The sequence below is a fragment of the Myxine glutinosa genome, chromosome 1 (genome assembly GCF_964187855.1).
Source record: "Myxine glutinosa chromosome 1, kmMyxGlut1.1, whole genome shotgun sequence".
Taxonomy (NCBI): Eukaryota; Metazoa; Chordata; class Myxini; order Myxiniformes; family Myxinidae; genus Myxine; species Myxine glutinosa.
This window is the reverse complement of record NC_136261.1, coordinates 194384281-194528459: the sequence shown is the minus strand read 5'-3', so window position 1 is coordinate 194528459 and position 144179 is coordinate 194384281. Positions and strand designations below refer to the sequence as shown.

The 144179-nt window shown below is 42.4% G+C and overlaps 1 protein-coding gene, 3 non-coding genes and 1 pseudogene across 6 annotated transcripts; 4 read left to right on the top strand and 1 right to left on the bottom strand.

The window, feature by feature from the left end:
* Window positions 1–30639: 30639 nt before the first annotated feature.
* Window positions 30640–136098, bottom strand: MUSK (muscle associated receptor tyrosine kinase). Of its 3 annotated transcripts, XM_068124596.2 has the most exons (10): window positions 135720–136098; window positions 134814–134940; window positions 123988–124139; window positions 123764–123891; window positions 120088–120229; window positions 119377–119920; window positions 43686–43880; window positions 33939–34087; window positions 30951–31660; window positions 30640–30705 (listed from the first exon to the last, which is right to left on the bottom strand). In XM_068124596.2, exons 1-9 carry the CDS (start codon window positions 135781–135783, stop codon window positions 30960–30962), a joined length of 2202 nt encoding a protein of 733 aa, XP_067980697.2. In that variant the 5' UTR covers window positions 135784–136098; the 3' UTR covers window positions 30640–30705; window positions 30951–30959. The 3 variants fall into 3 exon arrangements, with proteins under 3 accessions (XP_067980697.2, XP_067980688.2, XP_078638062.1); XM_068124587.2 differs by having other exon boundaries at window positions 30640–31660; XM_078781936.1 differs by having other exon boundaries at window positions 30640–31660; window positions 123839–123891; window positions 135720–135958.
* On the top strand, window positions 51053–51125 carry LOC137411137 (U6 spliceosomal RNA; annotated as a pseudogene).
* Window positions 72646–72752, top strand: LOC144889946 (U6 spliceosomal RNA). Its single transcript, XR_013622161.1, has one exon. It is a non-coding gene; the product is annotated as a U6 spliceosomal RNA (small nuclear RNA).
* Window positions 100316–100422, top strand: LOC144889945 (U6 spliceosomal RNA). The gene has a single exon (XR_013622160.1). It is a non-coding gene; the product is annotated as a U6 spliceosomal RNA (small nuclear RNA).
* On the top strand, window positions 112745–112852 carry LOC137419695 (U6 spliceosomal RNA). The gene has a single exon (XR_010982994.2). It is a non-coding gene; the product is annotated as a U6 spliceosomal RNA (small nuclear RNA).
* Window positions 136099–144179: the final 8081 nt, after the last annotated feature.

Genomic DNA, 144179 nt, shown 5'->3' with positions numbered 1-144179 from the left:
ATGTGTACGCACCTAGTGAGAGCAGGGACCGAAAGGCCTTCTTCAACTCCATGGTAAACCACCTGAAATCAGTTGATCTCGACCAATGTGTGTGCATTGGTGGTGACTTTAATTGCACCTTTGACCCTTCGAAGGATAGAAACTCGGCAGAACCCCACCCCGAGTCCCATGCGGACCTATCCCGTTTCTTTAAGACGGCCGGTCTACTGGATGTTTGGCGATTGCATCACCCCAACATAGTCCAGTTTACCTGGTGTCGATGTGCCAATGGCCGGGTGTCTTCGGCAAGACTCGACCGCTGGTACATTAATGTACCCTTTAGGAACGTCGCGGCCTCTTCAGGTTGTTTTCCGTCATTGTTTTCAGACCACCATATGGTAACCTTAGATCTTTCTTTTCCTCGACCCACATGCAGAAATAGTTACTGGAAGTTTAACGTTAAACTTTTAGAAGATAGTTTATTTACAGACTCCTTTCATGATTTCTGGGCTGAAATGAGTACTAAAAAATCTTCTTTCTCCTCAATTAGTCTCTGGTGGGATAACCTAAAGGCCCAAATTCGAGTATTTTGTCAACAATTTAATTCGCACTGTACCAATGTAAAACATATCACGATGGCTTGCTTGGAAGCAGACATCTTAAGGTTAGAGAGCAAGTTGGCCAATGAGAGCAACCCAGTGAACTATCGGTTGCTACTCGAGAAGAAGGCCCAATTAAGGGATTTGATCCATGAAAAAGCAGCGGGCACACTAGTTCGGCTAAGAATACAAAATATAAAGGTTTCAGATACCCCAACTAAGGCTTTCTTTCACCTAGAAACTGTAGAGAAACCAGCACGACTTATATCTTCGGTTTTGGACCCAGGGGGGAACATCCTAACAAATCCGAGTGATATAAGATTAAATGTAATCGATTTCTTTTCTGAACTTTTCAAGGCCAAAACAGTTTCTCACGAAATGATGAATGTTTTGACCTCTCATCTTCCTTCTGTGGCTGAGGCCCAACGTCTGGAACTGGATGCTCCAATTACCCTTCCAGAGCTATCCGGTGCACTCGCTGAGATGGAGTCGGGAAAAGCCCCTGGCATCGATGGCCTACCGGCCGAATTTCTTTCGGCATTCTGGGACATTTTGGGCCCAGAGCTGCTCAATGTTCTGGATGCATCTCTTTTATCCAGAGAATTACCGCTCAGTTTTAGAAGAGCAGTACTCTGCCTGCTACCCAAGACTGGCGATCTCCGACACCTGTCAAACTGGCGTCCGATCTCTTTGTTGTGCACGGATTACAAACTGTTTTCCAAGGTCCTTGCGAACCGGTTGAAGACAGTTATTGGGGACCTGGTGTCACCTGATCAAAGTTGCGGCATCCCTGGCAGATCCATCTATGACAACATATTCCTAGTCAGAGATTTGTTAACTGGTAAATGTGTCAAAGAGGATTTTGGATTGGTGTTTCTTGACCTTGCAAAGGCCTTTGATAGCATTGATCATGAGTTTTTGTGTCATGTGTTACAAGCTTGCGGGCTTGGCACTAATTTTAGAGCCTACATAGCTTTGTTATATGCAAACATCTCCAGCTTGATCAAAGTTAACAACGAATTTTGCCCACCCATAAAGGTTCAGAGAGGGGTAAGGCAAGGTTGTCCACTTTCAGGTCTATTATTTGCCCTCGCTTTGGAGCCCCTCTTAATCGCCCTCAGAAAGGATATCCCTGGACTTGTCCTTTCTCCAGGACACCCACCTTTGACCCTGTCAGCTTATGCCGACGACCTTTGTGTCATTATAAAAAGAAAATGCGACAGTGACGCCATGGCAAAGTGTTTGTCGGACTTCAACCTTGCCTCATCATTAAGGTGTAATTGGGGGAAAAGCAAGGCTCTGTGGATCCCCTTTCCAAAAAATGACTTACCTATGCCACCGTTATTACCACCACCTCCCCTTCCTGCAGAGCTAGTGTGGGCAAACGATGGCATCAAGTATTTGGGCGTCTTCCTCGGTCCTCCTCAGTATGCCCAGAACAATTGGGACAGGATCATTGACCAGGTAGATGGGCGTTTGAGCCGATGGAAAAGAGCTCTACCCCACCTTTCCTATAAGGGTCGCACGCTAGTTGTCAACAACCTCGTCACTACCCTTTTGTGGCACCGGTTCATCTGCCTGCAACCACCGGAGGTTTTGCTCCAAGCTATCCAGAGGAAACTGGTGGATTTTTTTTGGGGAGGCTACCACTGGCTTCGACCCAGCGCCATATGTTGTCCCTTGGCCGAGGGTGGTCATGGCCTAGTCGATGTGAAATGCCGCCTGTTGGCCTTCCGGCTCCGCTCCATCCAACGCTTGCTTTATGCAGAACACCTACCAGGAAAGCCCTTAGCCTGCTCCATTCTTCAACGAGCTGGGAGGCTCGGATACGGACAGGAACTTTTCCTGACCAACCTTCAACACGTCGATACATCTCTGCTCCCAGTCTTTTATCAGAGCCTCTTGAATGCCTGGCAGGGCGTTTCGATAAGTCGCCAAACAGACTCGTATGGCACTAACATGTATGCACATGAGCCTTTATTTTTCAACCCACTTTTCCCCGATATCCCGAGGAGTCGCGACTTCTGCCAGCATTTTATAGTGGCCAACATCCTGAAAGTGTGTCATCTCCGACACGACTCTGGACAGGGATGGAAGCCTGTGAACGAGCTGGCGGACCTAACAGGTGTTCGGTCCAGGAGGCAAATCGGGAACATACTAAGAGCGGTGATCCGAAGGGGCCACCAGCTAGGCCTACATTGGACGCAGGACGCAGAGTTTGAGCCCACAGTCCCAAAATTAGGTGTCGCTTTTACCCCAAACGAGCTGCCCCCCCCATGAGCGCAGGGTCACCCCCCTTCCATGTTATGAGCAGCAAGAGTATTTATAGGTCTTGTGTGAAACTTCTTCTTGGGGACCCACCTCTAGCTGGGGTTACCCGGTGGAAAGGACTCTTGCCTCCCGGTCCCCCCTCTGAGCCTTTATGGGATACAATGTATGCTGGACTTATTTCTAAAAGAACAGGTGACCTTCAGTGGCGTTTGGCCCACTGGATTGTTCCTTCCAATGCTGTCATTCGTTTTTTTTCCCCCATTTCCGGCTGTTGCCCCTTTTGTCCGGTGAGGGAAGATTTGTTTCATGCTTTCATTAATTGTGAAAGACTATCTCCTTTGTTTCATTGGTTACATTTTATTTCCCATAGATTGCAGGTTACCTTTTCTTTGAAAGCTTACATCTTTGGCTTTCCTCCCAAAAAGGGAACCACATCTATTGTATTCGGGTTCCTAACCGCTACTGCTAAACTGGCCGTATACCTGTCGCGGAAGGCGAAGCTGGGCGGCAGACCCATGCAGGAATGCAGTATTATGGTGTTTTTTAGTTCGTTGGTGTCAGCAAGGCTCAAGCTTGAATTTGGCTGTATCCAAACTGCAAACGACCTTGCAAATTTTGTTGCGACCTGGAGTGTTGGAGGGATTTGTGAGGTCCAAGATAACAAATTGTTAATTTCTGTATAATACAGTGCGGGTGTTTTTAAGTCTCTCCTCAGGGTTGCAGATGCGATTGTAAATTTGTACATATATAATTATGCCTAGTTTAGAAATTATGCCTAGTTTAGAAATTATGCCTACATTTTCTCCTCGTGTGTTTTTTTTGGTATTTGCACCTTTTCTGTCGCTTGGTTTGCAGTGCACCGATTGTTTTTTCCTTCCGGGATTGCTATGATTTTACTGATTTTCCTGGATGAATTGCTTTTGGTGGTACTCTTGTTTTATACTTTTATAATAAAAAGAGCTTAAAAGTCAAAGTCTCTCTCTCTCTCTCTCTCTCTCTCTCTCCCCCTCTCTCTCTCCCCTTCTCTCTCTCTCCCCCCCTCTCTTTCCCTTTCTCAATTTTTCACTTAATTTAATCAAATGCTTAATTTGCTCTTGATGTGTTCATAGCTCTTGCGTGAGCATTTCCTTTAAAATTGTTTGTGGTTTCTGTTTGTGTCCTCACCCTTGGTTGGTAAAATTTTTATACTTGCTGATTTCTTTTGAATATCCTTTGTTCTTTTTTGGTGTGTTTATGATCCTTATACAATGTTTCTTTGAACTCGTTGCTTGGTTTAACACTGCTTTGTGGAATGGTTTTATACTTTTATAATAAAAGGATACAAAAGTCAATCTCTCTCTCTCTCTCTCTCTCTCTCTCTCTCTCTCTCTCTCTCTCTCTCTCTCTCTCCAGGCCATTTGTGGTGGGCGTGGCGTCATGGCGGCTGTGAGCAACTGCTCTGTGTTGTAGTGAGTTCTTTGTGAGTTTTCCTCCTATCCTGCCCCCCCCTCCCTCTCCTTTCCATCCTGTGTACTTTGGCATTTTGTTTTCATCCTTTCTATACCTTTGTCTTCAAGAGAGAGAGGTTTGAGAGCGGACCCATTTTGGGTGCGGCCTACCGGCTTCGACGACGCTTTGTAAGCCTTTTTGTGCTTATAATGCACGTTTATTATTTATTCTAGTTTGATTTATTTCGTTTTGGTACCTACTTGTCCGGTTCGGACAAGTGGGGGGGGGGGGGGGGGTGTTAATTCGCTGGGATGGCGAATACACGCTCTCGGTTAGAGGCGTTCGACAACTTAACAAGGAAGCATGCATTTGTGTGTGTTCCACCCGAAGGAACTTCCACTGAGGACATTGTTTTGTCGGTGGGGAAAATAATCGGTTGTGAAAATGTACGAGCAGCGTCGAGAATGAATCAAAAAGTTGTTGTATTTGTGTCCGATGAAAAATTCGTTCACGATGTTGTAAGTGCGGGTTTAACCACAGAGACAGGTCTCTTTGTCTTGGCGTCGCCTATGGACACTCCGTCGATGAGGGTCGTCATATCTAACGTACCCCCATTTATAACCTGCAACCAGCTGATGTCCGTTTTGTCCCGATACGGAACAGCTGTGTCAAAAATCACAATGATTCCGCTCCGGTCTCAGGATGAACGTGTTAAACATGTGATGAGCTTCAGACGGCAGGTGTATATGGTGCTTCCGGATCGAGGCGATGACACGGGGTTAAACATCACGTTCAAGGTAAAGGTGAACAACCATGAGTACCAGATGTATGCGTCATCGGCCTCATTAACATGTTTTCAGTGCGGAGCTTTTGGCCATGTGAAAAGGTTTTGTCCGAAGGTATCGTGTGTAAGGTGTGGTGAAGCAGGTCATAGTGACGCTGATTGTAAAAGAGATAACACCCCGGTCTCTAACGTACGAAACAACGTAAACCGAAATACCCGAACGGTTCCTACCGACGCTCCCTCGCACTCGAGGAGTAGGGATAATACTCCTGTTCGTCTTAGTGAAAACGACAACACCGCTGATTCGGTAAATAATGAAATAACCCCAGATAACCCACCTGTGGTGGCAGATGCTACGTGCAGTGAGGAGATGGAAGAAAATCCCATTGTGGTGACAAAGAAACGAAGAGCACCTGGTGCTTGTAACTCCAACATTACTTTGAAAAAGGTAGTGTTGGATAAAGAGAGTGTGGGTGCAGACGCCCTGGAACGTCTTTCTCAGGTGTCCACAAGCTGTGTTGACACCAGGGAGAAGGAACATGAATTAATTAATTCTGAAACATTATCGGGCAGCACCGAAAACCTGGGAGAAAAAGTAGATGGTGAGACTAAAGATGATGGTGAGCCCATTAGTGAGCCGCCACCTTCACTACCTGCTGAGACCGAGCGGATTGGGAATGTCTCAGCCCCAAGCTCCTCTTTACCCCTGCAAGATCTAAATCATGACACTGGTTCGTCAACTGAGCCAGTGAACATCTCCCTGCAGGAGGGTGAAGCCGAGATTTCAGCTCCTGCTGAATGTCCCGGGTACCAGAGTGAGGATGACTCTACCATAGAACATTCCAGCAAATCTTCGGACTTGGCTGGAATCAAAATGGGGACTGGGCAGACTGATATATGTGACACGGGCGGAGCTGTTTCTGATTTGTCAGATTCAGAGGATGAAGTTGAGATGACTGAGTTGTCTCAATCTTCAGCAGATCAGTCATCCATAGCCCCTCAACTCGTTATTTCTTTTCTGAATGACACCTACCGACACCAAAATGTGATTGTAAAAGATCATTTTCCTGATTTAATTTCATTCATCCAGGCTGCAAAGGACATAATTAGGAGGCCGGATGAATTTCATTTAACAAGGTCGCTGTTTCATCGGCTTAGAAAGGCTGTTACAAAAGCAGGGAGCGAGATTTCCCAACAACCGCTCATGCCTTTTGATAATCCATGAAAAAAAATCACCTTTGGAACCTTAAATATGAATGGCGGAGGTGCAAGCCAAAACCGCCAGGTTCAGGTGAAAAGTTTATTTGAGCGCAAGAAAATTGATGTACTCTTACTCCAGGAAACCCATATAATTCAAAATGGGGAGTACGACTGGTGTCGCCTCTTTAAAGGACAATGTTTTTTTAGTAACATGTCTTCTTCTTCTGCTGGTGTAGCCCTTTTACTCAGACCAGGCCTAGTACCTGAGTCATGCCTCTTCCAGGAGGTGATTAAAGGCCGGTTTATTTCATTGGAACTGGTCATTAATACTTTTCGGTTTACACTATTCAACGTTTATGCACCAAGTGAGAGTGTGGAACGAAGAGCTTTCTTTTCATCTTTAATTCGACACATGCAGTCGATAGATCTCAATAATTGTATTTGCATGGGGGGTGACTTTAATTGCACCTTTAAACCCAGTATAGACCGAAATACAGCAGAACCTCATCCCGAAGGTAGTACTGATTTGTTAAATTATTTTTCGGCAGTGGGTGTGCTAGATGCATGGAGACTGCATTACCCCAACATATCTGAGTATACTTGGGGACGATGTGCCAATGGGAGAATGACTTTCGCTAGACTTGACCGTTGGTACATAAACTCACAGTTCAGGAATGCGGTTATCTCTCCAAATCATTTTCCATCTTTGTTTTCGGATCATCATTTAGTTACCATGGGCCTCTTTTTCCCTCAACCCTTACGCAAAAGTGCATACTGGAAATTCAATACCAGTCTTCTCGAAGATGCTTTGTTTAAAGACGCCTTCCGTGCTTTTTGGGTCATCCAACTTTCAAGAAAGCCCTCTTTCTCTTCTTTAGCATTATGGTGGGATAACACAAAAGCTCAGATTAGAGTGTTTTGTCAGCAGTTTGTTTCAAATGATACTGACGTAAAAAATATAACAATGGCTTGTTTAGAAGCTGATATTATACGGTTAGAGTGTAAACTGGCTAAAGATAATATCAGAAGAGACCACAGGTTATTGGTTGAAAAGAAGGCTCAACTGAGAGAGCTGATTCAGGAGAAAGCAGCAGGCCTGTTAATTAGATTAAGAATAAACAATTTAAAGGTACCAGACACCCCGAGTAAATCTTTTTTCCAAATGGATTTTGTAAATAAGTCACCCAAAACCCTTTTCTCTGTACAAGACTTTAGGGGAAACATGGTTGCCAACCCTGGAGATGTAAGGTTGTGCATTAGAGAGTTTTTTTCAAAAGTTTATGCAAAACAAAATGTTTGTGAGCAAACCATGGAATTTTTAACTTCTCACCTTTCATCCCTAACTGAGCCTCAGTGCCTGGGCCTGGATTCAACAATTACTTTGCCTGAACTAACGTAGGCCCTAAGTGAAATGGACTCGGGGAAAGCTCCTGGGATTGACGGCCTACCGGCAGAATTTTTCTTGGCTTTTTGGGACCTTTTGGGCCCTGAATTATTGAATGTCCTGGAATCATCCTTGGTGCTTTGAGAACTCCCACTAAGCTTCAGAAGAGCAGTGGTGTCGCTGATTCCAAAGACTGGGGATCTACGACAGATAAAGAATTGGCGGCCGGTCTCGTTATTATGTACGGACTACAAAATATTGTCGAAAGTGGATTTTGAAAATGGATTTTGTATGGATTTTGTATGGATTTTTGTATGAAAATGGATCATCTCGCGAGATCTCGGAGACGGTGGGAGGGATTTTCGAAGCTCCACACGGTCTCCACGTTTTTCGAAGTTAAGTCTGTTCACAATTGTATTTTGTCGAAACTGTATTTATCTTTCGGTGTGTGAAGTTATTGTGTGCAACTTTGGTTGTTTCTCGGTGTTTATCTTTCATAAATTGATCGTCTGTTTGCCGTGTCGTGTCTTGAGGCCTTGTACAGTGTGCACTGTACAACCTTGAGGCTTTGTTTTTCTCTCAGCGGTCCGTCGTTTTGTGATCCAATAACTTTCGTTCTCTGTATTCCCAGGCTTTTCACCCATAGCCTACTTCCTCGTGTAAATCTCAACTCGGGGAAAAAAAAAAAAAACAAAAAAAAAAAACATTTCCTTCTCTGTTCTCATTCGTTTATTCATTCTTATTCGTTCGTTCGTTCTTCGACCACGTGTTTCTCCCCCATTTCCCCAGATAGTTTTCACTCATTAACCTTCAATGTTTACACTTTCCCCTCAAGTTATGTATTCCGTCATATTTTATAACACCTTTTTCTTCTTCTTCTTTAAAAGGCTGCTTTCGACTTGCTCACCAAATCAATTCATCCCAAAAAAAATATCCATCTCCTATAGTGCCTTTTTTCTACATTCCCTAAACTCTCCTGCACTCCATCCTCCATCCAGCGTCCTTAAACGTATTTTTAACTCGAAGGTCACAAGAAACTCATTTTGCAATAAATGTTCGTTTCCCATAAATCGTACACTTTCAAAAATCCAATCTCACCCCTCCCCTCCAAATCTTCCCCATAACCCCTCCCCTCCAAATCTTCCCCATCACCCCTCCCGTCCAAATCTTCCCCATCACCCATCCCTTTCAAATCTCCCCCCTTGCCCCCTCCCTCCTAAACTACCCCCTCACCCCTCCCCGCCAAGACGCCCCCTCGCCCCTCCCCTCCTAGACTCCTGCCTCACCCCTCCCCTCCAAATCTCCCCCATATCCCATCCCTTTCAAATCCCTCCCCTTGTCCCTTCCCTCCCAAACTCCCCCCTCACCCCTCCCCTTCAAATCTCCCCACCCTCATTGCTTCTCAATTTCCCCCCTCTCACTCCCCCTCCTCAAAGCGTCCTCCCCGCTTCTTCCCCCTTCAAACTCTCACCTCCATCTCCCCCAACCTTCTGCCTCGCTCTTCCCCCTCCTCAAATAACACCTCATTGTGGCTCACCCAATCACCATCAAACCTTTTGTCCGCCCCATCCTTCCCTTTCTCCGAGCTATTCTGAAATCTCTGACACACCTTCAACAGCTCTCCCTATCTCTTCCACCTCTTCCACATCTTACCCTACCCCTCCTCCCCCCTGTTCTGTATCTGATGCTCCCCCTTCCTCTTCATTAACGGTATGGACCTCAAACATCCGGGGCCTTCGTTCAAACTTAACTGATCTCTCCATACAGGTTGCTTCTGTCAAACCAGACGTGATCTGCTTAACAGAAACTTTCCTCCTTTATGATGTCTCTGATTCCATAGTATCTCTCCCGGGCTACTCCCTCCTCCGGTATGATAGACCTGAGCCTCGTCCTGGAGGCGGGGTTGCTATCTTTATCAAAAACTCTCTTCCTCACTCGCCCTGCACTGCACTCTCTCCACCTCACCCCCAGGAATACCTCTGGCTACGGCTTCCCCTTCGCTCCCACCTCTTGTTCATATGTGTGTTGTACCGTCCACCAAACAGTGATGACTCCATCTACATATCGCTGTCTGATGATATGGACCAACTTCTATCTACTCATCCCAACTCTCTCTTCCTCATATGTGGTGATTTCAACTGTCATCATGCCAGTTGGCTGGGTGTGGGTACCTCTCTCACCAGCCATGGCTCCTCAGCAAAGGACTTCTGCGACTCACTGGGACTGACACAATCTGTCAATTTCCCGACCCGGATCTCAGTCAACGGAACATCTTCTCTTCTGGACTTGGTTATGACTAACTTCCCTGAAAATGTCTGCTGCTCTTCTTCTGCTCCGATCGGATCATCTGATCATGTCCTTGTTAAAGTGGTCATCTCTCTGACCATCCTCAGGGAGCCTGCTCAGCGTCGACGAGTCTGGCATTTCACTCAGGCCAACTGGCACGGTCTTCAAGCAGCCATCAATCATCTGGACTGGTCTCCCATCTCTACCACCTCTGACATCAACTCATCCTGGGAATTCTTCCAAAGTAAATTGCTCTCTCTCATGCACAGATTTATCCCATCTCGTCTTCAGTTGTCATACCCTTCCTCCCGTCCATGGTACACGGAATCTTGTGGTGAGGCTGTTGCCCAGAAACAACTTGCCTTCGTCTCCTGGAAAGCAAATCCAACGGAAGGAAATCTCATTTCCTTTCACAAAGCCCGAAACAAGTGTGTGTCCACCCTCAGGAGAGCCAGGAAACAATATCTCTCCGTTCTCAAGACCGAACTCTCTTATCTGTCTCCCTCTTCCAAATCCTGGTGGCGTCTGGTCAAATCCGTTTCTGGTGTTTGTTCCCCCTCCATCCCCTCCCTTACCTCAAACGGCTACACAGCTGACTCCGCACGTGAAAAAGCTGAATGCCTCAACTCTGTGTTTGCCTCTAAATCTTGTGTCCCAAACCCATCCCTCTCTGTACCCACCATACCCAGTCGTACCCTGCTGCTCCTGGACTCCGTGTCCTTTCCTCCTGACAAGGTGGAAAAGTTTCTGTCAACCCTCGACTCTGATTCTGCAACTGGACCCGACGGCATCAGCCCACGGGTCCTAAAATCCTGCTCTGCTGCTCTATCTCACCCTCTCTCTGTTCTCTTCACCCTCTCTTTTGCTCAAGGTCAACTGCCATCTGCTTGGAAATCAGCCAACATCACCGCTTTGCACAAAAAAGGTGCAAAAACAGATCCTAGCAACTACAGACCAATCGGCCTTCTCCCAATTATCAGCAAAGTCATGGAATCCATCATTGCTTCGGATATGAAATCTTTCCTCTTCTCCAATGGCTTGATCTCTGATCATCAATTTGGTTTCAGACCAGGTCACTCTACTCTGGACATGCTGCTTCTGCTGTCTCAACAATGGATGGAGGTCCTCAATGCCAAACAGGAAATTAGAGCTGTCTCCCTCGACATATCACGTGCCTTCGACACGGTCTGGCACCCCGCTCTGCTCACCAAACTCTCCTCCTTTGGTATCCATGGAAATCTCCACGCATGGCTGGCGGACTTCCTCTCTAGTCGTCGTCAACGTGTGGCCCTGAATGGGTTTCTCTCATCTCCTCTTCCTGTTCAGGCTGGAGTTCCCCAAGGCAGTGTTCTGGGCCCCGTGCTTTTTCTGGTCTTCATCAATGATCTCTCTGACTCTCTCGAAAATCCTCTCTATCTCTTTGCTGATGACTCCACTCTCTGCCGCTCCATTCCTCTTCCCTCAGATCGGCAGTCTGCTGCCTCCTCACTCTCTGAAGACCTGGACAAAATCACAGACTGGTCAAACAAGTGGAACATGTCTTTCAATCCTGACAAATCTCACACTCTTACTATGTCTCTCCGAAAAGATCGACTGGACAACCCTCCCATCTACTTTCTCAACAATCCTCTCCAAGAAGTTCTGTCGCTCAAGATTTTGGGTCTCACTATCTGCCATGATCTTTCTTGGGAAAACCACATTTCCAAGCTGGCCTCCAAAGCCAGTCGCCGACTGGGCATCCTCCGTCGTGCGAAGTCCTTCCTCGGCACACCTGAGCTCCTCACCACATACAAGGCTTTCATCCGCAGCTCAATGGAATACTGTTCTCCCCTATGGACTGGTGCTCCTGCCTCACACCTAGCTCGGCTTCACGCTGTTGAAACCAAAGCTTTCAGAATTATTGGAATCTCCCGCGATGAAGCTATCTCTGAGGGCCTTTCACTCACTCACCGCAGGCATGTAGGTGGTCTTTCTGTCTTCTACCGACTCCTCTCCGGCCTTGCACCCCCAGCTCTCTCTGTGCTCTGTCCCCCAAATATTCCTACAGGTCGCACAAGATCTGCCAGCAACCCTCTGATGGTTAAACTGCCGAAATCTCGGCTCTGCTCACCTTCACTCTTTCATTCCTCTTTTCTCCCGCCTCTGGAACAAACTCCCTCACTCCCTTCAATCCCACTCCTCCCTCCAGGTCTTTAAAACAGCTGTTCACCACCATCTCTTATCTTCCCCCATCCAAAACCTTGATCTTTTCTACCCCCGCTAATTCACCCCAGATCCACCTTGTTTGAAATTCCAACTTCTTTCCTGGAAGTCCTGGCAGTGTCCATATGTTTTATACCTCTCCCACCGCCCCCTTCCCATGCCCCCCCCCCCCAAAGCCCTCGCCCTCTCTCAGATCTCTCGATGTCTCCATGTCTCTCGGTCCCTGCTCTCAAATGTTGTGTTTGTGTCCTTCCCCCTCTCTCCCCATCTTGTCTACCGCTCCCGATGTTATATGTTTTATGTGTCGGTTTGTCTTTCTGTGTGATTAATGTTCGCTCTTTCACGAGCCTCGATCTTGTATACAAAAAAAAAGAAAAGAAAAGAAAAGAAAAGAAAAGAAAAGAAAAGAAAAGAAGGAAAAGAAGAAAAAAAAAAAAAAAAAAAAAAAAAAAAGAAAAAGAAAAAAGAAAAAGAAAAAAAAAGTGTTGGCCAGTCGGTTGAAGACGGTAATCGGTGACCTAGTCCACCATGATCAGAATTACTGCATCCCAAACAGATCTATTTATGATAATATTTTTTTGATTAGAGATTTAATGGAATGTGATTGCTTGGAAAAAGATTTTGGGATAATATTCCTTCATTTGGAAAGGGCTTTTGACAGTGTGGATCATGTTTTTTTGTATCGTGTGCTAGAAGCATGTGGCTTTGGTGTCAATTTTAGGGCCTACGTGACTTTGTTGTACAACAATATATTTAGTTTATTTAAAATAAATAACGAACTCAGCTCTCCGGTACAGGTTCAAAGAGGGGTGAGACAAGGATGCCCGGTTTCTGGGTTGTTATTTTCCTTGGTAATGGAATCACTCCTAATTTTATTTAGGAAAAATATTTCAGGAGTGACAGTATCCCCTGGGAGTCCTTCAGTAGTTGTATCGGCTTATGCAGATGATGTCTGTGTGGTTGTTAAGAAGGAGAGTGATATCCCAGCACTTGTTGAATGTTTAAATCTTTTTTGCCTCGCTTCTTCTTTGAAGTGTAACTGGGACAAGAGTAAGGCCTTATGGATTCCCTGTCTCAAGAACATTCCACCTGGAAGAGTGCTGGTTCCACCTGTGCATCTACCAACAAAGTTAAAATGGGTGGAAGACGGAGTCAAATACCTTGGGGGTTTTCCTGGGATCTCCACATTACGTCCTCAAAAATTGGGACGGGATTGTTGAGCATGTCAAAAAAAGACTGGGACTGTGGAAACGAGCTCTGCCCCACCTTTCCTACAAAGGCAGGGTTCTAGTGGTTAATAATTTGGTGGCTTCTTCCCTGTGGCATAGGTTTATCTGCCTTCAGCCGCCAGAGGCACTACTAAAGGCAGTGCAGAGGCTACTCATGGATTTTTTTTGGAGTGGTCACCATTGGTTGCTACCAAATGTCATATGTAGCCCCTTGTTTGAAGGTGGCCAGGGACTGATCGACATAAAAAGTCGTATCATGGCTTTTCGGCTGTGTACCATACAGCAGTTGCTGTACAAGGAACGACTGCCAAGCCGACTTCTGGCCTATCACGTGCTGCGAAAAGCAAGCGGGCTCGGATACGGCCCTGAACTTTTCTTAGTCAAACTCCAACATGTCGACACATCTCATCTACCATCATTCTATCAGAGCCTTCTGAATGCCTGGCAAAGCCTTTCGACTAGTCGCCAGCAAGAAACCTATGCTACAAGCATGTTTGTGGAAGAACCCCTTTTTTACAACCCACTGTTTCCTGCAATTCCAAGAAGCCGAGACTTTTATCAACACTTTATTACAGCGGGCATAATCAAAGTGTTGGACCTCCGCCATGATTCTGGTTGGGGGTGGAAGATGGTGCAAGAGATAGCTGATATGACTGGAATATGGTCAAACAGAATAATCGGAAGAGTACTAAAGGAAATAGTAAAGAAAAGCTTCCAACTTGGACTAAGATGGACCCAGGAAGTTTTGGTGACATCCAATGACTGGCATTTTCCTGGTTTATTGGTACAGCCTAGTCACGGAGACTTGCCCACAATTAGTGAGGGACAAAACATTTTTCAGAAATGCAGTAGTAAAGACCTGTATCGGTTATGCACTGCAGTTCTGCTTGGGAACTCACCGTTAAATGGAGTGGCCAGGTGGAAAGGGCTAATGCCGGAAGGACTCCCATCTGAGCCTGTATGGGAATCAATATACAGTAAGCTGGTAAGCAAAAGGACAGGTGACCTCCAGTGGCGAATGATGCACTGGATCATTCCGTCTAATAAATTAGTGAGTCATTTCGTGCCCACAGCTACGTGTTGCCCGTTCTGTGTTTACACAGAGGATGTATTCCATGCGTACGTTGATTGTGCAAGGCTTGTGCCTTTATTTCAATGGCTGAACTACATGGCTGGAAAAATGAAGATCACTTTTTCTCTGCGATCATTTATTTTTGGTTTCAATGATATGAAAGAACATGTACATATTGTTGTGGATATGGGATTTGCATCCATCCATATCCGCTTGTAAATATTCCCCTATTTCCTCAATACTTCCCAACTATCCCCAATCCCCCATTCCCTAGTCCAATTTTCTGTAAACAACACTCTGTAGACCCGACCTCCCCCTATTTCCCCCATTAAATGTCGCATCCAGGTCCACCGCATCTCACGTAGACAACTATAGGACATCTTGCAAGTTATTCTTAGTCTATGTCAGTTAAGGACTCGTTTCCATTAATTCTGACTTCGTTGCACCAGAATGTGATTGTATGGCACCGTTAGGAAGTTTAGGACCTCCCAATACCTCCCCACAGCTCTTCCTCATGGTTCAGCAACAACAACAACAACAACAACGGCGGCGGCGCGGGGAGTGCGCGTCCTCACTCTGGCTTGGTTGGTAGGGGGTGTTGGGAGGGCACCAGGCCTTTCCAACGAGCCGCCATCGAACATGTGCTCGACGGGGTTACCAAGTAGGGGCTCGCTGTCAGCTCCTCGTCAAGGGCGGAGCCCGGTAACCCCCGCACCCAATAGAAGCGGCGGACCGGTCCCATCTGGGGCGGAGCCAACCAGCCGAGGGCGTGTGACTCCCCGCTGAGCATGCGCAGGAAGAGGGAGGTGACGTCAGATGCGCGCTGAGCTTGGAGAAAGAAAGACGCCACCTCCGAGCGCTGTGAGGCCTCCCTGCATCTTTTGGACCGTGCTTCATCCTGTCCCCGAGCCAAGGTGCACCTTGTGCTATCAACCGACCTGTCCTTCCCTGCCATCAATCCCTGTGTAAGTCAGCCTTGTTCCGTTTGTCTGTGGTCTGTCGGGGATAGATAAGATTGTATCTAAGTGCCTATCTCTTCTGTGTCTCTTACCTCACTCTACCTTGTAATCTACCCCTTTTCTCCACCACTAATTATATCCTCCTCCGGAGGTCTTGAGAACTGTACCCCATGCGTCGTTTCATCTATCCCAGTCGTTGTGTCCTTTCCATCATTGATTTAGCGTAGCGCGATTTGGCCAACGTTCGAGTGGAATCGGGTGAGTTGGGGAAGAATCGGGGGAACTGTTAGGTCGCGGTGGACCATCCGCTCGGCCCATCATAACATCTAAACCGCGATCCGTAACAATTGGTGTCAGGAGTGGGATTCGAACCTGGGACTAAATTTATTTAGCCCAAATTTTGGACACCAATTGTGTTATTACCATAACAATTGGTGTCAGGAAGTGAGATTGGACCCGAAGCGCGCTTCACGCGCTCGAAATTATTAACTGTGAAATTTGTTTTGTTTTAAAATAAAAACCCGAATTTTGAAAGTCGCGCTATGGCAGATCAAGACGGCTGGGTTCCGGTAGAGGAGAGTGAGGCAGGGTCGATCCAGGACCAAATTGAGGGACATGAGGAGAGCGAAGCAGTGAGGGCGGCAGGTTCGCAAAATGGCGTCCTCGTGCACGAGGTTACGGGCGCGCAAAATGGCGCCTCGCAGATGGCTACGGCGGCCGCGCCCGCTGCACAAGTGGGAGGGATTGACATGCAGGCCCTCAGTGCGCAGCTACAGGCAGCTGTACAGATGAGTATGGGGAGCCAAATTGAGCGATTGGGTGAGTGATTGGAGGGCCAAATGGGGGTAATGAGGGACGAAGCGAGGGCTCAGAGTGAGCAATTGGGGGTAACGAGGGTGCGAGCGAGCGGGTCCGGTGATGGGAGAGGTGCGAGGTGTGAGTGAGCAAGGTTGTGGTGGTATGGAATGGGTAGCGGGTTGCGGAAGTGTGACCCATGCATCGACACCAACAAGGGTAGTTTTTAGAGGGACAGGGGAGGCACGGGAGCCCCTTGGGGGTAATGTACTGTGGGGGCCCGGCCGGTTCGGCCCCGCGCTGACCCCGCAAGGGGCGACGCACGGGGTCCGGCAGGCGGGCAACGACTCGCATACGAGGTGGTCCCACAAGGTCCCACTCGCGCCGTATGACGGCAAAAGTGATCTACGCGCGTACCTGGCGCAGTTTGACTGTGTGTGTAAGGGCAACGGTTGGGGTGAGGACGAAGGTGGAGTACACCTGGTGACCGCATTGCGCGGCGCGGCGGCGGAGGTGCTGACGGCATTACCACCGGGTGCTCTCACCCTGCCAGCCCTCCGCGACGCCCTAATTAATCGATTCGGCATTGAACAGCAGAGCGAGCTTGTTAAAGCTCAGCTCGCGCTGCGAAAACGCAAGCCCCAGGAAGCCATCGGGGAACTTGCCCACGACATTCGCCGCGCAGTGGGGATCGCACATGCTAGCATGGCAGCGGATTCCCGGGAAAGCCTGGCGCTGGACCATTTTATCCAGGCCCTCCCGGATATTGAGCTCCGGCAACAGCTCGCCATGTGGCGCCCGCAGACTCTGAGCCAGGCGGCTGACGCTGCGGCCCGTTGGGAAGCAGCGAGGCCCCTGGCCCGGGGGAGCGAGCGTCACGCAATAGCGGTCCGCCAGGTGGGACCCCCGATGGAGGGCGGACCCCTTAGGGGGCCCGCCCCCGACGTGAGTCCTGACCTGGCGGGCATGGTCCGGAGGCTGGTGGACCAGCGCCTGGCGGGACCTGGACCATGGCAGGTGGCCCGCGGTGGACCACGAGCGGGTAATCCAATTCGGACCTTCAGGGGGGAAACTTTGGAATTCCGGAGACAAGCACCTTATCAGGTGAGGTGCTATACTTGCAACCGTCTGGGTCACCTGGCGCGGCACTGTCGAGCCACGCGCCGGGATGATCCCCGGCGGTTGAGGTCCTCAACTCCGCCCAGGGGGGAGCGGGTTAGCCGACCCCAGACACCCCCCCGGCAGACCCCGGGAGCATACAGCATTGCCTCGCCTCGTAGGTGACAAGATTTAAGTAGGAGACTTGGTACCTGTAGTGGGGACGTAGTAGCTTAGTGGACGATAATGACGAGGGAGCGCAATAGTTTAAAGGGACGACTGGGAAGCGCAAGTTTCAGAGGGGAGTAGTTAGATGAGATGATGCTGTGTGAGAACTGGACAGGTGTGTGGAGCAGTGTATGAGTAGTGAGTGTTGTGGATCAGCGCAAATGCGCTTGGGAGAGAGAAGGGTGCAGGCGGCACCAAGTATGAGAGCATAGGTGTGCAAGTACAGGTGTGTGGAATACATGGAGTATTGGAATGAGTGGTGTGGAGAGAGTTGGAGTAAGTGGTACGGAGTGGTGTGCATGGTGCGAAGGTGTGGATGGGGGAAGAGTGGACCCCTTTTCACGAGTACCCGGGGAGGGTAGTTTAAAGAATAGTTAGAAGGTATAGGTAAATTGTGGTTGGATATTGGCATTTGTGGTGCGGATGCAGAATGGTATTGTGGATGGGTGCATTGGTGTGGTGAAATTGGCTGGTCGTGTGGCCTGTTAGTATGAGTGTGAATGGTTGGGCACTCCGCCACTGTTAGATGTCGGCCAGGTGAGGCCGCAGGTGGGCTCTGGGAGCCGTTAGTGTCAGTGGGTGCCTGAGGATCCCGGGTGTGGATCGGGCAGGCCGTGCCAGGGAGGGCACTGAGGGGGTGAGAGTGCAAGAGGGCCTTCCCCAGTTAGTTAGGTTAGGGTGAGGAGCAGGTGAGCTCGGTAGGCAACAACAGTGGTGGAGGTGTGCAGGTGGGCGGACCAGCTGGGAGCGTCACACGACCCAGCCACCGAAATTGTGCGGGGGCACCGAGTGATGAATCGGGGGAGTGAGACCCCAACTTGAGAAGCACCACAGTTTGGTCAATGGGAATAGGTTTTTAGAACCCATAGTGTAAGAGGGCCAATGGTTTGGCAGGAGAAAGACCCCGGGTAATGTAAAGTTGTTAAAGTCATTTAGGAAATAGTTAGGATTGATGAACCTGTCGCACCATACGCAGCCACTTACCTGAGGTGATGATGATGACTCCACACCTGTGTTCCTTTGTTCTGTGTTGCAGGAAAGGAGAATTGCTGTGTGGATTTGTGAGACGCATCACGACGTGGATGAGACATTGGGGTGATTCCATCTCTCCCTCTCTAGGAGGGACTGATGATGAATTGGTGATGGCAAATTTTGATGTTGAGTTGGAGATGGCAAATTTTGATGAGAGTTGGAAATGGCAAATTTGATTGGTTAGGAGGGAGAGAAGACGAATTTGGTTTATGGGAGGAACGGGGAAGACAGTAGGGACGTTTGTTGATGTGTAAAGTAGATGTTTATGGGTAGTGTTGTGTTTTGTGGATACAGTAAGGGGTAAGGGAGGGGCAATGTAGGTTACCTGGTGGGGGGGGGGGCGTATGGTAGGAACGTACCTGTCTCACCTGGTTCCCATGTGCCCCCAGTGTGCATTACCTTGCATTGCGTGCACTTTTGCGCCCTTACCACCTTACTCACTTGTCTTATTTTGTCTCCCACCTCCGAGGATCTGGCTTTGGGGCAGAGAGAGAGGAGAGAGAGGTGCTGGCTCCGCAGTTGTGGGCCTGTACTTCCGCTGCTTGCTGCCTGGATCGATACACCATATGGACCGCAATTTTTGTGGCCGCCCACCATGGACCGCAGTTCTTTTGCGGGCAAGCACCACCCGTGGATGGACCTCTGGGTCAACGTGGCACCTATGCCATACAGGTGAACCACTTTTAGTTGGCCCCCCTGACGGCCACAATTCAGAAATGGACGCGGTTGGCGCCTTTCTTTATTTCTAAAGAAGCCAGAAGGCCAAGTGCACTCCAGGAAGGCAAGACCAGCGGCAGAACATCGGCCGGCTGCGACACTACCGGTGACCATGGACACTTAATTGTGCATTGTTACTGAACACTTTATTGGTGCACCGGATGGTGCTGACTGTGCATATGGGGTGGTGCTTTTGGTGCTTGGACGGGGTGCTCTGCACATTATTAAAGGCCGTAGGGCCACAGGGCACTCGTGGGTTGGTGTATCGATGCTGGCATGCGTGCTCTCTCTCTATGCATAACATCTGCATGTGTTCCTCAAAGAACAGGTCCTGGATCATAGTGTAAATATCAGTGTAGTCTTGTGTAAATGATGCTCCCTACCGGCTGTATGTTTAGTTTGAGGATGCTTTCCGCGATTCGGTTATCCTGTGGGTGTGTTTCTGTTAGGAGAAGGGTGCAACGTCGCAGGGGGACATATTTACTCATTTGTGAACATCTGTAAAACTGTCGCACTCAGGGTTGAGTTAATAGTAGAGGGAACTACATCTGAGTGCCACACTAACGTAGGTAAAAATTTATCGGGTCGGGACGCCCCGAGGTAGAGAAGGTGCAATGTTGCGGATATGGGATTTGCATCCATCCATATCCGCTTGTAAATATTCCCCTATTTCCTCAATACTTCCCAACTATCCCCAATCCCCCATTCCCTAGTCCCATTTTCTGTAAACAACACTCTGTAGACCCGACCTCCCCCTATTTCCCCCATTAAATGTCGCATCCAGGTCCACCGCATCTCACGTAGACAACTATAGGACATCTTGCTAGTTATTCTTAGTCTATGTCAGTTAAGGACTCGTTTCCATTAATTCTGACTCTTCGTTGCACCAGAATGTGATTGTATGGCACCGTTAGGAAGTTTAGGACCTCCCAATACCTCCCCGCAGCTCTTCCTCATGGTTCAGCAACAACAACAACAACGGCGGCGGCGCGGGGAGTGCGCGTCCTCACTCCGGCTTGGTTGGTAGGGGGTGTTGGGAGGGCACCAGGCCTTTCCAACGAGCCGCCATCGAACATGTGCTCGACGGGGTTACCAAGTAGGGGCTCGCTGTCAGCTCCTCGTCAAGGGCGGAGCCCGGTAACCCCCACACCCAATAGAAGCGGCGGACCGGTCCCATCTGGGGTGGAGCCAACCAGCCGAGGGCGTGTGACTCCCCGCTGAGCATGCGCAGGAAGAGGGAGGTGACGTCAGATGCGCGCTGAGCTTGGAGAAAGAAAGACGCCACCTCTGAGCGCTGTGAGGCCTCCCTGCATCTTTTGGACCGTGCTTAATCCTGTCCCCGAGCCAAGGTGCACCTTGTGCTATCAACCGACCTGTCCTTCCCTGCCATCAATCCCTGTGTAAGTCAGCCTTGTTCCGTTTGTCTGTGGTCTGTCGGGGATAGATAAGATTGTATCTAAGTGCCTATCTCTTCTGTGTCTTTTACCTCACTCTACCTTGTTATCTACCCCTTTTCTCCACCACTAATTATATCCTCCTCCGGAGGTCTTGAGAACTGTACCCCTTGCGTCGTTTCGTCTATCCCAGTCGTTGTGTCCTTTCCATCATTGATTTAGCATAGCGCGATTTGGCCAACGTTCGAGTGGAATCGGGTGAGTTGGGGAAGAATCGGGGGAACTGTTAGGTCGCGGTGGACCATCCGCTCGGCCCATCATAACATCTAAACCGCGATCCGTAACAATATGTTGTTTTTGTTTTTAGTGGCCACGGCGAAAATGGCAATTTATTTATCGAGGAGGGAAAAACTGAAAGGAAAGCCGATTGGGCAATGTGATGTCTTGTTCTTTTTTAATGCCTTGACATCTGCAAGACTCAAACTTGAATTTTGTGATTCTGAAAGGAAGAAATGTATTGATGAGTTTATGAACATCTGGTGTTTTGATGGGATCTGCATGGTGCAGGAGAATGAATTAATGGTATATTTGTAGGTTTGTTTGGATTGATTCAGTGTGTGGTCGGTTTTTCTGTTGTTGTTTTTCTTTTCTAGTTCATTGTACTGTTTTGATTTCCTGTCATTATCTCTTTTTCTTTTCTGTATTTTTGATTATTGTGCCTGTATTGAATAGTATCTTCACCGACTGGCTTGTATTTTTATATTTTTGTAATAAAAAGTCTAAAAAAAAGTAAAAGTCTCTCTCTCTCTCTCTCTCTCTCTCTCTCTCTCGCAGCACGCACGTGCGATTGCCAGGTCTGTTGCTCAGTCACTGGCGGTACGTGCTGTGTCTCGTGTTGCTTTTTTCCTTTCTTCCTACCTTTTGGTCCTTTCTGCTGTCCGAGTGTCGGTGTCCCTTTCTATCGTCTTGTCGACTGAGCGAGAGAGGGAGAGACAGCGCGGTTAGAGTTATCCGCTTTAAGTGGTTAACCGGATTTATTTATTTATTTCCCAGTTATTGTTGTTGTTGTTTATTTTATTTTTTTGCATTTATTTAGGCTTTATAAACCTTTGTACCATTTATTGGTTATTTTTTTTTTCCTTTAGTTACTTCAAATGGCTAGCAAGAATAGTCGAAGTAATGCCGGTCGTGACGCCGATGAGGGGTTAACAGATGAACACGGCATGTGTTTTGTCCCACCGGAAGATGTCTCGCTGGAGGAGACGCTCCTCGCAATCGGAGAATTGATCGGTTGTGAGAACATACGGACAGCGTCCCGAATGCACCACAAGGTGGTTGTTTTCGTTTCACGTGTCCGTTTCGCGCGCATCGTCGTGCAGAACGGACTCACCTTGGGCAATGACCAGTTTGTTCTGGTTTCGCCATGGAACACTCCGGCCTCGAAGGTAATACTATCAAACGTTCTACCGACGCTGTCTAATGAGGAAATTCTTCAGAAGCTCGGTCAGTACGGTACTGTGGTGTCGAGAATTATCCAAGCCTCCTTTCGCACCACAGACGGGAAGCTTAAGCATATCGAAACGTTTAGACGGTTTTGTTATGTTGTTTTGAAGGATGGTTTGACGCAATTGAATGTCTCTCTCGTTTTTAAGTCGGCAAAACGTGAGCACAGGATTTTTGCGGCAACGGAGAGGTTGATTTGTTACGGGTGTGGTGTACATGGACACACTCGGCAGTATTGTCCTGATGGGGAGAAAACGTATGCCACAGCAGCCGGACCACCTCCCCCCGTGACCACTACGGATGATTCTATAGATGTTTCGCCTTCAGTGCGGGAATCTACATCGGACCATCAAGGTACGGCTAAGAGTGGTGCTGATGAGACCCATACGGATGTGCTTCGTGTAAGCGATGAGTCATCCAGTACAGCTGGCCATCGTGCAACCGATGAGTCAGCAAATGTAAGGGAGAAGCCTCTACCTGTAGAGGGAATGTTTTGTGAGGAGCAGCAGATTGTAGATGCGGCGTCTCGGAAAAATTTGAAACGGTCACTTGTAAGTGCGAGGAATGATGACAAAGGTGTTAAAGTGTTGGTGGTGCAGACAGGAAGCAGTTTAAACGATTCAGACAGTCCTTCACATGAAGATCAGCAAGGTGGTGAAACTATGGCTGACATGATACCACCTGCTCATGATGAAGGGGAACTTTTTCCTGAAGGTTGTAAATCAACCTGCGAAACCGAACAGCCTACTGATGACCATATCAATTCTAATGGGGAATGCAAAATACCCATTACTACTAATAACGACTCCTCCCCCCCCCATTGCAATGATGCATGAGGATGAAGAGGATGAAGAACCTAAGGTAGATGGGGATGGAACAGGTGTTTCTGTACAGGTTCAGGAGGAACTCGTTACTAGCGTCACGGAGGGAATTCTAACTACAGAGACACTGATCGGCCATGAGGAACCAGTGGCAATGGTTGACAGGGCTCCCCCCCCCCCCCCCCCCTCAGGAGGAAGAGCAGCCTTTGGAGATCTCAAAAGAAAATATTGTCAGATTTTTTAAGGAAACTTTCAGACAAAGGCATGTACGAATTAAGGATCATTTTCCTAATATCCAGGCCTTCCTTGCAGCCGCAAAACCTTTGCTGCAAAGGAGTGAGCATGTGGAAATCTCCGAACCTGAATTTCAGCGGCTGAGGAAATCCATCACGAAGGCAAACAAGGAATTAATTGAGGAAGAGGACTTCACCCCCCAGAAGAATCAACCATGGAACTAAATGTTGTATCCTTAAATATAAATGGGGGTCGTGCCCCCTTACGGAGGGTGCAAACCATTCAAGCGGTTGGAAAGGAAAAGGCTGACATTATTCTCTTACAAGAGACCCACGCTACTAGTGCTCAAGTAGCCGATTGGGGGAAACTTTTTAAAGGGCAATGGTGGCTAAGTGGGTTCCCTACACCTCGGGCCGGTGTTGCCATTTGCCTAAGTCACAAGATTTGTGCTCAACAAGGTTTCATTTAAAGAAATCTATAAAGGGCATTTGATCTCCGTAGATTTTCTTTATAATACCCAAAAGATTATCGTAGTGAATGTTTATGCACCGTGTGACCCAATGGAGAGGAAAATTTTCTTTTCCACTCTGCGGGATTTTGTAAAAACTCTGGACCCAACAGCCTTTATCTGTATCGCGGGAGATTTTAATTGCACAATTTGTCCGTCAATTGATAGGAATGGTCATGAGCCTCATGTTGCCTCTACGAAAGCTCTAGAGGACACCATCAACATCTTTCGGTTTAAGGATGTGTGGAGATCACAACACCCACTCTCACGCTGTTATACATGGTGTAGATGCAATGATGGTATTATGTCAATGGCAAGGCTGGACAGATTCTATGTGAACAAGCCAATGTTGAATGTGGTGTCTGTCTCCAAAATTTTACCAACTGGATTCACAGACCACAGTTTAATCTCAATGTCCTTTAAGTTACCCTTTCCACCCGGTGGTAGTGCTTACTGGTCTTTGAATACTCGTCTCTTACATGACAAGGAATTTAATGAGGCCTTTCACGTCGTGTGGGAGAAAATTCGCTCCTCCAGACCTGAGTATGATAGTCTCCGGCTGTGGTGGGACATTGCAAAATCCCAAATTAAGAATTTCTGTCAACAATATAGTGCATACACCACCAAAATCCAATCAATATCAATCGATCAGTTAAAATCTGAAATTATATCGTTAGAACAGAATGTTGACGAGGTTGGGAGAGGTGCACGTGACCAACTAATATGGGCAAAGAAAGCAGTGCTGGAGGAAGCGGTACGGCAACGGGCGATGGGTGCCTTGGTCCGAATGCGAATGAGCTATTTAACTCTGGACATGCCAAACAAAGAGTTCTTTAAGTTAGAGTCTTCCCTCAAAAGGTCACAACAAATTCATACTTTACTCACTCCCAATGGGTCGCTGGTGACCTCCCAGCAGACGATCAGGTGTACTCTGAAAGGGTTCTATTCTAACTTGTATTCTCCTCAGAACGTGGACAATGAGGTGATACGAGAGTTAACTGCTGGGCTTCCGAGTGTCGAGGAGGATGAGCGATGCATGCTCGATTCCCCAATTTCGGCTGATGAACTTGAAGCAGCTGTGCGGAGCCTGAAAGATGGGAAAGCTTCTGGAATAGATGGCCTGCCCACAGAATTCTACAAGACCTTCTGGGCCCTTGTGGGACCTGACTTACTCGATGTACTCGATGAAAGCATACGTGTCGGAGAACTTCCAATGTCTTGTAGACGAGCAGTCGTTTGTTTGCTACCAAAAGCTGGGAATCTTCAACTGGTTGATAACTGGCGACCTGTCTCCTTATTGTGTGTTGATTACAAGATTTTCTCTAAAGTACTTGCTAATCGTATGAAGACTGTGATCAGTTCAGTTATACACCCGGACCAGACCTACTGTGTGCCTGGAAAATCTATTTATGATAATATTTTTTTGGTAAGAGATATTATTTCATGCAATAAGTTCCTGCGTGACGATTTTGGGTTGCTGTTTCTTGATCAAACTAAGGCATTCGATCGTGTTGACCACAAGTACCTTTTTTCTGTCCTGAAATGAATGGGGTTTGGTGAAACTTTCACCTCTTATGTGAAACTCCTGTATACTAATACTCAATGTATGATGAAGATCAACAATAGGTTATGCTCTCCCTTTCCTTTCCAACGGGGTATTCGCCAAGGTTGCCCCCTCTCTGGGCTTTTATATATAGTCGCCCTTGAACCACTCCTTCGGTCTATTAGACAGCAAATACCTCAGGGAATGAGAAGTATAGAAGGAGCAGAATTTGTGCAGACGGCTTATGCTGATGATGTCTGTGTTTTGATTAGAAGCTCCAATGATGTCTCTGCTTTACAACGTTGTATGCGAGATTTCTCTGCAGCCTCTTCCGGTGGGATCAATTGGAATAAAAGTACAGCATTATGGTGTGGCAAAGGCAATCTCTCTTGTGTATCACCACCCTCACTCCCACACAACCTGGTCTGGAGAACGGACGGGGTTAAATATCTTGGAGTGCATATCGGTAATCGTGAAACAGAAATGAAAAATTGGGAAGGAGTGTTGGAGCAAATTATGCACAGATTGAAAGCATGGGAAGGACTGCTGAGGTCCATCTCCTATCGAGGCCGTACCCTTGTCATAAACAATCTGGTTGCAACAAAATTATGGCACAGAATTATTGCTTTACAGCCATCAAACCAACTAATTATGGCTACTCAGTGAATGCTAGTAAACTTCTTTTGGAGTGGCTACCATTGGCTGAGGCCTGAGATATTGTACTACCCCCGGAAGGAAGGTGGCCAGGGCATTGTTGATATCTCTGGTCGGGTTGTGGCCTTTCGCTGTAGTCTCTGCAGAGACTACTGTTCGCTGAACAGCTGCCCTGGTGGCCCTTTGCATTTTTTCTGTTACAACAGGCTGGTAGACTGAGATATGATCGGCAGCTTCTTTTGATAGACCTCGAGCATATAAATTTTGCCTCTCTTCCGAGATTCTATCAGAGTTTATTGGACACTTGGAAAAGGTTTGACATCCACCGCTTCCTTGAGGGCTATAATTGTCGAATGTTCCTTCAAGAACCCCTTTTCTTCAATAACTTTTTTCCTGGTATCCCTCATAGCCATGCCCTGATTAAAAAATTTATCCAAGGAGGGATTAACAAAGTATGTGATCTGAGAGATTCATCTGGAGTTAAGTGGAAACCTGCTGGTTTGGTGGCAACCTCAGTTGGATCTCGGTCTGTCCGACTTGTAGACCAAGTTGTACGTATAGTCATTAGAAAATTTAGACAGCTAAACATCGGCTGGGAAGGTGTTGGTAACATTGAGGACTTTCGGTTAGGTTTCCCTGAAATCAAAGTGCTCCTTTCGTCTTCTCTTCAGCCGGAGATTGAACATTACCCCCCCTTTTCATCTTGTAACTAAGATTGGAATCCGTGATCTCTCTCGACAAAATAAGAATGTACCCCTCTCTGGGAGAACACGAGTAGCTTTGTGGTCAGAGCGGTTAGGGTCGGGGTCTCCCTCTACCCCCCTTTGGCCTCACATGTACACCTTACCAATACATGGTGTGTTAGCGGACATACAATGGAGGTTAGCACACTGGGCGCTTCCCTCCAATATTTTTGTCCACCGTATTAACAGCTCACTGCCGGAAACTTGTCCTTTCTGTGACCAGAAGGAGGATTTGTTTCATGCTTATGTACAGTGTCGTAGACTGACATCGCTTTCTTGTTCCTTGAATATCTTTTTCACCAATTGTCCTTCCCTTTCAATATGCATATGTTTATATTTGGTGTGTCTTTCAGGCCCACATGTAGAGATGTGGGTGTTCTTCTCAATTTTTTGGTTGCTGTTGCAAAATATGCGATATATAAATCTCAGAAAATTAAAATAGATAACGGCTATGGCTCTGATGCTATTTCTATTTTTAAAGGGTTTGTCTCAACACGACTCAAGCTAGAATTTGATTTCTTTGTCAGTAATGGAAACGTCCAACTTTTTGAGAGAAAGTGGTGTATTGGCAATGTTCTGTGCTCAGTCGATGATTCAAAAGTGGTAATTACTTTATAATTCCTGATTGATTTGACTTTTTTTCTTTGGAACTGATTGCTTGCATATATGTTTCTTCCTGTGTCCTTGAAAACATTTCTCTCTCTCTCTCTTAGTTTTTCGCTTAATTTGCTCTTGATGTATTTATAGCTCTTGCATGAGCATTTCCTTTAAAATTGGTTGTGGTTTTGTTTGTGTCTTCCCTTTGGTTTCTAAAATATATATTTTTTGTATATTTGCTGGTTTCTTTTAAATACCCTTTGCTCTTTTTGTGGTGTCTTCATGATCCTTATGCAATTTCTTTAAACTGGTTGCTTGGTTTTTTTTTTTTTACAACTGCTTTGTGAAATGGCTTTACATTGTTTATAATAAAAGGACACAAAAGTCAAGTCTCTCTTTCTCTCTCTTTCTCTCTCTCTCTCTCTCTCTCTCTCTCCCCCTCTCTCTCTCCCCTTCTCTCTCTCCCCCCTCTCTTTCCCTTTCTCAATTTTTCACTTAATTTAATCAAACGCTTAATTTGCTCTTGATGTGTTCATAGCTCTTGCGTGAGCATTTCCTTTAAAATTGTTTGTGGTTTCTGTTTGTGTCCTCACCTTTGGTTGGTAAAATTTTTATACTTGCTGATTTCTTTTGAATATCCTTTGTTCTTTTTTGGTGTGTTTATGATCCTTATACAATGTTTCTTTGAACTCGTTGCTTGGTTTAACACTGCTTTGTGGAATGGTTTTATACTTTTATAATAAAAGGATACAAAAGTCAAGTCTCTCTCTCTCTCTCTCTCTCTCTCTCTCTCTCTCTCTCTCTCTCTCTCTGTCTCTGTCTCTGTCTCTGTCTCTGTCTCTGTCTCTGTCTCTCTCTCTTTCTCTCTCTCTCTCTCTGTCTCTGTCTCTGTCTCTGTCTTTCTCTCTCTCTTTCTCTCTCTCTCCTATCACGGTTGTTTCAAAGTATGAATCTTTCTTTTTGCACAAGTACTTTTTATTTTTGGATTAACACATGGTTGTAAAAATAGTTCAGACTGCTCTTGCTAACTTTTTGATTTCTGAAAGAAAACTTGGAATTTTATAAAACAAGGAAAGCTAAACTTCTGGTAGATGTTGACATTTCATGTAACTAGGGCATGCCCGTACTATATATAAGCTAGGACGTGCCCGTACGTGGGTGCCCGTTCCTTGCCAAAAAAAAAAAAAAAAAAAATTTGTGTAGGGGTGTGTGTGTGTAAACATCCTAGGGCGTGCCCGTACGTGGGTGCAAAAAAACATGCGTGCAAACAACAACAACAAAAAAAAACTTTGAAACCACGTGGCAGTAACGACCACAGAACCCCCCCCCCCCCCCTCTATTTACATGAATGGTTTGGTCCATTCGCAACGACCACAGAACCCCCCCCTCTATTTACATGCAATGGTTTGGTCCATTCGCAACGCCAAAGCGAACGGCGAACGGCTAAATCGCCATAGCTCGGTAAGTACTTGTCCGATTAATTTCAAACCTTGAAAAGGCACATCCTCGGGTCCCCAGCAATATACCTGGCAAGTTGCAAGTATATCGGACCCGTGGTTGTCGAGAAACAGCGGTCACAGACAAACAAACAAACGTACAAACGTACAAACAAACAAACACACAGAGATTACTGGAATTATAGATAGATGTAGCAATTATTTTTAAAGTTCTTGTCATGACAAGGCCATGTATAACATATTATTATTGCCAAAATAGTATGATTGGCAAACCTTTAGACAAAATATGGTGTATAAAGAATGCTTTATTCGATTTACAGTACAGTAAGTAATGTTTTAAATTTCTCATTTTAGTGGACATTAAAAATACATATATTTTGTAGATAAACTCATTTTAATTTCTATGCTTCATATATTTTGCTCTCTTCTCATTGTCTTTTGTTGTTTTTAACTTGTTTATTAAAGATTTTCAAAAGTCAAAGTCTCTCTATCACTCCCTCTCCCTGTTTGTTAATTTCCCTGCTTATTATGTTCAACTCAACTGTGGCTCCACTGTAAGTTCATTGCCTTCCTTTTACACTCTGTCACCTTGCTTTTCCATGAGCCTCGATCTTGCATAGAAAAACAAGAATGACCGCACTGCGGTCATAACCTTCGACCGGTTACGGCCGATTGGGAAGTGCACATCTACTTAAAAGATGAACAGTGCGATTGGGAAACACATTTAATGTGCTATTAAAGGATTAACTTGACACCTCTCATCCATGTCACCCTCCCCACGGTTATATCAGAACGAGCTAATTCGTCACACGGTCACAGATTACTTTATAACCCAATATGGGGCCATTCAAAAATTACGTAACATTTTTTTTTTTTGAAATTTTCATGACGTAACGCTTGATTAAACCTTACTGTTATTCGACATATGATTAGATTTTTCGGGGTCCCTCATCGTGAATAACACTTGACCCAAACAAAGCCAATGGAAATCTGACACAACAAACCTGCGTAGTGTACAATCAGCAGAGGCCTACAGGCCTAATGTGTTAGGCCCACTGGAAAACCAAGATGGCGGCCATGTCATTTCGTCTCGGTGCTATGGTGAGTGGAGTCAAGCAACCGATGTGGGTGTGGTCTGGCAGCTGTCTGACCAATGGGAGCAAGTTTCAAAAATTGTCTCCCTAACCAGAACCCCAACAACAGCAACGGCAATGCAAAGCTGTTGCAGACCTGCGACATGTCGCAGGTAAAAAGATAATCTTAGATGTTGGCAAGTGGCATAATTACAGAGGGTAGAACAGTGAATAATCTTTAAATTTTAGGTTTTAAAAAACATCAAAGCGGTTGACATTTACAGACAATTGCCTGTGAGGTATGATGATTATTACATATCAAGAACATATCTATACTATAGATCACCTTGGAGGTGAGAGATTTTTGACGAATGAGGTTATTAAAAATGACGTCATGTACTGGATAATCACACATCTGACACTGAAGGCATCTGAAAGCCGCCATTTTGATAGGACTAGTTTGTGTTGAGGATGGCAGGATGGCCTGGGTTTGAATCCCGCCCCAGCTATAAAAAAAAACTGTCACATAAACTGTTTCACAGGCAGGGTGATTCATCAATGTGTGTGGCATCCCTCGGATTGACGTTAAATGGGTGTCTGCCAGCATTAGTTTGTAGACATTAAAGACTCCACTGTCCTTTGCAAAGAGTACGCGAGCTAAAGCTGGAATCCAAATTCCGATGGACACAAAAAATCCTACGAGTTCCAAGTTCCTGTTCCAACTACTGCTGGGAAGGTTAGTTCGGTACATGAGAGAGAGACAGCGAGTGCGTGTGTGTGGGTGTGTTTGTGTTGAAACAGGGCAATGCCTTGAAAGTCATACAAACAAAGTGAGTTAAGAGTACAATATAAACAAAAGTCCAAGTGAAATTTATTCTTGAATTGTGTGATTTTTCTTCTCCAAGGCAACCTCTCCTGCAAAATATATTATTGACAAATGTAAATCTGAAATGGTTCATTCCAACAAAAAAGAGCAACCAGAAAAGGCAGACAAATGCAAGGTCTTACTTAACTCTTATTGACATTATGCATATTTTCACAAAATATAAATAGCAGGGTGAAAAATAACTACGAAGAAAACTGGAAGGAAATTTAGAATAAAGAAAGCACAACAAAATTCGAAGAAAGTGTTCTGAGCTGGTTTAATTACAAAGCCGTACTTGTAGGACTCATAAAGTTCCCAGGTCTGCGTCGGAATCAGTACATGACTCTGCACTCAGACTTGCATTGTGCATCTGCTCCAAAAGTTGTTTCAGGCTCTTAAATGAGGGCCGGTCATTGGGGGCTGGACTCCAACACAAACGCATCAGATTGTACAGGTCCAATGGGCAACCATCAGGCCGTCCAAGTATGTGTCCGTCACGTACGTAGTAGATGACTTCCTCATGGGACATCCCGAAATAGGGTTGTAGACCATAGGAGTAGATCTCCCACAGCACAACTCCAAATGCCCAGACGTCTGATTCACTGGTGTAACGGTTGTAGAAGATGGATTCTGGAGGCATCCAGCGGATGGGAATCGCATCGTTCTCATTGGCTTTGTAGTAATCGGCTGCGTAGACGCTTTGGGAAAGACCAAAGTCTGATATTTTGACAACAGATCTCTCACCCACAAGACAGTTTCTGGTCGCCAGGTCACGGTGTACGAATCTCCTCTCGGAAAGATACGCCATCCCGGAAGCAATTTGTGTGGCAATGTGCAGCTTGGCGGTGTCCCCCAACTCCTGTTCCCCATCGAGTGACCAAGCAGGAGGTAAAATCTCTGCGTGTGGTCCACCAGAGGCTGTACATCTCCGTAGAAACTCATTCAGGTCACCATGAGGCATATACTCAAAGAGCAAGCAGAATGGCTTGCCCACGGCACACACACCTGCAGCGGATAGAAGATCCATATTCACAATCACTTTCTTGATCCATAACCCTTATGAATATTGATTCACATCTGAAAGTGTAAAAATTAACTTTCATTAACATTTGAAAAGCAGTCACAAAGTGCACAGAAACAAGCTCCAACCGACCTCAGTAACGCTTGGATGCATCACCTGACCAACTGCCATAATATTACTTAGTCTTGACTTGTGCTGTGGCAATTATACTTGACCATGATATGAATTGTCACATTTGAAATAGAATGACATTAAAAAAAAAACACCTGAACGATTTAAACACAGATCGGCATCGAGATTGGCAGGCAGCGACATCTATACAATATGAGAGATGTTTGTCTGTCTGTCAGTGTGTGTCACCATTCTTCTCGGAAATGGCTGAACTGATCAAAATTAAACTTTCAGAGGTTCACCGGTAGGTGTCGGGGAGTTATAGGCTATAAAACATTTGAAAGTTTTGTAAAAAACAAAAAAGGTTGGATTTTTTTTTTTTAATGGCTCTATCATGCCGAAGCTTTTGTAGCTACCACGACGCCATTCCTTAGCGGGTGTAGGGAAGTGTTTTAGAGGCGAGACAGCTTTTTAGCCCAGGGTAGACAGCCAAAGGCGAGTGTGCGTACCTCCAAACTGTACTGTCAGACTCTGAAGTACGAGTGAGGATACATATTTATATATCTGGCTCAGCTGGTTATTCTTTCCATCCAACATATTTTTGCAGAAATTATGACTATGGGTAATAGATGCTTACTATAGCGTAGTTATGTCCATATTGAGTGCTTAGAATAGGCATAAAGTAATTAAATTCCATTTTCAATTCGTATCGGTAGAAACGTCAAACTCACCCCATTGTGTGTGTAAAACTCCTCGTTCCTATGAGCCCATGTTTAATGTTTTATTGCTCCGTTTTCTGTCCTATATGTTATATTTGTTGTTTGGCTCAGTGTCTAGCCCATAGTTTAGGTGGGAAAAGGTGCCCTCATTATCCTTGCCTGGTAGCAGCACCAACTCGGCAAGGTGAGAGTTTATGCTAGGGTCACCCCGCCTCCAGACCAGACCCGCAGACCAATGGTATGAAATTACTCCTATTTATTTATATGAGATTACTCCCAGCACACGGCTCGAATGTTTGCTGCTTTTTCTTCCTCCTTCCGGCATCCGTGACATCACCACAAGGGTCATCAATGTCGTCACCTTGGACCAGGCCTCGGGAGGACCATCCTGCTGTGGCAGTGACGCGGCTTGCCATATAATATCCTATCACCGGCGATCAGAGGAGCAGCATTCTTTCTCTTGTGTAGGGGACGCTCATCAGTGCAAGACACTCTTTGACTTGGACGCTCGTTTATGCTGGAGCTCTTTTGCAAGAGGCACTCGTGGTGCTGGACCACTATACTATGATCCCTTGTTGACCCAGGCCTGCTCTGAATCTCTCCGTGCTAATCCTCCAATTAGACAAGAAGCCCTTTAAAAAGTCTCCACTGGTGTGTGTGTGATTTATCCCTTGGGGGAGTGGGGGGTTCGTTAATTTTAATATAAAGCTTTATTTATTTATTATTTTCATCCTTAATTGTTGATCTTCGTCTCTGTATTTCTGTGTCTTGTGCCCTTATCCCTTTATTTAAACAAATCCTTATTGCATAAGGCTGTGCTTACTTGCAACATACCTGCCTCTTGCGTGTCACCTGTTTTGGTATATTGGTTAATGCCTGGGGGAGATCATTAAATTAGTTAGGGGTAAACGAAGAATATCCCTCATTTTGGATGAGCTTGGCATACTAGGCATTAGAGGGCCATCTGTTTGGGGCTGCAGATCTTCGAAATGTATCACCTCTAAATTGGCGTTTAGCCAGCCAATCGCAGGAGTCATGATTCCTGGTGTGGACGGTTGTTTCACACAACATGACTGTTGAGTGGGACCTGTGTTCGTGCGACGCCATTGTATTAGGGCAGTGGAAGTGTTCCCGGGTTAAGTGACATTGTGCTGCTGTTTTTTTTCAGGACAATAACAGTTGCTGCTCCTTTGCGCTCTTGTTATCTCCACTATTTATGCAACTGTGTAACTGCACAAAGTCATGGAAATGTATTACTATTATTATTCCAATACTGAATTGACTTCTCATTGCTTGGACCTGGCTTCACCCATAATTCATGTAAATATACACTGATGTCACCTGATGTCCTTGTGGTTCATTATTGTTCACCTCCATTGAGGTTACTATAGGTGTGTGCATGTGCAATTGTGCAAAGCCCTGTGAGTGTCACCGAGTAGTTGTACGATGTTGCGATGCTCAAATTCAGCCATTAGTGCAGCTTCTCGGTGGAAGCTCGCTTGCATATCTGCTGAGGCTTCCTCCTTTAACATCTTCACTGCTACCATGGTGTCCGTCTCTCCTGGCAACAACCCTGGGGCTCTGGAAGTGACAACAAGAGGATGGTCAAGATTCACACCTATATGGAATGTTTCACTCTTTGGAGCTTCGTTATTAGTTTGGATGATGCACTCTGAATAGTTCACCGAATGATTAGGTATTTGTTCGTTGCATTGCCTCTCATTCGATCACTGATTTTAAGCAAGTTGATCAAGTATGGAAACTTACCTTTTTAGGTAATGGCTTGGTGTGAGCAGATAAAGTGCCAAAGATGCAATGCAGGTGTCAGGGTAGAGACGTCTACATACACTTAATGTCTTTTTACAGCATCAGACAGGCAAAAAAACAGTGTACGAGTTTGCAAATTTGGCAGTAATTTATGATTTTGTGAGGATTTAGGATCTTTATTGGATTTTTAAAACTTTTTTTTTGCTTTTTTTATACAGGATCTAAGGCTTATAGTGGAGCTGACACATGCACGCACACATACACACCACGCATAAGACAAACAAGTACAAAAAGTTTTAATTAAAACAAAAGCCGCGTCGATGTTACACAATGCCTAGATGCAGCTGTGCCTATAACGTCGATGTTATAGGCACAGGACATTCCTATTGATTCGATTACTTGATGTTATTTTTGTGCAAAGTGAAAATATATCTCGGCAATTTCCCGTGTGTGGCGACGAATTTTTAATATATCTCGGCATTTTCCCGTCTGTTATTTCAGGCGGTGTATGACTGACCATGCCGCGATTTAAAAAAAAAAAATCTCGGCAATTTCCCGTGTGTGGCGACGAATTTTTAATATATCTCGGCATTTTCCCCTCTGTTATTTCAGGCGGTGTATGACTGACCATGCCGCGATTTAAAAAATATATATCTCGGCAATTTCCCGTGTGTGGCGACACGTGAACGAAGCTATCTCCTCTCTCCACATTATTGTGACGACGTATAAATTAAATATTTCATCGTGACGATTATCATCAAATGGACGAATTTTTAATATATCTCGGCATTTTCCCGTCTGTTATTTCGGGCGGTGTATGACTGACCATGCCGCGATTTAAACAAAATATATATATATCTCGGCATTTTCCCGTCTCTTATTTCGGGCGGTGTATGACTGACCATGCCGTGATTTAAAAAAAAAAAATCTCAATGGACTTGAAGTTACAGGCCTTTGAGAATTCATTTCGTTCTATAAAGGGCAACTTTCATCAGATTTTCTTCCCGTTTTTTTTCAACCGAGTCTAAAACTATGTTAGCGACTGTGAAAAATGAAATGATATATCGAATTTGATTTAAAATAAAACTGTGTGAGAGAGGAAGACACCACGGGCCTACAAAACAGGCCTCAAAGCTATGCGAGTTAATAAAATGGTGGATATTTGTTTATATGAAGGCTCTCCCAGAATGGGTGGAGCTATGGTTCCCAGAATGGGTGGAGCTTTGAGGTTTTGTCTTCTCTGCAAGAACAAGAAGAACAAGAAGAACAACAACAACAACAGCAGAGGGCACTCTATGAGCAGCGTCTGCGACGCGGCTAAAAAGAAAAGAAAAAGGTGTATAGAGCAGTTTAATATGTCCTTTCATGGCATGGCATTCTAATTACAAAATAAATAACAAAAATAATGATAACATTGTTACAGAGCATATATTAATTAATACTAACTAGGACGTGCCCGTACGTGGGTGCCCGTACGTGCGTGCAAAAAAGCATGCGTGCAAACAACAACAACAAAAAAAAACTTTGAAACCACGTGGCAGTAACGACCACAGAACCCCCCCCCCCCCCCTCTATTCACATGAAATGGTTTGGTCCATTCGCAACGACCACAGAACCCCCCCCCCCCCCTCTATTTACATGAAATGGTTTGGTCCATTCGCAAAGCCAAAGCGAACGGCGAACGGCTAAATCGCCATAGCTCGGTAACTACTTCTCCGATTAATTTCAAACCTTGAAAAGGCACATCCTCGGGTCCCCAGCAATATACCTGGCAAGTTTCAAGTATATCGGACCGGTAGTTGTCGAGAAACAGCGGTCACAGACAAACACACACACACACACACACAGAGATTACTGGAATTATAGATAGAAGATAGATAATATTAACAACAGTAATAATAGTCGTATTATAACGAATGGATAATCCCCGCCCTTGCCCGACCACATCTGGCCCTTGTGAAAAACAAACTAATGCTCAAGCACTACAGCAATTACCATAGCAGGTGTGCTGTAAGGCCATGAAGATCAATGAAAATTTGGGACCAATGGGCCCACTAGTTCTGATAAAGGCGGATAGTTTGGTAGTCTGGAGAACTCCAGCCCTGCGAAAGTGAAGGTAAACCGCATTAACACGTTTCTCACGGTAACACGTTTCTCAATAAACACGACTATACACTGAATGTATGGGCAGAGCCATAGATGCTGTTGCTTTTGTTTTTTGGGGGGAGCTAAAGCAAGCATTTGCCAAACCATGTCCAAAATATGATAACTGGATAAGCCCTCTTTGCTCTTATTTAGATCATCCACAAATTGATGTCAGCAAAAGGGGAAAGTGCAGTCGAAGCCAAAAGGGTAGGCAACAGGATAGCTCCCCAGTGGTATACCCTACCCTGAGACATCTGGTTGTGGATTAAACTTGTAACTTGCCCTTGAGCATCAGAATAAATGCTGCATTTTGCAGCATACAATTTTCAGATGGAATGTTAACCTTCCCTTCAATGTTTAAAAACAAACATATTTTGCAAGAGTGTGCCTTTGGACCAAGAAAATGAGACCAAATATATCCGTGCCAATCTATACAAGAGTATGAAGGAAATAAGTTAATGATGTAAATAATGGATAGAAGGCAGATTCATGTATAAATTAGAACGGCACTCAGTAGAGAGCAATTCTCCGCCTGGTTGGCCCTATCACTCAATGGTGAAGAATCACTTTAAAAAAAAAAATTCTCATCTGAATCCATATTCAGATAATCACCAAAATCGAATCGATTCTTCAGTCAGGTTCAGTATGTCAATAAATTATATTTCGTTCAAAATCATGGTAGATTAGCAAACCTATACATTTTTGGAAAGGATATAGCATAAGGAAACTAAAAATCAATGTTTACATTTGGAGAGATACCTGTATGGCGGCCATTTTGGATTTTCAAAATGGCCACTGTAAAATACATATTTTGTTCTATTTCTGCCTCTATTTCTGCCTTACCCTAAAAACTTTAAAAAATATACTAAACCTATATTTTCAGGGACAAGGAATCCAATGAAAGTATCAAATTAGTGCTATGGGGAATGGTAAGACACGAATCAAAGGTTTTGAATTGCAAAATACTGTCTTTATATTCGCGATAAGTTGCACAATCAAATACATGTTATCATTTTGTACAGGCAGTTAATAACATCAAAATGTGTCACAATAATTCATATCACCAAACATACACAGGCAGTCAGCAAAATCATATATACACATGCAGTCAGTATAACTTCACATCTACACAGGCGGTCAATGGCATCAAACATACACGATTACAGAATATGCCAGTTAGAGTTCGTCATCACTGTCCTGTGTGTCGTATCCGACAATATAGTCCGCATCGTTTTCACAGTCCGTTCCACACAAGCAAAGGTCGGTCAAATTGATTGGCAAATCGAATTGGTCGAATGGTCGATCGAATCGAATTCGATGAATCGAATCGAATCGATCGAATTGGTCGAATGGTCGAATGGTCGATCGAAGCGATTGGTCGAATGGTCGAATGGTCGAATTGGTCGAATGGAATTGGTCGATTGGTCGAATTGGTCGAATTGGTCGAATCGAATTGGTCGGAATTGGCAAATGTAAACATTGATTTTCAGATTTTCCATGTAATAACGTTTCCAAAAATGTTTAGGTTTGCTAATCTACCATGATTTTGAACGAAAGAACATAGTGAACCTGACTATTCCTTGTCACAAACACAACCTGTCCAAGAAGTTTCGTCCAAATGCACCCATAACTTTTTGAGATATCCTGCTATGTATCGTTTTTGACCCGATCTCCCAATGGTGAAGAATCACGAAAAAAAATTCTTGTAGCCGGATCCAAATCCAGATCTTCACCAAAATCTAATCATTTCGTCCTTGTGACATACGCTACATCTCTGCCAAATTTCGTCCGAATCCGTCCACAACCTTTTGAGATATTTTGTTCACAAACAAACAGAGAAACAGACAAACAGAGGTGAAAACATAACTTCCATCCACCTTTGGTGGCGGAGGTAATAAGAGTTATTTGAATCTTCTATTTGTCTAGATCCATGTAATTCTTGTTGCAGTAGAGGAGCCACTTCCAGTTCAAAGTAGTTCCATCATGACTAAAGAACTGGTGGAAGCATCAAAACAGATGAAAAAGGGGTTGGATCATGTCGCCACGGAAGTGTGGAAAACCATTTGCTTTACCGTTGAACTTCTGGACATTATGAAAAGCTTCTTTGGTAGAGAAGCCGTTCGTGATGAATGGAGACACAGTTGTATCGCCCCCATTCCAAAGAAGGGCGCCCTTGGTTACCGTGGCCTCCGTTCAAGGCCCACAGCTGCTAATATATATAATCGCATTCTCTTAAACAGATTCTGACCGCAAAACAGAGCCAATTGACAAAACTTGACAAAACCAAAATGGTTTTCTTTTTTTTCTGTGTATAATCAGCATAAAGAAAATGATTGTTTCTGCTGATGGCATTCCGCCATCAATTATTGTGGCTAGCAATGCCTTCGGTGAAAATTCTGAAGAAGTTGTCCTGTCTGCTGATGGTGAAAGTGGTGCATTTGACATTTGAGCTGGCATGTTTTAAGGTACTTTTTAGGTTGTAGGTTGTAGACAGCAACCGCCCAGGGTGGTACTCCCTTCCTGACTTAAAGCGTTAAAGTGGTGCCCGGAACCATCTTACACTCTCCACGTCGGGATTGCTGGTCTTACTTTCTGTCTCACTAAAACTACAGTTACCGGGCTCGCTTCAATCTCTCTTTCTTGCTAGCAAACACCATACACTTTTCATCATACACTTTTCATCAAACACTTTTCTTCTCTTTTATTTAAGGTCTGACCTCGATGAGGGCTATACAGTCCTTGCCTGGAGCCTCCAACAAAAAAAAAAAAAAAAAAAAAAAAAATGTGACGCACTCTCCCTATACTTGTTACATCCACCACCAAAGGTGAATGGATGTTATGTTTTTACCACTGTCTGTCTGTCTGTCTGTCTGTCTGTATGTCAGTTGCCTACAGGTCAAAATGTTCAACCGATCTTCACCAAATGGTAGAGTTGGTCATAAGCAAGATGCCTATTGTTTTTGGGGTCAAAAGGTCAATAGGTGAATATAGGCCAAAGGTCACCATCTTTGTTAAATTTCTAAAATCCTCAATTTTCATCCAATTGACTTGAAATTTGAAGAGGATTTGCATATATGGTCACTGAATTCAACCACCAAGTATTTTTGAAAGGTCAACATAGGCCAAAAGGTCAACAGATGCCTAAGGTCAACCACTTTTATCAGATTTCTAAAATCCACAATTTTCATCCAATTAACTTGAAATTTGAAAAGGACTTGCATATCTGGTCACTGAATTCAATCACCAAGTATTTTGAGGTCAACATAATCCAAAAGGTCAACATAGGCCAACTTACTAAAATCCTCAATTTTCATCTGATCAGCTTGAAATTTGAAGAGAACTTGCATATCTGGTCACTGAATTGAACCACCAACTATTTTTGAGGTCAATATAGGCCAAAAGGTCAACATAGGCCAGATTTCTAAAATCCTCAATTTTCATCCGATCAGCTTGAAATTTTAAGAGGATTTGCATATCTGGTCACTGAATTGAACCACCAACTATTTTTGAGGTCAACATAGGCCAAAAGGTCAACATAGGCCAGATTTCTAAAATCCTCAATTTTCATCCGGTTGACTTGAAATTTTAAGAGGATTTGCATACCAGGTCACTGAATTCAACCACCAATTATTTTGGACGTCATCTTTGGCCAATAACTTATTTTAGGGATTTCGCAAGTATCATGATGTGCATGACATATTTCTTCTTTGTTTGTTTGTTTGTGAACAGGATATCTCAAAAAGTTGTAGACCGATTATGACAAAACTCGGTAGATAAGTTGGTTAGGTGACAAGAACAAGCAGATTAGATTTTGGTAAAGATCCGAATCCATATCCGACCTATCAGTGGGATACAAAACGTAAATTGTTCAGCCTGGTGTAGGTATGCTCTCTACCGATTGCCATTCTTGTTTATAACTGTTTTAGACTATGCAATAAGAACTGGTGCAGATGATGATGACACAATATTAGGATTTACAATCATACCTTGGCGAAGTAGAAGACATTCTAAAAGGGCATAAGTGGTTTTGACTTTGCCGATGACAACGCCCTGCTTTCCAATAAAACTTGCCAAGCTCAACAGCTCCTCTACTGTTGAATTAGCCTCCAAGTCTGTTGACCACCATGTCGATGTTTCAAAGACAAAGTGCATGCCTCCAACATTGATAATCCTCACATTCTAACCAACACTGATCACAAACTCCATCAGAAAGACGAATTTTTATATCTGGGTGGATAACAGAAGATCAACAGAAGGTGAAAAAGGACATGAAACCAAGAATGGAAAAAGGACGAGTATCCTGTAACTATTTAGAGAAGACATGGATGTCAAGTTTATCTGAAAAACTCAAAAAAAGATTTTTCAGGGCAGTCATAGGCTTGGTTTTAGTTTATCGTGTTGAAACAAAGATGATCAATTAAAGCATGCAAAAGTTGTTGGTTGGATATTACGCACACCTTTTATGCAAACTACTTGTTTCCTGATCACAGCACATCATCCTCAGAGAGCGTGATAAGAAAATGCCTAAGATTTCAGAAACCATTTGTTCGAGGCTGGCAAACTTCATGCAGGTTTCCATTGCTGATATTCAGGAATATTGAAAGACCTGGTTACCTGTAAACTAAAGCATGGTTATACTTCTTCTTTCTTATGCAGCACAAACCTGCTGGGCTGCATCATTGGCTAGGTGGCATGGCTGTGCCACTGATGCAGCGCCCCCTGTTGGCGAGGGAAGGAATTTGGAATTTGTTCAGGGTGCCGGCGTTAGATCACCTACTCTTCACGAAGGACACTATGGGATCTTTAACGTCCACCAACTAATGCCGGCAGATGAGGAGCCAGTTTAACAGCCATCAGAGGGACGGCACACACATTGATGATTCACCGTGCCTGTGAAACACCGAGGTGACAGTTTTTATGGCAGAGTGGGTATTCAAAGCCAGGCGAGACAGCATTGAGGAGACTGTGCATACCTCTCGGCCATTCTGTCAGCCTGTATGGCCATAGAAAGCTATTGAGAACTAAAATTAACTATCTTCAGATACTAGCATCTGACTTGAGGATTTTTACCGAACAAGAGCAAGTTATGTACGGCAGACATCATTGGAAGAGTGATGTGAATAATTTATACGTGACCCATCATGGGACAACTAGGTTAATGGCGATAGATAGGTCCAGGGGATGTCAATCATTCTCCGCAGTGATGGAAAGCAGCTCATGAAGAAGATTTTTTTTTTTTTTTTTTTACAGAGATCGAGGTTCTTTGAAGAGTTTAATGACAGCGAGCTGATGTTGACACATCGATGTAGCAGAAAAGATTGGCATATAAGGAAGAATGGAGAAATTTGGAAGGAACAAATACACAACAGCAAAAGTAAGAACATAAAAACAGGACAACAAAATAAATTAGTTAATTTATTTGCTCTCTTGTCATTTCTATCTGTCCCTACTTGTACTGGTTATTTAAAATGAAGAAAGTGACTGTGACGATGAAAGAGATACTTATCCGAGTAAATACGTTGCAATCTGGCAAGTGGAATAGAGACTGAAAAGTATTGTCTGGGTATGAAAGCAAATCAAGGAAAAGTTTCTGTAGTCACAGATTGCCAACAGGAAGCCCTCTTAAGCAGGCCCACTGCCAACACACAACGAATCAACTACCTTATATAATATTGGGAATAACCTCCTTGACTTCAAAGCAGCATACTTCATGACACAATAGGATACCTTCCTCAAATCCTGTTGAGGGGGTTTTGGAATAATTGCCATGCTAGCCAAGTGCTGCTTGGTGAGAGTGAGCAGCCATGTAAATTGAGCCCGCACCAGAAGGAAACAACTGTTTAACCACTTGACCAACCAAGCCAGCTCTACATAATTGTTAACACTAACCATAAACCAGTTTATGTCAAAACGGGAAAGAATTGCTGCAATGATGACTTTGTGAAGTATGACCCAATAGATAGGCCTACGATGTAATGACAATTAAAATTCCAATGGATTGGAACAACTGCCGGATGACAGAAAAATCCTGGTTCAGACGATTCAAGATTAACATTTCATATGGTCAGGTTCACTATGTTTTTTCGTTCAAATTTTTTGGAGATTAGCAAAACTATACATTTTTGGAATATTCAGAGCATGAGGAATCCAAAAATTAATGTTGGCATTTGCGTAGACACCTTTGCGAACATGACACTCAGGACAGTGATGAAGATCTGTAAAAGCATATTCCTGAATGGTATAGACCTAGTAGATCCTGTGTATAGGACTTATAGTTCAATCTGATACTAACAAGGGGCTTTCTTGCTTTATAAACCCAAACCTATAACTTCAAATGACTTGCAATATCATGTATTATGTAATACAGTTATATCACAAATGTAAAGACAATGGTTTTCAATTACCTTTGTTTGTTGCTTTTCTATCATCCTGAGCACTATTTTGAGGCTTTTATTGGATTCCTTGACCCAGAAAACATAGGATTAGCATATTTAATTAAGTCTCTAGGTTGACTAGAAGCCGAGATAGTGCAAAATATGTATTTTATGGCGGCCATTTTGAAAATCCAAAATGGCGGCCATGCAGGTGTCTGTGCAAATGCCAACATTGATTTTCGGATTCTCCATGCTCTGATGATTCCAAAAATGTACAGGTTTGCTAATCTCCAAAAATTTTGAACGAAATTATCTTTGTTAACATCGTGAACCTGACTAATAATAACCCATTCAATTTTAAAGTTATTTATTGCTGAAAGGAAAAATCTTAAATGTGGCCTAAAGTACAAAATGTCAATTGAACCAGGAATTTATGCAATTTTAAATGAACCTCACAATGGTGCGAGGCTCTAATAAAAGGTAATTTAACCTCAAACTATCCAGTGACCACTTTCTTCTCCATTGGGAAATGTAATTATTGACTGATGTGCTGCTGTGTGGGTCTCAGCTTCAACCACTCTCGTTATTTAATTTGTAATTTTTTACAAGTACCCGATGCTTATATTTTCAAACTATCTTCCCACATTTTCTGCTGAACATGTAAAATCTTCAATGTTTGTTTACCCTCAAAAGGTCTGCTTGATATCAAAGCAGGAAGAATCATCTTCAGAGCATGCACTTAAACTAGTAGGGCAGATGTAAAAATTTACATCAAATTTACATAAAAATTTACACAAAATTAAATTTTTACAAATTTTACAAATTTATTTTTACAATTTTTTAAATTTACACAAATTTACATAAAAATTTTGTGCAGGGTGGGTGCTACTGACCTTGCCTGAAAGACTCTACCAAAAGCTCCTTCCCCGATGTCACGCACATACTGGATATTGTTTCGAGGATATTCCAGGCTGCGTAGCCTTGGGCTCAACAGGGTGCACAGGCGTTGGTACATGGGGTTTGGTGGAATGCGCTCAAGCAGCAGTAAACCGGGCGTATTGGTTGGCTCCGCTGCAGGACAACTGTCTCTGCATTGGGAGAAAGTACAAAGAATTATTCATCTGAAGAATCAGATAGTCGGGCTGCTGCATCACATGAGCAAAGATATGAGGTGAAAAATCGAGGGAAACCTGTCATGGCACTTACTGGAAACCTAAGTGTGAGCCAAAAATATATCCAGCCACAGCTTTACCCAATACAGGGAAGCTTAGTTTAGCCCGAGGGCTGCAGGACCAACCTCAGACTTAGGAGCAAAGGGCCGTAGATCAAAAGATCAACAACGATGGTGAAACTTACATTAAAATCTGCAGCGAAAATGTTGGGAAACAGCAATCTCATAGAGAATAACCGCAAATGAATATTCAGGTATTTAGGAAATTAAATAAATAAATTAATAAATAAATGGTGTAGTCAGGAATTCCAGCCAAAGATCCTTCAAGGAAATAATGGAAGGATTATGGAAAGATTTGCAGCGTTGTTATCAGAAGACTGGTATTTAAACTGTCTAGATGCTGATTGTGATGACAAACTAGAAAAAGCAGAGATAGTGGAGGAATTCTAATTCTCCTTCAGAATTGTTAATGAAGGCAGTTTGAAGAGAAGCCAAGAAGAAGGAATTGTGGACCCAATACCAGGAAATCACCGAAAAACTACTTTTTGGTCAAAAAAAAAAACTGATTGGTGAGGAAGAGGTTGAATCCAGATATCTAGCGGATCTATATGTGACCAGGATTCGATTGCAAGTTTGCGTTGCTGAATGAATGATTAATTCCCCCAGTTGAACTGGTACTGGGACAGAGCTATATAGCAGCTGACGGAATGTCCCGTCTGCACACCCCAATCCTTCCCTTGCTGCAGTGGCCATAGAAATGCAGGGAATTTATAATGTGCCCTGGGTGTCATCGCAAGTCGGTGTTAGCAGGTGGCGCAGCTGCTTTCATGCCCTCCGTTAAGGCGATCATGCTCTGCAAGGCGGTGCCCCTGTTGACACTGCACCGGATGACAGTTTTCACTGAATTAGACATCACCAGGAATAAAAAAATGAGGCATCTTAAAGTTGAGTTGTTATCAAATGGACCATGATAGGTCATCATTCGGCAAACGGTGTTGTCGAATAAATAACTAATTTTTAAAAATGAGTAATTCCTGAATATTTGATTGAAGTGCAGTAAATGGAAGAATTAAAACCATAAACCAACCTATGACTATATATTATTCCACTGCAGAGCAAAGGCCTCCATATTATTCCACTGCAGAGCAAAGGCCTCCATATTATTCCACTGCAGAGCAAAGGCCTCCATATTATTCCACTGCAGAGCAAAGACATCCGTCAAATCGTGTATTAAGGGGTGTTTAGCATACTCGCCAACCTTCCCAAGTGTGGGTTGGCAAAAATTAGGAACCATGGGAGTTTAACCCACACCAGTCATTGTAGACAGAAACAAGCCTCCATATGACTAAGCAGCTAGGCCAATGCGAAGGCATAAAAGCATTCTTAAAACATTCAGACAATAGATTGAAAATACAGTAATGAATGCAAAAGTTGTCCTTCATGTTAATTTAAATGATGATGTAATAACGAGTAAGTGAATACTCATTGTATTTAGCAAGACACACAAACATATCCTATTGTCCAATAATTTTAAAGGGCGATGATGCCACCCTTTGTGTAGGACATTTGCGAGAAAGTAAGGAAAGGCCATAAACAAGGGAAAAGGTGCATGTTCGTTAAGGTTTCCATTTTACATTCAATATTTACATTTTGAGCACACAAAATAGAGCATAAAAGGCTTTTTTGACACAAGCCTGTTTCACAGCAAATTTTAAAAAACTTATTGAAATAAAAAAACAAACATTTTAAAACCTGTTTATTTTTAAACTACACATTATGACCATGACAGTATAGTTAGCAAGTTTTTTTGTTTTTTTTAGTAATTTGCGTAACGTAACGCTTTATTACCGTCATTTCATTCTCAGTGCTATGGTGGGTAGTCAAAAGCATGAAATGGAAGAAGTAAAAATTTATAACCTTTTTTTTTTTTGGATACAAGGTCGAGGCTCGTGTTGGAGCTAACACTGATCACAAAAGGACAAACTGACACATAAAACATATGATAAAGGAGCGGAAGACTAGATGGAGAGTTGGGACATCGGGAGACCTGTGGGAGGGAGAGGGCTTGGGGGCGGGGGGGAGGAGGCATGGCAAGGGGGGAGGGTGGGAGAGGTAAAAAAAAAAAAAACACATGGAAACTACTAGGACTTCCAGGAAAGAAGTCGGTATTTCAGAAAAGTGGATCTGGGGTGAATTAACAGGGGTAGAAAAGATCAAGGTTTTGGATGGGGGTGAACATAAGAGATGGTGGTGAACAGCTGTTTTAAAGACCTGGAGGGAGGAGTGAGATTGAAGAGAGTGAGGTTGAAGAGAGTGAGGGAGTTTGTTCCAGAGGTGGGAGAAAAAAGGAATGAAAGAGTGAAGGTGAGCAGAGAGCCTAGATTTTGGCAATTTAACCATAAGAGGGTTGCTGGCAGATCTTGTGCGACCTGTAGGAATATTTGGGGGACAGAGCCCAGAGAGAGCTCGGGGAGCAAGGCCGGAGAGGAGTCGGTAGAAGACGGAAAGACCACCAACCTGCCTGCGGTGAGTGAGTGAAAGGCCCTCGGAATTAGCTTCATCGCAGGAGATTCCAATGATTCTGAAAGCTTTGGTTTCAACAGCGTGAAGACGAGCTAGGTGTGAGGCAGGAGCACCAGCCCAGAGGGGAGAGCAGTATTCCATTGAGCTGCATAATATTGAACAAGCTGCATATTGAACAAGTTTGGACACTGTGTCAGGTATAACATTGGTGAACATCTATACACATAGTAAAAATGGACATGACTACACTAGAGGGCTGATCCTGCAGGTTAAGGTCAATCCACTGCTCTGACTTTTACAAATATGATGGGATGATGGAAATACTAGATGATTACAACACTTTGCATAATACTGTGAACAATAGCACACCAAGGGATGTGCCCTGCAAACCGCAGATAGCTCTGATGTAGCTTATGATAAAATCGATACAGAATTGACCATGAGCAATTTACAAATGTGGTAAGCAATCAAGAAACACACACAAAATAAACATGTAAATAAAGAAATTTAGTGCATGACCATGAGCAGGCAGATCCATCTCTAATATCAAAGTGCAAACGACACACCTACACATTGACATCGACATTTTGATTCTAAAAACCCCTCCCATAGATGAAAAAATTGCATTTCGTGAAATGGAATATACCGTAATTGCCTTATTTTTAATCTCATTTCACAATATTTAAAGGTGAGATGTAAAAATGCAGTTTCAAGTAAAGTGCAACAGATGTGCAAACATGATCATGACATGTTCGCATCAGCCACAAAATGCATAATTAAGCCAAATTTTAACACACGAGTTTCATTTTGCGAGCTTCCAATTACCATAATGTTTGAGCAACACAGACCTCACAACGCTGTCCATGACCTCCAATCACCAACACGTCCAGTAGTACAGGATATGGGTTGTGCATTCTATCCAAAACTATTCTTTCACCACATAATTAAACTCTCAAAATGTTATTTTCGCGTCTCAAACTGCAAGCCCATCCGCATCCACTCTGTGCTCAACCTAAACTTGACGAAACCAACAGCTAAAAAAAAGAAAAGAGGACATTTCATAATTAGTGTTCTCCATATTCTCATAATAAAAGTTTGTTGAACGTTTTATGACAAAAGCTGGCATGGTAAATAAAGAACCACGGACGCGATTACAAACCCCAGGCATCATGTGCTATGCGGCGGATGGGCTAATGAGGGCTATTTTTTATTTACTGGGACTTTGGCCTTTGACATTTTGACCCAATTATTAATGTCTTTTCCATATTCTCATAATGAGGGTTTGTTTAACATTTGATGACAAAAGTTAAAATAGTAAAAAATGTTATTGCCTCGATAGATACACAAACAAACACACACACACCCATGCGTAGGTGGGTACTTTGAGAACTGTCAGGTCTCTGTCCCACGTTCTGAAACACGAAAAATGGAGATAACATCACACAATGTTTTACAAAAATATATTCATTCCGAGAATGTACCTGCCGAGACGAGAAAGCGGTAGCGGCCTAATGGAACTCCAAAAAGTGCACAGAATGACAACTGTAGGATTGGCCGAAAGCGTGAAAAGTACAACAGACTACCAAATCCAATTTGTAAGCATACACGAAGACAAAGAACCAGAGAAGGTATTCCAAACCCACCCAGCAAAAACTTTCCAAAGACAGGTGCGAATGGAAGATGTCACACAAGAAACTTAAACAACAAGTACAGCCAAGTACATGTACAACAAGTACAGTAAGTAACAACTATTGCAAAAAGGACAAAAGAAAAATAGAGAATTTAAATATCAACAGATATACACCGACAACTGGGAAAATTATAAAAAGCAAGAAGGTATAAAAAAGAGTTGGACAGATTTGGGATAGACAAAGAAGGCTCATCATTGCAATGGCTAAGAAGAGGTCAGCTCAACTGGATGGAGAGCGAAACATTATAATTAATGCCCAAGATAAAGAACACCTCAATAATAAAATGTAAATTACATTCAGAAAGCTCATAAAATCACAGCATTGACAAAATATCGAGTGCAGTAACATAAAAAAATATTTCCACGTGGAGGAAGAGTAAATTACATTTTTTGAGATCAGGTATACCACATGAGGGATCTGTTATGCGATAAAGGTTGTGCGCAATCCCATAATTCCGGTGGAATTGACTCCATATTGATATGTCAAAGATTTGCTTCACACTATGTGTTTATTCTCATACAAACGTTTTTTAAACTCATAATTTTTGAATAAAACCTGAGTGTCACACATGAGGTGGGTTCCTACTCTGAGGATGAAACATGGCAAGAAGAAGAAAAAAAAATTCACATTTGTATCTTCACCAAAATGGGATTGATTCTTCCATGTCACATGCCCAACCTGTCCAACAAATTTCGTCCAAGTCCGTCGATAACTTTTTGAGATATCATGCTATATATCGGTTTTAGCCCTATCACTTTAAGTGAGAATAACTTAGAATATTATCTGATCCGGATCGACATCTTCACCAAAATCTAATCATTTCGGCCTTGCCACATACACAAACTCTCCACCAAATATCGTCTGAATCTGTCCACAACTTTTGGAGATATCCTGTTCACAAACAGACAGAGAGATAAGTGAGTGTTTGTGTATTTGTTTGTCGCACTACTCCTCCTAGAGTTCTGAGCCAATTACATCGAAACTTGCTATATAGGGTCAGCATGGCCCCAATTAGTGCATATGGTTGTTTTTGTATTTGTCGGTGGTCTTCGGGGGCTTAGGGTACAGAGGGTAGGATACCAATTCTCCATGTAAATGTGCATCATGTAACGCCGCTCAAGGTGGGAGAGGATATTACAACCCAGGTCGAAAATCGCACAGAAAACCAACAGGACAGATCCCATAGGAAATAGGACCAGTACTAGTTTCAATAAGGAAAGTGAAACACTGGACCAGTAGAAAATACCAGCAAAAACCAATAGGTCAATGGGACCAGTTGGACCCAATAAACTACCAATACATAAATGAACAGGATCCAAAATAACCAATTGACATATGAAGGAAAATCAGATAACCACACTGAGAATTGAACCCAGGCCCTCTGGTGAACTGTACCAGTGGTGAATTGTAGCAGCACTCTGCCATCTGAGCCATCATCTCCTGGATGACAAGCAACTTGTATTCATATAAACAACAAAGACTCTAAAGGCAAATACTGTTATAAAGAACATGGCTATAACTCAATTCTATGTGTAACTGTGTGTTTTGTGTTTGTTAATAACAAAATAAAATTCAATTGAAATAAAATTAAAGTTTTAAAGACTGCATAATTTTTTTCAGAAGTTTATTGACGTTAGCGCACCGTCTTTTACACCACGTCATTTACCACGTTAAGTCTCTTATTTGTGCCTGTTATTTGTGTCCTTCATGCCATCCCTCAAAATCTGTAAACTACCGCCTAAAATCCATGCGGTTTATAATATAGAATCATTGATATTTATTTATATTCATTTTTGTTCTTCTTTAAAACAGGTACTCCAGGATACTCCAGGTCTTTAAAACAGCTGTTCACCACCATCTCTTATCTTCCCCCATCCAAAACCTTGATCTTTTTACCCCCATTAATTCACCCCAGATCCATTTTTCTGAAATAGTAAATTCTTTCCTGGAAGTCCGAGCAGTGTCCATGTGTTTTATACTTCTCCTACCCTGCCTCCTCTTCCCATGCCTCCTCCCCCCAAGCCCTCTCCCTCCCACAGATCTCCTGATGTCCCTGTTCTCAAATGTTGTTCTTGTGTGCTTCCACCCTCTCTCCCCATCTTGTCGACCACTCCCCTTATAATATGTTTTATGTGTCCGTTTTTTTGTGTGATTAATGTCAGGTCTTTCACGAGCCTTGATCTTGTATACAAAAAAAGGGGAAAAAGAGTAAGTTTCCTGTTTAGAAGGATTTTCAATTCTGTTTGACTGCCAGACAAGCAGACAGACTAAAGCAATTACCTTACAGCTTAATCCATTGTGCGCATGTACGCTCGGAACGTACATTTTTGCAAAAATTCAGACCTATTCTGTGACACCTTTATGCAAAATTAAAGCAGAATAATAATCACGTTCTCCTGATGGACTTGCACCCAAACGCCAACACAAACCTTTTCACAACATGAAAGTATATCAAAAACTTCGATGAGATAATCTTTTGTGATATTGACATTTTAAAAAGTGGTGGGCTGTTCAAGTACATACAAAATCTGTAAACCACTGCCTAAAGTGGCACCGTTCACCATCATGAAACTGCCTGTTGTTACAATAACCTTTTGCTCAGGTGAACATCTTGCATCGTTTGTGCCAAACAAGTTTCTGATTGAGATCCCATAATGCATTGTGTGCATGGCCACGTGATGTTTCATCCTACTGTTTACAGTTAAAGCTCAACTACTTCATTTTGATTCATTCGTACAACTATATCAAATTAAGAGTGCAGAAATGTAATGGGTACAATGTACATTTTTTAAATTCTTAACAATTCAGTCACCATTAATGTAAATGAGTAGCAGTTGTATTGGGTACTAAAGGAGATCAGAATACATCATTAAGTGTACTCGCTTCGGCAGTACATATGCAAAAATTGGAACGATACAGAGAAGATTAGCATGGCCCCTGCGCAAAGGCGGGGGCATAATCTTCTCCACGAGGGGGCAAAAGAGGGGAAAGAGAAAGGGGCGTGGAAATATCTATTTGGAACTGCAGAAACGCCCCAAACGCGTCAACACGTTTCGTGAACGGATGACACGCAAATTCGTGAAGCGTTCCATATTTTGTTTTCTTTTTTTATCAACCTCACTTATTCCCGCAAGGAACTGGATAGCATATTTTCATTTACTTGTGTGCAAATCCTAACCCAGCATACCTAACACCAACAACCCTAACCATAACAACCCTCCTAAAATCCCTAACCTAACTGCCCTACCCTAACATCCCGAACACTATCAGCCATAACCCAAACCATAACCATGTGCAGACCAACCTCACTCTGATGCAACTAGGCAGTCTACTTTAATATTGTTACGTTTGTGGGGGTGGAGATAAATCTCAAGGAAAGTTCGGAATGTTTAGTTTAGCATGTACCATGTGACGCGAAGAAGCAGACCCTCAATGAACTAAGTCGGGAATCTGTATATAAAAAGATCGTATATGTGTCTCCATTCGAGGGGTGGAGCTAGCCAATTAGGTCGGGCTCAAGAATAATCCCCTGTGTGTAATTGCCCTCCTGTGATTTCCCCTACGTTTTATTTCATCAAAAGGGGTCGCCATTAAAACAACAACCACGATCGCCAAGAGTACCCGAACATTCCATCGGGCAAGTAAACCCCAACCAGCCGAACATTTCTGAATGGCGGCTAGACTCTGCCTTGATGACTCGTAACAGAGAAACCATGCCCCGAGCTTCGTGACTGGTTAAGGAGCCATGATTACGGATTAAGATGAGAACAAGAAAAAGCAATCAGAGATTGCAAACCCTCACCAGGATGTATTTGCAGTGGTTTTTAAGGCTTTTGTGTGAAAACAAATAGGGCGGCCGAACCACGTGACCGATGACATCATCACCTTTTTTTCCTAAACTAATTTATTCCGAGATTATGCTCAAGAAATTTCATCTTGATCGGATGAAGTTTTGTACTTGTCGAATTATGACGTCATAATGGAGGCAGCTATGACATCATTATTAACATATTTTATTCCCCATGGAGAGTTCTTTACAATGAGCCATGTCTCAAATTTTTCTATTCAGCACTTTCGGAGATATAGAGGTACAATGTTTTTCGTTTTTTCCAAGATGGCGGCCGAAACACTTGAACGATGACATCATCATTATATTTTTTTCTCCACCAATTTATGCCTACATGACGCTCAAGAAATTTCATCTTGATCGGATGAAGTTTTGTAATTGTCGAATTATGACGTCATAATGGAGGCACCTATGACATCATCATTAACATATTTTATTCCCCATGGAGAGTTCTTTACAATGAGCCAAGTCTCAATTTTTTCTACTCAGCGCTTTTGGAGATATATAGGGGCAAAGTTTTTCGGTTTTTCCAAGATGGCGCAAATACCATGTGACCTATGACGTCATTAAATTAAAATCTACAGGTGTTTGTCATTTAAAAAAAAAATGGTATCATCATTTAAAAAATCTACGGGTGGAGTTGCACCGATGGTGAAAATTTCCTGTCAATTGGGCAAACAGTTGCAGAGAAAATCATATTTATTCTGTGCGGACAAACAAACAAACAGACAAACAGAAAATCGGTCAGAGACCGAGGACTTGCCGGAATGTACTTTTTTATAGGCCATTTAGGACAAATATGGCGGCCGAACCACGTGACCGATGACGTCATCATTAAAATATTTTATTCCCCATGGAGAGTTCTTTACAATGAGCCATGTCTCAATTTTTTATATTCAGCACTTTCCGAGATACATAGGTGCTACGTTTTTTGGTTTTTCCAAGATGGCGGCCGAACCACCTGACTGATGACATCATCATTAACATATTTTATTCCCCATGGAGAGTTCTTTGTAATGAGCCATGTCTCAATTCTTTCTATTCAGCACTTTTGGAGATATGGAGGTGCTAAGTTTTTCGGTTTTTCCAAGATGGCGGCCGAACCACGTGACCTATGACGTCTTATTAACATATTTTATTCCACATGGAGAGTTCTTTACAATGAGCCATGTCTCTATTTTTTCTATTCAGTACTTTCAGAGAGATAGAGGTGCAAAATTTTTCGGTTTTTCCAAGATGGCGGCCGAACCACGTGACTGATGACATCATCATTAACGTATTTTATTCCGCATGGAGAGTTCTTTACAATGAGCCATGTCTCAATTTTTTCTGTTCAGCACTTTTGGAGATATAGTGGTGCAACGTTTTGCCGTTTTTCCAAGATGGCGGCCGAACCACATGACTGATGGCGTCATCATTAACATATTTTATTCCCCATGGAGAGTTCTTTACAATGAGCCATGTCACAATTTTTGTCTATTCAGCACTTTCGGAGATATAGTGGTGCAAAGTTTTTCGGTTTTTCCAAGATGGCGGCCGAACCACGTGACCTATGACGTCATCATTAACATGTTTTATTCCCCATGGAGAGTTCTTTACAATGAGCCATGTCTCAATTTTTTCTGTTCAGCACTTTGAGATATCGAGGTGCAAAATTTTTCGGTTTTTCCAAGATGGCGGCCGAACCACGTGACCGATGACGTCATCATTTGGGCACAGTATATTAGAGGGCAAGACAAATACGTGTGCAAAGTTTGGCGATTCTACGTGCAACGGTGTAGACGTAGTGCTGCAAACAGACAAACAGACAGACAAACAAACGAACAGATCAACATACTTGCCGGAATCTTTTCCGGCAAGTAACAAACAGACAAATGGACAAACGGACTCAAATGCAATACCCTCTCCTCTGGCGAGGGTAATAATGGAATAATGATGAGAATAATGATTAAGATAAGAAAATGTTAAGGAGCATCTGCAACAGAACTTTAGGTGTAATGGGAAGTCAGAATTGGTCAGGTAGTGACGTCAGCGAGGGACAAAGGAGGGTGCATTGTACATTCCCCCCTCCCCTCCCCAAGAACAACACGACCGTGTCGCCAATATGCCTCCGCATCGTCCCACAATGGGTAGATGCCATCACTCTCAATATGTATGGGTATGGGATCACGTTTGTGAAGTTTTGTGTTGATCGGATAGGGTTCATTTTTCTATCCAGGATGGCTGCCAAACCACGTGACCTATGACATCATCATTTTCAAACTATATGCAACAGTGCTATTAGATGATATTTGTAAAATTTCGCATCGATAGGGTGAGCAGTTTCAGAGATATTATTATTTCATATTTTTCTTCAATCCAATATGGCTGCCAAACCATGTGACCTATGGTGTCATAGATTTAATATTTCAATAAAAATGGGTCATAGATCATGTGCATGCAATTTCAGATTTTTAGGATAAGGAATTCGATTAAAACATTTTTGGCTGGTATACCACTTCACTGATGATATCATTTTCATGCTTTTGTTCCCCATTGGGAGTACTTGACAATGTGCCAAGCTTCAAATTTTTTCATTCAGTGGTTTCCGAGAAATAATTTTTTAATTATTTGCTTTTAATCCAAGATGGCTGCCATACCACGTGACATGACATCACAATTACATCACGATGTCGATGACATCACAATTATCACAAAAACATTCTGCATGGGTGTCACTCCTACCCTGAAAGTTTCGTCACAATCGGACATATGGTTGCTGAGATAACGAGGTTTAGCCCAGACTTACGGATGTGCGGACGGATGGACAACCCGGAAACATGTCGCCGGAGGCATAAAAATATTCAGACTTTATTGAAATCATGCATCTCATTAATGTGTATCTGCTTTTTTTGAAGATCCTCTCAAGGGAAATCATACAATGCTTTGAGGGGCATGCTGAACAACATCAGCATACTGACATCTCGTAAAGCAAAATGTCTTCAAAACAGAAGGGTCATGAGCCATGGAAGGACTCACCTACAAAAAAGAAACAACGATGGGGCAAATGTATTGTCCATGCGGAAGCGGACGGTATCAAACATGGAGAACTTGTGCCTTTTTCTGCAATGAAGGACGCACAGGGACTTCTGAGCAAGCTCCAGAATGTAAAGGGTCGGCAAATGGCAGAACCTATTGATGACCCAACAAGAATGGCTTCTTTCTGTCTGTGAGCAAATACCTAAAGATATATGTACCACTGACGGCAATCATCGCAACTACTATTCTCATTTCACAGCGGATCTGAACAGACTAAAGCATTCCGATGATCATCCAGTAACTTCTGAATAATCTTGTAGATCCCCGAGAAAGGGAAGTGTTACGTGGTCCCCTCGGTGAATACCTGGTCTCGGTGACCCCCGGACCGTGAGAGGAACTTCGCCAGAAAGCTGTATTAAATATGCGCTCTCGCCACGCAATCCATATGAATTTCACCCCAGGAGACAACTGACGTTCAAGGATATATTTCAATGGGAATGACCATACAATTGCAATGACACAACCACGGAGATTTTCCCCGAGCAATCAACCATATACAACCGTCAACAATTCCCAATTCACAAGCACTTTCCTATGAGTAAGATGGCCATCTTATATACGTGTGTCCCGGTGAGTACTCACGACACCCTTTTGGTCTCGGTCTCGCACAATGTCTCTGGGCCCCTCCTGACCAAGATGATGGTCGCCGTCACCGCACTCGGGCGGTAGAACGAACCCCGGGTGGACGTGGTTCCACCGGGCAGGTATCGTACCAGGCACAGTGGCTGCAGCCCCTCGTGGCCACGCGCAGCGGATACGGTAAAGCAAGCCAAACCCCACGCCGCTTGCAAGGCGCGTTAGGCCCCGACGTGCGACCCCCCCGCACGCGTCTGTTTGGACGGTCCGCGAACGAGGCCAGACGCGGGTTCGATGCACGGCCCCACGTCAACTTGACGTCTCCACCGGGCCGGTACACGTTCCGGTAATTCCTCTCGCCAGACAGGCTTCGGAACGCCGCTGTTTCACGCAGCGCAAGGTCGATCGATCCCACCTTTTGTCGGAGCGGGGCGAGAAAGAATAATAACCGTCCTTTTTCTCCTCGTGTCTTTTCTTCTTCCGTTTCCGGTCACTTCCGTTTCCGGCCACTGGTTCAGAAGGGCTCCTGACCCTCCAATCACAACCACCCTTAATATACTACACACGGATAAGCAAAGACCTGAATGGTAATCCACATACATTCACATAAATATGTAACACTCCCCCCCTTCAAGAAAGAAAGTTTGAACCCAGCGAAAACTTTCTTTGCCGGCCAATTTGGAGAAACAAACCAGATAATTCAACCCCCCCACATTATCAGTTGCCCCCGGGCACAGTTATCACTTAAAAATAAAGCCACCAAAATTTCACCACAACCCCTCCAGATTACTCACTCTGTACTAAGCACCAGCAACGACATTGTCCCTGCCAAATCAAACTCCATCTCATGACCCTCTGACTTTGACCGCCAGTTTCTTGGGAATGAAGGTTAAGGGGTTGATCAAAGATCCAAAGTTAAGCAACTCGATAGCACTTTTTCCGGGAGGCCAAGCCGAGTATTCACTACATGGATGCCTTTAGGAACGCGGAGTTCACGGTTAGTCCGTGCAGGAAAGTTATCTACATGGGCGCCTTGAGGAACGTGGAGTTCACGGTTAATTCGTGTAGGAATCTTGGCTCGGCGGCTCCGCCGCCCTCAGTGCTTCAACTTCTCAGAACTTCCCTAATAATTAGGGTGGGACCACTGGTCCCTGTAGTCCCATGAATAGCGGTCTCCTTCTCGGCCACTACCAAAACTACCGCCCAGTTGTCCTCTCCTGTAGACCTCTCGACGCCTACGAAATGCCTTCCCTACTGTTATGGTCCGACCCTCCAAATCCTTGCCATTCCAATTCTTCTCTGCCTCTCTGGCGTCTTTTGTGCTGGCAAACGTGACAAAGCCAAACCCTCTTGACTGTTGCGTTTCCCAGTCTCTTACCAACCGCACTTCCACCAGCGGCCCATATCTGTTGAAGACAGAGGTCAGAACTTCTTCCTCTGTTTTGAAGTTCAGTCCCCCTACAAATAACTTGGCACTTTTGTCGCCATCCCGAGCTGGTGTGGTGTTATTTTCCCTGCTGGGCTCTTTACCAACCCTCAGGTTACCATAAACTTGACCCCCGGCCAAATCATTCCCGATAACCACAGATACACCCTCTACAGGAAGCGTGGCTTGTAAACCGACGGTGACCGGTCCTGACACCAAATCGGACTCCAACTGGATGACCTGAAGGGGAGCACTAACACCGCCCCCGATCCCCTGTAAACGAACACTATCCCCCGTTGCCGTCTCCTCGGACCATGGCAAAATGCCTTCAAGCATTAAAGATTGATGGGCCCCTGTGTCCCTCAATATCCTAACCGGTCTCCGGTTATTCGAGGCTCCATCCAGTGACACAAACCCCTCTGAAATAAATGGTTGGTAACCCTTTTGATGGCGATTTCTTACGCTAGCCATCGCATTCGGAGTTGTAATAGTCGGACTCCGCTCTGGGTTGTCCCTTTTCATGAGGTAACAACTGGACATCAAGTGTCCAGGTTTCTTGCAAAACGCGCAAGTAGGCCCGGAGGAAAAACTCGGGGTCTGCCTCGGGCCCCCCGAACTATAAGTTTGTCTTGGGCCCGCATCCCTCTGATTTCGAACCGGTGGGGTATCATAGTGGTCCCCATAATCATCTCGAGGCCGCCGCCATGTATGGTCGTTCTCCGCACCTGCTGTTCCCCTCCTCCCCTGCAGAGATCTAGGCGAGGAGTTAGGTTCGTGGACCCCTATTCGGTGGGTTAAGGCATAATCATCTGCCATGGTGGCTGCGTCCCACAACTTTGGTACCTTCTTTTCCTGCAGGTACACTTTGATGTCCTCGTGGACACACTGCTGGAATTCCTCCACCAGGATCAAATCCCGCAATGTCTCGAAGTCTTTCCCGACTCCTTTTGACTCACACCACCGATCAAACATGTTTTCTTTCACTCTGGCAAACTCCACATGGGTCTCACTCTCCCTCTTCCTGGCATTCCTGAATTTTTGCCTGTAAGCTTCCGGAACCAACTCATACGCTTTGAGGATGTGCGTCTTCAGTACCTCATAATCTGCACATTGGTCCATTGGTAGCGCCGAATAAATTTCCTGAGCTTTCCCCACCAGCACACTTTGCACGAGTATGGTCCAGGCCTCCTCCGGCCAGTTTAATTGTCGAGCCACTTTCTCAAAGTGTGGAAAAAATTTCGCGACTTCTTTTTCACTGAACGGTGGAACCAGCCTCACATGTCTGCCCACATCCCAGGTTTTCTGGTTAGGTGTCGACCCCGTCAGCAAGGGTGGTGCCTCTCCCCGTTCTCTCATTAACTCCAGCTCCTTGAATTTGATTTCTTGCTGAAGCTCCATGTCACGTTCCTTTAATTCCCTTTCCGCTTTTCTCTCCTCTGCTTCGAGGTCCCTTGCAGCTCTCCTTTCCTCTGCTTTTTTGTCTTCTAACCTTTCCTGGAGTTCTCGTTCCACTCTCCTTTCCTCTGCTTGTTTCTCTTCCCTCCTCTCTTCTGCTTTCCTTTCTTCTTCTGCTCTTTCCTTTTCTGCTTTCCTTTCTTCTTCTGCTCTTTCCTTTCCTGCTTTCCTTTCTTCTTCTTTAATCCGTTCCTGGCTCTGTAATTGCAACTCCAGTTTCCGGAGCTCAACGTCTTCTGGTTCTTCGGGTAGCCACTCCCAGGCTAACTCGTCCCATGTTCCTAATCCCACCATAGATTGTATCACCGTGGCCTGCAACTCTGCCTTCCTCAAATTAGTTCGGACCTCCAAGTTAAAATGTTTGGCCAATTTCAAGAGGTCCGACTTTAGCAACGCTCGGAACTGTGCCTCACTCGGGGTTACCCCAAAGTTCTGTGCCACAAACGCCATGGTGCCTATCGTTAACACCTGTTAACCTTCACCCAAGACTTTACCCCAATTTCTCAAAAAAAAAATATTACCAATTAATAATTAATTAATAATTTTTAATTAATAAAAAATTATTATTTTATTATTTTATACAATTTTAAATCCCGGACGTAGACCCAATTGCGAAACCGCAAATCGTAATTTGGACGAGCCCCCAATTCTGTTACGTGGTCCCCTCGGTGAATACCTGGTCTCGGTGACCCCCGGACCGTGAGAGGAACTTCGCCAGAAAGCTGTATTAAATATGCGCTCTCGCCATGCAATCCATATGAATTTCACCCCAGGAGACAACTGACGTTCAAGGATATATTTCAATGGGAATGACCATACAATTGCAATGACACAACCACGGAGATTTTCCCCGAGCAATCAACCATATACAACCGTCAACAATTCCCAATTCACAAGCACTTTCCTATGAGTAAGATGGCCATCTTATATACGTGTGTCCCGGTGAGTACTCACGACACCCTTTTGGTCTCGGTCTCGCACAATGTCTCTGGGCCCCTCCTGACCAAGATGATGGTCGCCGTCACCGCACTCGGGCGGTAGAACGAACCCCGGGTGGACGTGGTTCCACCGGGCAGGTATCGTACCAGGCACCGTGGCTGCAGCCCCTCGTGGCCACGCGCAGCGGATACGGTAAAGCAAGCCAAACCCCACGCCGCTTGCAAGGCGCGTTAGGCCCCGACGTGCGACCCCCCCGCACGCGTCTGTTTGGACGGTCCGCGAACGAGGCCAGACGCGGGTTCGATGCACGGCCCCACGTCAACTTGACGTCTCCACCGGGCCGGTACACGTTCCGGTAATTCCTCTCGCCAGACAGGCTTCGGAACGCCGCTGTTTCACGCAGCGCAAGGTCGATCGATCCCACCTTTTGTCGGAGCGGGGCGAGAAAGAATAATAACCGTCCTTTTTCTCCTCGTGTCTTTTCTTCTTCCGTTTCCGGTCACTTCCGTTTCCGGCCACTGGTTCAGAAGGGCTCCTGACCCTCCAATCACAACCACCCTTAATATACTACACACGGATAAGCAAAGACCTGAATGGTAATCCACATACATTCACATAAATATGTAACAGAAGTAATGAATGAACTATATTTGAAGCTGATTGTATGTTCTGCGCTAAAGCTGGATGTAATAATGTCCGAAAGCAGGGAAGTTGATCTAAGGAGTCAACGACAGTTTTTTAGAAGGATGGTGGGACAACAATTCAAGAAGTTCCAGAGGAGAGGGAAGACCATAAATTGCTCCATATAATCCGTGGATTTGACTTTTTGCTTGTGAAGGAAGCTCGAGATGGAGAAGGAAGTGCACATCAAAAGCAGAATACTGGAGAAATACTAACCTTGAGCATGTGATGACACAATCTGGAATGGCACCTGCCCACCAAGAAACTCTCAATCATGTCTTCTGGTAGCTTACATCGGAAAAGTTGTTGCAGCCGAACATAAACGAATATCCCTCTCAACGTTAACTCTGATGTACATTACAGAGATGGACAAAATCTCTATTGCAACTCCTAAATATAGAGGATTTGCCTTGGCAAAATCCAGTTCACGAGGGCAGAACCTGAAGGAAATTCCCCATTATACTTGATATTTCATAGAAACATATCAATGGGTGAAGCAATGAGCAAAGCAAATGAGCTTTCTTCTGAGGACTTGGTCAAGGAAGTCGACAAGTTATTACGTGGTGTAATTGTGAGAGCTTTTAAACAGACAGCTGAACTCCAATGGCCGCCCTCTGTCAGTGATTTAGATGTGAATGATGGGTTACCGTTAACAACTCCAGCACTAGTTCATGACTTTTATCATAGCAGATCATGCAGTCACCAAATAAGTTCGATCCAGTCACCTGGTGCTCTCCTTAGGACAAGATCTTTGCCATGCAGTCACCAGTGGTGAATGGAAATTGCCAAAACATGTCTTGCGAAGCATGACTCTTTGACACTTGTATAGGAGCCGGCAGCTGTTGACCATGTTCAATCGATTTGGCCATTGTGAAAGCAACAGCTTTGCCATGTAATTAGAAGCAGCAGTTGATGCTCCATTGGAATGGAAGTCTTCTCTACTGACATGGAAAAACGTCAGAGTCCCATACAATGACGTGTTCCATTCAGAGTGGGATCATAAACACGGCTGGTGACATCATGATATACAGTCACGTGAAAAAGTAAGTACACCCCATGCAAAATTTGACGTTTTCAATATATTTCAATAAACAGCTATTTGATCTTCATTTCAACAATATTGATAGATAAAGGTGATATAATACAACAAATATCATGAAACATTTACATTTTGTAGTCCATTGTATAACTTTAATAAACATAAATGCAAATTTCGCATGTGGAAAAAGTAAGTACACCCTTGGCTCGGATAGTTGGTATTGCCCCCTTTGGCAGAAACAACCTCAAGTAGGCGTTTCTTATAACTGTCTACCAGTCTCTGACATCGACTGGGAGAAATTTTTGCCGACTCCTCCATGCAGAATTCTTTCAGCTGTGCGATGTTTGAGGGGTTTCTTGCATGCACAGCTCGTTTCAAATCCCCCCACAACATCTCGATGGGATTTAGATCCGGGCTTTGACTTGGCCATTCCAGAACCCTCTATTTCTTTCTTTTCAGCCATTCCTTGTTGGATTTACTGGTATGTTTAGGGTCATTGTCTTGTTGCAAGGTCCACCTTCGGTTGAGCTTCAACTTTCCCAACAGATGGCCTCACATTATCCTCAAGCACCCTCTGGTACAATGAATAATTCATAGTGGATTCTATGATGGTGAGCTGCCCAGGCCCTGATGCAGCAAAGCTGCCCCAAACCATATTTCCACCACCATGCTTTACAGTTGGTATCAGGTTCTTGTGGTGAAATGCTGTCTTTGGTTTTCGCCAAACATGTCTTCTGGTACTGTGGCTAAATAGCTCTACCTTTGACTCATCTGTCCAGAGCACATTGTTCCAGAAGTGCTGGTCTTTGCCTAGGTGTTCATTGGCAAACTTTAGTCTTGCCCTGATGTTCTTTCTGGACAGCAAAGGTTTCCTCCTGACACACCTCCCATGTAGATCAAATTTGTGCAGCCTCTTTCTAATTGGTAGACTCGTGCACTTTGACATCAACAGTGGCAAGAGCTACCTGTAGGTCCCGTGATGACATTCTGGGGGTTCTTAGAGACTTCTTTCAGCATCTTGCGGTCTGCTCTCGGGCTGAACTTGCTGGGGCGGCCTGGCCTGAACAAGTTGGCAGTTGTTTGGAAACTTCTCCACTTGTAGATGATCTTCCGGACAGTCAAATGATTGATTTCATATTGTTTGGAGATCTTTTAAAATCCCTTCCCATACTCGTAGGCATCTATAACCTTTCTGAAGGCCTCAGAGAGCGCTTTTGATCTAGGCATGGTGACGCCGCACACTTCAACAACAAAGAGCAAACCAAACTAAATGTTTGAGGTTTAAATAAGACAGGTTCCTCCAAGATCCTCTCTAACGATGTTCTAATCATTTTCACCTGAGCTGGTGCACCTGATTCTAATTTTAGATATTTGAAGTAGTGATAAATGTAGGGGTGTACTTACTTTTTCCACATGCGAAATTTGCATTTATGTTTATTTAAATTATACAATGGTCTACAAAATGTAAATGTTCCATGATATTTGTTATATTATATCACCTTTATCTGTCAATATTGTTGAAATGAAGATCAAATAGCTGTATGTTGAAATATGTTGAAAAAGTCAAATATCACCTTTATCTATCAATATTGTTGAAATGAAGATCAAATAGCTGTATGTTGAAATATGTTGAAAAAGTCAAAACTTTACATGGGGTGTGCTTACTTTTTCACGTGACTGTAGGAGATGCAAGGTAATTGCCAGCATTGTACATTGCCAGCTCATCGTTACCATCAGTCCCCAGGAGGAAACATCTAGTTATCTACATATTTACCTCCTCTAAACTTACTCCCCCCTATTTCTCCCCCCCCCCCCCCCAGAGAATTAACCCCTCCACATATTAACCAAAAATAAGGGCCTAGTCATGATGGAGAATATCGATCAACCACCTGAAAATGAGGCTGCGTAAAAAGATGCTCAAAATGTCTATTGCCTCGGTGCTCTGTCGGGAGGCCAGCACAACAGGTAATGAGGAAGTGTCTTCCTGTGCAGCCTTCATCTCTGCTACAGAAAACCCTGCAGCTAAGCGCACTACGATTGCCATCTAACTCTAAATTCTGCAGCCTACGACAGAGTACAATGTCATGGAGAACCTTCTCAGGGAGTCAAAGCAAGCCACTGAAGAGGTGGGCAAGAATTATACCATAAACACGTTTAACCTCAAAATATGCATGAAAGCTTTGCTGATCATATGGAACAACCCAGATGATTACACAAAAACCACATTGTACCAATCAGGGCATTCCACGCGATCATGAATTATCTCAACATGATGAGCCACAAGATGGCAGGTACAGATTATGCTGAGCTCCTTAGTGAAGCTAACTTGGTTACCTCCAGTTGTTTGAAGAAAGTACTCAGTGGGAAGAGCTACAGCAGAGCAATCTGGTGTCTCAAAGTGACAAGGGAGTCTTATGAGCGACTTCTTCTTTGGAACTACATGGAGCATAATCCCAACACAAGCAGCAATGCAGAAGCTCTGAAAGAGCTTATCATAGCAACTACTCCAGAAAATCTTGCAAAAGCTCTAAAAGATGATTCGGTGGCCATGTCTGGATACCACAAGGACTACCTTGAGTTTTAGAAGCAAGCGCAGATTTGTCTACTGGGGAAAACTGGTAAGCTCTGGGTGTCTTTCTTCGATGATGTACGACTCTTTTTTCTTCTGATCAATACTATCAGGACCAACAGCTTCCCTCTATTTCACAAAACAATGGGGGAAATGACAAATTCCTTTTTCACGTCTGGTCATCAGAACAACATGTTTTTCCTTGCGTGGTTTTCCATCTTTCTCCTTATAATTGACAAGCCACATCCTAGTGGCAAGCAATTACTGAAGAAGGGAGTCATGTAAGTAGCAAGATCTCTGATTCCATGGAATCTGTTTGCTGTTGACAAGAGAATGGAGGAGACATTGAAGGTTCCAAAGATGAAGCTGCAAACAATGGAAAAAGCAAATAAGCATGTTAAACTGACAACAATACAAGGGAACATTATCAAGTACCAGGAACAAGGTGATGTAGCCTTGGTGAAGTCTCAGTTAAGGTACTGGATAATTCAATCTCACTTGAATAGCTCATGTTCTGCCCAATCACTGTGATCCCTCATGCTCTCGCTACATCACATGGCTTCCTATTCCGAACAAGTAAAGCAACTTCAGTACACTTCCTCTCGAATGATGAAATTTTCACTCGGTTACCACAACACAACTCCAAGATGCTCTTTATCTAAGATGGCAATGCTTTCTTCCACACACTGACAGATGTTCCTCCAACCTTCAAGTACATCAGACTGAAATTGCTGGATCAAATCAGCAACAATTGCCATGTGATTTTCTCAACATCTGTTTATATTGAAACCAGTCCTAAGAGTCATGAAAGGCTCTGTCGTGGCTGCGGTGAGAAATTGCTTCTGGAAGGCAAAATACTCGGAAGCCGGTGTCGCGAAATAAATCCGCCCCCGTATAAACTCGCCCCCCGGCGGATACGTTTCTCGCCCCCATCAGAATAGAATCGCCCCCCATTCTCGTTTGCGGATATATAAATATACATATGGAAATATTGGTTTACAAGAGGGGACGTGATAAAAGTACTACTAATATTGTTTGGGGAATTGATTGAGTGCGGACTTTCACATTTTCTCAATCTTTTTAAGACATACTTGAACACTTGATATAGTAATTATTGATAGATTTATATTGGTTTATTTTTATTTTGGTTATGGTTTTTATGGTTTTATGGTTATTTTATGGTTATTTTTATGGTTGTTTTTATGGTTATTTATGGTTATTTTATGGTTATTTTGGGTTATTTTATGTTATTTTATGTTATTTTTGGTTATTTTTATTTATTTTTATGGTTATTATGGTTTTATTTTTATTGCTTCACACCAATATTCAGTTGCTCTAGTTGAAGATAAATTGTAAAAGACCTCTTCCACAATCACCAAGAGCCATACAATTGTTACACTTTTTTCCAAGTTTGAATATCTGCTGAAACATGGACATATATATTATGAGGGGGCGATTTTGTCACGGGGGAGAGTCTATTTCGTGGCAGGGGGGCGGATCTGTTTCGGGGGTGGATCTGTTTCGTGACACCGGCAGATTTCAAAGTCTTCCTGCAGAATGATGAGAATAAAGCAAAGCTTTTTTGACTGCTGTTGCAAATCTGTACTTGCTCAGAAGCTTCTTGTCGAATCTCTCAACAATCTGTTCCACTCATTGTTGATGGCAAGGCATTCAAACTGACTACTGTCAATGATACAGAACAGACAGAGGAGATTGAAGCACTCAAATCATCTCATGATTTACCTATTTCATGCCAAAGACGACGGATTCAAACTCGCTGTGTTTCGAGGTCCTGATGGTGACCTCTTCTTTATCACTCCACACTATGCTCACAGGTTGGAGCCTCTGTTTGTGCTGCTTGATACAGATGTTGTTGAGCACAGGTGAATGAGGGAAAGGGAAAGTGAATCCAGTGAGGCAATTGCAAAATATGCCAACATACCTGATTGACCTGAAATCTAAAGAATTTCCATATTGAGTGACTAAATTGGTTCACCAATCAAAAGCTAGAAGCCGATTGTTTTTTGTTTAGATCAACAGGTCAAAGGTCAAGACTGCATACAATCATACATTTTTATTTTGTAATTTTTTTTTTAATTACCCTCGCCTGAGGAGAGGGCATTGCATTTGAGTCCGTTTGTCTGTTTGTTACTTGCCGGAAATGATTCCGGCAAGTATGTTGATCGGTTGGTTTGTCTGTCTGTTTGACTGTCTGTGTGCAGCACGACATCTATACCGTTGCACGTAGAATCGCCAAACTTTATACACATATTTGTCTTGCCCTGGAATAGACTGCGCCCAATTGATGATGTCATCGGTCACGGGGTTCGGCCGCCATCTTGTAAAAACCGAAAAATTTGCACCTCTATATCTCTGAAAGTGCTGAATGGAAAAAATTGAGACATGGCTCATTGTAAAGAACTCTCCACGGGGACTAAAATATGTTAATGATGATGTCATTGGTGCCTCCATTATGACGTCATAACTCGACAAGTACAAAACTTCATCCGATCAAGATGCAATTTCTTGAGTGCCATGTCGGCATTAACTGGTGGAGAAGAAAAATAATGACGACGTCACCGGTCACGTGGTTCGGCCGCCATCTTGGAAAAACGGAAAACGTTTGCACCTCTATATTTCCGAAAGTGCCGAATAGAAAAAATTGAGAAATGGCTCATTGTAAAGAACTCTCGATGGGGAATAAAATATGTTAATGATGATGTCATAGGTGCCTCCATTATGACGTCATAATTCCACAAGTACAAAGCTTTATCCGATCAAGATGAAATTTCTTGAGCATCATCAAGGAATAAATGAGTTTAGAAAACAAATAATGATGACGTCATCGGTCACGTGGTTCGGCCGCCATATTTGTTTTAACACAAAAGCCTTAAAAACCACTGAAAACACATCCTGGCGTGAGTCTGCAATCTCTGATTGTTCTTTCCTGACTGTCACACATGAGGTGGGTTCCTACTCTGAGGATGCAACATGGCAACAAGAAAAGAAAAAAATTCACATTTGTATCTTCACCAAAATGGAATTGATTCTGCCATATCACATGCCCAACATGTCCAACAAATTTCGTCCAAGTCCGTCGATAACTTTTTGAGATATCATGCAATATATCGGTTTTAGCCATATCACTTTAAGTGAGAATAACTTAAAATATTATCTGATCCGGATCGACATCTTCACCAAAATCTAATCATTTCGGCCTTGCCACATACACAAACTCTCCACCAAATATCGTCTGAATCTGTCCACAACTTTTGGAGATATCCTGTTCACAAACAGACAGAGAGATAAGTGAGTGTTTGTGTATTTGTTTGTCGCACTACTCCTCCTAGAGTTCTGAGCCAATTACATCGAAACTTGCTACATAGGGTCAGCATGGCCCCAATTAGTGCATATGGTTGTTTTTGTATTTGTCGGTGGTCTTGGGGGGCTTAGGGTACAGAGGGTAGGAGACCAATTCTCCATGTAAATGTGCATCATGTAACGCCGCTCAAGGTGGGAGAGGATATTACAACCCAGGTCGAAAATCGCACAGAAAACCAACAGGACAGATCCCATAGGAAATAGGACCAGTACTAGTTTCAATAAGGAAAGTGAAACACTGGACCAGTAGAAAATACCAGTAAAAACCAGTAGGTCAATGGGACCAGTTGGAACCAATAAACTGCCAATATATAAATGAACAGGATTCAAAATAACCAAATTGGCATATGAAGGAAAATCACATAACCACACTGAGAATTGAACCCAGGCTCTCTGGTGAACTGTACCAAGTGGTGAATTGTAGCAGCACTCTGCCATCTGAGCCATCTCCTGGATGACAAGCAGCTTGTATTCATATAAAGAACAAAGACTCCAAAGGGAAATCCTGTTTTAAAGAACATGGCTATGACTCAATTCTATGTGTAACTGTGTGTTTTGTGTTTGTTAATAACAAAATAAAATTCAATTGAAATAACATTAAAGTTTTAAAGACTGCATAATTTTTTTTCAGAAGTTTACTGAAGTTAGCGCACCGTCTTTTACACCACTTAATTTATCACGTCAAGTTTGTTATTTGTGCCTGTTATTTGTGTGCTTCATGCCATCCCTCAAAATCTTTAAACTACCGCCTAAAATCCATGCGGTTTATAATAGAGAATCATTGATATTTGTTTATATTGAATTTTTTTTTCTTTAAAACAGGTACTCCAGGATACTCCAGGTCTTTAAAACAGCTGTTCACCACCATCTCTTATCTTCACCACCATCTCTTATCTCTCCAGGACCCCCATCCAAAACCTTGATCTTTTCTACCCCCATTAATTCACCCCAGATCCACTTTTCTGAAATACCGACTTCTTTCGTGGAAGTCCGAGCAGTGTCCATGTGTTTTATACATCTCCTACCCTGCCCCCTCTTCCCACGCCTCCTCCCCCCAAGTCCTCTCCCTCCCACAGATCTCCCGATGTCCCTGTCCATAAATGTTGTTCTTGTGTGCTTTCCCCTCTCCCCATCTTATCGACCACTCCCCTTATAACATGTTTTATGTGTCCGTTTTTTTTTGTGATTAATGTCAGCTCTTTCACGAGCCTTGATCTTGGATACAAAAAAAAGGAAAAAAAAAAGAGTAAGTTTCCTGTTTAGAAGGATTTTCAATTCTGTTTGACTGCCAGACAAGCAGACAGACTAAAGCAATTACCTTAGAGCTTAATCCATTGTGCGCATGTACGCTCGGAACGTACATTTTTGCAAAAATTCAGACCTAAAGCACTGCAGTAGGTTTGTGTTCCGAATCCTGTTCCGATTCATGTTCTGGTGTTCAAAACATATAGTTCAATTGAAATTAGGTCATTCCTCGATCACAGACTGCATAGTTGCCAACATTCAGAAAAGAAAACGCGGTGGGATTGAAAAGATCATGTGAGGGAGGAAAGTGACTGAGGGAAAGAGGAGGGTGGGGACGATTTTGTAATTTAAACCTTAAATTTGTACATTCTGTGACACCTTTATGCAAAATTAAAGCAGAATAATAATCATGTTCTCCTGATGGACTTACACCCAAAGGCCAACAGAAACATTTTCACAACATGAAAGTATATCAAAAACTTCGATGAGATAATCTTTTGTGAAATTGACATTTTAAAAAGTGGTGGGCTGTTCAAGTACATACAAAATCTGTAAACTACTGCCTAAAGTGGCAGCGTTCAACATGATGAAACTGTCTGTTGGTACAATAACCTTTTGCTCAGGTGAACAACCTGCATCGTTTGTGCCAAACAAGTTTCTGATTGAGATCCCATAATGCATTGTGTGCATGGCCACGTGATGTTTCATCCTACTGTTTTCAGTTAAAGCTCAACTACTTCATTTTGATTCATTTTTTTTTTTTTTTTTTTTTTTTTTTTTGTATACAAGATCGAGGCTCGTGAAAGAGCGAACATTAATCACACAGAAAGACAAACCGACACATAAAACATATAACATCGGGAGCGGAAGACAAGATGGGGAGAGAGGGGGAAGGACACAAACACAACATTTGAGAGCAGGGACCGAGAGACATGGAGACATCGAGAGATCTGAGAGAGGGCGAGGGCTTTGGGGGGGGGGGGGGCATGGGAAGGGGGCGGTGGGAGAGGTATAAAACATATGGACACTGCCAGGACTTCCAGGAACGAAGTTGGAATTTCAAACAAGGTGGATCTGGGGTGAATTAGCGGGGGTAGAAAAGATCAAGGTTTTGGATGGGGGAAGATAAGAGATGGTGGTGAACAGCTGTTTTAAAGACCTGGAGGGAGGAGTGGGATTGAAGGGAGTGAGGGAGTTTGTTCCAGAGGCGGGAGAAAAGAGGAATGAAAGAGTGAAGGTGAGCAGAGAGCCGAGATTTCGGCAGTTTAACCATCAGAGGGTTGCTGGCAGATCTTGTGCGACCTGTAGGAATATTTGGGGGACAGAGCACAGAGAGAGCTGGGGGTGCAACGCCGGAGAGGAGTCGGTAGAAGACAGAAAGACCACCTACCTGCCTGCGGTGAGTGAGTGAAAGGCCCTCAGAGATAGCTTCATCGCGGGAGATTCCAATAATTCTGAAAGCTTTGGTTTCAACAGCGTGAAGCCGAGCTAGGTGTGAGGCAGGAGCACCGACCCATAGGGGAGAACAGTATTCCATTGAGCTGCGGATGAAAGCCTTGTATGTGGTGAGGAGCTCAGGTGTGCCGAGGAAGGACTTCGCACGACGGAGGATGCCCAGTCGGCGACTGGCTTTGGAGGCCAGCTTGGAAATGTGGTTTTCCCAAGAAAGATCATGGCAGATAGTGAGACCCAAAATCTTGAGCGACAGAACTTCTTGGAGAGGATTGTTGAGAAAGTAGATGGGAGGGTTGTCCAGTCGATCTTTTCGGAGAGACATAGTAAGAGTGTGAGATTTGTCAGGATTGAAAGACATGTTCCACTTGTTTGACCAGTCTGTGATTTTGTCCAGGTCTTCAGAGAGTGAGGAGGCAGCAGACTGCCGATCTGAGGGAAGAGGAATGGAGCAGCAGAGAGTGGAGTCATCAGCAAAGAGATAGAGAGGATTTTCGAGAGAGTCAGAGAGATCATTGATGAAGACCAGAAAAAGCACGGGGCCCAGAACACTGCCTTGGGGAACTCCAGCCTGAACAGGAAGAGGAGATGAGAGAAACCCATTCAGGGCCACACGTTGACGACGACTAGAGAGGAAGTCCGCCAGCCATGCGTGGAGATTTCCATGGATACCAAAGGAGGAGAGTTTGGTGAGCAGAGCGGGGTGCCAGACCGTGTCGAAGGCACGTGATATGTCGAGGGAGACAGCTCTAATTTCCTGTTTGGCATTGAGGACCTCCATCCATTGTTGAGACAGCAGAAGCAGCATGTCCAGAGTAGAGTGACCTGGTCTGAAACCAAATTGATGATCAGAGATCAAGCCATTGGAGAAGAGGAAAGATTTCATATCCGAAGCAATGATGGATTCCATGACTTTGCTGATAATTGGGAGAAGGCTGATTGGTCTGTAGTTGCTAGGATCTGTTTTTGCACCTTTTTTGTGCAAAGCGGTGATGTTGGCTGATTTCCAAGCAGATGGCAGTTGACCTTGAGCAAAAGAGAGGGTGAAGAGAACAGAGAGAGGGTGAGATAGAGCGGCAGAGCAGGATTTTAGGACCCGTGGGCTGATGCCGTCGGGTCCAGTTGCAGAATCAGAGTCGAGGGTTGACAGAAACTTTTCCACCTTGTCAGGAGGAAAGGACACGGAGTCCAGGAGCAGCAGGGTACGACTGGGTATGGTGGGTACAGAGAGGGATGGGTTTGGGACACAAGATTTAGAGGCAAACACAGAGTTGAGGCATTCAGCTTTTTCACGTGCGGAGTCAGCTGTGTAGCCGTTTGAGGTAAGGGAGGGGATGGAGGGGGAACAAACACCAGAAACGGATTTGACCAGACGCCACCAGGATTTGGAAGAGGGAGACAGATAAGAGAGTTCGGTCTTGAGAACGGAGAGATATTGTTTCCTGGCTCTCCTGAGGGTGGACACACACTTGTTTCGGGCTTTGTGAAAGGAAATGAGATTTCCTTCCGTTGGATTTGCTTTCCAGGAGACGAAGGCAAGTTGTTTCTGGGCAACAGCCTCACCACAAGATTCCGTGTACCATGGACGGGAGGAAGGGTATGACAACTGAAGACGAGATGGGATAAATCTGTGCATGAGAGAGAGCAATTTACTTTGGAAGAATTCCCAGGATGAGTTGATGTCAGAGGTGGTAGAGATGGGAGACCAGTCCAGATGATTGATGGCTGCTTGAAGACCGTGCCAGTTGGCCTGAGTGAAATGCCAGACTCGTCGACGCTGAGCAGGCTCCCTGAGGATGGTCAGAGAGATGTCCACTTTAACAAGGACATGATCAGATGATCCGATCGGAGCAGAAGAAGAGCAGCAGACATTTTCAGGGAAGTTAGTCATAACCAAGTCCAGAAGAGAAGATGTTCCGTTGACTGAGATCCGGGTCGGGAAATTGACAGATTGTGTCAGTCCCAGTGAGTCGCAGAAGTCCTTTGCTGAAGAGCCATGGCTGGTGAGAGAGGTACCCACACCCAGCCAACTGGCATGGTGACAATTGAAATCACCACATATGAGGAAGAGAGAGTTGGGATGAGTAGATAGAAGTTGGTCCATATCATCAGACAGCGAGATGTAGATGGAGTCATCACTGTTTGGTGGACGGTACAACACACATATGAACAAGAGGTGGGAGCGAAGGGGAAGCCGTAGCCAGAGGTATTCCTGTGGGTGAGGTGGAGAGAGTGCAGTGCAGGGCGAGTGAGGAAGAGAGTTTTTGATAAAGATAGCAACCCCTCCTCCAGGACGAGGCTCAGGTCTATCATACCGGAGGAGGGAGTAGCCCGGGAGAGATACTATGGAATCAGAGACATCATAAAGGAGGAAAGTTTCTGTTAAGCAGATCACGTCTGGTTTGACAGAAGCAACCTGTATGGAGAGATCAGTTAAGTTTGAACGAAGGCCCCGGATGTTTGAGGTCCATACCGTTAATGAAGAGGAAGCGGGAGCATCAGATACAGAACAGTGGGGAGGAGGGGTAGGGTAAGATGTGGAAGAGGTGGAAGAGATAGGGAGAGCTGTTGAAGGTGTGTCAGAGATTTCAGAATAGCTCGGAGAAAGGGAAGGATGGGGCGGACAGCATAATCATTAGTACAACTATATCAAATTAAGAGTGAAAAAATGTAATGGGTACAATGTAAATTTTTTAAATTCTTAACAATTCAGTCACCATTCATGTAAGCGAGTAACAGTTGTATTGGGTACTAAAGGAGATCAGAATACATCAGTAAGTGTACTCGCTTCGGCAGTACATATGCAAAAATTGGAACGATACAGAGAAGATTAGCATGGCCCCTGCGCAAGGATGACACGCAAATTCGTGAAGCGTTCCATATTTTGCTTTATTTTTTATCAACCTCACTTATTCCCACAAGGAACTGTATAGTATATTTTCATCCACTTGTGTGCAAACCCTAACCCCAGCATACCTAACCCCAACATACCTAACCCCAACATACCTAACCCCAACATATCTAACCATAACATCCCTTACCCTAAAATTCCATATCCCAAACCCAACTGCCCTAACCCTAACATCCTGAACACTAACATCCCAAACACAAACAGCCATAACCCCAACAGCCACAACCCTAACAGCCTTAACCCAAACCATAACCATGTGCAGGCCAACCTCACTCTAGTTCAACCAGGCAGTCTACTTTAATATTGTTACGTTTGTGGGGGGTGGAGATAAATCTCAAGGAAAGTTCGGAATGTTTAGTTTAGCATGGACCATGTGACGCGAAGTAGAAGACCCTCAATGTACTACGTCGGGAATCTGTATATAAAAAGATCGTATATGTGTCTCCATTCGAGGGGTGGAGCTACGCTAATTAGGTAGGGCTTAAGAATAATCCCCTGTGTGTAGTTGCCCTCCTGTGATTTCCCCTACGTTTTATTTCATCAAAAAGCGTCGCCATTAAAACATCAATGACGATCGCCGAAAGTACCCGAACATTCAATCAGGCAAGTGAACCCCGCCCAGCCGAACATTCCCGAACGGCGGCTAGACTCTGCCTTGATGACTCATAACAGAGAAACTTCGCCCGAGCTTCGTGACTGGTTAAGGAGCCATGATGATGGATTAAGATGAGAACAAGAAAGAGCAATCAGAGATTCCAAACCATCACCAGGATGTATTTTCAGTCATTTTTCAGGCTTTTGTGTTAGAACAAATATGGCGGCCGAACCATGTGACCAATGACATCATCATCTTTTTTTTCTAAACTAATTTATTCCTAGATTATGCTCAATAAATTTCAACTTGATTGGATGAAGTTTTGTACTTGTCGAATTATGACGTCATAATGGAGGGACCTATGACATCATCATTGACATATTTTATTCCCCATGGAGAGTTCTTTACAATGAGCCATGTCTCATTTTTTTCTATTCAGCGCTTTCAGAGATATAGAGGTGCAAAGTTTTTCGGTTTTTTTTTAATGGCGGTGGAGCCACGTGACCGATGACGTCATCATTATTTTTTCTCTCCACAAATTTAGGCCTACATGACGCCCAAGAAGTTTCATCTTGAAAGGATGAAGTTTTGTACTTGTCGAATTATGACGTCATAATGGAGGCACCTATGACATCATCATGAACATATTTTATTCCACATGGAGAGTTCTTTGCAATGAGCCACGCCTCAAATTTTTCTATTCAGCGCTTTCGGAGATATAGAGGTGCAATTTCTTTTCGATTTTTCCAAGATGGCGGCCGAACCACGTTATCGATGACGTCATCATTAGCTTTTTTTCTCCACCAATATATGCGTACATGACGCTCAAGAAATTTCATCTTGATAGGATGAAGTTTTGTACTTGTCGAATTATGACGTCATCATGGCGGAACTTATGACATCATCATTAACTTATTTTATTCCCCATAGAGAGTTCTTTACAATGAGCCATGTCTCAATTTTTTTCTATTCAGCGTTTTCGGAGATATCGAGGTGCAAATTTTTCGGTTTTTCCGAAGTACTCCACGCAAGGAAAGCTAACTTGGTTACCTCCAGTTGTTTGAAAAAAGTACTCAGTGGGAAGAGCTGAGCTTTATCGATTATAGCCTCATTTTGTATGTGTTCATATTTCTTGTATGTATATATAAATTGGGATTTAAATTTAATTCAAAAATTGATCCAGACGTCTATTCTCTTTCAAACATTCAAACCGACAAAGGTAGTGATTTATCACAGCATCTGTAGAATTTTCACCCTTTTACTCAACTCCGTTTCGCTGTTATTTGGTGGAGCAAAAAGTCAACTGAGCTTTATAGATATTTAGATGATGAGCCACAAGATGGCAGGTACAGATTATGCTGAGCTCCTTCGTGAAGCTAACTTGGTTACCTCCAGTTGTTTGAAGAAAGTACTCAGTGGGAAGAGCTACAGCAGAGCAATCTGGTGTCTCATAGTGACAAGGGAGTCTTATGAGAGACTTCTTCTTTGGAACTACATGGAGCATAATCCCAACACAAGCAGCAATGCAGAAGCTCTGAAAGAGCATTCGGTGGCCATGTCTGGATTCCACAAGGACTACCTTGAGTTTCAGAAGCAAGTGCAGATTTGTCCACTGGGGAAAAATGGCAATCTCTGGGTGTCTTTCCTGGATGATGTACGACTCTTTTTTCTTCTGATCTATACGATCAGGACCATGCAAAACTAAAGCAGATTAATAATCATGTTCTCCTGATGGATTTACACCCAAAGGCCAACAGAAACCTTTTCACAGCATGAAAGTATATCAAAAACTTCGATGAGATAATCTTTTGTGAAATTGACATTTTTGAAAGTGGTGGGCTGTTCAAGAATATACAAAATCGGTAGACCACCGCCTAAAGTGGCAGCGTTCACCATGATGAAACTGCCGGTTGTTACAATAATCTTTTTCTCGGGTGAACATCTTTCATCGTTTATACCAAACAAGTTTCTGATTGAGATCCCATAATGCATTGTGTGCATGTCCACGTGATGTTTCATCCTACTGTTAACAGTTAAAGCTCAACGACTTCATTTTGATTCATTGGTAAACCTATATCATAATAAGAGTGAAAAAATGTAATGGGTACTGTGGAAGTGTAACTCAGTGTAACGTATTGATTGGCACTGGTAACTCATTGATTAAATCTGGTAACGAAGCAGAATGTGCATGAACATGGTAATCTCTTGAAACACCTGGTCACAGCCCCAGGCTGGAGCACCCCCCTATTGTTTGGTAAATGGAACTCACAGCAGGAGGGGGGCTAGCTGGTGCCAGGGAGGCGACCAGTAACGTCAGCGGAGAAGGGATTACGATTTCAGCGGACAGAGGATTAACTGAAGTGTGCCGATATAAACAGAAGGGACTTTGAGCCAAAGGAGCACTTGCCACGATAACTCCTGCTCGACGGAGCGAACGAGCGCCCATCATCAGAACCTCTGCCCGACGGGAATGGCGGAGGAACATCGGCCGAACAAGAAGGACCATGCGAATAGAGTTAACCTGGTCTATTGAGTCAAACGGTAGTTATTTGGTATTGGAATGAAAGTGAACAACCAGTTAATAAACCAGACCTTTTGTAAAACCTGTGTCCGGTCATTGGAGTCTTGAGTCTCACCAACCAATTCCCCGACAATCTGGAGGCACCGCTGGAATTTCGAGTGGACGTCGCCAAGGTAAGTATGGCGTCTTGGGGATCTGTCCATTATGAAATATGAATTCTGAAGATGGAGGATTTGGTGTGTGGGACTTGTGATTGTCCATAGGTAATCCAAGGATGAAACGTTTTAAATGATTCTATTTATTCGTGAGCTTGCGAGGACATGACGCTGGGTATTAAAAGCCTTGCCCAGATCTGCGGGCAAATCGGCTCATGAAGTGCACCATGAGGCGATTTGTTTGCCGGTTCGGTAAGGTCCGTACACTTGTACAATCGTGTACACCCGTTTTAAATAAAAAAATTTTTTCAGTTTTCCCGCCATGTCCAAAACTCGTAGTGCTTTTGTGGAAAAGCAATGGCAGACCACCCATTGTCACCACTTTCATGAGCTCAGAGAAATAAAAAATTCCAAATTCCACTCTGATGGCTCAATGGAAATAGGCAACAGAATGAAAATCAACAGACAATGGAACAGCTAGCGACGAGTGTTTGTGAGTAACAACCACCCTCTGGTCAAGGCTCATAAAAAAAAAAAAAAAAAAAAAAAGTGATACTTATTGATTCAGATATGATTTTGTCGACATTATAAATACTTTAATATATGTAACGATTTTTGTAACGATCGTCCTGCAAAATGTCTGCTCGTTCTTTTTCCTTTGAGTCGTAAATTCCTGTTGAATTCTCATTAAAATGCGGAATTAAGTACGCTGTGTGATGATGGAGATCCTTGATGACGAATCAGGAATAGTGAATGAGCAAACAAATATCACGGATGGTACACCGGATAAGGAAAATGTAGATGAGACCCCTTTTGCTCAGGTGCTGTGCAGCGCTGCACAAAGATCCATATGAGCGGGGCATGGGTGCTGTGTAATTAGTACACAAAGAACCAATTACTAGGGTGCTGAATAAACACAAAAGATCCATTGGAGCGGGACTCCCGGTGCTGCGATTTATTCAAAGAACCAAATTTTGTAAGAATTAAGATATGATTTTGTCGACATTATAAATACTTTAATATATGTAACGATTTTTGTAACGATCGTCCTGCAAAAGGTCTGCTCGTTCTTTTTCCTTTGAGTCGTAAAATCCTGTTGAATTCTCATTAAAATGCGGAATTAAGTACGCTGTCTGATGATGGAGATCCTTGATGCGAATCAGGAAAAGTGAATGAGCGGACAAAGTCACGGATGGAACATTGACAAACGGTTTTATCTATTATTCGTGTTTTTTTTCTCTAGAGATCTGTAAATACGGGTTTTTTCGCTGTGTAAATAAATGCGCCAGTTCGTCTGACACGCGTCACTGAGAAACGCGCGTCTGTAGGCTTGCCTGCAGTTGGGACCGTGTGTTGGCAAGGAGGCGTACGTAACGATTTTCCGAGGTCTGTAGGGCACGTACATTCGTACACTAGGGCGCGTACACCGGTTTGCACACGCACATTTGCTTAGCACTTGTAAACGTACCCCTGAGCTGCCCGCTCAGGGTGTGCGATTAAGGCAGCGGGCAATGGAATTTTATATACAGATATTTTTTTGCACTTGCTCAAAGCACACGACTTGCTCGGCGTGCGAATGAACGTGCGAACGAATGAACGTGCGTGCGAATGAACAAACACTCATGGAAAAAGTTGAATGATATGATTGGATATTCTTCACACTTATGGAAGAAGTTGAATGATATGATTGGATATTCTTGACACTTATGGAAGAAGTTGAATGATATGATTGGATATTCTTGACAATCATGGAAGAAGTTGAATGATATGATTGGATATTCTTCACACTTATGGAAGAAGTTGAATGATATGATTGGATATTCTTGACAATCATGGAAGAAGTTGAATGATATGATTGGATATTCTTCACACTTATGGAAGAAGTTGAATGATATGATTGGATATTCTTCACACTTATGGAAGAAGTTGAATGATATGATTGGATATTCTTCACACTTATGGAAGAAGTTGAATGATATGATTGGATATTCTTGACACTCATGGAAGAAGTTGAATGATATGATTGGATATTCTTCACACTTATGGAAGAAGTTGAATGATATGATTGGATATTCTTCACACTTATGGAAGAAGTTGAATGATATGATTGGATATTCTTGACACTCATGGAAGAAGTTGAATGATATGATTGGATATTCTTCACACTTATGGAAGAAGTTGAATGATATGATTGGATATTCTTGACACTCATGGAAGAAGTTGAATGATATGATTGGATATTCTTCACACTTATGGAAGAAGTTGAATGATATGATTGGATATTCTTGACACTCATGGAAGAAGTTGAATGATATGATTGGATATTCTTCACACTTATGGAAGAAGTTGAATGATATGATTGGATATTCTTCACACTTATGGAAGAAGTTGAATGATATGATTGGATATTCTTCACACTTATGGAAGAAGTTGAATGATATGATTGGATATTCTTCACACTTATGGAAGAAGTTGAATGATATGATTGGATATTCTTCACACTCATGGAAGAAGTTGAATGATATGATTGGATATTCCTCACACTTATGGAAGAAGTTGAATGATATGATTGGATATTCTTGACACTGATGGAAGAAGTTGAATGATATGATTGGATATTCTTCACACTCATGGAAGAAGTTGAATGATATGATTGGATATTCTTCACACTTATGGAAGAAGTTGAATGATATGATTGGATATTCTTGACACTTATGGAAGAAGTTGAATGATATGATTGGATATTCTTGACAATCATGGAAGAAGTTGAATGATATGATTGGATATTCTTCACACTCATGGAAGAAGTTGAATGATATGATTGGATATTCTTCACACTTATGGAAGAAGTTGAATGATATGATTGGATATTCTTGACACTTATGGAAGAAGTTGAATGATATGATTGGATATTCTTCACACTTATGGAAGAAGTTGAATGATATGATTGGATATTCTTCACACTTATGGAAGAAGTTGAATGATATGATTGGATATTCTTCACACTTATGGAAGAAGTTGAATGATATGATTGGATATTCTTCACACTCATGGAAGAAGTTGAATGATATGATTGGATATTCTTCACACTTATGGAAGAAGTTGAATGATATGATTGGATATTCTTGACACTTATGGAAGAAGTTGAATGATATGATTGGATATTCTTGACTCTCATGGAAGAAGTTGAATGATATGATTGGATATTCTTCACACTTATGGAAGAAGTTGAATGATATGATTGGATATTCTTCACACTTATGGAAGAAGTTGAATGATATGATTGGATATTCTTCACACTCATGGAAGAAGTTGAATGATATGATTGGATATTCTTCACACTTATGGAAGAAGTTGAATGATATGATTGGATATTCTTGACACTTACGGAAGAAGTTGAATGATATGATTGGATATTCTTGTCTCACGAATGAAGGATGAGTTGCCTTTAGTGGTTGCAAAGAAAATTTGTGGAGACCAGGCAAAATGGGGAAATATGTCAGATATGACCCTAGGACAGGACGGTGATTCATCAATTGACATGAGGTACGAACCAGAGGTGACGACCGATGAAATTCGATCTCAGTCAATGGATGGACCTGTCCTGACATCATTGGGGAAAGGGCTTATGCAAGGAGTCATCCAAAATGATTAATTTGATTTATTGATGAATATTGATGAATTAATTGAAATTGAATAATTGATTGAACTGTTGATTGATTGAATCTAATTGATTGAATTTAATTGAATAAATTTAACTGAATAAATTGAACTGAATAAATTGAATTGAATATATTGATTGTTTGATTGATGAAAATGCGGTCTCAAGAAAGAAGCTTTGATATCTGTGCGAGATATTATCAATGTGGAGACAACCTGGGAAAATTGAGCAAGGTGGTGAGTTTATATACAGATATATATGTGCGGTTACCATTGTGTGATTTCCCCGTCAACAGAGCGGACACCTGAGGATTCACCCATTTCATACTGACCCTCCGGCTCATCTGCAAATACTGATCTGTGAGATTGGATTGTGCAAAAGCCACAGCTGAGGGAGATTCTCTGGAAATCACCGTGTGAACAGGTAGAGAGATCCTTCCTGGAGGTACGAGTGAAGCTTTAGAGGAACCTGGAACAAGCTACAACACATCCAACGCTACTTTGATAAAAGGTGGAACAAACTCCAGTAGATTTTATTTATAGTACATATAGTACAGGTGTGTACAGGTGCATTCCAAAGCGCAGATCCTAATCTACCTGGTACATTGAGTGAATATTGAGTGTTATTCACATACAGGCAGAATGGGAAATGGAGCCTGCAAGAATACACAAGGACAACCAGAGATTCCACAAAAAGGTACTTGTACACATCATATGTACGACCGTTATGGTGCCGAAGCTATAAGGCAGGTCGAGAATTGGTATTTGTGGACAAAGGGACATGATGAGGAGTTTCCAAGAGATGGTACATTTGAGCGAAGTCGATTGGAAAGATTGGAACAAAGATTGAAAGCCAGGAAGAGACAGAATCTAACGGTAGACTGGCTTGCATTCCATCTTTGGGATGGTGAATCCAGACAACGGGAACAGCAAGAACGGATAACGGATCTAGAACTTAAAATAAAAAGGATACAGGATACAGTGGAGGAGACAAATGCACAACTGCCCTCGAAATTAGGAATGAAAGTGACAGTTGTCCCATCTGATTTCCAGTTGTCTCCCCAAAAAGGACGGTACAGAGAATTTTTTCGTGTTTCAGGAGATAACGAGAGATTGCAGTGGCAACTCAGGGATGTAGAGATGCAGCCCAGCAATACAAGTGCACAGGTGCACAGATCAGGCAACGACAGAAACCGGTGTTTCGAGTGTGGAAAGATGGGACATTGGAGAAGAAGATGTCCGTATGTCAACAGGAAGACAAGTTCATGGGGCAAACCAAGATCAAGGGTACCAGTGCTTACCGGTACCTCAGACAATGATTAGGCCTTCATTGCTGCAAATCCCAAATGATGATTGGCCTCAACAGATTCGATTACTGGACAAACATGAATAACTGTCGATGATTCTTGTGTCTGAAAAGTTTTCAGAGCAAGAATGATTCATTTTTTCTTTTTGCTTGTTAACAAATTAATAATTAATTGATCAAATGCCAAAATTGGATCTTCTATTTTGGGCACAGCAATTTTAAATTTACAAAGTTTGGAACAATTGCGTTGCAAATTTTTTGAAACCAAGTGACAAGAGTCACATGATGATCAGGTGGGAATTTCGGACTATTGTTCCACACGAATGATAGGTCAGTGGTCGACTGACATACAAATGGGTGGGTAGTCAAATTTGGATAAATTATTGTGAGAACTGAAAGGGTAATGTCAATGTGACGTCATAGGGGTTTTCTAAGAATAAACTTTTTGGTCCATTTGTGTATTAGCGCTTATAAAATTGAAGGACAAATTTTGAGAAATTGAAATAAAGTTGACACCCATCCGGATCTGTAAATAATGGTTCCAACGCAAACAAATACGCATAATGCATGTGTGTGTGTGTTTATGTGTGTCAATGTTAGTGTTTTTGTTTTTTGTTGTTTTGTATATCAATCTTACAAGATTGTTGACACCGACAGTGTGCCTGTCTGGAAATGGATAGTTTTATGTGGATGGGATTGAATATCCAGAGAATCCGTAAAATAAAATAGAAATATAATTTGATTATGAACATTATCTCTTTTGTCAAGGGAGATGGAATATAAAGATTTGATGTGCTGGGTTATGAGCAGCCATTAATTAATAGTAAAATTGTGAGTAATTTTGGGATTCCATTTTTGATAGAATTTATATGAGAATAACATCTATTTATGGATATGGGCTTCATAAAAAGAAATGAGGGAGTACAAAATTATCCAAATTTGGGAGAGGTCTTACACTGACTTCCCAGAATACTCTGCTCATGGATTTATATATATATATATATAAACTTGAATTTTATCAGCATATAAATTGTGCTGCATGTATGGTTGTGTATTAGGCACAGATGATATGGGAAAATAGTAAAGAATATCTTGCTGGTTGGAACTATTGTGAGTTTTAAAACGGAATGCATTGTGAATCTTAAACCAAGGGGCAGCCATGAACGCGCTGTTACGTTATTTATACTCAGAACGTGATGTCACGTGTACCTGCAACATATTTGTTAATCTCGCACACCTATATTGGCATACTGGTGTCAGTAGTACTCACTGGGTGCATAGAAATGGATGAGCAACAGTTAAGGGGGTGTAAAAACACTTACTTGGATATTTTCTACAAAAGTAGGGGTTTCAATAAGTGGTAGCTGTACACATGGGATTCATCAAATTAAGTTTTGGAGTTCAAACAAAGTCACTGGTTAACAGATGGGAATGGAGAGTAAATAAATTCTTTGATGCTGGGTAAATGAAGTGAGATATTACAAAGACTTATAAGAGCTATTGTTCTTCCTTGCAGCAGTGGGAGAAAATTTAGATCCAACATAATGAATCTATAAATGAATGTGATAGGGAGAATATCCTCAATTTGTACTAATTATTTGATTGTGGGTAAAGGAATTAATTTATCGTAGTGGATTGTTAACAAGCAGCCTGAAATGTCCTGAGAGTGTGCATCCATGTAATCAGAAATCCCAGATTTGTTTTTTCACAAACAACATTTTGGTAGAGGCCTTATGTGGACGAATACTTGCTTGGTAGATAAAAACGGTACTGCATGTTGGCAGCCACTTCGGTGGCCATTTAGACCGAACAAATTGGGAGAAACTGTAATTGAATATGTAATTTACAGATGAGTATTTGGGAAGAAAAAGGGAATTTATTGATTTGGGAGACATTTTTCGAAGGTTTATTAAAGTGTTGCAATATGACATTTGGCAAGGAAAATTATTGGATGGGAAAATTAGATCTGTTTATAAAATGAGTTTGTTGACCCATTGAAGTTAATTATTTGAATTGTTGTTTAATTAGCATTTTGAGTTCAAATTGGAAATAGTGTGGTAGAGCTTTGGTTAAAACCTTTGGTTGCAGTGTTTTGGAACAAATTGATAAACCATAGGAGGTTGATAAGAATAGAAACAAATATGGACCTAAAATAGAAAGATTTTTATGATGATATGAATAATACCGAGATTAAAAGAATGAATCAAGTAATGTTGTAAATGAATACAGTAGGGTTAAGATAATGGCATAACGACAATGTTATGAATTGTGTCAGTTTTACAAGATCAGTGAACTCATATCACCACGAGTGACACACTGTTAATAATTTTTAAAAAAAGAAAAAAAAGTGGGAGGAATTATGATAATAATACATTATGCTTAATTTGTTGGTTTGGGAAAATTGTTGTTGGGAATTAGATATTCCCGTTTGTGATTGTAATCATATACAATTTATTTTCTTAGAGTAGTGCTAAAATACCTGCATGAGTTAATTTTTGAACTATATTAACCTGAAAGCAATTGTGGATGCTATTCTTAGTTTAGTAGTGAAATACATACCTGATTGAATATTATTTGTGTGACGCATATAAATGAATATAACTTTTTGAATGTGTTAAGGAAAAACAACAAATTGTTGAATGTGAAACTGTCGGAAGATATACATGATTATGCTGATTTCATGGTAAGATGTACCCTATCTGATTCAGTGTGTGCGGAAAGCAGATTCAGATGTGACTGAGCATAAGGATAAGACGAGATCACATTTTGAAGGGAGTGCTAACGGAATTGGGAAGAAGTTCGAGAAAGAAAATTTGTGGCTAAAAATGAAGTTAATCATGGCATACACCCTCTTTCTCAAAGAATGATGAAGACATTCTCCCGTGTAACTTGGAGATGAATGCTTACCTTCACCAAGGAAATTTATGTGACCATTTGCCTGGATCACACTGCAACATATGAAAGAAAGGCGATCACTTACTCTTGTTCGAAGGCTTCGAACATTCATCACATCAGAAGTTGCAGGACAACGACATTTTACCCGCAACCTCTGTGAAATGCGGGGACATATGTTATTACTTCACCAACTTCCGGGGAGCCAGCATGGAGCTGCAAACCAATGGCTGTGCCTTTTCACAACAGCTGTGCGCGATTCTGCGGGCCACTCCTGGTATGGACCATGGATGACCTGAACACCATGGTCCCAACATCATTGTGGATGCATCCGGCATCCCTGTTCCACATCTTGCTGGCCAATCAACGTCACACCAATACTTGCTGCCCACTCACAATGAGGGAGGAGGCAAGTCGACTACAACTGGGTGAAGGCCTTGTTCAGGAATTACAATGGTTTACAGCAAAAAGTGGCAAGAATGCTACAAGGAGAGCAGGGTCAGTCTATGACTCCGCAATGTTACCACAACAGCGAAATCCTACACGAAGTAGTGCAGGAGCTATGAAGACATTAGGAGAAAATGTTTCATACCTGGATTCAAACACAAGTGATCAGCCCTTCCTTTCAAACAAAGTCAACATTTGTGTGGAGGCAAACGTTTTTGCCAGATGGTGCAGATGCTTTACAAAACTTGAAAATGAAGTGAAAGTGTTCTATCTTGGTGATGGTGAAGTGTTGTTTTGAAAATATATTTGTGATGCAAATGCAATAGATTGAACAATATGGAAGAAGTCAATGACCAACGAAATGTTTTGTGATTCTTGCTGGATGACGGTGTATGCCTAAGGGAATTTGATTACCAAAGTTATGATTATTTACTTATACTTGTAATGATGTTTACTTGTAGTGATTGACTGTTTACTTATATTGATGTTTAGATTAATGGTTAATATAAACAAAAACAAAAAGATGAGGGAATTGTGGAAGTGTAACTCAGTGTAACGTATTGATTGGCACTGGTAACTCATTGATTAAATCTGGTAACGAAGCAGAATGTGCACGAACATGGTAATCTCTTGAAACACCTGGTCACAGCCCCAGGCTGGAGCACCCCCCTATTGTTTGGTAAATGGAACTCACAGCAGGAGGGGGGCTAGCTGGTGCCAGGGAGGCGACCAGTAACGTCAGCGGAGAAGGGATTACGATTTCAGCGGACAGAGGATTAACTGAAGTGTGCCGATATAAACAGAAGGGACTTTGAGCCAAAGGAGCACTTGCCACGATAACTCCTGCTCGACGGAGCGAACGAGCGCCCATCATCAGAACCTCTGCCCGACGGGAATGGCGGAGGAACATCGGCCGAACAAAAAGGACCATGCGAATAGGGTTAACCTGGTCTATTGAGTCAAACGGTAGTTATTTGGTATTGGAATGAAAGTGAACAACCAGTTAATAAACCAGACCTTTTGTAAAACCTGTGTCCGGTCATTGGAGTCTTGAGTCTCACCAACCAATTCCCCGACAATCTGGAGGCACCGCTGGAATTTCGAGTGGACGTCGCCAAGGTAAGTATGGCGTCTTGGGGATCTGTCCATTATGAAATATGAATTCTGAAGATGGAGGATTTGGTGTGTGGGACTTGTGATTGTCCATAGGTAATCCAAGGATGAAACGTTTTAAATGATTCTATTTATTCGTGAGCTTGCGAGGACATGACGCTGGGTATTAAAAGCCTTGCCCAGATCTGCGGGCAAATCGGCTCATGAAGTGCACCATGAGGCGATTTGTTTGCCGGTTCGGTAAGGTCCGTACACGTGTACAATCGTGTACACCCGTTTTAAATAAAAAATTTTTTTCAGTTTTCCCGCCATGTCCAAAACTCGTAGTGCTTTTGTGGAAAAGCAATGGCAGACCACCCATTGTCACCACTTTCATGAGCTCAGAGAAATAAAAAATTCCAAATTCCACTCTGATGGCTCAATGGAAATAGGCAACAGAATGAAAATCAACAGACAATGGAACAGCTAGCGACGAGTGTTTGTGAGTAACAACCACCCTCTGGTCGAGGCTCATAAAAAAAAAAAAAAAAAAAAAAAAAGTGATACTTATTGATTAAGATATGATTTTGTCGACATTATAAATACTTTAATATATGTAACGATTTTTGTAACGATCGTCCTGCAAAATGTCTGCTCGTTCTTTTTCCTTTGAGTCGTAAATTCCTGTTGAATTCTCATTAAAATGCGGAATTAAGTACGCTGTGTGATGATGGAGATCCTTGATGACGAATCAGGAATAGTGAATGAGCAAACAAATATCACGGATGGTACACCGGATAAGGAAAATGTAGATGAGACCCCTTTTGCTCAGGTGCTGTGCAGCGCTGCACAAAGATCCATATGAGCGGGGCATGGGTGCTGTGTAATTAGTACACAAAGAACCAATTACTAGGGTGCTGAATAAACACAAAAGATCCATTGGAGCGGGACTCCCGGTGCTGTGATTTATTCAAAGAACCAAATTTTGTAAGAATTAAGATATGATTTTGTCGACATTATAAATACTTTAATATATGTAACGATTTTTGTAACGATCGTCCTGCAAAAGGTCTGCTCGTTCTTTTTCCTTTGAGTCGTAAAATCCTGTTGAATTCTCATTAAAATGCGGAATTAAGTATGCTGTCTGATGATGGAGATCCTTGATGCGAATCAGGAAAAGTGAATGAGCGGACAAAGTCACGGATGGAACATTGACAAACGGTTTTATCTATTATTCGTGTTTTTTTTCTCTAGCGATCTGTAAATACGGGTTTTTTCGCTGTGTAAATAAATGCGCCAGTTCGTCTGACACGCGTCACTGAGAAACGCGCGTCTGTAGGCTTGCCTGCAGTTGGGACCGTGTGTTGGCAAGGAGGCGTACGTAACGATTTTCCGAGGTCTGTAGGGCACGTACATTCGTACACTAGGGCGCGTACACCGGTTTGCACACGCACATTTGCTTAGCACTTGTAAACGTACCCCTGAGCTGCCCGCTCAGGGTGTGCGATTAAGGCAGCGGGCAATGGAATTTTATATACAGATATTTTTTTGCACTTGCTCAAAGCACACGACTTGCTCGGCGTGCGAATGAATGTGCGAACGAATGAACGTGCGTGCGAATGAACAAACACTCATGGAAAAAGTTGAATGATATGATTGGATATTCTTCACACTTATGGAAGAAGTTGAATGATATGATTGGATATTCTTGACACTTATGGAAGAAGTTGAATGATATGATTGGATATTCTTGACAATCATGGAAGAAGTTGAATGATATGATTGGATATTCTTCACACTTATGGAAGAAGTTGAATGATATGATTGGATATTCTTGACAATCATGGAAGAAGTTGAATGATATGATTGGATATTCTTCACACTTATGGAAGAAGTTGAATGATATGATTGGATATTCTTCACACTTATGGAAGAAGTTGAATGATATGATTGGATATTCTTCACACTTATGGAAGAAGTTGAATGATATGATTGGATATTCTTGACACTCATGGAAGAAGTTGAATGATATGATTGGATATTCTTCACACTTATGGAAGAAGTTGAATGATATGATTGGATATTCTTCACACTTATGGAAGAAGTTGAATGATATGATTGGATATTCTTGACACTCATGGAAGAAGTTGAATGATATGATTGGATATTCTTCACACTTATGGAAGAAGTTGAATGATATGATTGGATATTCTTCACACTTATGGAAGAAGTTGAATGATATGATTGGATATTCTTCACACTTATGGAAGAAGTTGAATGATATGATTGGATATTCTTGACACTCATGGAAGAAGTTGAATGATATGATTGGATATTCTTCACACTTATGGAAGAAGTTGAATGATATGATTGGATATTCTTCACACTTATGGAAGAAGTTGAATGATATGATTGGATATTCTTCACACTTATGGAAGAAGTTGAATGATATGATTGGATATTCTTCACACTTATGGAAGAAGTTGAATGATATGATTGGATATTCTTCACACTTATGGAAGAAGTTGAATGATATGATTGGATATTCTTCACACTCATGGAAGAAGTTGAATGATATGATTGGATATTCTTCACACTTATGGAAGAAGTTGAATGATATGATTGGATATTCTTGACACTGATGGAAGAAGTTGAATGATATGATTGGATATTCTTCACACTCATGGAAGAAGTTGAATGATATGATTGGATATTCTTCACACTTATGGAAGAAGTTGAATGATATGATTGGATATTCTTGACACTTATGGAAGAAGTTGAATGATATGATTGGATATTCTTGACAATCATGGAAGAAGTTGAATGATATGATTGGATATTCTTCACACTCATGGAAGAAGTTGAATGATATGATTGGATATTCTTCACACTTATGGAAGAAGTTGAATGATATGATTGGATATTCTTGACACTTATGGAAGAAGTTGAATGATATGATTGGATATTCTTCACACTTATGGAAGAAGTTGAATGATATGATTGGATATTCTTCACACTTATGGAAGAAGCTGAATGATATGATTGGATATTCTTCACACTTATGGAAGAAGTTGAATGATATGATTGGATATTCTTCACACTCATGGAAGAAGTTGAATGATATGATTGGATATTCTTCACACTTATGGAAGAAGTTGAATGATATGATTGGATATTCTTGACACTTATGGAAGAAGTTGAATGATATGATTGGATATTCTTGACACTCATGGAAGAAGTTGAATGATATGATTGGATATTCTTCACACTTATGGAAGAAGTTGAATGATATGATTGGATATTCTTCACACTTATGGAAGAAGTTGAATGATATGATTGGATATTCTTCACACTCATGGAAGAAGTTGAATGATATGATTGGATATTCTTCACACTTATGGAAGAAGTTGAATGATATGATTGGATATTCTTGACACTTACGGAAGAAGTTGAATGATATGATTGGATATTCTTGTCTCACGAATGAAGGATGAGTTGCCTTTAGTGGTTGCAAAGAAAATTTGTGGAGACCAGGCAAAATGGGGAAATATGTCAGATATGACCCTAGGACAGGACGGTGATTCATCAATTGACATGAGGTACGAACCAGAGGTGACGACCGATGAAATTCGATCTCAGTCAATGGATGGACCTGTCCTGACATCATTGGGGAAAGGGCTTATGCAAGGAGTCATCCAAAATGATTAATTTGATTTATTGATGAATATTGATGAATTAATTGAAATTGAATAATTGATTGAATTGTTGATTGATTGAATCTAATTGATTGAATTTAATTGAATAAATTTAACTGAATAAATTGAACTGAATAAATTGAATTGAATATATTGATTGTTTGATTGATGAAAATGCGGTCTCAAGAAAGAAGCTTTGATATCTGTGCGAGATATTATCAATGTGGAGACAACCTGGGAAAATTGAGCAAGGTGGTGAGTTTATATACAGATATATATGTGCGGTTACCATTGTGTGATTTCCCCGTCAACAGAGCGGACACCTGAGGATTCACCCATTTCATACTGACCCTCCGGCTCATCTGCAAATACTGATCTGTGAGATTGGATTGTGCAAAAGCCACAGCTGAGGGAGATTCTCTGGAAATCACCGTGTGAACAGGTAGAGAGATCCTTCCTGGAGGTACGAGTGAAGCTTTAGAGGAACCTGGAACAAGCTACAACACATCCAACGCTACTTTGATAAAAGGTGGAACAAACTCCAGTAGATTTTATTTATAGTACATATAGTACAGGTGTGTACAGGTGCATTCCAAAGCGCAGATCCTAATCTACCTGGTACATTGAGTGAATATTGAGTGTTATTCACATACAGGCAGAATGGGAAATGGAGCCTGCAAGAATACACAAGGACAACCAGAGATTCCACAAAAAGGTACTTGTACACATCATATGTACGACCGTTATGGTGCCGAAGCTATAAGGCAGGTCGAGAATTGGTATTTGTGGACAAAGGGACATGATGAGGAGTTTCCAAGAGATGGTACATTTGAGCGAAGTCGATTGGAAAGATTGGAACAAAGATTGAAAGCCAGGAAGAGACAGAATCTAACGGTAGACTGGCTTGCATTCCATCTTTGGGATGGTGAATCCAGACAACGGGAACAGCAAGAACGGATAACGGATCTAGAACTTAAAATAAAAAGGATACAGGATACAGTGGAGGAGACAAATGCACAACTGCCCTCGAAATTAGGAATGAAAGTGACAGTTGTCCCATCTGATTTCCAGTTGTCTCCCCAAAAAGGACGGTACAGAGAATTTTTTCGTGTTTCAGGAGATAACGAGAGATTGCAGTGGCAACTCAGGGATGTAGAGATGCAGCCCAGCAATACAAGTGCACAGGTGCACAGATCAGGCAACGACAGAAACCGGTGTTTCGAGTGTGGAAAGATGGGACATTGGAGAAGAAGATGTCCGTATGTCAACAGGAAGACAAGTTCATGGGGCAAACCAAGATCAAGGGTACCAGTGCTTACCGGTACCTCAGACAATGATTAGGCCTTCATTGCTGCAAATCCCAAATGATGATTGGCCTCAACAGATTCGATTACTGGACAAACATGAATAACTGTCGATGATTCTTGTGTCTGAAAAGTTTTCAGAGCAAGAATGATTCATTTTTTCTTTTTGCTTGTTAACAAATTAATAATTAATTGATCAAATGCCAAAATTGGATCTTCTATTTTGGGCACAGCAATTTTAAATTTACAAAGTTTGGAACAATTGCGTTGCAAATTTTTTGAAACCAAGTGACAAGAGTCACATGATGATCAGGTGGGAATTTCGGACTATTGTTCCACACGAATGATAGGTCAGTGGTCGACTGACATACAAATGGGTGAGTAGTCAAATTTGGATAAATTATTGTGAGAACTGAAAGGGTAATGTCAATGTGACGTCATAGGGGTTTTCTAAGAATAAACTTTTTGGTCCATTTGTGTATTAGCGCTTATAAAATTGAAGGACAAATTTTGAGAAATTGAAATAAAGTTGACACCCATCCGGATCTGTAAATAATGGTTCCAACGCAAACAAATACGCATAATGCATGTGTGTGTGTGTTTATGTGTGTCAATGTTAGTGTTTTTGTTTTTTGTTGTTTTGTATATCAATCTTACAAGATTGTTGACACCGACAGTGTGCCTGTCTGGAAATGGATAGTTTTATGTGGATGGGATTGAATATCCAGAGAATCCGTAAAATAAAATAGAAATATAATTTGATTATGAACATTATCTCTTTTGTCAAGGGAGATGGAATATAAAGATTTGATGTGCTGGGTTATGAGCAGCCATTAATTAATAGTAAAATTGTGAGTAATTTTGGGATTCCATTTTTGATAGAATTTATATGAGAATAACATCTATTTATGGATATGGGCTTCATAAAAAGAAATGAGGGAGTACAAAATTATCCAAATTTGGGAGAGGTCTTACACTGACTTCCCAGAATACTCTGCTCATGGATTTATATATATATATATATAAACTTGAATTTTATCAGCATATAAATTGTGCTGCATGTATGGTTGTGTATTAGGCACAGATGATATGGGAAAATAGTAAAGAATATCTTGCTGGTTGGAACTATTGTGAGTTTTAAAACGGAATGCATTGTGAATCTTAAACCAAGGGGCAGCCATGAACGCGCTGTTACGTTATTTATACTCAGAACGTGATGTCACGTGTACCTGCAACATATTTGTTAATCTCGCACACCTATATTGGCATACTGGTGTCAGTAGTACTCACTGGGTGCATAGAAATGGATGAGCAACAGTTAAGGGGGTGTAAAAACACTTACTTGGATATTTTCTACAAAAGTAGGGGTTTCAATAAGTGGTAGCTGTACACATGGGATTCATCAAATTAAGTTTTGGAGTTCAAACAAAGTCACTGGTTAACAGATGGGAATGGAGAGTAAATAAATTCTTTGATGCTGGGTAAATGAAGTGAGATATTACAAAGACTTATAAGAGCTATTGTTCTTCCTTGCAGCAGTGGGAGAAAATTTAGATCCAACATAATGAATCTATAAATGAATGTGATAGGGAGAATATCCTCAATTTGTACTAATTATTTGATTGTGGGTAAAGGAATTAATTTATCGTAGTGGATTGTTAACAAGCAGCCTGAAATGTCCTGAGAGTGTGCATCCATGTAATCAGAAATCCCAGATTTGTTTTTTCACAAACAACATTTTGGTAGAGGCCTTATGTGGACGAATACTTGCTTGGTAGATAAAAACGGTACTGCATGTTGGCAGCCACTTCGGTGGCCATTTAGACCGAACAAATTGGGAGAAACTGTAATTGAATATGTAATTTACAGATGAGTATTTGGGAAGAAAAAGGGAATTTATTGATTTGGGAGACATTTTTCGAAGGTTTATTAAAGTGTTGCAATATGACATTTGGCAAGGAAAATTATTGGATGGGAAAATTAGATCTGTTTATAAAATGAGTTTGTTGACCCATTGAAGTTAATTATTTGAATTGTTGTTTAATTAGCATTTTGAGTTCAAATTGGAAATAGTGTGGTAGAGCTTTGGTTAAAACCTTTGGTTGCAGTGTTTTGGAACAAATTGATAAACCATAGGAGGTTGATAAGAATAGAAACAAATATGGACCTAAAATAGAAAGATTTTTATGATGATATGAATAATACCGAGATTAAAAGAATGAATCAAGTAATGTTGTAAATGAATACAGTAGGGTTAAGATAATGGCATAACGACAATGTTATGAATTGTGTCAGTTTTACAAGATCAGTGAACTCATATCACCACGAGTGACACACTGTTAATAATTTTTAAAAAAAGAAAAAAAAGTGGGAGGAATTATGATAATAATACATTATGCTTAATTTGTTGGTTTGGGAAAATTGTTGTTGGGAATTAGATATTCCCGTTTGTGATTGTAATCATATACAATTTATTTTCTTAGAGTAGTGCTAAAATACCTGCATGAGTTAATTTTTGAACTATATTAACCTGAAAGCAATTGTGGATGCTATTCTTAGTTTAGTAGTGAAATACATACCTGATTGAATATTATTTGTGTGACGCATATAAATGAATATAACTTTTTGAATGTGTTAAGGAAAAACAACAAATTGTTGAATGTGAAACTGTCGGAAGATATACATGATTATGCTGATTTCATGGTAAGATGTACCCTATCTGATTCAGTGTGTGCGGAAAGCAGATTCAGATGTGACTGAGCATAAGGATAAGACGAGATCACATTTTGAAGGGAGTGCTAACGGAATTGGGAAGAAGTTCGAGAAAGAAAATTTGTGGCTAAAAATGAAGTTAATCATGGCATACACCCTCTTTCTCAAAGAATGATGAAGACATTCTCCCGTGTAACTTGGAGATGAATGCTTACCTTCACCAAGGAAATTTATGTGACCATTTGCCTGGATCACACTGCAACATATGAAAGAAAGGCGATCACTTACTCTTGTTCGAAGGCTTCGAACATTCATCACATCAGAAGTTGCAGGACAACGACATTTTACCCGCAACCTCTGTGAAATGCGGGGACATATGTTATTACTTCACCAACTTCCGGGGAGCCAGCATGGAGCTGCAAACCAATGGCTGTGCCTTTTCACAACAGCTGTGCGCGATTCTGCGGGCCACTCCTGGTATGGACCATGGATGACCTGAACACCATGGTCCCAACATCATTGTGGATGCATCCGGCATCCCTGTTCCACATCTTGCTGGCCAATCAACGTCACACCAATACTTGCTGCCCACTCACAATGAGGGAGGAGGCAAGTCGACTACAACTGGGTGAAGGCCTTGTTCAGGAATTACAATGGTTTACAGCAAAAAGTGGCAAGAATGCTACAAGGAGAGCAGGGTCAGTCTATGACTCCGCAATGTTACCACAACAGCGAAATCCTACACGAAGTAGTGCAGGAGCTATGAAGACATTAGGAGAAAATGTTTCATACCTGGATTCAAACACAAGTGATCAGCCCTTCCTTTCAAACAAAGTCAACATTTGTGTGGAGGCAAACGTTTTTGCCAGATGGTGCAGATGCTTTACAAAACTTGAAAATGAAGTGAAAGTGTTCTATCTTGGTGATGGTGAAGTGTTGTTTTGAAAATATATTTGTGATGCAAATGCAATAGATTGAACAATATGGAAGAAGTCAATGACCAACGAAATGTTTTGTGATTCTTGCAGGATGATGGTGTATGCCTAAGGGAATTTGATTACCAAAGTTATGATTATTTACTTATACTTGTAATGATGTTTACTTGTAGTGATTGACTGTTTACTTATATTGATGTTTAGATTAATGGTTAATATAAACAAAAACAAAAAGATGAGGGAATTGTGGAAGTGTAACTCAGTGTAACGTATTGATTGGCACTGGTAACTCATTGATTAAATCTGGTAACGAAGCAGAATGTGCACGAACATGGTAATCTCTTGAAACACCTGGTCACAGCCCCAGGCTGGAGCACCCCCCTATTGTTTGGTAAATGGAACTCACAGCAGGAGGGGGGCTAGCTGGTGCCAGGGAGGCGACCAGTAACGTCAGCGGAGAAGGGATTACGATTTCAGCGGACAGAGGATTAACTGAAGTGTGCCGATATAAACAGAAGGGACTTTGAGCCAAAGGAGCACTTGCCACGATAACTCCTGCTCGACGGAGCGAACGAGCGCCCATCATCAGAACCTCTGCCCGACGGGAATGGCGGAGGAACATCGGCCGAACAAGAAGGACCATGCGAATAGGGTTAACCTGGTCTATTGAGTCAAACGGTAGTTATTTGGTATTGGAATGAAAGTGAACAACCAGTTAATAAACCAGACCTTTTGTAAAACCTGTGTCCGGTCATTGGAGTCTTGAGTCTCACCAACCAATTCCCCGACAGTACAATGTAAAAAAATTTAATTCTTAACAATTCAGTCACCATTAATGTAAGCGAGTAGCATTTGTTTGGGTACTAAAGGAGATCAGAATACATCAATGAGAGTACTCGCTTCGGGAGTACATATGCAAAAATTGGAACGATGCAGAGACGATTAGCACATACCAGCATGGTTAGCATATTAGAATATACCAACATATACCATCTCATTATGACGTCATAATTTGTTAATTCGACAAGTACAACACTTCATCCAATCAAGATGGAATTTCTTGAGAATCATGTCGGCATAAATTGGTGGAGAAAAGAAATACCGATGACATCATGGGTCACGTTCTTCAGCCGCCATATTGGAAAAATCGAAAACAAGTACAGATATAATAAGTACAGATACATTCAAAGTACACTGCCCCCATGCCAAATAATTAAATATCCTACAGCGCGGCATTGCCGGGGCGCAATGCCGGGGGCAATGCAATGCCGGCATGCAATTCACTGGGGTGTGTGTCGTGTGTGTGTGTGTATGTGTGTGTGTGTGTATGTGTGTGTGTGTGTGTCGCCTCTGGCGGTATTGCCACTCTGGCGCCCGGCAATACCGCAGTGCAGCTCATTGAGGCTGCATTTGGAGGGAGAGTCCCCCCAATTGATTGATTGATTGATTGTACACTAATTGATTGATTAATTGTATAATTAAAATCAATAAAAGATTATCACAAAATATTTTCTTTATCAATTGACTAATAGCATAACTAAGCATTGGCATGCATGCTCAACATGGCATGCTTCATCCGAAGATGTATCTTTTAGAAATTTAATTAAATAACTCATTAATAAAAAATCAAATAATTAATTGATTAATCAATAAATAATTAATCGATTAATCAATAAATAATTAATCGATTAAATGATTAATCAATAAATCAAAAATATCCTTGATAGCCACATCACTTGGTCACTCATGTCCAAATATTAGCTTCCCAGCTCAAAAGGTGCCTGAGATATTGGCCAAATGAGAAAGAAAATAAATAAATGATTAATAATGAAAATAAATAAATAATAATCATTAAAAAATTAAATTACTAATCAATTCGGTCATAGAACACATAAACCACCACCATTTCATCAGAATCTGTAACTTAAAAAAAAAAGTTTTAGTCATTAATCGAATAATTAAATAATTAATCGATTAATTGATTAAGTGATTAATTAATAAATCAAAAATAGCCTTTGCAGCCAAATCACCTGGTCATTGGCATGTCCAAATATCAGCTTCCTAACTCAAAAGGTGCCTGAGTTAATGGTCAGAAAAGAAAGGAAATTTGATTAATTAAATAAGTACTTAATGAATCGCTAATAATTAATTAACTCCTCAATTAATGGATTAATCAAGAAACAAAAAATACTGTTTTTGAGAAAGGACTTGCTCACTATTGTGCCGAAATTTCAGCTTCCTCGCTCAAAGGATGGCTGAGATATCGCCCGGACAAACAAACAAGAAAACAAGAAAACAAACAAACAGTGAAAACTCAGTGCTCCCTTTCAGCGTGCGTCACTGCAGAGCCCCCTTCGGTGCCCAGCAATGGCGATTTGCAATGCCTGGAGATGGCATAGGAAAGGTGCGGTGTACAACATTTGCACGTCTATATCTCCGAAAGCGCTGTCTAGAAAAAATTGAGACATGACTCATCTTACTATAATTCACCAAATGTCTGTCCGTCTGTTCGAAGGTACCGTAAAAACGGCTCAACCGATCGAAACGATATTTTGTGGGTAATCCTGGGATCTCCAGGAGTAAAATAGGCTATTTAGTTTTCCCAATTTCAGCTTTGGCCTCCAGTATTCTCAGGTTTGGACTCCCGCATAACATTCGCGTTCGCATAACGTTCATTTTGACGATGTTCACATTGTGACGAGGTGTGTGTTCACGGTCGTGTTTGACGTGACGGTGTGAACGTAATTTCGTAATGTTTTTCGTTTCGTAATCCTTTAATGAACGTTTAATGTTTAATGAGCGTTTCATGTTTAATGAACGTTTAATGGCCTTCAATGTCCGGGGCCGCACGCGCGCTACACTGGACGGGCCAGCGTGTACCTTGCCCTGCGCCGTCAGGCTCGGGTAAACCGCTGAGCCCCATCCGTGATGGGGACTGGGGCTTAAGACAGTGCCCTTCATTAAAAGCACAATAAACGCTGTCTCCATCGATCTTGCCAAGGCCGTAACAGCTATCGGCTCAAAATCCTTTTAACTGTTGATTTGGTACAGTTACACGTATCGGGAATTTGGTACACGTATCGGGAGTACATACGACAGAGCGATTGTGAACACGATTATCGATCACGATTCACGATCACGATCATCACAATCATAGTGAATCGATCACGATTTGAAACACGATGGAATAATATTTACCGATATGAACAGTGATGTGGCTTTTATTGAAATTCTAAAGATACTGTTTAGATTTTGATGATTTGCGTGTGATATGATTCAACGGATGTTCATATGAATCGTTTAAAATAAAGAAAACTTTCAATTTCTGATATTTTGCCTTTTCATTTGGGCTTCCCAATTGGAGCCCCGCCCATCCCGTTGCTAGTTGTGAAGAACTCTCCATGTGGAATAACACATGTTAATGATGAAGTCATAGGGGCCTCCATGATGACGTCATAATTCGACAAGTACAAAACCTTATCCGATCAGGATGAAATTTCTTGAGCATCATATAGGGATAAATTGGTGGAGAAAAAAATAATGATAACGTCATTGGTCACGTGGTTCGGCCGCCATATTTGTTTTAACACAAAAGCCTTAAAAACCACTGAAAACACATCCTGGCGAGAGTCTGCAATCTCTGATTGTTCTTTCCTGAGTGTCACACATGAGGTGGGTTCCTACTCTGAGGATGAAACATGGCAAGAAGAAAAAAAAAATTCACATTTGTATCTTCACCAAAATGGGATTGATTCTTCCATGTCACATGCCCAACCTGTCCAACAAATTTCGTCCAAGTCCGTCGATAACTTTTTGAGATATCATGCTATATATCGGTTTTAGCCATATCACTTTAAGTGAGAATAACTTAAAATATTGTCTGATCCGGATCCGCATCTTCACCAAAATCTAATCATTTCGGCCTTGCCACATACCCAACCTCTCCACCAAATATCGTCTGAATCTGTCCACAACTTTTGGAGATAACCTGTTCACAAACAGACAGAGAGATAAGTGAGGGTTTATGTATTTGTATGTCGCATTACTCCTCGGAGAGTTCTGAGCCAATTACATCGAAACTTGCTACATAGGGTCAGCAAGGCCCCAATTAGTGCATATGGTTGTTTTTGTATTTTGTCGGTGGTCTTGGGGGGCTTAGGGTACAGAGGGTAGGAGACCAATTCTCCATGTAAATGTGCATCATGTAACGCCGCTCAAGGTGGGAGAGGATATTACAACCCAGGTCGAAAATCGCACAGAAAACTAACATGACAGATCCCATAGGAAATATGACCAGTACTAGTTTCAATAAGGAAAGTGAAACACTAGACCAGCAGAAAATACCAGCAAAAACCAGTAGGTCAATGGGACCAGTTGGAACCAATAAACTGCCAATACATAAATGAACAGGATTCAAAATAACCAAATTGGCATATGAAGGAAAAAGCACATAACCACACTGAGAATTGAACCCAGGCCCTCTGGTGAACTGTACCAGTGGTGAATTGTAGCAGCACTCTGCCATCTGAGCCATCATCTCCTGGATGACAAGCAACTTGTATTCATATAAACAACAAAGACTCTAAAGGCAAATACTGTTATAAAGAACATGGCTATAACTCAATTCTATGTGTAACTGTGTGTTTTGTGTTTGTTAATAACAAAATATAATTCAATTGAAATAAAATTAAAGTTTTCAAGACTGCATAATTTGTTTTCACAAGTTTATTGACGTTAACGCACCGTCTTTTACACCACTTCATTTACCACGTTAAGTTTGCTATTTGTGCCTGTTATTTGTGTCCTTCATGCCATCCCTCAAAATCTGTAAACTACCGCCTAAAATCCATGTGGTTTATAATATAGAATCATTGAGATTTGTTTACATTGATTTTTTTTCTTTAAAACAGGTACTCCAGGATACTCCAGGTCTTTAAAACAGCTGTTCACCACCATCTCTTATCTTCCCCCATCCAAAACCTTGACCTTTTCTACCCCCATTAATTCATCCCACATCCACTTTTCTGAAATACCGACTTCTTTCCTGGAAGTCCTCGCAGTGTGCATGTATTTTATACTTCCCCTACCCTGCCCCATCTTCCCATGCCTCCTCCCCCCAAGCCCTCTCCCTCCCACAGATCTCCCGATGTCCCTGCTCTCAAATGTTGTTCTTGTGTGCTTCCCCCCTCTCTCCCCATCTTGTCTACCGCTCCCCTTATAATATGTTTTATGTGTCCGTTTTTTTTTTGTGATTAGTGTCAGGTCTTTCACGAGCCTCAATTTGTATACCAAAAAGGGGGGGGGGGGGGGAGCGTAAGTTTCCTGTTTAGAATGACTTTCAATTCTGTTTGACTGCCAGACAAGCAGACAGACTAAAGCAATTACCTTACATCTTGAATCAATTGTGCGCATGCACGCTCGGAACGTCCATTTTTGCAAAAATTCAGACCGAAACCACTGCTGAAGGTTTGTCTTCGAATTCATGTTCCGATTCATGTTCTGGTGTTCAAACCATATAATTCAATTGAAATTAGGTCATTCCTCGATCACAGACTGCATAGTTGCCAACATTGAGAAAATAAAACGCTGTGGGATTGAAAAGATCATGTGAGGGAGGAAAGTGACTGAGGGAAGGAGGAGGATGGGGTTGGGTGGGGTTTTTTGGGGATTTTGTAATTTAAACCTTAAATTAGTACATTCTGTGACACCTTTATGCAAAATTAAAGCAGAATAATAATCATATTCTCCTGATGGACTTACACCCAAAGGCCAACAGAAACCTTTTCACAACATGAAAGTATATCAAAAACTTGGATGAGATTTTTTTTGTGAAATTGACATTTTTAAAAGTGGTGGGCTGTTCAAGTACATACAAAATCGGTAGACCACCGCCTAAACTGGCAGCGTTGATCAGGATGAGACTGCCGGTTGTTACAATAATCTTTTGCTCAGGTGAACATCTTTCATCGTTTACACCATGCAAGTTTTTGATTGAGATCCCATAATGCATTGTGTGCATGGCCACGTGATGTTTCATCCTACTGTTTACAGTTATAGCTCAACTACTTCATTTTAATTCATTAGTACAACTATATCAAATTAAGAGTGAAGAAATGTAATGCGCACAATGTAAATTTTTTAAATTCTTAACACTTCAGTCACCATTAATGTAAGTGAGTAGCAGTTGTATTGGGTACTAAAGGAGATCAGAATACATCAATAAGTGTACTCGCTTCGGCAGTACATATGCAAAAATTGGAACGATACAGAGAAGATTAGCATGGCCCCTGCGCAAGGATGACACGCAAATTCGTGAAGCGTTCCATATTTTGTTTTCTTTTTTATCAACCTCACTTATTTCCACAAGGAACTGCATAGTATATTTTCATGCACTTGTGTGCAGACCCTATCCCCAACATACCTAACCCCAACAACCCTAACCATAACAACCCTTACCCTAACATCCCTAACCAAACTGACCTAACCCGAACATCCCCAACCCTAACATCCCCAACACTAACAGCCATAACCCAAACCATAACCATGTGCAGACCAACCTCACTCGAATGCAACCAGGCAGTCTACTTCAATATTATTTCGTTTGTGGGGGTGCAGATAAATCTCAAGGAAAGTTCCGAATGTTTAGTTTAGCATGGACCGTGTGACGCGAAGTAGCAGACCCTCGATGAACTAAGTTGGGAATCTTTATAGAATACGATCGTATATGTGTCTCCATTTGAGTGGTTGAGCTGTGCCAATTATGTAGGGCTTAAGAATAATCCCCTGTGTGTAATTGCCCTCCTGTGATTTCCCCTACGTTTTATTTCATCAAAAAGTGTCGCCATTAAAACGACAACCATGATCGCCAAGAGTACCCGAACATTCCATCGGGCAAGTAAACCCCGCCCAGCCGAACATTCCCAAACGGCGGCTAGACTCTGCCTTGATGAGTCGTAATGGAGAAACTACGCCCGAGCTTCGTGACTGGTGAAGGAGCCATGATGATGGATTAAGATGAGAACAAGAAAGAGCAATCACAGATTGCAAACCCACGCCGGGATGTATTTTCAGTGGTTTTTAAGGCTTTTGTGTTAAAACGAATATGGCGGCCGAACCACGTGACCGATGACATCATCATCATTTTTTTTCTAAACTAATTTATTCCTCGATTATGCTCAATAAATTTCACCTTGATCAGACGAAGTTTTGTGCTTGTCGAATTATGACGTCATAATGGAGGGACCTATGACATCATCATTAACATATTTTATTCCCCATGGAGGTTTCTTTACAATGAGCCAGGTCTCAATTTTTTATCTTCAGCGCCTTCAGAGATATAGAGCTGCAATTTTTTTCGGGTTTTCCAAGATGGCGCCCATACCATGTGACCTATGACGTCATAATTATCATTTAAAAATTCTACAAGTGGAGGTGCACGTATGGTAAAAATTTCCTGTCAATTGGTCCAACGGTTGCAGAGAAAATAATATTTAATCTGTGCAGACAAACAAACAAACAGACAAACAGACAAACAGACAAATGGACTCAAATGCAATACCCTCTCCTCTGGCGAGGGTAATAATGGAATAATGATGAGAATAATGATTAAAATAAGAAAATGTTAAGGAGCTTCTGCAACAGAACTTTAGGTGCAATGGGATGTCAGGATTGGTCAGGGAGTGACGTCAGTGAGGGACAAAGTAGTGCGCATTGTACATCCCCCCCCCCTCCCCTTGAATAATATGACTGTGTCGCCAATATGCCTCCGCATAGTCCCACAACGGGTAGATGCCATCACTCTGCAGATGTATGGGTAGGGGATCACGTTTGTGAAGTTTCGTGTTGATTGGATAGGGTTCGTTTTTCTATCGAAGATGGCCACCAAAGCACGTGACCTATGACATCATAATTTTCAAACTATATGCAACAGTGCAATGAGATGATATTTGTAAAATTTCGCATCGATAGGGTGAACAGTTTCAGAGATATAATTATTTCATATTTTCCTTCAATCCAATATGGCTGCCAATCCATGTGACCTATGATGTCATAAATTAAATATTTCAATAAAAATGGGTCATAGATCATGTGCCTGCAATTTCTGATTTTTAGGATAAGGAATTCGATTAAAACATTTTTGCCTGGTATACCACTTCACCGATAATATCATTTTCATGCTTTTGTTCCCCATTGGGAGTACTTGACAATGTGCCAACTTTCAAATTTTTCCATTCAGCGGTTTCTGAGAAATATTTTTTGAATTATTTGCTTTTAATCCAAGATGGCTGCCATACCACGTGACCTATGACAACACAATTATCATTAAAACATTCTGCATGGGTGTCACTCCTACCCTGAAAGTTTCGTCACAATCGGACATATGGTTGCTGAGATAACGAGGTTTAGCCCAGACTTACGGATGTGCGGACGGATGGACAACCCGGAAACATGTCGCCGGAGGCAGAAAAATATTCAGACTTTATTGAAATCATGCATCTCATTAATGTGTATCTGCTTTTTTTGTCGATCCTCTCAAGGGAAATCATACAATGCTTTGAGGGGCATGCTGAAGAACATCAGCATACTGACATCTCGTAAAGCAAAATGTCTTCAAAACAGAAGGGTCATGAGCCATGGAAGGACTCACCTACAAAAAAGAAACAATGATGGGGCAAATGTATCGTCCATGCGGAAGCGGGAGGTATCAAACATGGAGAACTTGTGCCTTTTTCTGCAATGAAGGACGCACAGGGAGTTCTGAGCAAGCTCCAGAATGTAAAGGGTCGGCAAATGGCAGAACCTATTGATGACCCAACAAGAATGGCTTCTTTCTGTCTGTGAGCAAATACCTAAAGATATATGTACCACTGACGGCAATCATCGCAACTACTATTCTCATTTCACAGCGGATCTGAACAGACCAAAGCATTCCGATGATCATCCAGTAACTTCTGAATAATCTTGTAGATCCCCGAGAAAGGGAAGTAATGAATGAACTATATTTGAAGCTGATTGTATATTCTGCACTAAAGCTGGATGTAATAATGTCCGAAAGCAGGGAAGTTGATCTAAGGAGTCAACGACAGTTTTTTAGAAGGATGGTGGGACAACAATTCAAGAAGTTCCAGAGGAGAGGGAAGACCATAAATTGCTCCATATAATCCGTGGATTTGACTTTTTGCTTGTGAAGAAGCTTGAGATGGAGAAGGAAGTGCACATCAAAAGCAGAATACTGGAGAAGTACTAACCTTGAGCATGTGATGACACAATCTGGAATGGCACCTGCCCACCAAGAAACTCTCAATCATGTCTTCTGGTAGCTTACATAGGAAACGTTGTTGCAGCCGAACATAAACGAATATCCCTCTCAACGTTAACTCTGATGTACATTACAGAGATGGACAAAATCTCTCTTGCAACTCCTAAATATAGAGGATTTGCCTTGGCAAAATCCAGTTCACGAGGGCAGAACCTGAAGGAAATTCCCCATTATACTTGATATTTCATAGAAACATATCAATGGGTGAAGCAATGAGCAAAGCAAATGAGCTTTCTTCTGAGGACTTGGTCAAGGAAGTCGACAAGTTATTACGTGGTGTAATTGTGAGAGCTTTTAAACAGACAGCTGAACTCCAATGGCCGCCCTCTGTCAGTGATTTAGATGTGAATGATGGGTTACCGTTAACAACTCCAGCACTAGTTCATGACTTTTATCATAGCAGATCAAGCAGTCACCAAAGAAGTTCGATCCAGTCACCTGGTGCTCTCCTTAGGACAAGATCTTTGCCATGCAGTCACCAGTGGTGAATGGAAATTGCCAAAACATGTCTTGCGAAGCATGACTCTTTGACACTTGTATAGCAGCCGGCAGCTGTTGACCATGTTCAATCGATTTGGCCATTGTGAAAGCAACAGCTTTGCCATGTAATTAGAAGCAGCAGTTGATGCTCCATTGGAATGGAAGTCTTCTCTACTGACATGGAAAAACGTCAGAGTCCCATACAATGACGTGTTCCATTCAGAGTGGGATCATAAACACGGCTGGTGACATCATGATATACAGTCACGTGAAAAAGTAAGTACACCCCATGTAAAATTTGACTTTTTCAATATATTTAAATATACAGCTATTTGATCTTCATTTCAACAATATTGATAGATAAAGGTGATATAATATAACAAATATCATGAAACATTTACATTTTGTAGTCCATTGTATAACTTAAATAAACATAAATGCAAATTTCGCATGTGGAAAAAGTAACTACACCCTTGGCTCGAATAGGTGGTATTGCCCCCTTTGGCAGAAACAACCTCAAGTAGGCGTTTCTTATAACTGTCTACCAGTCTCTGACATCGACTGGGAGAAATTTTTGCCCACTCCTCCATGCAGAATTCTTTCAGTTGTGCGATGTTTGAGGGGTTTCTTGCATGCACAGCTCGTTTCAAATCCCCCCACAACATCTCGATGGGATTTAGATCCGGGCTTTGACTTGGCCATTCCAGAACCCTCCATTTCTTTCTTTTCAGCCATTCCTTGGTGGATTTACTGGTATGTTTAGGGTCATTGTCATGTTGCAAGGTCCACCTTCGGTTGAGCTTCAACTTTCCCAACAGATGGCCTCACATTATCCTCAAGCACCCTCTGGTACAATGAAGAATTCATAGTGGATTCTATGATGGTGAGCTGCCCAGGCCCTGATGCAGCAAAGCTGCCCCAAACCATAATATTTCCACCACCTTGCTTTACAGTTGGTATCAGGTTCTTGTGGTCAAATGCTGTCTTTGGTTTTCGCCAAACATGTCTTCTGGTACTGTGGCCAAATAGCTTTACCTTTGACTCATCTGTCCAGAGCACATTGTTCCAGTAGTGCTGGTCTTTGCCTAGGTGTTCATTGGCAAACTTTAGTCTTGCCCTGATGTTCTTTCTGGACAGCAAAGGTTTCCTCCTGGCACACCTCCCATGTAGATCAAATTTGTGCAACCTCTTTCTAATGGTAGACTCGTGCACTTTGACATCAACAGTGGCAAGAGCTACCTGTAGGTCCCGTGATGACATTCTGGGGGTTCTTCGAGACTGCTTTCAGCATCTTGCGGTCTGCTCTCGGGCTGAACTTGGTGGGGCGGCCTGGCCTGAACAAGTTGGCAGTTGTTTGGAATCTTCTCCACTTGTAGATGATCCTGCGGACAGTCGAATGATTGATTTCAAATTGTTTGGAGATCTTTTTAAATCCCTTCCCATACTCGTAGGCATCTATAACCTTTCTGCAGGCCTCGGAGAGCTCTTTTGATCTAGGCATGGTGACGCCGCACACTTCAACAACAAAGAGCAAGACAAACTAAATGTTTGAGGTTTAAATAAGACAGGTTCCTCCAAGATCCTCTCTAACGATGTTCTAATCATTTCCACCTGAGCTGGTGCACCTGATTCTAATTTTAGGTATTTGAAGTAGTGATAAATACAGGGGTGTACTTACTTTTTCCACATGCGAAATTTGCATTTATGTTTATTTAAATTATACAATGGACTACAAAATGTAAATGTTTCATGATATTTGTTATATTATATCACCTTTATCTATCAATATTGTTGAAATGAAGATCAAATAGCTGTATGTTGAAATATGTTGAAAAAGTCAAAACATTACATGGGGTGTACTTACTTTTTCACGTGACTGTAGGAGATGCAAGGTAATTGCCAGCATTGTACATTGCCAACTCATCGTTACCATCAGTCCCCAGGAGGAAACATCTAGTTATCGACATATTTACCTCCTCTACACTTACTCCCCCCTATTTCTCCCCCCCCCCCCCCCCCAGAGAATTAGCCCCTCCACATATTAACCAAAAACAAGGGCCCAGTCATGATGGAGAATATCGATCAACCACCTGAAAATGAGGCTGCGTAAAAAGATGCTCAAAATGTCTATTGGCTCTGGGTGATCTGTTGGGAGGCCAGCACAACAGGTAATGAGGAAGTGTCTTCCTGTGCAGCCTTCATCTCTGTTACAGAAAACCCTCCAGCTAAGCGCACTACGATTGCCATCTAACTCTGGATTCTGGAGCCTTCGACAGAGTACAATGTCATGGAGAACCTTCTCAAGGAGTCAAAGCAAGCCACTGAAGAGGTGGGCCAGAATTATACCATAAACACGTTTAACCTCAAAATATGCATGAAAGCTTTTCCGATCATATGGAACAACCCAGATGATTACACAAAAACCACATTGTACCGATCAGGGCATTCCACACGATCATGAATTATCTCAACATGATGAGCCACAAGATGGCAGGTACAGATTATGCTGAGCTACAGCTCCTTAGTGAAGCTAACTTGGTTACCTCCAGTTGTTTGAAGAAAGTACTCAGTGGGAAGAGCTACAGCAGAGCAATCTGGTGTCTCAAAGTGACAAGGGAGTCTTATGAGCGACTTCTTCTTTGGAACTACATGGAGCATAATCCCAACACAAGCAGCAATGCAGAAGCTCTGAAAGAGCTTATCATAGTAACTACTCCAGAAAATCTTGCAAAAGCTCTAAAAGATCATTCGGTGGCCATTTCTGGATACCACAAGGACTACCTTGAGTTTCAGAAGCAAATGCAGATTTGTCTACTGGGGAAAACTGGTAAGCTCTGGGTGTCTTTCCTCGATGATGTACGACTCTTTTTTCTTCTGATCAATACTATCAGGACCAACAGCTTCCCTCTATTTCACAAAACAATGGGGGAAATGACAAATTCCTTTTTCACGTCTGGTCATCAGAACAACATGTTTTTCCTTGCGTGGTTTTCCATCTTTCTCCTTATAATTGACAAGCCACATCCTAGTGGCAAGCAATTACTGAAGAAGGGAGTCAAGTAAGTAGCAAGATCTCTGATTCCATAGAATCTGTGTGCTGTTGACAAGAGAATGGAGGAGACATTGAAGGTCCCAAAGATGAAGCTGCAAACAATGGAAAAAGCAAATAAGCATGTTAAACTGACAACAATACAAGGGAACATTATCAAGTACCAGGAACAAGGTGATGTAGCCTTGGTGAAGTCTCAGTTAAGGTACTGGATAATTCAATCTCACTTGAATAGCTCATGTTCTACCCAATCACTGTGATCCCTCAAGCTCTCGCTACATTACATGGCTTCCTATTCCGAACAAGTAAAGCATCTCCAGCAACTCCAGTAAAGTAATTATCCTCTCGAATGATGAGATTTTCACTCGGTTACCACAACACAACTCCAAGATGCTCTTTATCTAAGATGGCAATGCTTTCTTCCACACACTGACAGATGTTCCTCCAACCTTCAAGTACATCAGACTGAAATTGCTGGATCAAATCAGCAACAATTGCCATGTTATTTTCTCAACAGATGTTTATATTGAAACCAGTCCTAAGAGTCATGAAAGGCTCTGTCGTGGCTGCGGTGAGAAATTGCTTCTGGAAGGCAAAATACTCGGAAGCCGGTGTCGCGAAATAAATCCGCCCCCGTATAAACTCTCCCCCCGGCGGATACGTTTCTCGCCCCCATCAGAATAGAATCGCCCCCCATTCTCGTTTGCGGATATATAAATATACATATGGAAATATTGGTTTACAAGAGGGGGCGTGATAAAAGTACTACTAATATTGTTTGGGGAATTGATTGAGTGCGGACTTACACATTTTCTCAATCTTTTTAAGACATACTTGAACATGTAATTATTGATAGATTATTGATAGATTATTGATCTAGTAATTATTGATAGATTTTTATTGGTTTATTTTTATTTTGGTTATGGTTTTTATGGTTTTATGGTTATTTTATGGTTATTTTTATGGTTATTTTTATGGTTATTTATGGTTATTTTATGGTTATTTTTGGTTATTTTATGTTATTTTATGTTACTTTTGGTTATTTTTATTTATTTTTATGGTTATTATGGTTTTATTTTTATTGCTTCACACCAATATTCAGTTGCTCTAGTTGTAGATTAATTGTAAAAGACCTCTTCCACAATCACCAAGAGCCATACAATTGTTACACTTTTTTCCAAGTTTGAATATCTGCTGAAACATGTACATATATATTATGAGGGGGCGATTTTGTCACGGGGGAGAGTCTATTTCGTGGCATGGGGGCGAATCTATTTCGAGGGGGGCGAATCTGTACCGGTACAGAATCGCTGGGGGCGGATCTGTTTCGTGACACCGGCAGATTTCAAAGTCTTCCTGCAGAATGATGAGAATAAAGCAAAGTTTTTTTTGACTGCTGTTGCAAATCTGTACTTGCTCAGAAGCTTCTTGTCGAATCTCTCAACAATCTGTTCCACTCATTGTTGATGGCAAGGCATTCAAACTGACTACTGTCAATGATACAGAACAGACAGAGGAGATTGAAGCACTCAAATCATCTCATGATTTACCTATTTCATGCCAAAGACGACGGATTCAAACTCGCTGTGCTTCGAGGTCCTGATGGTGACCTCTTCTTTATCACTCCACACTATGCTCACAGGTTAGAGCCTCTGATTGTGCTGCTTGATACAGATGTTGTTGAGCACAGGTGAATGAGGGAAAGGGAAAGTGAATCCAGTGAGGCAATTGCAAAATATGCCAACATACCTGATTGACCTGATATCTAAAGAATTTGCATATTGAGTGACTAAATTGGTTCACCAATCAAAAGCTAGAAGCCGATTGTTTTTTTTTAAAGATCAACAGGTCAAAGGTCAAGACTGCATACAATCATACATTTTTAATTGTATTTTTTTTTTTTAATTACCCTCGCCTGAGGAGAGGGCATTGCATTTGAGTCCGTTTGTCTGTTTGTTACTTGCCGGAAATGATTCCGGCAAGTATGTTGATCGGTTGGTATGTCTGTCTGTTTGTCTGTCTGTGCGCAGCACGACGTCTATACCTTTGCACGTAGAATCGCCAAACTTTACACACATATTTGTCTTGCTCTGGAATAGACTGTGCCCAATTGATGATGTCATCGGTCACGGGGTTCGGCCGCCATCTTGGAAAAACCGAAAAACTTTGCACCTCTATATCTCTGAAAGTGCTGAATGGAAAAAATTGAGACATGGCTCATTGTAAAGAACTCTCCACGGGGACTAAAATATGTTAATGATGATGTCATTGGTGCCTCCATTATGACGTCATAACTCGACAAGTACAAAACTTCATCCGATCAAGATGCAATTTCTTGAGCGCCATGTCGGCATTAACTGGTGGAGAAAAAAATAATGACGACGTCACCAGTCACGTGGTTCGGCCGCCATCTTGGAAAAACGGAAAAACTTTGCACCTCTATATTTCCGAAAGTGCCAAATAGAAAAAATTGAGAAATGGCTCATTGTAAAGAACTCTCGATGGGGAATAAAATATGTTAATGATGATGTCATAGGTGCCTCCATTATGACGTCATAATTCCACAAGTACAAAGCTTCATCCGATCAAGATGAAATTTATGAGCATCATCAAGGAATAAATTAGTTTAGAAAACAAATAATGATGACGTCATCGGTCACGTAGTTCGGCCGCCATATTTGTCCAAAATGGACGATAAAAAAGTACATTCCTGCAAGTCCTCGGTCTCTGACCGATTTTTCATCTATTTGTCTGTTTGTCCACACAGAATAAATATGATTTTCTCTGCAACCGTTGGTCCGATTGACAGGAAATTTTCACCATCGGTTCAACTCCACCTGCAGAATTTTGTAATGATAATTATGACGTCATAGGGCACATGGTATGGGCGACATCTTGGAAAAACCGAAAAAATTTGCACCTCTATATCTCCAAAAGTACTACATAGAAAAAATTGAGACATGGCTCATTGTAAAGAACTCTCGATGGAGAATGAAATATGTTGATGATTATGTCATGGGTGCCTCCATTATGACGTCATATTTTGACAAGTACAAAACCTCACCTGATCAAGATGCAATTTCTTGAGCATCACATAGGGATAAATTGTTGGAGAAAAAAATAATGATAACGTCATTGGTCACATGGTTCGGCCGCCATATTTGTTTTAACACAAAAGCCTTAAAAACCACTGAAAACACATCCTGGCGAGAGTCTGCAATCTCTGATTGTTCTTTCCTGAGTGTCACACATGAGGTGGGTTCATACTCTGAGGATGAAACATGGCAACAAGAAAGAAAAAAAAATTCTCATTTGTATCTTCACCAAAATGGGTTTGATTCTTCCATGTCACATGCCCAACCTGCCCAACAAATTTCGTCCAAGTCCGTCGATAAATTTTTGAGATATCATGCTATATATCGGTTTTAGCCATATCACTTTAAGTGAGAATAACTTAAAATATTGTCTGATCCGGATCCGCATCTTCACCAAAATCTAATCATTTCGGCCTTGCCACATACCCAACCTCTCCACCAAATATCGTCTGAATCTGTCCACAACTTTTGGAGATATCCTGTTCACAAACAGACAGAGAGATAGGTGAGTGTTTGTGTATTTGTTTGTCGCACTACTCCTCCTAGAGTTCTGAGCCAATTACATCGAAACTTGCTACATAGGGTCAGCATGGCCCCAAATAGTGCATATGGTTGTTTTTGTATTTGCCGGTGGTCTTGGGGGGCTTTTGGTATAGAGGGGAGGATACCAATTCACCATGTAAATGCGCATCATGTAGCGCCACTCCAGGTGGGTGAGGGTATTACAACCCAGGGCGAAAATCCCACAGAAAACCAACAGGACAGATCCCATAGGAAATTGGACCAGTACTAGTTTCAATAAGGAAAGTGAAACACTGGACCAGTAGAAAATACCAGTAAAAACCAGTCGGTCAATGGGACCAGTTGGAACCAATAAACTGCCAATATATAAATGAACAGGATTCAAAATAACCAAATTGGCATATGTAGGAAAATCGCATAACCACACTGAGAATTGAACCCAGGCTCTCTGGTGAACTCTACCAGTGGTGAATTGTAGCAGCACTCTGCCATCTGAGCCATCTCCTGGATGACAAGCAACTTGTATTCATACAAACAACAAAGACTCTAAAGGAAAATCCTGTTATAAAGAACATGGCTATAACTCAATTCTATGTGTAACTGTGTGTTTTGTGTTTGTTAATAACAAAATATAATTCAATTGAAATAAAATTAAAGTTTTAAAGACTGCATAATTTTTTTTCAGAAGTTTACTGAAGTTAGCGCACCGTCTTTTACACCACTTAATTTATCACGTCAAGTTTGTTATTTGTGCCTGTTATTTGTGTGCTTCATGCCATCCCTCAAAATCTTTAAACTACCGCCTAAAATCCATGCGGTTTATAATAGAGAATCATTGATATTTGTTTATATTGAATTTTGTTTTTCTTTAAAACAGGTACTCCAGGATACTCCAGGTCTTTAAAACAGCTGTTCACCACCATCTCTTATCTTCACCACCATCTCTTATCTCTCCAGGACCCCCATCCAAAACCTTGATCTTTTCTACCCACATTAATTCACCCCAGAACCACTTTTCTGAAATACCGACTTCTTTCCTGGAAGTCCGAGCAGTGTCCATGTGTTTTATACTTCTCCTACCCTGCCCCCTCTTCCCATGCCTCCTCCCTCCAAGCCCTCTCCCTCCCACAGATCTCCCGATGTCCCTGTTCTTAAAGGTTGTTCTTGTGTGCTTCCCCCTCTCTCCCCATCTTGTCGACCGCTCCCCTTATAACATGTTTTATGTGTCCGTTTTTTTGTGTGATTAATGTCAGGTCTTTCACGAGCCTTGATCTTGTATACCAAAAAAAGGGGAAAAAAGGAGTAAGTTTCCTGTTTAGAAGGATTTTCAATTCTGTTTGACTGCCAGACAGACTAAAGCAATTACCTTAGAGCTTAATCCATTGTGCGCATGTACGCTCGGAACGTACATTTTTGCAAAAATTCAGACCTAAAGCACTGCAGTAGGTTTGTGTTCCGATTCCTGTTCCGATTCATGTTCTGGTGTTCAAAACATATAGGTCAATTGAAATTAGGTCATTCCTCGATCACAGACTGCATAGTTGCCAACATTCAGAAAAGAAAACGCGGTGGGATTGAAAAGATCATGTGAGGGAGGAAAGTGACTAAGGGAAAGAGGAGGGTGGGGACGATTTTGTAATTTAAACCTTAAATTTGTACATTCTGTGACACCTTTATGCAAAATTAAAGCAGAATAATAATCATATTCTCCTGATGGACTTACACCCAAACGCCAACAGAAACCTTTTCACAACATGAAAGTATATCAAAAACTTCGATGAGATAATCTTTTGTGAAATTGACATTTTAAAAAGTGGTGGGCTGTTCAAGTACATACAAAATCTGTAAACTACTGCCTAAAGTGGCAACGTTCACCATCATGAAACTGCCTGTTGTTACAATAACCTTTTGCTCAGGTGAATATCTTGCATCGTTTGTGCCAAACAAGTTTCTGATTGAGATCCCATAATGCATTCTGTGAATGGCCACGTGATGTTTCATCCTACTGTTTACAGTTAAAGCTCAACTACTTCATTTTGATTCATTAGTACAACTATATCAAATTAAGAGTGAAAAAATGTAATTGGTACAATGTAAATTTTTTAAATTCTTAACAATTCAGTCACCATTGATGTAAGCGAGTAACAGTTGTATTGGGTACTAAAGGAGATCAGAATACATCAGTAAGTGTACTCGCTTCGGCAGTACATATGCAAAAATTGGAACGATACAGAGAAGATTAGCATTGGCCCCTGCGCAAGGATGACACGCAAATTCGTGAAGCGTTCCATATTTTGCTTTATTTTTTTATCAACCTCACTTATTCCCACAAGGAACTGTATAGTATATTTTCATCCACTTGTGTGCAAACCCTAACCCCAGCATACCTAACCCCAGCATACCTAACCCCAACATACCTAACCCCAACATATCTAACCATAACATCCCTTACCCAAAAATCCCAAACCCAACTGCCCTAACCCTAACATCCTGAACACTAACATCCCAAACACAAACAGCCATAACCCCAACAGCCACAACCCTAACAGCCTTAACCCAAACCATAACCATGTGCAGGCCAACCTCACTCGAGTTCAACCAGGCAGTCTACTTTAATATTGTTACGTTTGTGGGGGGTGGAGATAAATCTCAAGGAAAGTTCGGAATGTTTAGTTTAGCATGGACCATGTGACGCGAAGTAGAAGACCCTCAATGTACTACGTCGGGAGTCTGTATATAAAAAGATCGTATATGTGTCTCCATTCGAGGGGTGGAGCTACGCTAATTAGGTAGGGCTTAAGAATAATCCCCTGTGTGTAGTTGCCCTCCTGTGATATCCCCTACGTTTTATTTCATCAAAAAGCGTCGCCATTAAAACAACAACGACGATCGCCGAGAGTACCCGAACATTCCAACGAGCAAGTGAACCCCGCCCAGCCGAACATTCCCGAACGGCGGCTAGACTCTGCCTTGATGACTCATAACAGAGAAACTTCGCCCGAGCTTCGTGACTGGTTAAGGAGCCATGATGATGGATTAAGATGAGAACAAGAAAGAGCAATCAGAGATTCCAAACCCTCACCAGGATGTATTTTCAGTGGTTTTTCAGGCTTTTGTGTTAGAACAAATATGGCGGCCGAACCATGTGACCAATGACATCATCATCTTTTTTTTTCTAAACTAATTTATTCCTAGATTATGCTCAATAAATTTCATCTTGATTGGATGAAGTTTTTGTACTTGTCGAATTATGACGTCATAATGGAGGGACCTATGACATCATCATTAACAAAATTTATTCCCCATGGAGAGTTCTTTACAATGAGCCATGTCTCATTTTTTTTCTATTCAGCACTTTCAGAGATATAGAGGTGCAAAATTTTTCGGTTTTTTTTTAATGGCGGCGAAACCACGTGACCGATGACGTCATAATTAGCTTTTTTTCTCCACCAATTTATGCCTACGTGACGCTCAAGAAATTTCATCTTGATAGGATGAAGTTTTGTACTTGTCGAATTATGACGTCATAATGGCGGAACCTATGACATCATCATTAACTTATTTTATTCCCCATAGAGAGTTCTTTACAATGAGCCATGTCTCCATTTTTTTCTATTCAGCGTTTTCGGAGATATAGAGGTGCAAATTTTTCGGTTTTTCCGAAGTACTCCACGCAAGGAAAGCTAACTTGGTTACCTCCAGTTGTTTGAAGAAAGTACTCAGTGGGAAGAGCTGAGCTTTATCGATTATAGCCTCATTTTGTATGTCTTCATATTTCTTGTATGGAAAAAAATTGGGATTTAAATTTAATTCAAACATTGATCCAGACGTCTATTCTCTTTCAAACATTCAAACCGACAAAGGTAGTGATTTATCACAGCATCTGTAGAATTTCAATCCCATCTGTAGAACCCTTTTACTCAACTCCGTTTCGCTGTTATTTGGTGCAGCAAAAAGTAAACTGAGCTTTATAGATATTTAGATGATGAGCCACAAGATGGCAGGTATACTGGTACAGATTAAGCTGAGCTCCTTCGTGAAGCTAACTTGGTTACCTCCAGTTGTTTTTTTTGTTTTTGTTTTTTTGTATACTGAATCGAGGCTCGTGAAAGAGCTAACATTTATTTCACAAACAATTCAACCAGACAAACAAAATATATAAAAAGAGGGAGCGGAAGACAAGATGGGGAGGGAAGGGGAAGCACACAACCACAACATTTGAGAGCAGGGACATCGGGAGATGTGTGGGAGGGAGAGGGCTTGGGGGGAGGAGGCGTGCGAAGGGGGGGGGGGGAGAAGTTTACACAAGGGGACCGAAATTAGCGGGGGTAGTTTTTTTTTGTATACTGAATCGAGGCTCGTCAAAGAGCTTGAAGAAAGTACTCAGTGGGAAGAGCTACAGCAGAGCAATCTGGTGTCTCATAGTGACAAGGGAGTCTTATGAGAGACTTCTTCTTTGGAACTACATGGAGCATAATCCCAACACAAGCAGCAATGCAGAAGCTCTGAAAGAGCTTATCATAGTAACTACTCCAGAAAACCTTGCAAAAGCTCTAAAAGATCATTCGGTGGCCATGTCTGGATACCACAAGGACTACCTTGAGTTTCAGAAGCAAGTGCAGATTTGTCCACTGGGGAAAACTGGCAATCTCTGGGTGTCTTTCCTGGATGATGTGCGACTCTTTTTTCTTCTGATCTATACGATCAGGACCATGCAAAAGTAAAGCAGAATAATAATCATGTTCTCCTGATGGATTTACACCCAAAGGCCAAAAGAAACCTTTTCACAGCATGAAAGTATATCAAAAACTTCGATGAGATAATCTTTTGTGAAATTGACATTTTTGAAAGTGGTGGGCTGTTCAAGAATATACAAAATCGGTAGACCACCGCCTAAAGTGGCAGCGTTCACCATCATGAAACTGCCTGTTGTTACAATAATCTTTTTCTCGGGTGAACATCTTTCATCGTTTATACCAAACATGTTTCTGATTGAGATCCCATAATGCATTGTGTGCATGGCCACGTGATGTTTCATCCTACTGTTTACAATTAAAGCTCAACTACTTTATTTTGATTCATTAGTACAACTATATCATAATAAGAGTGAAGAAATGTAATGGGTACAATGTAAATTTTTTTAATTCTTAACAATTCAGTCACCATTAATGTAAGCGAGTACCAGTTGTATTGGATACCAAAGGAGATCAGAATACATCAATAAATGTACTCGCTTCGGCAGTACAACAAACAATTTGCAGTGTGCCGTCCTGACGGTAAACAAGCCTGCAAAATTGTACCTGGCAGGAGTAATGCCCTGCCGGTGGATTAAGGGGTCTCACTCCTATTAAGAGGAGTGGTCCCAATTGTATGAGCCATGCATTGTGGCCCTTCGGGGGGCATGATGCATGCGTTTGAATGACCATGCGCTTCCCCCTCGGGGTTGAGGCGCATGTGTATTGTTATGGGGACAGCCTTGTTGACGATGTGCCTTGACCATGGGGTCAAGGTGCACGTCCAAGGCTGTTCAAATGTTTGACTTTTTACCTTTTTTCTTGTAAAAAAGGCAGGCTCTGTCCGGGGCCCTAAAACGAACAATTTGCAGTGTGCCGTCCTGACGGTAAACAAGCCTGCAAAATTGTACCTGGCAGGAGTAATGCCCTGCCGGTGGATTAAGGGGTCTTACTCCTATTAAGAGGAGTGGTCCCAACTGTATGACCATGCATTGTGGCCCTTCGGGGGCATGATGCATGCGTTTGAATGACCGTGTGTTTCCCCCTCGGGGTTGAGGCGCATGTGTATTGTTATGGGGACAGCCTTGTTGACGCTGTGCCTTGACCATGGGGTCAAGGTGCACGTCCGAGGCTGTTCAAATGTTTGGACTTTTTACCTTTTTTCATTGTAAAAAAGGCAGGCCTTCGGATGGGCCCTAAACGCCAAGCCTGCAAAATTGTACCTGGCAGGAGTAATGCCCTGCCGGTGGATTAAGGGGTCTCACTCCTATTAAGAGGAGTGGTCCCAACTGTATGACCATGCATTGTGGCCCTTCGGGGGCATGATGCATGCGTTTGAATGACCGTGTGCTTCCCCCTCGGGGTTGAGGCGCATGTGTATTGTTATTGGGACAGCCTTGTTGACGTTGTGCCTTGGCCATGGGCTCAAGGTGCACGTCCGAGGCTGTTCAAATGTTTGGACTTTTTACCTTTTTTCACATGTAAAAAAGGCAGGCCTTCGGACGGGCCCTAAACGCACAATTTGCAGTGTGCCGTCCTGTGACGGCAAACAAGCCTGCAAAATTGTACCCGGCAGGAGTAATGCCCTGCTGGTGGATTAAGGGGTCTCACTCCTATTAAGAGGAGTGGTCCCAATTGTATGACCATGCATTGTGGCCCTTCGGGGGGCATGATGCATGCGTTTGAATGACCATGTGCTTCAGCCTTGGGGTTGAGGTGCATGTGTATTGTTATTGGGACAACCTTGTTGACGTTGTGCCTTGACCATGGGGTCAAGGTGCATGTCCGAGGCTGTTCAAATGTTTGACTTTTTACCGTTTTTCATTGTAAAAAAGGCAGGCCTTAGCTGTGGCCCCATAAGCACAATTTGTAGTGTGCCGTCTTGATGACGTGTGAACCAGCCTGCAAAATTGTACCCGGCAGGAGTAATGCCCTGCTGGTGGATTAAGGGGTCTTACTCCTATTAAGAGGAGTGGTCCCAATTGTATGATCCATGCATTGTGGCCCCTCGGGGGCATGATGCATGAGTTTGAATGACCATGCGCTTCCCTCTTGGGGTTGAGGCGCATGTGTATTGTTATTGGGACAGCCTTGTTGACATTGTGCCTTGGCCATGGGGTCAAGGTGCATGTCCAAGGCTGTTCAAATGTTTGACTTTTTACCTTTTTTCAGTGTAAAAAAGGCAGGCCTTTTGCTGTGGCCTCGTAACAGCAAAAATTGGAGTGATGCAGAGAAGATTAGTATATACCAGCATGATTAGCATATATTAGCATGTACCAATATATACCCTCTCATTATGACGTCATAATTTGATAATTCGACAAGTACAAAACTTCATCCAATCAAGATGCAATTTCTTGAGCATCATGTAGGCATAAATTGGTGGAAAAAAAAAATCCCGATTACCATGGGTCACGTGGTTCAGCCGCCATATTGGAAAAATCGAAAACATTTGCACCTCCATATCTCCGAAAGCACTGCATAGAAAAAATTGAGACATAATCTTACTGAGGAATCATAAATCAATCTGAGGTATCTTACTATAATTCACCAAATGTCTGTCTGTCTGTGTCTGTTCGAAGGTACAGCAAAAACGGCTCAACCGATCGAAACGATATTTTGTGGGTAATCCTGGGATCTCCAGGAGTAAAATAGGCTATTTAGTTTTCCCAATTTCAGCTTTGGCCTCCAGTATTCTCAGGTTTGGACTCCCGCATAACATAACGTTCATTGTGACGATGTTCTTATTGTGACGATGTATGTGTTCACGGTAGTGATTGACGTGACGGTGTGAACTTAATTTCGTAATGTTTTTCGTTTCGTAATCCTTTAATGAACGTTTAATGTTTAATGAGCGTTTAATGTTTAATGAACGTTTAATGGCCTTCGATGTCCGGGGCCGCACACGCGCTACACTGGACGGGCCAGCGTGTACCTTGCCCTGTGCCGTCAGGCTCGGGTAAACCGCTGAGCCCCATCCGTGATGGAGACTGGGGCTTGAGACAGTGCCCTTCATTAAAAGTATAATAAACGCTGTCTCCATCGATCTTGCCAAGGCCTTAACAGCTATCGGCTCAAAATCCTTTTAACTGTTGATTTGGTACAGTTACACGTATCGGGAATTTGGTACACGTATCGGGAGTACATACGACAGAGCGATTGTGAACACGATTATCGATCACGATTCACGATCACGATTCACGATCACGATCATCACAATCATAGTGAATCGATCACGATTTGAAACACGATGGAATAATATTTACCGATATGAACAGTGATGTGGATTTTATTGAAATTCTAAAGATACTGTTTAGATTTTCATGATTTGCATGTGATATGATTCAACGGATGTTCATATGAATCATTTTAAATATAGAAAACTTTCAATTTCTGATATTTTGCCTTTTCATGTGGGCTTCCCAATTGGAGCCCCGCCCATAGGGCGGCTACCGTTGCTGGTTGTGAAGAACTCTCCATGTGGAATAACACATATTAATGATGATGTCATCATGGTTCCTCCATGATGACGTCATAATTCGACAAGTACAAAACCTTATCCAATCAAGATGAAATTTATTGAGCATCATATAGGGATAAATTGGTGGAGAAAAAAATAATGATAACGTCATTGGTCAGTGGTTCGGCCGCCATATTTGTTTTAACACAAAAGCCTTCAAAACCACTGAAAACATCCTGGCAAGAGTCTGCAATCTCTGATTGCTCTTTCTAGTATTGTAAACATTTTTCGCTATTTTGAGCAAACAGAAGAAGAAAAAGTCAGAATGCAAACGAACGTGGAAGGGCGTTGCATTTTCAGATGCTTTCTAGTTATGTTTTAAATGGAAAAGCATCGTCGTAGACCACTTAAGGGAGCATGTTGAGTGTTTTGGGGTGCAATGGAGTGCATTGTCAATGGAGCATGTTATCAATGAATCACGTTATCAATGGAGCGTACATCACCAAATTGTATTGGGAAGCATATTATAGTGAAATAACGCACCCTTCTTTTTAGTTTACCAACACCACTGCACGATTCATGTTTAGCATTTAAAAAAGAAAATTGAGATAATAGCTTGGCAGGTCACCTTTTTGTTTCTTCATCATTCTCAGGTATTGTGATCTTCTTATGTCGATGGAAGTTGAAGAGGACCACAAGCAGTAGGAGAAGCACCGCCCCAGCACCAATACCAGCAATCAGAGAAAGAACGACCAGCATCGAGCGTGTTGTCGAGCTGGAAGGGCGGTTGGAATCTTGGTCTGCATTGGTGGAATGTCCATTGTCCACATCTTTGCGAGGTGCAGTGTCTACATCCAACTGAGTAGAACTGCGAGTATTTATATCAATGTCAGGGGAATCCCCGGTGTCCTGGTTCTGTTTTCTAGAACGAGTAGTGCCTTCATGAATTCCAGTGTCCTGAATCGTTTCCCGGTCAATTCCACCTGAGTAGACCTCTTCTAGGTTCAGCCCATCTTGTTCTTTGTCAAGCACTGCAGAATGGAAAGGTCCCTGATCCAGCCCAAACGCGTGACTAGCTGGGCCAAGCAATAAAGAAGGAGGAAGAGTCGTGGCAATGAGGACTAGTTGGTGTGAACTTTGTACTGTTGCATGAGAAGTTGCCGTAGTCAACCCTTCAAGGAGCAAAGGAAGAGGGAGAGAGAAAAAAGGAAGATAAAAGTAATGGACAATATCTGGAAGTTATAGTTTCTCTTGATAATAATCTGCAATTAGCAGTAAAGTATAAAGATACTTATTTAAACATAACATAAGGAGAGTAAAATAAGATTGTCTGGCTGACGTTGTACTCGAAGACGGGCGAAACTGGAAAAGGCTTCTCCAAGGCTGTTTGTCGCAGTACAGCGATATCTCCCAGCATCTTCCAAATGCACATCGTGTATTCGCAAGTTCCCTGAGGGCAGCAAGATCACTCGACCTCTGACCTGCCAAATACAGCATTGAGGAAGCACGACTGTATGCATCGTGTCGAGCTAATGCTGCACTCCAAGATGTCATTTCCAAAACGTGATGCGAGCCATTTTTTAACTTTTCTAAGTAACCAACCATGTGTTATGTGCAGTAAATTACAGGTACATTAAATTATCATAACATCAAAACTAGAGCAATGCGACTGCGTCGCCAATATGCCTCCACATAGTCCCTGCCAGTGACAACGGGCAGATGCCCTCGTTCACTGTCCTAAAAATAAACAAGTTTGATTTAAATTCCTTCAGCTGTTCTCAAGTATCACATTTTTACCAGACATAACAGGTTTCATATCGATCGGTGAAGCGGTTTCGGAGAAGGGTTTTTAAAAAAATATCGGCTTTCAAGATAATATGGCTGCCAAAACCACGTGACATATGGCATCGAAAATGTACACTGAAAAATGTACATATGGGTAGGGGATCACATTTGTGAAATTTTGTGTTGATCGGATAAGGTTTGTTTTTCTATCCAAGATGGCTTTTCACCCCTCGGCCCAAATTGGGCGAAGGTGTATTGTCGTCACGGGCGTTTTCCGGGCGTCCGGGCGTCCGTCAACTTTTGGTTTCCGACAATTTCAAGGAGAACGGCTTGTCCGATTAAATCCATTTTTGCAGTGTGTGTTGGGGTTGGGTAGAGTGGGCGCGCTGCGATTTTCAATATGGCCGCCACGGCAGCCATCTTGAAATTGGTTTCCGTCAATTTCAAGCAGAACGGCTTGTCCGATTAAATCCATTTTTGCAGTGTGTGTTGGGGTTGAGTCGAGAAAGGTTCCTTTCGAAAATGGGCGCGCTGCGATTTTCAATATGGCCGCCACGGCAGCCATCTTGAAATTGTTTTCCACCATGCATGGGCTGAAGGGTTATGCCTGCTTTGCGGTGCTATTTTTTCTATCTACGTGACCTACGACGTCATCATTTTCAAAGTCGATGCAGCAATGGTGTTTGATGAAATTTGTAAGGTTTCGCATCGATAGAGTAAGCGGTTTCTGAGATATAATTATTTAATATTTTCCTTTAATTCAATATGGCTGCCACACCATGTGACCGATGACGTTTTTGTGATCAACTTTTAATCGGCATGCCTAGTCGATGACACACGTAAACGTTCGGGTCGATCGCTTCAGTGGTTAAGGTTTTAGGTTAAATCCAACATGGCTGCCAAACTATGTGACTTATGATGTCATCAATTTAATATTTCAATACAAATGGGTCAGAGATCATGTGCATGCAATATCAGATTTTTTAGGATAAGGCATTTGATTTAAACATATATGGCGATATACCACTTCACCGATGGTTAAAACGTTTTGGGCAGATTATGCCTAAACTAAGTGAATGAGTTAGTTAGGTGACAAGAACAAGCCGATTAGCTTTTGGTTCAGGTCCGAATCCAGATCCGGCCCATCAGTGGATACAAAACGTAAACTATTCACTCTGGCGGTGGTATGCGCTATACCGAATGCTGTTCTAGTTAGCTCACCTGGAACGTGAGTCTGTCCGTAAACACTTGAAACTTCTTCTCCGAAACCGCTGATGGGATTGTGACCAAATTTGGCAGAAATGATATTTGTTGTGTTGTGACTAAAGTTTGTTTACGGCATTAAAAATATCGGGGTCTAAGGGGGTTTACCGGGGTCAAAGTGGGTCCAGGTTTGACCTCCCCAAAATAGGAATTTGCTTTTTCTCAGAAACTACAAACACTATTTCGATGAAACTTGACCACAACCTTCATCACCCGTGATATACAAAAGTTTGTTCATGGCATGAAAAAAATCTGCCCCTTTGGGAGTCTAGGGTGGGCTGCCCCCCAAAATAGGTATTTGCTTTCTTCTCAGTAACTACATATGCAATTCTGATTAAACTTGACCACAAACTCAATCACCCGTGATGTACCAACGTTTGTTCACGGCATTTAAAAAATCTGCCCCTTTGGGGGTCTGATGATGATGTCGAGTCTCCTCGGTCAATGATGGCATTGTCTTTCTATGGCTGGTACACATGGGTAAGTGTGTGGTATAGGTGGGGGGGGGGGGGGGGGGGGGGGGGGGGAGGGGTCGCCACTCCTCTCCGTCCCTCTGCAGGCCGTTGGGGAATTCACCCTCTTCCGCCTGTGCTGTTGGAGTCGACTGGACTCTCATCCACCAGGTGTGCAGAGCCATCTGCCATTTAAACCGCAAGGCTGTGGACCGTTACCCTGGTAAGGGGGGCTGACAGGTACTACACCTTGCCCACAAGTGAGCTGGGGTTATGAAAGGCAGTTGCATCCATCTCCCTGAGTCATCGGAAGACACCGGCATACCAATAATTCGGGGGTCAACGGTGTCTACGGGGGGAGGGAGAGTTGCCCCCCAAAGTAGGTGCTTGCTTTCTTCTCAGAAACTACACACGCAATTCCAATGAAACTTCACCCCCGTGATGTACCAACGTTTGTTCATGGCATTAAAAAAATTTGCGCCTTTGGGGTTCTACAGGGGGGTTGCCCCCCAAAATAGGTATTTGCTTTTTTCTCAGAAACTACACATGCAATTCTGACGACACTTGACCACAACCTTAATCACCCGTGTTGTACCAAAGTTTGTTCCTGGCATTTAAAAAATCTGGGTCTAAGGTGGTCTATGGTGGGAGGGCTTGCCCCCCAAAATAGGTATTTGCTTTTTTTTCTCGGAACCTAAACATACAATTTCGATGAAACTTCGCCACAACCTTCATCATCCGTGATGTACCAATGTTTGTTCAAGGCATTGGAAAAAATGTGGTCTGAGGAGGTACACGGGGTGGGAGTGGGGGTGGTGGGGTGGGGGGGAGTAGTGAGGTTCATGCCTCACCTTCGGACCGCTTCGGACAAATTAAGCCCAGGTTTCTTAATACAGTAGTGTATCGTTTCAGTAAAAATAATAATAATAATTATTATTATTATTATTATTATTATATATTAAATATAACCATAACACTTTAATCTCAATGTCGTGATGGATAGTTAATGGATTAAAGCGGTGTATGGTTCATGAATCAATGATAAGCGGTGTAACCGCAGAAGTAAGGAATTAACCTCGGTTTTTTTTAAAATAGTAATATCATTTTCATAATAATGATAACGTAACGTTAATATTATAGTAAATGTAATCGTAACACTAATCCCTTCGTAGTGACTGCAAAGTTACTGGAGGTTTAAATATATCTTCTACATATAATAAAGTAGCGGAATTTTTGTGTCCGGCCGTTTCAAAAGTCCATTCAGAGAAGCCCATTCAAAACAATGTCCCTATAAGGCTATCTTGTCCCCAACTTACTCTTGTATCATTTTAGAAATGAGCTTTTCATTTTGTCCCGCAACGACTCTAAACAGTGCATCCTTTGTCTTACACTCCATTATCACCATGACAACCGAAGCGAACTTAGTCCTTTGCGGCACCTATCTCATGTAGAAGTTAAGCTAGTGTTGAAGATGTTATCGAATTGTTAGCAAGCTCCTATCATATAATTTGTTACCTTTACAAGAGTGTCATTTTTAATCCAAGTAATTGATGGAGTTGGATTTCCCATCGAGACACATGGAAGACTGACTTTTGATCCTACGGAAACGGTGATGTCCTTTGGAGGTCTTGTGATCCTGGGCTCTGCAAATTCAAAATAATTTTTGTTTTTATCGCATGCTGAAGTTTCATTGTGTTATTCCTAGTGGCACATCTACTTGAATTTTTGGCTTTACTTACTCATCTTCACCTGAAGGGCCCCACAGCTGTGGACTGCACCGCCCACATTGTTCTCCGCTGTGCAGCAGTACACTCCGGAGTCTGTGTCCTCCACGTTAACAATAGTCAGCACCTGGTTCTTTTCTGCAAGCCTGTATCGTGAATCGAACGGCCTAGGAGAGAAGCCCATGGTTATTTGATGTGCAGAATGAGCACATTGCCAAGTGATTACCCTGGATAAAACCAATGCTTGGTAAAAACAGTTGGCACACCACCGCATAATGTAGACATGAAAAAGGAAACAATGATACAATGATGTGCACTTCATTTTCAGTTATTCTCTTTATTGCACTGCAGTTTGACACCCATCTTTGACAGGTGCGATTCATTTTCCTTGTTAATTAAGAGAACATAGTTAGGATAAATCCAGAATAATCTTTCCATACTGAGTATAACAATGATGATGAAGTACATGCCAAAAATATAAAAGGGGCATGTATGTTTCCAGCCTGACATAGAAAACATCATCAGCCAATGCCCTGCGCAGCAGGAGATGGGGTTTTGTAATCACGTGTGTGTGTGTGTGTGTGTGTGTGTGTGTGTGTGTGTGTGTGTGTGTGTGTGTGTGTGTGTGTGTGTGTGTGTGTGTGTGTGCGTGCGTCTGTGTGCCTGTCCTGGTCATAACCTTTTTTTTACCATTTGAGCTATTGTTGTCAAATTTCACCAAAGCTTTATTATGATGATATGGAGGTCAAAGTCATAATTTTGTCAAAAGGTCAAAAGGTCAAAGGTCAGTGTCACATAAAATCAATTTTCATACAATAGACTTGAAATTTAAATTTGCCATTTGAGTTTTGTCATCAAATTTTCAACAAATCTTTATTATGAGAACTAGCGTGACTCGGCGCGCTCCATGCGCCTCACCAAACGTCGTTTCAGAGGGGTAGGCATCTTTGACCATTTCGGTGTCTTTTGGGTTTCATGGTGTTTTGGGTCTTCAGGGCCATTTGGGTTTTCAGGGTATTTTGGATCCTCTGGGCCTTTAAGGGTATTTTGGATCATTGAGGTGTTTTGGGTCTTCAGGATCTTTTGGGTCTTTGGTGTCTTCAGAGGCTTTTGGGTTTTTTTGTTTTATTTTTGTTTTTTGTATACAAGATCGAGGCTCGTGAAAGAGCTAACATTAATCACACAAAAAGTCAAACCGACACACAAAACACAAAAAACAAAGGGAGCGGCAGACAAGATGGGGAGAGAGGGGGAAGGACACAAACACAACATTTGAGAGCAGGGACATCGGGAGGACTTGGGGGGAGGTGGGAGAGGTATAAAACATATGAACACTGCAAGGACTCTGGGGTGAATTACCGGGGGTAGAAAAGATCAAGGTTTTGGATGGGGGAAGATAAGAGATGGTGGTGAACAGCTGTTTTAAAGACCTGGAGGGAGGAGTGGGATTGAAGGGAGTGGGGGAGTTTGTTCCAGAGGCGGGAGAAAAGGGGAATGAAAGAGTGAAGGTGAGCAGGGAGCCTAGATTTTGGCAGTTTAACCATAAGAGGGTTGCAGGCAGATCTTGTGCGACCTGAAGGAATATTGGGGGGACAGAGCACAGAGAGAGAGCTGGGGGAGCAAGGCCAGAGAGGAGAGTCGGTAGAAGACAGTCGGTAGAGTCGGTAGAAGACAGAAAGACCACCAACCTGCCTGCGGTGAGTGAGTGAAAGGCCCTCGGAGTTGACTTCATCGCAGGATATTCCAATGATTCTGAAAGCTTTGGCCTCAACAGCGTGAAGCCGAGCTAGGTGTGAGGCAGGAGCACCAGCCCAGAGTGGGGAACAGTATTCCATTGAGCTGCAGATGAAAGCCTTGTATGTGGTGAGGAGCTCAGGTGCGCCACGGAAGGACTTCGCACGACGAAGGATGCCCAGTCGGTGACTGGCTTTGGAGGCCAGCTTGGAAATATGGTTTTCCCAAGAAAGCTCATGGCAGATAGTGAGACCCAAAAGCTTGAGCGACAGAACTTCTTGGAGAGGATTGTTGAGAAAGTAGATGGGAGGGTTTTCCAGTCGGTCCTTTCGGAGAGACATTGTAAGAGTGTGAGATTTGTCAGGATTGAAAGACATGTTCCACTTGTTTGACCAGTCTGTGATTTTGTCCAGGTCTGCAGAGAGTGAGGAGGCTGCAGACTGCCGATCTGAGGGATGAGGAATGGAGCGGCAGATAGTGGAGTCATCAGCAAAGAGATAGAGAGGATTTTCCCGAGAGTCGGAGAGATCATTGATGAAGACCAGAAATAGCACAGGGCCCAGAACACTACCTTGGGGAACTCCAGCCAGAACAGGAAGGGGAGATGAGAGAAATCCATTCAGGGCCACACGTTGTCTACGACCAGAGAGGAAGTCCGCAAGCCATGAGTGGAGATTTCCATGAATACCATAGGAGGAGAGTTTGGTGAGCAGAGCTGGTGCCAGACCGTATCGAAGGCACGTGATATGTCAAGTGAGACAGCTCTGATTTCCTGTTTGGCATTGAGGACCTCCATCCATTGTTGAGACAGCAGAAGCAACATGTCCAGAGTAGAATGACCTGGTCTGAATCCAAATTGATGATCAGAGATCAAGCCATTGGAGAAGAGGAAGGATTTGATATCCGAAGCAATGATGGATTCCATGACTTTGCTGATAATTGGAAGCAGGCTGATTGGTCTGTAGTTGCAAGGATCTGTTTTTGCACCTTTTTGTGTAAAGCGGTAATGTTTGCTGATTTCCAAGATGCTGGCAGATGACCTTGAGCAAAAGAGAGGGTGAAAAGAACAGAGAGAGGGTGAGATAGAGCGGCAGAGCAGGATTTTAGGACCCCGTGGGCTGATGCCATCTGGTCCAGTTGCAGAATCAGAGTCGAGGTTTCATAAAAATTTCTCCACCTTGTCAGGAGAGAAGGACACAGAGTCCAGGAGCAGTTGGGTTCGACTGGGAAAGGTGGGAACAGAGAGAGATGGGTTTGGGACACAAGATTTTGAGGCAAACACAGAGTTGAGGCATTCGGCTTTGTCACGTGAATCTTCTTATCTTCGTGGGTCTCCAGGGTCTTCGGTGTCTTTTGGGTCTTCGGGGTCATTTGCGTCTTTGGGGTATTTTTGGTCTTTGGGGTCTTTTGGGTCTTCGGGGTCTTTTGCGTCTTTGGGGTATTTTTGGTCTTTGGGGTCTTTTGGGTTTTCGGGGTCTTTTTGGTCTTCGGGGTATTTTGGGTATTTGGGGTGTTTTGGGTTTTCGGGGTGTTTTGGGTCTTTGGGGTGTTTTGGGTCTTTGGGGTGTTTTGGGTCTTCGGGGTGTTTGGAGTCTTCGGACGTTTGGGGTCTTTGGGGCATTTGGGGTCTTCAGGGCGTTTTGGGTCTTCGGGGAATTTTGGGTCTTCGGGGTGTTTTGGGTCTTCAGCATGTTTTGGGTCTTCAGGGTGTTTTGGGGCTTTGGGGTGTTTTGGGTCTTTGGGGTATTCAGGATATTTTTGAGCCTCAGGGCCTTGAAGGGTATTTTGGGTCGTTGGGGTGTTTTGGGTCTTTGGGGTCTTTCGGGGTCTTCAGGGTATGTTGGGTCTTTGGGGGTCTTCAGGGTATTTTGGGTCTTCAGGGGTCTTGGTGGTCTGAAGGGTCTTGGGGGAATTAAAGGGTCGTCAAAGGTCTGAGGGGTCTCAGCAGTCTTAACGAAATTAAGAGGGTTAATTAAGAGGGTGGTAATTTTTTTTGAAGAAGAAGAAGACGTTTTCGTCGCATATAAACATACATAGCGAACCATATACGTTTGCTCTATTATAATAAGATGTGGATAAGGCAAATTAAAAATTTGGTCAAAAGGTCAAAGGTCAAAGGTCAGCGTCACATTAAATGACCAATTTCGTCCAATTGATCTGAAATTTTGAGAATTTGCAAATTGGGTCACTGAATGGTTCACTAATCAAAAGGTAGGAGTCGATTGTTTTTTCGATCAAAAGGTCAAAGGTCAACGTTGCATAAAATCATCAATTTCGTCCTATTGACCAAAAATTTTAAGAATTTTAATATTGGGTCACATAATTGGTTCACCAATTAAACGCTAGAAGCTGATTATTTTGTATTCTTTTAAAAACTATTTTCGTTATTTTGAGCATGAGGAAGAAGATGTCTGTATACAAATGACGCGGACAGGCTTTGCCTTTTCAGATGCTTTCTAGTTTCCTCTAAATTGATTATTTGTTTTTAAATATTGTCCCACCTGAGTTCAATGCACTTGGTCCAGTGTTGCTGCAGTTTGGCTATGCCCACATTGTAGATGCCATTGTCCTGCTGGTTCAGAAACTACTCCACTTTGTGATAACCTCATTATCATCATCATCATCACCAAACTTTCTATGAAGCTCTTTCTTCAACTTGAGGAGCAGGTGTAAATGAGGAAGGGAGACAGCCTAGGAAGAAGTCTGAGGAAGCCAAACTGTGCAATAGGCAGGATGGGAAATCAGTTCAAAGTCACAGTTGTGAACTGTGGTCACTGCAACCTTGGGTGTGTGTGGTGGTGTGTGTGGTGATGTGTGTGGTGGTGAGTGTGGTGGTGTGTGTGGTGATGCATTGCCCTGGAGAAGCAACACGCGTACTCGCAAACTTGACGAGGCAACAAGGCACAGCACAGATACCTGTTAGTAACAAGTGTTGTCCGCCACATGAACACATTGTCCTTGCCCTGCTGATCACCAGTTCGGTGAAATATCAGAAATTACATTTCAGAAATCTGGACAGCAACTGTACTTTCAATTTATTCGTGACCTTAAAGGCAAAAATCTCAGTCTGCAAAGAACTGAATGCCATACGGTCGCCATCCTAGTAATTTGGAGGTGATGTGTTGGCATAATTTATGTACAAGTCGTCATTGTCATGTCACATATAGGGTCAGTGTGTTCCTTTCGTTAAATATATAAATATATATATATATATATATATATATATATATATATATATATATATATATATACTAGCTTGGCTCGGCTCGTTGCGCTCGCCTCACCAAGCGTCGTTACAGAGGAACGGGCTTATTTTAGCTGAGGATAATGACTGTACCTGAGTTGCTGTGTTGTCATGATTTTCACCAATCATAATACAAACAATTATTTTGCACAAATGTATTTGTTGTGTTTGTGATATTACATTTTTATAGGCAATTTAGGTTGAAGATTTAGGTTGAATGTTTTTTTTTCAAGAAAGAACCCCTCAGCACATACATAGGGGAGGAGTAGGTGCAGACTGGAAGTTTGGGACGATTACACCTCACCACCACGTAATTCAAAACACCTCACCACCACAAAATTAAAAACACCTCACCACCACGAGATTAAAAACACCTCACAGCCATAAAACACGTAATAAAAACACCTCACAGCCATAAAACACGTAATAAAAACACCTCACAGCCATAAAACACGTAATAGAAACACCTCACCACCACAAAATTAAAAACACCTCACCACCAAGTAATTAAAAACACCTCACAGCCATAAAACACGTAATAAAAACACCTCACAGCCATAAAACACGTAATAGAAACACCTCACAGCCATAAAACACGTAATAGAAACACCTCACCACCACAAAATTAAAAACACCTCACCACCAAGTAATTAAAAACACCTCACAGCCATAAAACACGTAATAAAAACACCTCACAGCCATAAAACACGTAATAGAAACACCTCACCACCACAAAATTAAAAACACCTGACAGCCATCAAACACGTAATAAAAACACCTCACAGCCATAAAACACGTAATAAAAACACCTCACAGCCATAAAACACGTAATAAAAACACCTCACAGCCATAAAACACGTAATAGAAACACCTCACCACCACAAAATTAAAAACACCTCACAGCCATAAAACACGTAATAAAAACACCTCACAGCCATAAAACACGTGATAAAAACACTTCACAGCCATGAAACACGTAATAAAAACACCTCACAGCCATAAAACACGTGATAAAAACACCTCACAGCCATAAAATTAAAAACACCTCACCACCACGTCATTTACAAACACCTCACCACCAAGTAATTAAAAACACCTCACCACCACGTAATTCAAAACACCTAACCACCACGTAATGATAAATACCTCACCACCACGTAAATCAAAACACCTCACCACCATGTGATTTAGAAACACCTCACCACCATGTGATTTAAAAACACCTCACCATCATGGCATTTAGAAACACCTCACCACCACATAATTCAAAATACCTCACCACCCCGTGATTCAAAACCACCACAACGTTATTAAAAACACTTCACAACCACGGAAACAAAAGTTTGAGGGAGTCGTTAAGTGACAACACAGACACCGCCCAGATGTGTAGATATATAGATAAATGACTGTACCCGAGTTGCCGTTTTGTCATGGTTTAAACCAATCATAATTCAAACAATTATTTTGCACAAATGTATTTGTAATATACGTGATATCACATTTTATAAACAATTGAAGTTGAAAAAAAAAAATTCCCCAAAACATTCCCCCCCAAAAAATAATAAAATTGGAAGATTTTTCAAAAAAATACCCTTAGGACATACCGACGGGAGAGATATGTGCATACCAGAAGTTTGGTACGATTTCACAAAAGTTTGACAAAGTAGTTCAGTGACAAGACAACACAACACAGGACAGGACAGACGCTGCACAGATATATATATATATATATATATATATATATATATATATATATATATCTATATATATATATATATATATATATATATATATATATATATATATATATATATATATATATATATATATATATATATATATATATATATATATATATATATATATGCATTGGCGTTGCTGCTAGACCATCAACATACAGGGTGTTTCAATTAACTGTATACCCACTTTATATCTCAGTGAAATTTATCAAATAGCAAGGAGAGGCATGGTGCTGTGTCACTCATATCTAACAGATTGCGTTGGCGTGTGATTTAATGATTGCACATTATCAGTCAGCACTACAAAATCCAAACTTGGGGTACAAATACAACTTTGTGAGTGTGGAGGTTGAGTGGGGGGGGGGGAGGGGGGGTGTATGTGACCGTGGCCTCATGCGGGAGTGTGGGGAAATTTGGGAAATTTGCTATGTAAATGTGGACCATGTAGCGCCACCTAGTGGTGGTGGCAGATGGTATTGCAATTTCCTTTTTTACCTGGGCAACGCTGATGTTAAAGCACTCTTCACACGGGTAGATTTATTTTGGCAAACAGGTCGACAAATCTGTCCGCCAGCGAAGCAATGGCTAGGCTGTGCCTCGTATACGTATATATATATATGAATGCATGTTGACGTGCTGAATGCATGTTATTGCTGAATGCCTGAATGCAATGCAACAGGAAATACCTGCCGCAGATTCACCTTTGTGTGGTACACAAAACATTGTGGGAGCAGCCAAGAGCAATTTACATTTTTAAAAGGTTCTTATTGGCCTATATCACTGCTAAGCTAATGCTTAACAGGTGGAGCTTATGCAACTGTTTAGCCAGGAGAGCATTAAAAAAATTTAGCTGTTCCTTTTTACTTGCAAAATCCAATGTACTGCATATTGGTTGGTGTACTGCATATTGGTTGGTGTACTGCATATTGGTTGGTGTACTGCATATTGGTTGGTGCACTGCTTATTGGTTGATTTTTCGTGTACTGAATATTGGTTGGTGTACTGCATAGTGGTTGGTGTACTGCATATTGGTTGGTGTACTGCATATTGGTTGGTGTACTGCATATTGGTTGGTGTACTGCATATTGGTTGGTGTACTGAATATTGGTTGGTGTACTGCATATTGGTTGGTGTAATGCATATTGGTTGGTGTACTGCATATTGGTTGGTGTACTGCATATTGGTTGGTGCACTGCTTATTGGTTGATTTTTCGTGTACTGAATATTGGTTGGTGTACTGCATATTGGTTGGTGTACTGCATATTGGTTGGTGTACTGCATATTGGTTGGTGTACTGCATAGTGGTTGGTGTACTGCATATTGGTTGGTGTACTGAATATTGGTTGGTGTACTGCATATTGGTTGGTGTACTGCATATTGGTTGGTGTACTGCATATTGGTTGGTGTACTGCATATTGGTTGGTGTACTGCATATTGGTTGGTGTACTGCATATTGGTTGGTGCACTGCTTATTGGTTGATTTTTCGTGTACTGAATATTGGTTGGTGTACTGCATAGTGGTTGGTGTACTGCATATTGGTTGGTGTACTGCATATTGGTTGGTGTACTGCATATTGGTTGGTGTACTGCATATTGGTTGGTGTACTGCATATTGGTTGGTGTACTGCATATTGGTTGGTGTACTGCATATTGGTTGGTGCACTGCATATTGGTTGGTGTACTGCATATTGGTTGGTGTACTGCATATTGGTTGGTGTACGGCATATTGGTTGGTGTACTGCATATTGGTTGGTGTACTGCATATTGGTTGGTGTACTGCATATTGGTTGGTGTACTGCATATTGGTTGATTTTTCGTGTACTGCATATTGGTTGATTTTTCGTGTACTGCATATTGGTTGATTTTTCGTGTACTGCATATTGGTTGGTGTACTGCATATTGGTTGGTGTACTGCATATTGGTTGGTGTACTGCATATTGGTTGGTGCACTGCTTATTGGTTGATTTTTCGTGTACTGAATATTGGTTGGTGTACTGCATATTGGTTGGTGTACTGCATATTGGTTGGTGTACTGCATATTGGTTGGTGTACTGCATATTGGTTGGTGTACTGCATATTGGTTGGTGTACTGCATATTGGTTGGTATACTGCATATTGGTTGGTGTAATGCATATTGGTTGGTGTACTGCATATTGGTTGGTGTACTGCATATTGGTTGGTGTACTGCATATTGGTTGGTGTACTGCATATTGGTTGGTGCACTGCATATTGGTTGGTTTACTGCATATTGGTTGGTGTACTGCATATTGGTTGGTGTACTGCATATTGGTTGGTGTACTGCATATTGGTTGGTGCACTGCATATTGGTTGGTGTACTGCATATTGGTTGGTGTACTGCATATTGGTTGGTGTACTGCATATTGGTTGGTGTACTGCATATTGGTTGGTGTACTGCATATTGGTTGGTGTACTGCATATTGGTTGGTGTACTGCATATTGCTTGATTTTTCGTGCACTGCATATTGGTTGATTTTTCGTGTACTGCATATTGGTTGATTTTTCGTGTACTGCATATTGGTTGGTGTAATGCATATTGTTTGGGGTACTGCATATTGGTTGGTGTACTGCATATTGGTTGGTGTACTGCATATTGGTTGGTGTACTGCATATTGGTTGGTGTACTGCATATTGGTTGGTGTACTGCATATTGGTTGGTGTACTGCATATTGGTTGGTGTACTGCATATTGGTTGGTGTACTGCATATTGGTTGGTGTACTGCTTATTGGTTGGTGTACTGCATATTGGTTGGTGTACTGCATATTGGTTGGTGTACTGCATATTGGTTGGTGTAATGCATATTGGTTGGGGTACTGCATATTGCTTGGGGTACTGCATATTGGTTGGTGTAATGCATATTGGTTGGTGTACTGCATATTGGTTGGTGTACTGCATATTGGTTGGGGTACTGCATATTGGTTGGGGTACTGCATATTGGTTGGTGTACTGCATATTGGTTGGTGTACTGCATATTGGTTGGTGTACTGCATATTGGTTGGTGTACTGCATATTGGTTGGGGTACTGCATATTGGTTGGTGTAATGCATATTGGTTGGTGTAATGCATATTGGTTGGTGTACTGCATATTGGTTGGTGTACTGCATATTGGTTGGTGTACTGCATATTGGTTGGGGTAATGCATATTGGTTGGTGTAATGCATATTGGTTGGTGTAATGCATATTGGTTGGTGTACTGCATATTGGTTGGTGTACTGCATATTGGTTGGTGTACTGCATATTGGTTGGTGTACTGCATATTGGTTGGTGTACTGCATATTGGTTGGTGTACTGCATATTGGTTGGTGTACTGCATATTGGTTGGTGTACTGCATATTGGTTGGTGTACTGCATATTGGTTGGTGTACTGCATATTGTTTGGTGAATGCATATTGGTTGATTTTTCATGCATTGCATATTGGTTGGTGTACTGCATATTGGTTGGTGTACTGCATATTGGTTGGTGTACTGCATATTGGTTGGTGTACTGCATATTGGTTGGTGTACTGCATATTGGTTGGTGTACTGCATATTGGTTGGTGTACTGCATATTGGTTGGTGTACTGCATATTGTTTGGTGTAATGCATATTGGTTGATTTTTCATGCATTGCATATTGGTTGGTCTTGCACATTATTTTGTCTGTCTGTTTGTCTGTCTATCTGTTTGTCAATTACCTACAGGTCACAAACCGATCTTCACGAAACTTCACCAGATGGTAGAGTTGGTCATAAGGAAGAAGCCTATTGATTTTTAGGTCAAAGGTCATCTTGAGGTCAAATTTCTAAAATTGTCATTTTTCATCTGATTGAATTGAAAGTTGAACATCATTTGCATACGGAGTCACTAATTTGGGAAACCAACTATTTTTGAGGTCAAAAGGTCAAAGGTCAACTCAAGGTCAAACTTCTAAAATCATCAATATTCATTTGAAAAATCATCAGTTTTAAGCACCCGAACTTTGATTAAGATCATCAATTTTAATCTTAATGAAATGGACAATTTGTTCTATCCATGGCAACATTTTATTTTGGAGGGGTGAATTTTGCAAGTATCGTGCTCTGCATGACGTCTTCTTGTATAATTTGTTTTTTTTAAAGAGTTCTCACCTGATTTGGACATTGTTCCGACTCCAAGTGATCTCAGCATCAGGAGTGGCCTCCACCTGGCAGTAAAAGGACGCTGCTTCATCAGCCAAGGCATCCACATTTTCCACTGGCAATGTCACTTTGGGAGCTGCAATTAAAAGGAATCTAATATAATAATTTATTATAGTCAGTATAACCCTCTCCATCTGTGCTGACCTGCAAGGATTACACTGGGCGCAGACAGGACAGCCGGCTTAATATCGATTCAAGGTAAAATATTCATGTCATGGTCCAAATAGAGGCAAAAGCTCTGTTTTATGTTTATAACAAACACATCAAAGCTCAAAACATCCAAAACCAAATGGAACGAGTGTGCAGATGGGATCAAAGTTCATTCAATTATAACTAGATATTCAGTCCAAGCACTGTCACTTCAACAGGTAATACGGTATATCAAATCAAATGAAGCACACCTGGGGAACCAAGGAAGTCGCTTCCCGATCCAAGAAGGCCCCATATTGTACCGGATTTAACAAGGCAGCCGTCTGCACACGGTTACTTGTGGTTACTTGTTGGTTCTCTTTAATACATGTCCAAGAGCTCCCTGCGGTCAAACCGCAATAGTGGTGCTATGGTCGTTCAGCAACATTGACTCTAATGTGCAATGGCCACGTCGGGGGTGCTGATCATCAGGAGATCGCAGATCTGATTCCTTTATTGTTAAAGGGAGTAACAGGAAAACTATCTTCCCGGTGTAACAGATTTAGATTTTAGAACCAGATTTGAAAAATGTCAAAATTTAAAACGACCCGACGTTGTCACCGATGTGCGGTCGTCGTCGTGCGCGCAGTGGTTTGGACCGACGTTTTGACCTCGGTACACGAGACGGTGAGTATCGGGTCGGGCCGAGCACGCGAGAGCACTCACCTGACGGCGGGGACGCGGTCACGGACAAAGCGGTGATGAGGATGAGCGAACTGTTGCAGAACATCGTATGACCCGAGCCCGCCCGCGCGCGTCTGTCTGCGCGGTGTCCCGCGGACAGACGGGCCCGGAGAGGCGAGGCCACCGGATCTGACTGATGGCAACAGCTGCGGGAAGCAAAGCCCGTCGGGTGCCGCGTGTCCGACTCGTCCGATGCGCCGCTCGTGCTGGGAACCTCCGACGAGTCCGAGGACCCAAAGGTCGGTGGAGCGCGTCACAGAACCACTGGTGGTGGACAAGGTCCCCAACGCACGCTGCGTGCACACGCAACTTTGATGGGTTTGGTGGTCGTTTCGGTTACAACTAACATCCATTCTGCAGTACCTTGTCGGTTTTGTAATATATCACAGCACTGATACAGTTCACCATGCAGAGGACCTGGGTTCGATTACCTGGTCTGGGCGTGTAATTTTCCCACATATGTCAATTCATTCGATATTTGAGGTGAAAAAGTGGCTTTCCCCCAACAAACAAAAATGCAATGAACAAACTAGAAAGCGTGTGAAAATGCAAAGCCCGTCCCAGTTTGTACTAAGACGTCTTCTTCTTCCAAATACTTCCAAACACTTTAAAGAAGATACAAACACAACAACAGGCATTTTAAGGCCATTTTCCCTGCAAGAGCAGGGGTTAGCCTTGCGGTTCCCATGACATTCTTCTCCATTTTGCCATATTTTTTGCATCTCCCCTTGTTAACCCCCTTGCTCGCATTCCTTCTTCCACCATCTTTAGCCGAGTATTTCTCGGTCTTCCCCGTCCTCTGCTTCCTTCTACATTCATTTCCATCACTCTTCTCAACCAGTCACTTTCATCCTTCCTCAACACATGACCAAACCATCTCAACCTGTTCCTCTTCACAGCATCAATCACAGGCTCTATTCCCATCATCTTTCGCAATTCATCATTTGTCTTCCTCTCTCTCAACGATACTCCGCACATCCGTCGAACCATTCGCATTTCCACCCTTTTTAGCCTTCATTGCTGCTCTACGTTCATTACCCATGTCTCGCTCCCATAAATCATAACACTTCTCACACATGCAGCATAACGATTGTTATGGTTCACGATAGGAGACGGAGATATATCCATAACAGGAGACGACGATGGTTCACGAGCGAGTGGTATTCAATGACAAAGGACGGACTACTTTGAAATGGCCGTCCTTTGTGACCTTTAAAAGTCAAAACCGAAATTGAAAATATATAAATAGGAATGTATAATCAGTTATGAGGTTAGTTAGCTACACAATACCGAAAATTCGGTTCGATTTCGACAACTTTGAAAATTTGACCTTTGTGATCTTGAAATGTCAAAACGAATGTTACTGACCTTGAAATGAGATAGAAAATAATGTATAATCAGTTATGAGGTTAGTTAGCTACACAATACCGAAAATTCGGTTCGATTCCGACAACTTTGAAAATTTGACCTTTGTGATCTTGAAATGTCAAAAGGAAGGTTACTGACCTTGAAATGAGATAGAAAATAATGTATAATCAGTTATGAGGTTAGTTAGCTACACAATACCGAAAATTCGGTTCGAATCCGACAACTTTGAAAATTTGACGTTTGTGACCTTCAAAGGTCAAAGGGCGAAGATTCTGAAAGTTGTTGGAAAACTTGTATTTCATGATGTATGTGATAATATAAGATCATGTACGACATTTCACCCTGTCAGGAAGCGAACAATGTAATAAAACCATCAAAAATCGACTTTTCTAAATTTCGTGACCTTGTGACCTTGACCTTTGGCGGCGAAAATGAAAAATCGAGCTCCGTGGGGCTAGACACATGACATTGGCCTAACCAAATACCGAAACCCCTGTCAGATTCCACCAACTCCCTCGGAGAAGATGTAGCTTGAATTCGATTACCCCCTAAAAAGACATCTTTTTCGGGCGTTGCTCCGCCCACAATGGGCGCAATACGCGCACTCTCGGCAGGACACAACGAGATCATGATATCAACCTCCCACCCAAGTTTCATCAAGATCGGATGATATCATCGGGTAGTTATGCTGCGGACAGACAGATACACACACAGAGACAGATGCACACACATGACGAATATAGTGGTCACTTGATAACTCGTGAACCAATAAATTAATAATAAAATATATTTGCAAATATTACAGACTGAAGTGTTTTACGTGAGACTCTGAAATAACGCTCATTTCAGCATCTTTAAGTTCAAAAATGTTCATTGGGTTCTCTTTCAAAGCATTTTTCCATAACAAACTCCCACAAATAAAAATAGAAAGGTGAGAGGTCAGCAGATCTTGGAGGTCAAGGGAATCCAGATTGGTGGGAAATTAATCTGTCAGGAAAGTGATTATTGAGACACTGCATGGACAATCGAGGTATGTACAGTTGCTCGGTCTTGTTGAAACCGAGCACCCGGAATGTTTCTCACATGACTCCAGAAAAATGCGTTCAACATGTCTACCTAACGTTCCACATTCACAGCCACCCTTTCCTCAGTATCCTGATCTTCAAAAAACTATGGACCATAAATCTAACATCCGCTGAGATCACTCCATATCGATATTTGGGGGGAATGGAGAGGTAGCTCAACAAAGTGGGCAGGTATCTCCATGTCCCAAAACCGACAATTTTGTTTGTTTCCCAAACCATTCAAGCACACATGACATTAGTCGCTGAAAATTGTCGTCCATGTTGATTCCCGCTTGATCAATAATCCTACTGAATTGCGCACGAAGTTCATGACGTCAGTGCTCAATTGAGGTTAGCTGCTGCTTCAATTGCATTTTGTAAGGGAAAGCCTTTAGATCAGACGCTGTAATGACTGATTTGAGATTATTATTATTATTTTTTTGTATACATAATCGAGGCTCGTGAAGGCTAACATTTATCACACAAACAAATCAAACAGACAAACAAACAAACTATATAAAAAGGGGAGCGGTAGACAAGATGGGGAGAGAAGGGGAAGCACATAAACACAACATTTGAGAGCAGGGACATCGGGAATGTGTGGGAGTGAGAGGGCTTGGGGGGGGGTGAGGCGTGGGAAGGGGGGGGGGTGGGAGAAGTATAAAACACAAGGACACCAAGGACTTCCAGGACAGAAGTTGGTATTTCAAAAAAGTGGATTTGGGGTGAAATTAGCGGGGGTAGAAAAGATCAAGGTTTTGGATTGGGATAAGAGATGGTGGTGAACAGCTGTTTTAAAGACCTGGAGGGTGGAGTGGGATTGAAGAGAGTGAGGGAGTTTGTTCCAGAGGCGGGAGAAAAGAGGAATGAAGGAGTGAAGGTGAGCAGAGAGTCTTGATTTTGGCAGTTTAGCCATAAGAGGGTTGCAGGCAGATCTTGTGCGACCTGTAGAGGGGTCAATATACGAAAAAAAACTCACCTAACCCCCAAAAAATTGATACAAAAGGTTTTTCAATGGATTCTGGTACCATTGGGCATGCTAAATAACATACTAAAAATCTAGTAACCTCTGACTTCCGGAAAGGGGTCATTTTCAAGATGGCGTCCAAGATGGCCGCCGGGAGCTTAAAATGGCCATATCTCAATTATTATTCAACCTAGAAAGGTGGTTTTGGTGTCTAACCCTAGGTTTTAGGGCCCAAGGAATCCAATTGAATAAATAAAATTACCATCAGTTAATTATTTATTGACAAGTCCAAGATGGCATCCCAAGGTGACATCCTGGTCCACTAAAATGGCTCTGTCGAATAGTAGTCAACCTAGAGAGATTTTTTCAGTGTGTATACCTAGGTTTAAGGCACCCAGGAAATCATCAAAATTACTTAAATAAGCACAAAGTAATCAGGTAATCCAGTAAGCCAGGTTTACCTGCCCATTAGGCATTTGTTGTCTTATACAGTCAGCGTACAATGACATTATAGACGATTGTGTGTTTCCAACTTTGTGGCAACAGTTTGGGGAAGGCCCTTTCCTGTTTCAGCATGGCAATGCCCCCGTGCACAAAGTGAGGTCCATATAGAAATGGTTTGTCGAGATCAGTGTGGAAGAACTTGACTGGCCTGAACAGAGCCCTGATCTCAACACCTTTGGGATGAATTGGAATGCCAACTGCGAGCCAGGCCTAATCGCCCAACATCAGTGCCCGACCTCACTAATGCTCTTGTAGCTGAATGGAAGCAAATCCCCACAACAATGTTCCAACATCTAGAAGAAAGCCTTCCCAGAAGAGTGGAGGCTGTTATAGCAGCAAAGGGGGGGGGGGGGGGGACCAACTCCATATTAATGCCCATGATTTTGGAAAGAGATGTGTGATGGACGGGTGTCCGCATATTTTTGGTCATGTAGTGTATGTATAGAAATTGCTGCGGTTTTGAGATTGGCACATTGAAGTCATTAAAGGTTAAAGGTTTGCCTCCCATAGTTAGTTCCACGAGCAACATATAGGCCCATTTGTAGTATAGTTATGTCTTAGTATGTGTAAGAATAGGCCATTTCCCCTCTTAGTACCTGTGTTGTGTAAAGACAGGAGAGTAGGCCATTCCATTCATTTTGCGTCCACCCTCCAATTCTACCTCTATGAGCGTAATCCATCCTGCGCCCCATTTGGCTGCCCACTAGTCGAGTAACACGAGGTAGGCCTAGAAAGGTGGGGGCGGCATTGAGGTCGGGAGCGGCAGAGGCGATGACGGTTAGAGCCACCAGCCAATCAGAGCTCGAGCGGCATGGCATGAGAGGGCGTGGTGAAGCGCATCTGGTGAGTTCCAGAAGGTTCGCGGGGCGTGCCTATATAACCCGCTGTGCAAAGCCATCAAAAGGACTTGGACTTGCAGAGAGGGAGCTTGATAAAGAGAACTCGCAGAGCTGATACGGAGGCAGAGTGCAGAGAGAGGACCGGAGAACTTGCATCACTCGCCATTGTTGAACTTTGAACCGTACAAGTACGTGGGCGCAGCCAGACGTGCCGGTGACGCATATAGCGCATTTCGGCCACGCGAGTGAACGCGGCCATGACCGCAAGTGAATAACCGCCTGTCGCACCAAAGTCCGCTCCCTACCGTGATAACCTGCTCCGTTCAGGCGACACGCTACGAGCTTCTGCTTCACCTACTTCCATCTTCCCGGGAGGTGCCGGGGACCGGAGGAAGCTGCGTGAGAGCCATCCCTGGACGTGCCGAACATCGTCCTGCCATCTGCAATCCCCATGTGAGTGTGTGTGTGAGACGGGCCCGTTTGTCCTGGGTATTAAGTAAGACTGTATAAGGCTGCTCTGTGTCCCTTTCCTTCTACCATTGTATTGTGTAAATAAATTCTGTTCTTCCTTCTGATTCGATCATTCCCGTGATTTCTCCATTGACTAAGCGTGGTACAAATAGAACCGCTTGAATCGGGTTCCACCATCCATAACGGCGCGCATCACGTGTACGCAACCGCTCGGCGTATCACCAACACACGTGGTTCGTGCGAGGGCTGATCTCCTCGTTTCAGGGCAGCGCTAGTATTTAGGTAACAGCGAATTTGGTCCTGAAACCCTATTTAGCACTGTCCAGAAGGGACGTGATAGGTCTCGGGTCGCGCCAGGTCAGTCAAGACAAGGGGACTAATCCCCCCTTGATAAGGAGAGAAGGCCGGCAACAGATCCGCAACAATATATATATATATATATATATATATATATATATACATACATACATACATACATACATACATACATACATACATACATACATATATGCAGTCAAACCCCGCCATTCGCGGGGGATAGCTACCTGGAAAATCCGCGAAACCCAAGAATAGTGGGGCATTATTTCAATGGGAAAAGGGGGGGATAGATTCCCGAGTCGCGAAAATCCGCGACTATAGAGAGGAACAAACAGCGAATGGTGACACAAACCCGAGAATGGTGGCGAAAATCCGATGAAAATCCACGAAGGTCGATGAAAATCCCGTGAATGTATGCCGTGGCATTGTTTCAATGGGGAAAAGGGGGATACGTCATAGGTTCCTGGCGGTTGCTGATTCATAGAGGAAATTTTTTAAAGGTTAAAATGTTTTCGACCACAAATGCACATGATTACAGTTTCACAAAAAATGCTTACAAAAAATTTTTTTTTAAACAACACAAGGTACCATTTCCAATTTATTTAAGGAATGCGCTGACAGTTTATTGAAAGTGCTTAACCATGCAGTACCGTGAAAGTAAAAAAACGACAACACCAGGTACAGTAACATTTCTAATTTATTGAATGAATTCGTTTACAGTTTATTAAAAGTGCTTAACCACATCGTACCGTGAAAGTAAAAAAAAGCACAACACCATCATGCACCGTTTAAAATTTTTATTTTACAAACACCCGCAACTTTCAAATGATGATGATGATGATGATGGTGATGATGGTGGTGAATTAAAATCCCAAGAATTCCTCGAACGTTGAGGGCGACCCAAATTAAGGTGCAGCAAAATCATGCACTAAGAGAGAGCCAGGAGAGGTAAGAGAAGGTGAGGATGCTGGTGAGAATGCTGGTGAGGATGCTGGTGAGAATGCTGGTGAGGATGCTGGTGAGAATGCTGGTGAGAATGCTGGCGAGGATGCTGGTGAGAATGCTGGTGAGGATGCTGGTGATCTTGAGGTGAAGGGAGCAGGGCTGAAGAAATGGGTGATGGGGAGCTGCCTGACACATTGCCCAACATTTCAATGCAGCTCTTTGTACGGGAGCAGTGCATCATCCAAGGCCCTCTTGAACTTGAGGTGCTTCTGCACGACTGGGTCAGAATCTTCCAACTTGTCGACAATCGCCCGCATCACCCGATTCTGTCGAGAATCGCCCGATTATTAATTAATATATATATATCATTTTGGCCACAACTGTATGTATATATATATAGACTTCGTCTGTATGGTAAAAAAAACCACCTTTAGAGGCCATTTTACCCCGCAAAGCGGGGGTTGGCCTTTTTCGGGAACCGTGGTTGTTGTTGTTTTTCCGTCCCCTTTTTGAAGCAATGTTTTACGGCCGGATGGTAAACATGACATGACATGTACATGACATGTTCGTCTGTATGGTAAACATGACAAAAACAACTACAAACTTAAAATATAAAAATAATTGACGATTTCGTCGATCTTGACCTTTTGACCACAAAAGCAATATGCTTCAGTGACACAATATGCAAATCCTGCTCAAATTTCAAATCAATCGGATGAAAATTGGCAATTTAATGCAACGTTGACCTTTGACCTTTTGATCTATAAAAACAATTGCCTTCCAGCTTTTTATTTGTGAACCAATTCAGTGAACTCATATGCAATTTTTATTTCTTATTTCAGGTCAATCAGATGAAAATTAATGAATTTATGCAACCTTGACCTTTGACCTTTTGTTCTAAAAAAAACAACAATTGGCTTCTAGCTTTTGATTGGTGAACCATTTCAGTGACCCAATATACAAATTCTTAAAATTTCTGGCCAATCAAATGAAAATTGACAATTTAATGCAACCTTTGGCTTTGACCTTTTGATCTAAAAAATGACAACCTTTTGATTGGTGAAACAATTCATTGACGCAATATGGAAATTCTTAAAATTTCTGGTCAATTGCATGAGAATTGAGGATTTTATGTAATGCTGACCTTTGACCTTTAGACTAAATTATTTATTTGGCTTCTCCATATTCTCATAATAACGCTATGTTGAAAATTTCATCGCAAAGCTCAAATGGTAAATTGAAGTTTCAGGTCGATTGGATGAAAATTGATGATTTTATGTGACACTGACTTTTGACCTTTTGACAATATAATTAGTTTATCTTCTCCATATTCTCATAACTAGGGCATGCCCGTACTATATATATATCTAAAATTATATCCCCCCCCTCTATTTACATGAAATGGTTTGGTCCATTCGCAAAGGCAAAGCGAACGGCTTGCGAGTACGGTGACAATCCCCCCCCTCTATTTACATGAAATGGTTTGGTCCAAAGCGAACGGCTTGCGAGTACGGTGACAATCCCCCCCCTCTATTTACATGAAATGGTTTGGTCCAAAGCGAACGGCTTGCGAGTACGGTGACAACCCCCCCCCCCCCCCCTCTATTTACATGAAATGGTTTGGTCCAAAGCGAACGGCTTGCGGAGTTTGGTAAAGAAATCGCCATAGCTCGGTAACTACTTGTCCGATTAATATGAAACCTTGAAAAGGCACATCCTCGGGTCCCCAGCAATATACCTGGCAAGTTTCAAGTATATCGGACCCGTGGTTGTCGAGAAACAGCGGTCACAGACAAACACACAGACATACACACATACACACACACAGAGATTACTGGAATTATAGATAGACTAGGGCATGCCCGTACTATATATATATCTAAAATTATATCCCCCCCCCTCTATTTACATGAAATGGTTTGGTCCAAAGCGAACGGCTTGCGAGTACGGTGACAATCCCCCCCCC

What these genes read in the sequence shown, in the direction of transcription:
- MUSK (XM_068124587.2), bottom strand. Translation starts at nt 135,783, where the DNA reads ATGTTCTGCAACAGTTCGCTCATCCTCATCACCGCTTTGTCCGTGACC. An exon ending in GACCGCGTCCCCGCCGTCAG is followed by an intron (nt 134,941 to 135,719) that starts GTGAGTGCTCTC and finishes TTTTAATTGCAG; the next exon opens with CTCCCAAAGTGACATTGCCA. An exon ending in GGTAGAGTCTTTCAGGCAAG is followed by an intron (nt 34,088 to 43,685) that starts GTCAGTAGCACC and finishes TGTCACTTCCAG; the next exon opens with AGCCCCAGGGTTGTTGCCAG.